The sequence below is a fragment of the Patella vulgata genome, chromosome 2 (genome assembly GCF_932274485.2).
Source record: "Patella vulgata chromosome 2, xgPatVulg1.2, whole genome shotgun sequence".
In the NCBI taxonomy this organism is placed as follows: Eukaryota; Metazoa; Mollusca; class Gastropoda; family Patellidae; genus Patella; species Patella vulgata.
Genome location: NC_065880.2, coordinates 16,431,184 through 16,575,362, shown reverse-complemented (window position 1 = coordinate 16,575,362; position 144,179 = coordinate 16,431,184). Strand labels below are relative to the sequence as shown.

At 34.7% G+C, this 144,179-nt stretch overlaps 3 protein-coding genes and 1 long non-coding RNA gene across 6 annotated transcripts; 1 reads left to right on the top strand and 3 right to left on the bottom strand.

The window, feature by feature from the left end:
* Positions 1-24,281: 24,281 nt before the first annotated feature.
* Positions 24,282-36,804, bottom strand: LOC130010711 (serine/threonine-protein kinase BRSK2-like). The gene is made up of 5 exons (XM_056098663.1): positions 33,032-36,804; positions 31,447-31,539; positions 28,847-29,124; positions 26,724-26,937; positions 24,282-25,985 (listed from the first exon to the last, which is right to left on the bottom strand). Exons 1-5 carry the CDS (start codon positions 33,147-33,149, stop codon positions 25,270-25,272), a joined length of 1,419 nt encoding a protein of 472 aa, XP_055954638.1. The 5' UTR covers positions 33,150-36,804; the 3' UTR covers positions 24,282-25,269.
* Positions 36,805-40,417: 3,613 nt separating this feature from the next.
* LOC126809690 (hormonally up-regulated neu tumor-associated kinase homolog) lies at positions 40,418-53,629 on the bottom strand. The gene is made up of 5 exons (XM_050534418.2): positions 53,003-53,629; positions 47,793-48,018; positions 43,957-44,249; positions 41,582-41,637; positions 40,418-40,578 (listed from the first exon to the last, which is right to left on the bottom strand). The coding sequence occupies exons 2-5, from the start codon at positions 47,988-47,990 to the stop codon at positions 40,418-40,420; spliced, it is 708 nt and encodes a 235-aa protein (XP_050390375.2). The 5' UTR covers positions 47,991-48,018; positions 53,003-53,629.
* A 15,438-nt stretch (positions 53,630-69,067) lies between these two features.
* LOC126810851 (uncharacterized) lies at positions 69,068-71,904 on the top strand. 2 transcript variants are annotated; one of them, XR_007675304.2, is made up of 2 exons: positions 69,068-69,146; positions 70,265-71,904. It is a non-coding gene; the product is annotated as an uncharacterized LOC126810851 (long non-coding RNA). The 2 variants fall into 2 exon arrangements; XR_008786027.1 differs by lacking the exon at positions 69,068-69,146 and adding an exon at positions 69,658-70,026.
* On the bottom strand, positions 71,845-140,576 carry LOC126810834 (protein kinase C-binding protein NELL1). Of its 2 annotated transcripts, XM_050536135.2 has the most exons (21): positions 140,178-140,576; positions 126,899-127,024; positions 117,068-117,218; positions 108,065-108,335; positions 100,683-100,755; positions 100,044-100,126; positions 99,511-99,642; positions 98,462-98,555; positions 98,246-98,325; positions 97,263-97,374; positions 96,512-96,631; positions 90,545-90,682; positions 82,953-82,985; positions 79,682-79,807; positions 78,844-78,939; positions 77,816-77,956; positions 77,499-77,615; positions 75,811-75,893; positions 74,835-75,005; positions 74,041-74,277; positions 71,845-73,751 (listed from the first exon to the last, which is right to left on the bottom strand). In XM_050536135.2, exons 1-21 carry the CDS (start codon positions 140,242-140,244, stop codon positions 73,686-73,688), a joined length of 2,517 nt encoding a protein of 838 aa, XP_050392092.1. In that variant the 5' UTR covers positions 140,245-140,576; the 3' UTR covers positions 71,845-73,685. The 2 variants fall into 2 exon arrangements, with proteins under 2 accessions (XP_050392092.1, XP_050392093.1); XM_050536136.2 differs by lacking the exon at positions 82,953-82,985.
* Between the last annotated feature and the right edge of the window lie 3,603 nt (positions 140,577-144,179).

The following is a 144,179-nucleotide window of genomic DNA, read 5'->3' as shown; positions in this document are numbered from 1 at the left end:
ATGATCGGGGAAAAACCGTGACCATTTCGGTGGTAGTAACCTAACACTTTTACGGCTCTACAAAATCAAAGCTGACAATGAAAAAAAAAAAAAAATTGATGCCAGCTATATGCTCAGCGACATTGTCTTTGTTTAAATCTCAATTCCCTAACTTTCAAAATGGCCATTACTGGCCTGCTACTACATTGTGTACTCCGGTTACAAGAAGTCATTATAATCTCACTTAACTTTAAGGTACCTCCCATAGGTCACTTAAGTTAAGAGGATTTTCCCCACTTAAACTGGCCTTTGAATACCACTAAAAGACCAAACATTTATAATTTAAGGCAGCTTAACTTTAAGGGAAAATTCGATACTTAACACTGTTTTTGAATACCAATTACCCTTAACTTACAGGAAGTTATGTATATTTGAGTGAAATCTATTAGTTAAGTGATTATCTTAGACTTAAGATATCCTTTGAATACGGATCCAGATCTCTACTAAAATGGCCGTAATATCGTAATATAAAGTATGACAAAGCCTGCGTGTGATCTAAGGAAGTGCCGAATTCTTTTACTGTTTAAATTTAATTATTTATTTCAATTTAGCAAATGGATTTATCATTATATTTGTGAATTTATTGGATTTTATATAACACCCAGAATATAAGTAATCCATCGATTACTTATAGAACTATGACACTACGAAGGTAACGAATTGGACAAATGTTCGTTTGCTGTTCATTAGACACGGTACTCAAAATTTAAAAAATATTACGCTGAATATAAAATATGTTCATGATATGTTTTGATAACTAAGTTGAAAAGTTCAGAAAGTTAGCGCGATCCTCGATCTCTATTAATTCATTCCAAATATAACCCAAAACGGTAACAAAAAGAATAGATTTTGATAATAAACCATTCATCTGTTTTTATACGCTTACGTATTATGTCGTTGCCCCTGTACGTTGGCCACTATTTTTAAAGGGACGGTCCCGATTTGAACAGAGTCTCAAAAATAAAAGTCCGAGTACGTATGAAATTTAGAGGAATGGTGTATTTATCTTGTCTCAAAAATTCAACTCAAAATATTGAGTCGTTTGGACGTGAACGTCAAAAATGATGCTTATCCGAAAACGTAACCCTTTTAACATTTCGGATCAATTTTTTGGGTTGGCTAATCGGATAATCGATTCCCGTTCCTTTAGAGGTCTATACTGTGAATGACCCCCGTGCTGTACTTGATAACGAAAGGTAAATTTCACCTACACATTATTTTTATAAAATAAATGTCTGGTTTTATCCAGACACGGCATAATACGGCTTTGAACACAGGCCTCCATTTCCAGTTGTTTGAGAACGTATCACAAATATTCAATTGGTTGCTGGGCCCTTAGGTAGAGGATTTTAAGGGATTTTAACACAAGATTAAGCAGTTTTATTCTCCAACATATTATCGGGATCGGCCCTTTAAAACTGAGCCTTTGTCAGCATGTGTATGACATACTTAATTATTTAACTATTTGTTTTCCATCATCTCTTGTAAAATGTCGACAACCGCTTGTTTTACATTTGTAAATAAATGCACACCATACATAATAATTGAACCATCACTTATTTCTAGTTTGAAAATTTAATAAATGAATCATTTTAAAGATATATGTCACTTGAAAGTCTTGATGGTTTTAATAATATATTTTATGCTAGTTCAATTGGAAACACCCACCATTCTGATGGTTTACCACCGACAATGGCAATGGCAACTGCTGTTTTCTTAGTTGCAGGCATCTTCAATAGAAGGATTGATCTCGCCTTAACTACGTACATCTTATCAAGCCCTTCACGGAATACCCCGCATATTTTAGCACTAATTTCGATTGGGTATACGCCCAGCTTGTGGTCCTATCAGATTCCTTCGTTAAAAATATGGTTACGATTATCAAGTCTCGCGCTTCTAGCTAAAATGTCTACATGTGACAATCGAGTTGCAAAGTTCAAGGTTCGATCAATGTCAAGGTTGCTGGAAATCATGGTTGAGCAACAAAGGCTGTAAACTTGTCTATTTCTTTTTCTATGGAGGCCGCCATATTTGTTTACAGTGTGTTATGTGCCACGACCTCTGATCGGACAATGCTAATTAGTCACGTGTAAACACAATGAGCGCAAAAATTCGGTAATTGTTGAGTATTGAAGCAACGACTAGATGTTGTAAAACTCGCGGTCGTTGCTTCAGGAACATAAGTTGCAGGTGAATGTATGAGTGGCAAATGGCCAAGAGGTTATCTAAGGTGGGGGTGGGGGTCGACATTAAGTTGCTCTCAATTAAGAAGACGTCTACGCCATCCACGAGACCATTGTCGACTACCCCTTTTTATCACCGAGAGCGTTGTGCACCGACCATGTCGACAAATATACAACAATGAAAAGTGGATGATTCTAAGCGTGGCCTCTGGTCCTGATCTTAGTGAAATCCTTATCCAAACTCTTAGTAGTGACGGATGGGGCACTGTTTCTACAAATATGTTTTTTTTTTGTTTATAAGAAATCGGGCTCGAAACCATTTATGTTCATAGAGAACAGGACGTCCTGTACTGATTTAAAAACAACATCAATAATTATGTACCAATGTTGAATTTTAATTTCGAATATTATGGAAATTTAAAAGGCAATCCATTTATGAACTTAGGAAATCAACATGACCAACTGAGATTTATTTCTGGCCAAACATCTATGGACTGTAAATATAAAAATAATTCAACGTATTATCAGTATAGTTCCCTTAATAACTATAATTAATAGAAATTGCTTCATAAAATTAAAACTGTGACTGAAATACTAAACTGTTACGCAAAACGCTATATTTAAAAATAAAGCTTATACCACTGGCTAATTTCTCTAAATTCAACAGTCCATCAACGGATGAACAGGTGATATTGAAAAGTCGAAGCCTACAAGCATGTCACATGTCAAGGATATTCGGTGTTCTGTCAGGGGATTATTCATTGATCATTTACAAATGACTAACAGCTGATGAGTGAAAACATGAACTGTATGATGCCACCTGGGATTCGTAGCGTTGAACATAGTTTATCCACTGTACCAGTTGACTCGCAAAAACCTGATACCGTTTAGCCATGTTACTCAAATGATATTTGTTTCATTAATTGGTAACATAATTTACGTCTAAATATGTCTGCGGTTTATTAGTGCCACATACTATACCATTAGAAATAATCACTTAACAATAAAGATTGATACCGGCTCTTTGACGTTTGCACTTGACCCGTGGTGAGTCAATAGGCTATAATCCCCATACATGACAGGATCTTAAGAAGATATATATGGTTTGATGAAATGGTCATAACTTAAAGCAACAGTGCGTAATTTGCAAATTTTAGAAAATGTCAAATTTCTCTGAGATTGATTATTTCAAAAAATCAACACAACAACGCTAGATAATATCCAGGCTTGAAATCTGTCGGATTAAAACAAGTCTATCAATAAGATTTCGCGAACACTATAAAATAGCGGAAGTTGTGTTATAATATCATGACGTCACCCGACAATAAACAGACTTGTAATTTGCTATCAGCCTACTGTAAAGTTCAAAAGATTCTGTCAAGACAAATAAGCGAGAAGACAGAATATAGAAAAAAAGTAAAATGTAACGGGAAGCATGGATCGATTGAATTTCGGTTCATTATATCTTAAATGAACGGGATTGAACCATTTTTGGACTGATATTCATATTAGAACTGGAACTTTTAAAATATAGTAGTTGGAAGGGATTGCTCCTACATCTCTCGAATCATACTCATGGACTTTAAATTTGGTGATAATGACAGAGAGATAGAAAGAAATGGGGTTTAACGTCCATTCGACACAAATTAGGTAATTTCGGGATTAACACATGGTTCAATTTTATTTCTATAATTCGCTTGCGCTTAGGGGTCTTTACTTTAGCAGTAGGGGGAAACCGGAGGACCCAAAAAAAACACGAGGTTGGACAGGCGACCCTACTCCTTGTCACTTACACCTGGGGAATCGAAACCACGTCAGCTGAATCAATGACAGACCTTATGATACAGCGCACACGTACTAACCATTCGGCCATCCACCCCCCCCCCCCCACCTGATATTGTCAGATATCACACTCGGCGTATAATACAATATGAGCAATGTCGTATTGTTAAAGTAATAGTGTCGATTTTACTAACTCTTCACTTTCATGTATATTTGGTTACTTTTGGTATTTCCTCCATTGTCGAGACACTGTATATCTCACATGCGCCCGATGCTGATAAATTACTGTCTGTCCCCCTGACCCCCCAACCCACACGTACCCCACCCATACCTAGTTCATTGACATTACGGGAGGCGAGGCTTTCGTTATTTTAAACGAAAGTAAAACACGTTTATCACTGTAATTTTGCAACATAGAAAAGAAAGAGATTAATATTCGGCCTTCGACATTTCCAAAACGAGACCCCCAAAACAAAGGAAGATTATTCTTGAGCCAAAATAAAAATCTTGTGAATTGGATCCCCTCCCTACACATATGTTAAAAAAACAGACTCTTCCATTATTACTGCCCTTTCTGTTTCTGTTGAAAATAGCGATGGTGTTTTCCCATATGTTCCTGGTGTATCCATTATACGCCCACTACATAAAAAACCTAACCTAGATGCCGATATCACGAAGAACTATAGACCCGTAAGCAACCTCATTTATGTATCTAAATTGAAAAAAACGTATGCCCACAACCAACTTGTCTCTTACATCAACCAAAACCATTTGGACAATATTATATACCAATCAGCTTATAAACAGTTCCACAGCACAGAAACAGCTTTACTTAAGATAACCAGGGATATATACAAGTCGATAGACAAACAGCACTGTATATTCCTGGCACTTCTTTACTTATCAGCCTCATTCGATACCTTGACTGTCGATGATCTTTTAACTGCCCGTGAGTCTGAAATTGGAATCTGCGATGTAGCCCCGAGTCAAACTGTCAACATCCATTGAACAAAATCCGCATCTTTAGCTATGTTATGTGGGGTACCACAAGGCTCTGTTCTGGGCCCTGTGCTCTTCATAATTTGTACTGCTCCATTGACAAGAACTGCCGCAAAATTTGGTCTCGAGATACGGTACATCTATATGCGGATGACACTCAGGCATATGTCGCCTTCTATGAAACATCTATCACTGAGGTTAGCACTCGCATCGAGGCGTGTTTAAATGAAATGCATCAGTGGATGACCATCAATTTTTTTAAAGCTGAACCCTGAAAAAGACAGAACTTCTACAACCAACAAATGTAGCTAAGAAGATCGGAACATACACTGACTCAGCTCTATCCTTCGGACCACATATGAAGTCAATAACTTCAGCTTCCTTTCATCAACTTCATAGACTAAGCCGAATCAAGAAATATCTCACCACAGAAACTATGGAACTTCTTATTCATTCGTTCATCACCAATAAAGTAGATCGTCACAATGTACTTCTATACAATATACCAGACTATCAAATCAATCAGATACAGAGAATCCTAAATTCCGCAGCACGATTTTCAACAGGCAGCAGAAAGTACCAACACATAACACCAATCTTGAAACAATTCCATTGGCTCCCCATTAAGCAGAGAATTGTGTTCAAAATACCCCTTCTTACTTTAAAAGCTCTCAGTGGTTCATGTAATACAGTATCATTTAGGATCTAAATTTCAATATTGTATTCTTAATTCATATTTTATTTGTAACTCAATTTTAGACATATATTAAGTGACAGGTTAATTGTAAGATTTAATCTATATATCAGGTGTAGGTTGTTGAAATAGTATTATGTAAGATTTAATGGATTGTACAAACATGTATACTCGGAGTGTCTATATGATATAAGATTCAGGCTTAACACGTATTGACACCTTTTGTCTTGAGGTAAGATGTGTGAATCTTAATAATTACTTTTCATTGTCCTGATTACTAATGGTATTAACTATGGCGTGCCTTAACCGATATAAAAAGCCTAGTTTACAAGCAGGCAGGGGGGAAGTACAAAGGAGGGACAAGAGAGACCCGTAGAGGCTGAGAGGTCTCCCGGACCTCGGGAGAGGGTCTGCCCTCGACACCGGGCAGAGGGTTCCTGTGAGGCCGAGGGGAAGCAGCTATAGCTAGACGTAACTTTACCCAACCAAATGATGTTGTTATGTACCTGTAAATATGTTATCCAGTATTAAAATATCTTTTAATAAATAAGAGTTATGTATTCTATCACATCCAGCACCAAAATATCTTATTGATATGTTGATACCATATGCATGTAACAGACCATTGAGGTCGTCAACAAAAAACTATTGACAATACCGCCGATACACCTGGAAACGATCATTTTGGTTTGCAGCACCCTACTCATGGAACTCCCTCCCCCACCATATTCAAATAATATCATCACTGCATGTGTTTAAACAACAGATGAAGACTGCTTTCCAAGACCACTATTGAACAATTTGCCTAGCGCAATAGAAACTGTATTGTTGCTCGAACATAAATTTAGATATATTATTATTATTAAAACCAAGAAAGACTACGGAAGTGAGAATATAATTAGACGAGTGGGTAGACTGTGTTGTCTGATTGTAAAATGTGAGCTTTAGCCATGTTAATCAAATGATATATTTGTTCATTAATTGGTAACATAATCTACGTCTCAATACATCTATAGTTTATTAGCGTTACATACGACGTTATCAGTGATGGAGAAACTTGACAATTTGCTGAGATCCCCACAGGTAAAACTTATTCCGAAAACAGATCGATTAGATAATTGGGTCACACAAACTGTGCTACAAAGACAAGCAAGGTGCTTATATTGTGTCAGATGTAATGTCAAAATGGATATTGAGAGAGAGAGAGAGAGAGTTGAACGTCCACTCGACACAAACTAGGTCATTTTGGGACCAATATATGGTTCAATTTTATTTCAATAATTAGATTGCGCGTAGGGGTTTTTAGCAGTGGGAGGAAACCGGAGGACCTGGAGAAAACTCACGAGGTTGGGCAGGCGACACTCCTTGTCACGTACAAGCGGGGCATCGAAACCACGGCAGTTGACTCAATGATAGACCTTTTATTCAACGCAAGTGCGTTAAACATTCGACCAAACAACCACCCAAAATATGGATATTGAGCTCAGGGTTCTAATCTTAATAATTCGACCTTGTTCAGTAATCTAAGGATTATGCGGATTCCTTTAAAAGGGAACATTATTGTATCGTTATAGCTGTAAAGATGCATAAACACTAAAATGTATTCCGAAAAAACATGATATTTTGAGTCTTAACGGAGCTATACATCCACCTCAATCATATGCATAATACTGGAAGTCAAATGCACGAAATAGTGTTCCATTTCAGTCAATACTGAGGCTGTTATCTTACCGTGAAAAAATGAGATCCTAATATCCAGTATTTAATTAGTATTATTATTACAGCATACTTATAGTCCGTCCTTTCATATCAACGAATTTCAAGTAACATAATAATAATACAATAATTGTTTTAACAATTGAGTATTAATCGCTTTATATATGCTTTTAGACGCATTTAAGGTTCCAAAAATAGAGCCATAATAAGATATGACAAGGCCATGGGTTTTTGGGGTTTTTTTTTGTATTTGCGAACTTCTATGCTCGATTTAACTGGTTTAGTTTTGTTAATCGACTACTGCTTGTTGGCGAATAACTTGTTTCTAGTCCAAACTATGCTTAATGTGCTCCCACAGAGCGCATGACTTCATGGCATTAAGAAATGCATTCTTCAAAATCAAGATTTATCTGACATATCAAACTAGTTACGACGTCATTGAAAGATTGTTTACTACTGGAATATTCGGCATGTCAATTATCATAGACAGTTCTATATCCGTGACATCCCAACTCACCGTGGCAGTATAACAGGGAAACATTTGATGTTCAGACTACTTAATTGTGTTGGACAACCAGGTATATAATTACACCAGACGTGGTCGATATATATGTAGTATTAAGCAATATAAAAACAAAATTCTGTTGTATAACTTATGATCGTGTTTAATATCACTGTGATGATCGGGTCCTTTTAGATATACCTCCCCCTCCCCGGCGCCACACACGGCCTTAGCGTGGAGATGCCGACATAAAATAAAATATCAATATTTTACAGCTTATTTTGACCTTACTGTTTGTCTTTCGCCATCTCCTTCGAAATATATTGTTCATCGTAGTAAAACAGGCATATTTTTGCACCCGGACGCATGTTCATTTATCACCAGCAAAATTCGACAAGCGGATGAGCGAGCCAAATTATTGTTGTGCCGTGATCGATTACACTTGACACATATTGGATATGGTATCCAGAAGAAATGACGTACTAGTGTTGTGCCACACTGATCCGCAGTGAATATTTGCTTGGCCGCGACAATCACTGATAAGGATGACATTGATGCGGCTTAATGAGCTAGAAATATTAACTTTTTTCCTGCGACAAATTAAATTCTAAAACATTTTTTGTATATATTGGAAAAATAAATAAAGGCGTTTGACGTATTTGTAGTTAAAAATTATTTCCGATTTAGTGTAAATGGGTATTAAAACGACTAAATGCAGCATTCTCTCCGAAGCAGTTATGTCTTACGTAAACAATGCACGCGCAATTCAGCCAATGATTCACACCGCGTGCTGTGACAGAGCGTGTTAAGGCAGTCATCTATGACAGAGATATTATACGAGACTCGTAATTCTCTGTGAAACAGATTATACGAGACTCGTAATTCTCTGTGAAACAGATTGGTGTTGTGCATTGTCAATATACTATAGTCTTAGTGAGGTGGCGAATTAAGCCATCGCCTGCTTGTTTCATGCCCACGCATGGACCAATAAGGCGATATCACAGTCAGGTTTTCCTAGTCAAAGGTGTTGTCATAGTTATATTCTCAGTGACGACATTTAGTGTAACTTTACCTTTACCACGTCCCAATGGAGATTGGCATGATGATTAGACCTTGAACCCGAGAAAATATTCAGAAAAAGCTGCCAGTTCGGACATTTTGATGGCGCATGAAGGACATTTTCCGAACGCAGTACAGTAATGTAAAAGATAATGAAGTACACAGGTTGCTTTCGACAAGAAAATCCAATGTTTTTGTTGATCAACCTCATTCCCAGACTTAACACTAGTGATGATATATACGTCTAGGAATCAGCGACAAGTGGTAAAAGATATTAAATCTAAGTTTATTTAAGAACTACAAAATTCATCCATATTCAAATAGAGTCAATAATAATTGAGGTAAAAACTGTATAAAGTTAAATAAAAGACCAAGAAACCCATTACCTTAAATCACGTTTCCTACGTCTGTCCAAATCCAAAAACGACAAGTGTTAAAATATATTAAATCCAAGTTTATTTAAAGCGGAAATAGCAAATTTTTAAGTTATATTTTTAAAATGTATTAAAATAAAGCCTGAAAATAGATGGTATCCATAAACAGTCCTACCTTGTTAAAGAATAATCCTATTAATCCTATAATTCACTATTGCCAGCTGAGAAATATTTTGAAGTAGCCGAACATCTAGGAGGTAAAATGACAATATTTTCTTCTTTTACTAAAGAAATTAATTGAGGAATAGCAGCGGATACTGGTTCTAAACAAATAACATCCATGTTAAATGGAGTAAAAACATACCAATTTCCCTTTGTTTAAAAACTTAGATATAGGAAATGGTGGTAACAACTTAATAGTAGTATGACATAATTTTACAATATTCTGAACATCTCTTAAAATTAAAGCAGACATACAAGATGGTGAAGAATTAGTTGACAATGCAGGTTTATGAAAAGTACAAAAATCATATTATTATTATGACATAAGTTAACCTTAATTTCAGATAAATGAATATAAGAGTTTCTATTTTGTGAAATAGCAAATTAAGATTGATCAAATTCATAATTAATACTTTTAGTACCATCAGAATTTAACATTGGTAAATGAACAAGTTTGTAACTGTCATATAAATTATCCTTTTAAATAAGTGAAATAGGAACAATTAAGTTAACTGAATTAACATCAGGAACTGACGTAGCTTGTAATATTTCATAATCAATGGCTATTTGAGACTTAATTTAATGTAAAGGATAAGGTAACTCAAGACCAGTCGGCAATTTAGCCTGTAAATCAAGTAATGTTTGATATAACATATCAACAAGAACAGGAAAAACAGATAATTTACCGTTCAAAGAATTCATAATCTGCGATAACTTATCTAATGCGAAGGAAAAAAACATCAAAAATGCCATTAAATAAATTCACTAGTTCAAAATAACCAATTTCAGGTTTTAATTCTTTATTAATATTAATCATGACATAAGATATTTTCAACCCTAAGGTTTCTGTAGAATTAATTAACCTATTTATGGCTCCGTGGTTTATCTGTACATTCCTATTCGTGGTATTTAGCAAGGATAAACCCTCTTGTAATACATGAATAATGCGTTTTTGAGAAGGTTGTAAAACTTTTGCCTGATACTTTACTTTATTTACCACTTCTGCATCTGCAGTACCAAAAGTGATGAAAGTATACCCTCAAAGGCAATAAACTGCGCTTGTTGCGATTATTCCTAGTATCAGTTGATACTAAACCTTTCAATTCCCCAAATGACTTATCCAAAGAGTCCAACTGACTTTCACATTGTGAAATCTGTTTATGAAACGAATTATATAAAGATTCATGAACTTTTCTTAATTGTTTCTGAAAAGATATTAAAGATAGAATATATTCCTTATTAAATAAATTCGATATCGTAGCCGGAATTCTATCTTTTGTAATATCTTTACTATAAAATAATTATGAGATATCCCCAGGATTTTCGTCAAACTCCATAGAAATATATCAAAATCGGGAATGAGGTTCGTCGTTTTGCTCACCGACAATCTTAGTTTTTCGGAGAGGTTGTTGACGAGAAGTTTGGTATTTTTCTTCATTTTGTTTAAGACAGACGTTGGATTCGTTTGTCCGACTTCCTACGAATCATCCGGATGAGCGATGAGCGGGTCGAAAATTAACACTATGTACCATTTTGGTCTTACCGGTTACCTGGTGTCTGAATGCGATAAAAGGGATGCCATTTTAAGTGAAGTTTAGACGAGGTTCTTTTCGACCGGGCAGGATTAAAGTAAAAAACTGGATCACCATTTTCAAAATTTCCTACCTTAGCTCGTATAAATATTTTGTTTTTCAAATGACTTTCTTACATGTTTGTTTTAACAGACTTAAAACACATATTAAAATGTTGAAACATAGTCGGAACATAATCATCACCCATATAACGGAATAGCGAAGTAGAGAATCCATTTTTAAAAGTGGTCATAGGCTTCTCTTTCGATGGTGGGCCATTTCCGTTGTCCTGTACCTAATTGATTAGAAATAAACTGAATAACATGCTCACCATCTTCAAATTCTTGTATTAGAATACCACCAACAGTATGATCAGAAGCATCAGTATATAATTTATAAAGCATTTTCAGCTTCTTTAGACCAAATAAACATAACATTTTTCCTAGTTAAAACTGTTAAAGGATAAGCAATGTCCGAAAAACGAAACATAACCATTAAAAGAACCTACCTCTTTAACAGTCGTTGGTGGAGACATATTACGGATTACTGGAATTTTATCTGGATCAGGACGAGTACCATTCTTGGAAATAATATGTCGCAAATATTTTAACTGGGGTTTTAAAAATTCACACTTAGAGGGTTTTAAACGAGTAAAAACTTCCTGAATATGAAGAAGATGTTCGTCAAAAGTTTATTATTAATAAAAACTTTCACATACTTACTTAACAATCCAGACACTGGGGGAGCTGTACTGCCCCCAATCGAGCTATAATCCCATAAAAGTAGTAACAGCTTTCTTTTTCGATGATTCTGCCATTTCAATCTGCCAAAATCCAGTTTTTAAATCTAAACAACTAAAATAGTTCGATCCAGAAAGAAAATCAATTAGATCGTCCATCTGGGGTAATGGGTAATTGTTTAAGTTATATTTATAGCACGGCTTCCATGAGTTAATAGGTTTAACCAGAGGCCGTAGGCCGAGGCGTTAAACCTGTTAACGAATGAAGCGTGCTATAAATGATTTGTAACATTGACACCTGCTTCACATGCCTGTTGTTATTGCACAAAAAACCCACCCCACTTATGATTTCTACTAAAACTAGTGTAAACCCGCAAAAGTGTGCAATAACATTGAACATGTCCAGTTATTGCACGGTTAAGCTCCACCAAATTACTAGAGGGAAAACAATCTGCTTATTCAACGAAAAGAACAAAGGAAGATTTCCCGTCCATGGTACAAGTCTAGTTCTTGCACGGTTAAGCGCCACCCAATCTACTAGAGGGAAATCAATCTGCTTATTCAACGAAAAGAACAAAGGACGATTTTCCGTCCATGTGACAATCGTAATTGTTGATTACGTTTTCTATAACCAACACCAAATCTATGAGTTCCATCCGGTTTTGGAAATTGGAAACGAATAATTCCCAGTACCAGGTCTAGTAATATCAGCATCTAACATTTTCTTAACTTCTTTTTCAATGATAAGTTTTCTACTAAGTGGTACACGATAAGGTTTTAATCTAAAGTCTCTCTAAAGTTCACCCTAAATGAATGTCATCCGTCACAAATAATGTATAATATTTGTTCAAGATGGATAAAAGCTTGGACAGTCTGATACTAGAAATATGTTGAAGATTTATCAATTTCGACAAAGGTTTCTTCTGTTCTGTTAAGAAAAACGTATTATTAGAATTTGAACTCTGATTGGAACTATCTATATTGTCAATAGTTAATCGATAACTTCAGCCACTGCTATTTGTTCGCCCTTATCTAGTTTGTAATTCATACCTGTTTCATTTGTTATCTCAGGAATTGGTGTGATTACACTAGTCATCATCAAACCAGGTTGATCGTCAAATATCCTAGCGTTATCTAATGGTGTTATTAATAAACATCCAGGTGTGACTAGATCTGGTACAATACATGAAAAGCGACTAGTATTTCTAGGTACAATATCTACTACATTCTTCACTATAACAAATTCAGTTTGCAAGACTTTATCCTTAGTATTTAATAATATCATTTCATTCCGTATCTTTAACGATTTATACTCTTCCAAAAAATAGGGCATATTGAAATGCAAATACCTATGCAGGTTGCGATATGATAAATAGTCATGGACATTTGACATGCTTTGAGAGTATGTTCACAGATGAAGAACTTATCGCCCCAACAGAACCACTGAGCTGCACATGCGACACGCAATATCGCCATACATGTGGGAGGGGTTCTCTGTCAAATTTGACACTTCAAGGAAGAGTTGATGAAAACTGCCGCATGCTGGTTTATCTATCCATGTTTGCTTTCCTGTCGGTTCTTGCATAAGATTTACTGTTTAGCGTATCTTTGCTTTAGTGTGTTACGTTTAATTTGATCGGGAGGCGTGTTCGTCGACGTTAACGTCAACCGACAACACTGCAAGAATTGGCCGTGACACTGCAAGAGGAGTGGGTCAGATTGCCCCAAATCGTGATTGGACGGTTGATTAGGAGCACGCCACGACGAATTGCTGAATGTCTGAGGATTGGTGGAGCAATTACCCATTATTAATACAAAAATCAAAAACGTACATTTTCACTTTTGACGGTGTATCTCTTTGCGAGTGAAATGGGGCCGTCAGATAAGCCGCCCATATGAACTGTTTATGTTCATGTGCAGACAATTGGCCTGTCAATAACATACACTGGTTACCTGTAATAAAAACAGCAGTGCATTTCCGCAGTTTTGTATTGTTTCTGAATATCCCCTACTTTTTTGAAGAGTATATTATAAAAATCAAGAACTATAGCATTGCATGTTAAAAAATCACTTGTTATTATCTAAATTATCTATAATAATAGAATTAAAGATACATTTAATACTTCCTAAAAATAATTCTAAAATTACTAATCCTTTCATGTTTAATTGTTTTCCAGAAACACTTTGTAATGGAGATATTTTAGAAATATTATCATCAAAAGACTTAATCAATTATTTATCCATACTTAGGAAAACATTATACTCGATAACACGTAAATCAACCCCTGAATCTAACAATGCATTAACAAAACCAAAATCATGAAAATTTACCTCACAATATAATGTATTAATAGTTGTATTACTAATCTTACATTGTGGGTGATTGAGAAAATTGTCATTATTGCCCGATTCACACCCAGTCAAATTAGGCACTTCTAGTTTCCCAAACGATTTCGTGACGAAAACCCAGATTGTGAATTCGAATATTGATTATGATTATTCCTTGGAAAATTTTGTTGTCTACCTGATGTATTTCTCCTTATATGTCCAGTCCTTGAGCAACGGAAGCAAGTAGGTTTCCCGTCCTCCGTCCATTTAAAATTTGATTGAGCTGGACTCGGCGATTTATTAAATTGTTTTCTTACCTGAGGTGAGGGTGTTTTCATCATCCTTTCGTTTAAAAGTAATAGTCGTTCAAAATTTTCAGACAATTTATCCGCTTTGCCTCTTAATTCCCTATAATTTGTTCTTTCTAAAGAAAGTAGTAGGGGTATCCCTAGTCAATATGTTCACAGTTCGATCCTCCCTTACACCGTCTATAAAAATGTCTACCAGCATAGACTGCACTATAGGATTATTCAGGTGCTCGTATGAATAAGCCTCCTCGCATAACCCTTGTCGGTTCACGTGGGGTCTCCGTGGACCCCATGCACATGTTTTATAGTGTTTTGTAACAACTACTGGGTACAGCTTTCTGAGACTTAGTGACTTTGTCTCCAATACATTTTTACACGTAGCAAAGAGATCGGTATTCATATGCTTCCCACATGCAGAGTTATGTCACATACAAATCAGGCCCAACGCTTGAAGGGAACAAGGGGTCCAACCCGACCCCTAACTTATAACTCACAGTAGTGATTTTGCTAATGTGTTTGCTGCCTGAAACCATATTGCGTATACCAGAGTATTCCCTCTTTTAGCATCTGCATGTTACAAATACCAAAAATTAAATGATGAATTCCAAATATTGAATGGTTTTTGTATCAAGCGTGAATTGCCATTTAACCTCTTTATCACATAGTACACAAAGTAGCAATTTGGTGAGAGTTATTAGATCTTTTCCATATGCCACTCAAATGTTTTTGGATAATAATTTAGTTGTTTTTCAGATGTCAAATATGAATGCAAATAAAAACCAAACCGCTGCCTTTTAATTCAAATATGTCTGTACGTAAAAACTTGAATTATAACTGGGGTCCATATGGACCCCATGATACCTGCTATGTGATTCTCACAACGTGAACCCACAAGGGTTAAAGATTTTATTCTATCCCAAAAACATTGCACCGTCTCCCCTTGACCTTGTTTGAGTTTCTTTAATTTTTGGAGTGCACACTGTGCATCGACGTAGTCTCCAAATCGATTTTTCAAAGATTCTTTCAATTGATCCCATGTGGAATCCGGGTGTTCTCTAACATATCTTGTTATAAATTCCCCTGCCATAGTTATGGATGTTTGCAAAGCTAGAGCGATCATGCGTCTATTATTGGCGGAAATCAGCATGCGAGCTTTTTCCAACTCCTTTAACCACTCTGAAAATCTTTTATATCCCTCGCCCGAAAAACTTTTGATTGGGCTTGCTATATTTTGAGCCCTTAACTCTAATAGTATGTCCTGGAAATTCTCAGACAATAGTTGACTAGGAATTTGAGCGTCCGTATTCAAATTTGTTAGTAATTGGTTTTGAAATTCCCAAAAGTTTTGGGTTTGTTGAGCTTGCAATTGCTCAGCCAATTCGGATACACGATTTTTAATTTCGTGTTCCATTTTGTTTGTTGTTTTTAAAAAAAAAAAAAAAGATATTGCTACTTTCTGACTTAAACGTAACAATCTTAAAATAATTACCCATAACTAAATGGATTTAAACAACAACAATAACAAATTTAAATATGATTAACCTTAATTTACAATATTCTTATTTCTCGTCTTCTTCTGTTCCGGTCCCTTGATTTCCTCCAAATTGGTTTTAATTAGTTGATCTAAAAGTTAAGTTGACAGCACCACGCGAATCACAAATTTTTCCGCACAGAATTAATGATAAATGTTAGTTCAGGGATATTTAGACAGAATACTAAATGAATTTATCTGGAACAATTTTGAACTGGAACAACTAAATACTGAATGTTTTATTTATGTTTGAACTGGAACTTAGTTACCTGGAACAATTTTGAACTGGAACAACTGAATACCGGAAATAATGTTTTAATTTAACTGGAACTTATTTATCTGGAAGAAGTTTTAACTGGAACAACTAAATACTGGAACTAATGTTTTATTGTTATTTTAACTGGACAGTAGAAACTCTTGAACGATTTTTACCGGAACAATTTTCTGAGAATGTTTTGGAAACCAGGGTCCTGTTTCACGAAATCTTAACTGAAGATAAAATCCAAATTTTAGTAGATACTTCAATTTTGATTGGCTAAGCACTAAAATCAATCTAATATTATCCAATCAAAATACTAAAATTTGGATTTTATCTTAGTTAAAAATTCTTGAAACAGGCCCCTGGATCTCAGGAAAATGATTTTAACTGGAATATTATTATTATTATACTTTGGTTTCCTTTTTTCAGATACCTGGGAACGTATATATATACATGTATATATATACTCAGGCGTTTCTTGGTCAATTTTTGAAAATTAAATGTAGTTCTATTCGAAAGAAAATCCTCGGCACAAGCCTCCGTAAATTGTTATGTAACACTAGTGATAATATATACGTCTAGGAATCAACGACAAGTGTTAAAAGATATTAAATCCAAGTTTATTTAAGAACTACAAAATTCATCCATATTCAAATAGAGTTAATAATAATTGAGGTAGAAACTGTCTATACCTATTGATCACAGATCAGTACTTAAGAATAAAGTTAAATAAAAGACCGAGAAATCCCTTACCTTAAATCACGTTTCCTACGTCTGTCCAAATCCGAACCTAAACTGATAGATTTCAGATCTGTATTTATAAGAATACTTATATCTAATCAAGACAAAGTCAAACTTCAACAATAACGTAGAATTGTAAATTTGTTATTGATATAATTTAATTACTTAAACTATCTTTGAATATAGTGTATCAATAGTTATACAATTTCTTCACCCAAAAAAAAAAAAAATTGAACAATGTTACATGGGGTCTTACAGAGATAATACGTAAATCATGTTTCCTTGTCATTGCATTTTATATGCAATCATATCTAGTACTTAAGTCTTAAAGTAGCTAAGTCTCTAACTCAACTCAATATCATCCAAATTTGAAAACACGAATTATTAATTGTCAATTCAAATCAACAGTGATGTTGGGATCTTACCGGGAAAAGGTAGGCTTCTGGTGTACGAGGCAAGTTTTTGGCAAATAATGCAAATGACTTGCAAAACATTTACTGTGCGTGAACGCTGATCTGAAATTGTAGCAGCTGCGTGGTGTGATGTGTAAGGCGCTTCTTGGGGGTTGGTGTAGCTTAATACTTCAAACTTTTTCAACTGTTCTGGATCAGGGGAGAGAGAGAGAGAGAGAGAGGGTGTGTTTAACGTTCACTTGGCACAACCAGGTCATTTCGCAGATATGAATTAGAGTAATCACATCACCCTGTTTAGTGCGCATAAATAAGTATGGACCGAAGGGCAGGGGCGACAACAATGTAATACGTGGGCATAAAAGTGACAACAAAAACATCATGAGATTAATCGCCTACTACTTTTGTGGGTGGGTAGGATATCAATAATAACTTCTCTGTTTATGGGAAATGTCTAAATTTGCTCTGTGTTCGTGCCAAACAAGTTATTTATCACATATTTCATTGGCCTATAAAGCCAACATTTCTAAAATGAAGTACTAAAAAGAAAATGTGTGCTTAATTTTCCTAATCTGTAATTTTTTCTAACAAACCGACCAGGGTATATCGGATGTAGATATTCGAAACCAAGGCTAAATTATGTACTATTTCCTAAATAATTAAAACGCTTTTTCGCCGTTGTTCATATATTGTCAGTTTTCGTCACCTATTAAGCCTAGCTTTAATTTGTGGCTACGGATACTATTTCCACATGTGTTGACTTACTTCTCAAAGCCAATACTGCAAGGAGTACCCAACAATGTGACCCAATCCCATAAACTTTTAAGATAACCAATTTTATTTTTATTAAAATCAATAGATACACACTCTTCCAACACCCCTCTCAAAATTACTAGCGCGTAATTCCTGGCAAATCAATTACCAATCTACGATAACGTTCTTTGTTTCCGTTAATACTTAATTTGATACAAAGTACCCAGTGGGCTGGAACAATAATTGATCCATCTATACTAATATTTGTGACTGTCGTTTGTCTGTCTGTCCGGGGTTGGCGGCTTCACTAGGTCTGCCCCGAGTCTGAAATTTGGGGTATAGGGGTAGCTCGGACCGGGGAGTAACATAGGCCAGGTGGCGTTAGTCTACCACTTCCGGTTTCGGGGTTATGACCCCCGAGCGAAGCCGGGCATTCTTTTAGTGTATGTATAATATTTAGATGTTGAAATGACGTTATGTAATGATTTTCGTCTTGAAAGCGAAGAGTGATAAGTACCAGTATAGATAACAATAATGCGCCCACATGCTTCCATTAGTGCTGAGAGTGTTCGTCGATCACTATAAATTCCCTGCTGGATTGCTTGCCGTTCGGCCTTACGCTGTACCAATTCTAACGCAACATCATCAAGATCTGCACACGGTTCAAAATATTAATACTCGAGAGCATACAGTACGTACATCCCTGGACTCATTGAAACAAAACAGACCGATCTTCTAATCTATCGCCAATCGAGCATCACTAAGTGACATTGTAAGGATAGTGGAGAAGGTCTCCAAGCAACCGTTACTGATAAACTAGTACTGTATCAATGTTAATCTAGTACTAGAATCAATGATAAATTAGTACCACTATTATATGTTGTAATAAACTAGTACCACTACTGCATGTTGTGTCAAACTAGTATCACTATTGTGTTTTGTATCAAACTAGTATCAATATTAAGTGGGATGTCAAATTAGTATCACTGTTGCGTGTTTTTGTTAAAAACTAGCATTACTATTACTTGTTGTGTTAAACTAGTATCAATGATAAAATAGTATCACTATTACGTGTCGTGTCAAACTAATATCACTATTACTTGTCGTGTCAAACTAGTGTCACTATTACGTGTCGTGTCAAACTAATATCATTATTACGTGTCGTGTCAAACTAATATCACTATTACGTGTCGTGTCAAACTAATATCACCTAATGAGTCTTGCGTTAAACAATTTTCGCTAGTGTGTGGTGTGTGAAACTAGTATCACTATTACGTGTTTATATCGCTACTGGACGTCAGTGAACATTTCCGGTTTAACGACAAAGTCAAAGCATCAACCATTCGGATAAAACTCTAAACAAGTCATCAAATAGTTGGCTTTTTGTAATATAATGCCCACCACTGATATCAGACAGGGGGTATATTAGAAATCAGGATAAGTCTGAAATCTCTCCACTATGTTCTATAATCTATTGTAGCGTGCCATTTGGCGGGCAAAGGTACGATTTATACCGCCATTAGAAGTAAAATATCACAGGCTAGCGATGACTTCGAGAGTTGATTATGGTCTAATTAATAATTTAGATAACATTTCAGGCCTAAAGAAAGACCTGCAATAGGCAGATTTAGCTCATGCATAATGTATGTTTAAATAGTGTATTATACAATAACAATGTCTAATTTTATTGTGCTATGCCCTGGAGGTAATTAATATGTTACGTTCATATTCAAGTATATGACCTAATTACATTCAAGTATATATTTCTAATATTTCAAATTTCAAACAGAGAGAGAGAGAGAGAGAGAGAGAGAGAGTAAACGTCCACTAACGCAATTGAAGATTTTTATTTCAATTTCAATTATTCATTTACGCGGAAAGGAGAGGGTGGGTGGTACTCTCGACTAAAACGTTTCCTGAAGAAAATTAAATATTCGGGTTAAAAGAAAGTCCATTCGTGTCCACATTGGCGTGTATGGAAGTAACTTTCTAATAACTAGTTTATTTCCTCCAGTATTGATTTCATATTTTTCAAGTCCAACTTTCACTGGCGCCTGCACGGAAATAACTTTATAACATCTAATGAATAATATTGCTATTTATTTGGTATTTTTTGATCCGGTATTTGTGGATTAATGACAGAGTTCCCGGTATGTCTAAGGGATAAAACTCTATTTTGCAATATTGGGTCGTGGAATTTATCCACCTTGCACAAGATGTTTGCGCCCTTGAGACAACAAAAAAAAGAGTTATTATTTAATGATGAAATTGACAATTCACGATTGTTGCGTTACGATGGATGTTGCAAGACTGGGGATAAACATAGTTAACATTTTTGGACTAGGAACTGGTTGCTAACCGCTACTCATCGTGTTTTTCTTCTCCTAGGTCTTCTTCTTGGGGTGACGCTCTTCGAAAAGCCTAAGGCCCTGCCTGCCAATTCAAGTCCGATCGCCATGAAAATTGACATGCTTGTTCTTTGCACAATTCTGTATCGTTTTGGTGAATTAGATGTTTGAATTTCATCCAACAACATGGTCAGTTCCTGGTTCATAGTACGTTCGTACTTGTTTTATAGAACAATGTCCTATTGCAAATATTCATGATTTACCAATGGCTTTAATTATTTCTGATGAAAAATCTCTAAATGGTGTTTGTGTGATTATTGAACCTTGTTGTACAGGATATGTAGGGCGCCAAATGAATGATGAAACATCAAAAAGACCTTCAGTCGATAAACCCGCCGATATATAGTTTTGATATAATTAAGTATTCCTCAATCAAGAAGCTAGACCTTTAACTCAAAATCGTCCATAATTTTCGACATTTAAAACATAAGCATTGATGAATTAGGTATTATCATTTGGACTTAACAGCCAAGTATAAACCTATCAATAGATTTATGCAGTAATATTATTTTCTTCGCAGGCCGATTATCAGAAGAGTATTCATTAGCTTTCAAAAATGGTCATGAAATGAAAGTCTTACCTTTCCTCTGCTATGAGGAAAATTTTGACGAGACAGTGGCCCTACTGTTTAATTCGAATTCCAACGGTCAAAAAATTCTTTTAGTCCACGCTGCCGAATCGATTTAAATATGAAAATTAACTTTCTTTTTACGGCTTTTTTTCTTTGTGCGTGTCGTTTGCTCTGTTTTGGATGTGTATAAATGTTAAAATAAGTCCCAAATATAGCTCGTTTATTGGATTTTTTTCTGTGCATGAATCAGTCTACCCATGAGTTTCGTCTCGGAAGTTGATGTAGTCTCTACATTCCAGGTCGCATTTGAATACGCGCACTGATAATTGAATTCATTGTAAAATATACAGGTTTTCACGATTGGATAGTATTGTTTCAAATTATATTGTCACCATAGGTAGAACACATAAGAACCATTCGAGCTAAAATGCTCCAAAGTGAACGACGAGTGTGATGTAAACATCTCTTACAAATGAAATGGAAATTTCTATCAGGATTCAGATTCTGGATCATTACGGTACCTGAAATTAAGAAACGGTCTATTGTACACGCAACACGTAAATTTAATGAAAACGGAGAAAATGGAAATCCTTGGATGAGATTGGCGTGTAAACGTCCACTCGACACAAACTGAATGTTTCCGTTGTATTTCAGTGTTTGGTCAATTTGATTGTTATAAGATACGCATTTCGCAAGAATTAAGAAAAGAACTTGAATTTTGACGGTATCTGGATAATTAGAACGGTTCTCATCCATGGAAGCCAGAATATCACTGTACTTTAAATAAATCTATCATCCGATTATGGATGGGGTGTTAAATTTACTTCAAAAGAAGGGTCAGTTTTCATCCATGATTTGTGGGACAAGCCTTTCTTAGATACCTGGGGGGGGGGGGGGGTTGGATGGCCGAATGGTTAGCACGTGCGCATTGTATCATAAGGTCTTTCATTGAGTCAACTAGCGTGGTTTCGATTCTCCGGTTGTACGTGACAAGGAGTAGGGTCGCCTGTTCAACCTCGTGGGTTTTCTTCGGGTCCTCCGGTTTTCTCCCATTGCTAAAGACCCCCACGCGCAAGCGAATTATTGAAAGAAAACTTAACCGTATGTTAGTCCTATTACTGTTAAGGAAACTAAGGCTTTGTATTTAGCTGTTGTATGTCTTAAAGATAAAGTAAAAAAATTGTAGACTCGATGCTTGTGTCGATAACAAAGTATTGATTTATTGCTGAAACAAGCAGATGATCAGTTCTCCTCTTCTAACTAGCGCCCTGAAGAACTTGTTATTTCTTATTTTGGAATACAATATTTTTATTAACTTGATTTATGTATTGCCGCTCTCTAATGAAGCCGATGCTCCTTCCAGAACCTTGACCAAGTCAGATGCTTGTATTTCTCATAGGACATTTAAAGGGGTAGAGCTGTTCTTTGGACCTCAAACTTTAGATCAAATGGCGTTTGATTCTAACTGTATCATTAGTTTGAATGACTCATCACACACTTTTGCAAACCCCTTTATTGGCTGGAATTAACATATTTCCCCATATCGTAACGGATAATGAATTGAAAACCCTTACGGTTTTAATATTATTCCATCCATCTTTGTTGGAAGAACAATCTATACGTTATACGGTTGTACCGTAGTGCCTGCATTAGCTCCCGTCCCTGCATGCTTTCCAAAGTTTGCACGATTCTCACATGAAGCTTATTTGTTGGCTTTTAAAGGACAAGTCGGCCTTGTTATATCCTTCTAAGTCAGGATTTAAGCCAGACAAATTAGGCATACCGTGGAATTTGTGGGTCGTTTGTTTCACACCCCAATGTAGCTAATTTAAAATTGTTTGTTTGTCCTCCACCAACTCATTTTCCGTTTATTATTGGCGATTCGATCGTGTCTAGTTTGAAACTATTTGTTACGGAAAGGAAGCTGTTTTTCGAGAATTTCAGTTATATAGCACATGTTGGTATAATAAAGATATTAATAACCCGTCGAAAGAATTCCATCAGCTAACTATTTGAAAGGAGAGCTTGAAAGACTTAATCTCTGTATTAATAAGCTATTTTAAGGAAATTACTTTCATTTTTTCTTATTGTATACGACAAAAACGACATTGGAGCTCGTTGGGAATTGGTAAATGAACATGTGTTAAGTTTGTCAGAAATGGAGTAATGATTTAATAGATGGCTTACATCTGATTTATCTCGGAGTTCGAAAATTTGTTGGAAATTTAGGTTTACACTCCTAAATACAACAATATTTTCTGCTGCAGGATGTTAATTTATGTTTTATGGCATCTTTACAATAAAATAAAATTTATATATATATTTTTTTATGACAATGCAGTTCCGTCGCAGTGAAAGACGGAAATATACTTTGATGCCCCACCCCTGTCCCCATCCTTTTGTAACTGAATGCATACTTTCAGATCATTTGAAAGTGGTCCTTGACTCTATATACCAATTGGTAGTACGTTACTGTTCGGGTCTTTGGACCCTGACCGGAAGATGGGAACACGTGATCTTTGAGTGGCGTCATTCATTAACAGCCGAAACGTGAAAGTAGAAAATAAATTAACTACTGCACAATTAGGTTTTAGCATTTGTTTTTCCAAATTAAATAAAATTTGATCCACCCAACCCATTGCCCTATTTTATATTTTTACTTTATTCCTACAGTCATTCCGACATATTTTTACTTCAGATCTCACATCTGTAGAAGTGAAACGGTGCGGCCATTATATTATGTATAGCACAATAGAGACTGGAAGTTGATTTTCAATTATTACGTATTGGAAATAACATAAATGCGGGATTGTCCCGTCTGTCCGGCTCGAAAGCGTTCGGTTTAAAACAACTTCCGTTAAATTGAAAACAGAAACGAATAGAATATTTTACTTTAACCATTACTTATTTTATTATTGAATCTAATGTTATACAAAAATGCAATTTCAAAAATATACAAAATGCCCATCTCAACATATCACAAAATAGCGTAACAAAGTAAGCATTAAGCTCAATAAAGAAAGTAAAAGTCGTGGTATTTGAAGATAAATACATCATCAGATGTCAGAAGATATTTATTGTGGGTTTTTGTAAAAAAAAAGTATTAAATTTCTTCCATTATACTATATATGTTCCATTTTACAGATCATCTTACTTCAGTAATCTGAAGACAATGTCGAAAGGTTTTTTTTATCATTATATAAAATTGCGAAAATGTCGAAATGAACAGAAGAAATTACTTTTCTCTGGGACTAATATGGATTGAGTAGTACTGTGTTGTAGCCCATATGCAGTACACATATAACATGACAGACAATAGTTGTTATAATATTACCCACCAGTGCAGAGATTATAAATAATCCTTTCATGCTAGAAAGTTGTTAATGGTGATTATTGTTCCGTATTTATCTTAACTACAGCTCTTACATCGTATGTCTTTAAATACCGTAACTGATGACAAGTTCCGTCGCTTTTTATGTACGGATTACGTATATAATGGATACATTTATTTGACTCTGTTGCTCTTAAAGGTGGATATCGTAAGAATTAGAGAAAGAGCTGCAACGTTTTTGCTATATTCGTTCAAAAACGTTACCTGACAATCTAGCCTAAGTCTCGATTATCTCTTTTATGGCTTAATTAACTCTTAAATTGCCTCGGTGTTCTAATCTACTTAAAATCAGGGAACAACGATGGCCAAGAGAGTTAATCATGGGCTTGTCATGTTAATAAATGTTCAATAATAATTTATATAACATTTGTTGAAGCCAAATATATATACCTACACTAGGCAGATTAAGCTCTTACTTAATAAGGCATCTTTAAGAATAAATAAAGTTGTTAATTGTTTAAAGTTTTGACCATACTATCATTGTAGCCACAAAAATAAAACAATTATGTATCCAATTGAATACATAAAATATCACACACTTCAATTTGCTTGACAAGTTTGGTCAACAGCAGAATAATATGGTAGTATGTAATTATCTGTGAGAGAAGATACACTTCCTTTGTAATCGGTAATGACTTGTGTTGGCGTGAGCACTACACGACTTCCTTGTAGACCGTTTTTTTAGTTTGTCAATGATTTCGCGAGAACACTGGCGATATGGCTGGTAGAACAACATCTGGATCGCCTTTAGGGTTTTGTAATATTGAGTCCCTAGAGTTTGAAATGTCTGACAACCGATCTGTAACCAAACATGTGTTGAGTTCGAGTCGCTCGTCCTTCACACTTTCAACAGTTCGTGATTTTTTTACGGCTTCATTTTTTGACGCCGATTTTTTAGCAATTGAAACCGGGCGCCTGAGATTATCTATTTTACTCTGACGACTATCCATCTTGTTGGCAGCTAAATAATTGATTTGCACTGGTCTTTTATTCATGGGTTTCAGATCTACACTTATATTATTAGAATTACTGCGATTCACTACAGTTGTGATGACCGGCGTCTCCGATGACGAGCCGGTTTTGTCCGTTCTGCTGTTTCGTGATTTTTGCGCTTGGCGAGTGGGATTCAAATGTTTTCCCAGACGAACATACACGCTACTCTTTCCGCTAACATTGGAGATGATTTCTGTTTCTGTTGTAGATTTTTGTGGTGAGAGTAGTTTATTGATGTTTGATAACTCATCACTCATTGTCTTTTTTTCCTTTTGACAGGTTTTTCTGAGCCAGGTTGGGTTGGCACATAGTACTCGTTGTATATTAGTAGTTTTAAAGACTGAGCGTCTCACTGGGGTATAATCTTCACTTGTATACACGGCAGTCGGTATTTGGATAGGTGTTTTCTTTCCTATAAAGTAAATGAAATGAATGAAAACACATTTATTAAGGTAAATATAAAGCTATCGCAAAAAAGTGATGTGGTTTAGCGTTGCTTGCAAGAACTACCATTTCATTTGGCGCAAGAAATGTGTGTGAAATAGCTTTATTTAACGTCCGCTTCCACCGAGGTGATATCGCAAACAAAGGCGCAAGAACTGTGGTATGGTTTCCTTTATACAAATATTTAGTAATACAGATATTCACACGAAAAAAATCACCATTCACCAACTGTGCTTATGAATACGGGCATACGCCTTGTAGTGTTCTATATAATATATATTATTATGAGGGTCATTTTGCCAGGACAGCGGCATTTGCGTTTGCTCTAAATCGAATTCCAACTGCCAAATGTTCCTTTACGTGCACGCCAAAGTGTACACAGGAACTCGGGTTTTCGTCCCATCCGAACGAATAGATGCTGTACCTTGCCAGACTCCCCTTCCTTCACCACTGGCTCGGAGAATCCACAGTGATTCTAAAGTTCTAAAATTCTGATTTTAAACAATGTATAAGATCTAACACATACATTATATGTGCCCGTCTTGATTAGCCCAGTTCGTAGCAGAACAGTAGGACGTTAAACCCCATTTCATTACATTATATGCGAAACCTTGACCTACATCGGACTTTAATTATATTAATTACGGAATAAAATACAGCAAATCAGCAGGAAAATGGGAATAATTAATGAAAACCGTCTGCCTACCTTCCAATGTCACTGATGTGTCTTGAGAATCATCCGAGGAATTTTTATCATTGTCTAGTTCCGTAACAGTAATATCTTTTTCTACTCTGGGCGATGTTATTTTGGGTGATCGCTGGCTATTTGCGATGATATCTGGAATATCATTGCCTGGTTCACGGCGTCGTAGAAGTTTCACCCCAGTTGGAACCATACCTGTTTTTCTGTGTGGTAAATCCTGTGAAAACAAGGTGCTAAATATTAACACAAGATCGTTGTGGCAAAAAAAAGATAAAGTATATTTTTCCATCTTAAGAATTTTTTTTAACTAATATTTCATTTAATTGTGTTAATATCCTACAGAGGCAATTAAAATAAACAAAAAATTTTAAAACAAGAGATTTTATAACCGTTATGCAACTGACTTTCTTTAGCTAACGAGTTTTAAGTTTAGAATCAAACTGAAAAGAAATACGTTTTAGATTTCTTATTGAATGTCATATAACGTCATAAACTGTCAACCAGGAATTGTGCTATTCTTTAAAGTACGATTTTAGCTGTTAAAATTGTTGCCAGGCAACGAGTATATTTCCACCCGCAGATTCTTGAAGACAGACAGCAAGAATGCTAAGGGTTTTTGCTTAGTCCAAGAAGCAGCAACACATCTAAAAAAATGTTCAGCAACTGAATGTCAACAAGGTTTTAATGACCGGAGAAAGTCAATTGAATGTCATATATAATAGGACCTGTGGAGTGACTACAAATTATCAGTGACATGGGCAATAACTCCAGCTAAAACTGATGCGCGACTGAGGCAATAAATGGATATGCAACTCTGAATTTCGATACGATAACTCCCTTTCGATAAGCCGAACAATCACAGCTATGTAATTAGAGTACGGATACGAAGGGATGTTTTCTATCGTGTTCACAAGCTCTTCTGGAAACGTAATACATCCATGTAACGGAAAGTCATAGAATGCTGAATACCCGTAACCTCTTTCGCGTTCACAATGTATTCGGTGGGGGGGGGGCTCCGAAACCGGTCATAGTCTTATCCATGACTACAATTCTTCACGATAAATGAAATTTGAAGAAGTCGCTGTCAACAACTATAACCCTTTATCGCATTCACAAGCTTTTCAGAAAAGGAGGGGTGAGGGTGTTCCGGTACAGATGACCGTTCGTTCTCTCGGTAATCCAATGTTTTGCACCAAATTTGAAAATAATCCAACAAATCCTGTTGACTCTATAGCGACCACAGGTTTTCGGAAGGGGTGGGGTTACTCCGGAACAAACAGTTGAATATCGATAGAGTTTGTTCTCTCCTGAAAACAATACTGCACCACAAGGTTTTTGGAAAAAGTAACTCCGGAGAGGACAGTCACGCAAAACGGATTTAACTAAGATAAACGTAGCTCCGATTAAATACAGTAATTCTTTATCCATAGAACTCCTGTGTTTATCTTACTGTGTTCAATTACTAAATGCTATTCAAACATTATAAAAGGTTCGTCCGCTGACGAACTCAAAGCTTCACCCCAAATTTGAAAAAAATCTTGAAATGAAATGAAATGAAATGAAATGGGGTTTAACGTCCTACTGTTTTGCTCCGAACTGGGCTAATGAAGACGGGCATACGCCATACAGTGTGCTATGAGGGAAATTTTGCCCGGACAGCGGCACTACGGCCTACTCTTATATCGAATTCCAACTGTCAAGGGATCTTTTACGTGCACGCCAATTTGTACACGGGACCTCGGTTTTTCGTCTCATCCGAATGACTAGACAGCTGTCCTTGTCAGGTCCTCCGTCCTGCATCACTGACAAGGGGAAACCACGTCGGAAAATCTGGATGAACTTTCTCGGCCAATGCAGGGATCGAACACCCGACCTCAAGAAAAAAATCTTGAAGCCTGCTCATTGATCCGACGGTTAATAGAACTGTAAACACAATATTATAGGAACGGTGTACGGACTGATAAAGGGGCATAAGACAGCGCATTCTGACGTAAAAGAAAACTCGAAATACTAGCGATTCTAACCAATAGTCAAGAATAATAGTAAATGAACTATCCAAATTCAACATAATACATTTTGGAAAGGAGTAAACAAAGATTCCAAGTTAAATATAAAACATGTCTTACATGGAAGACCAGGGATATTTTCGTTGGTTCCATTAAACGACTGTCCACTGCCGGGATTTTTCCCTTGACTCTTGCGTCGGCGTTGTAACGTCGTAATTTCTTCAAAAATAACTGGTATGTGGCGTTAGCTGCACTGGGAACATTTCCGGTACAAAAGCGAATGATTTCATTCATTCTGAAGCCAAGGTTGTGACACATATGTTTTAATAGATTGCTATCTAGTTCGTCTGTCCTCAGTTTATTTGGGCAAGGATGTCGTTCAAAGAACCCACTTTTACCTGCAATTAGAATTTGATATTCGTAAGTTATACATATTCCAGGGCGAGTAGAATATAACTATAAAATTACGGACACACACACTACTAACAGCGGGATCTAACCACGGACTTCCTGGGCCACCGACCGCAGGTCCATACGTACGCGCATAAAATTGTAAAATGTTGCTACACCCCTACTATAACGTCAAAACGGACGACATTTCTTCAATTTGAACCTCTATTTTCTACTTCCTTCTTTGAGGGAATATTGAATTTTAAAACAAAATTGATTCAGTCTCTTTGTCTATACCCAGTCTGTTCCAGTGTTCCTTTTATTGATGGCTATCCCAAATGAATGGCAAGTTGATGTATATATTATAATAATTGGTGATTAATTGACAACCAAACTGATGTAGATATTATAATAATTAGTTATTAATTTTGGTTTCATTAATACAATAATAATATAAAGATAGCGGACATTATGTTCATTTAACTATTGCTTGTATTACAGTTGTATGCAAATAGACCTTTCTGTGAAAGCGTGGATGCGCGATATAGAAAACACTCATCAAAGTAATTATCATAAAATGGATAAGAAATTAGATGAAAGAAATATAATACACTCAACTTAAAAACATGAACCAGGAAAACAGATAATAAACAAGTCGACAGTGAGGCTGACGCTCCGGGTCTTAAACCCAAAATAAATAGATAACAAATATTAATCAATTACACATTTATTTTTTTAAAAAGCAAATAGCAATAAATCTGCTTATTTAAGTAGAACATCCCCATCACTCTCCCTCAGTTAGAATGAAAGTTATTGTGTCAAAAAACATCGACCAATTAAATGGAAACTTTTAATCATCAGTCAAGTCATTCACTTAAAGAACGTTGTTTAAAGGAGCTAAATCGCTAACATTTGGGACCTAGAAATTGACAAAAGTGGGTCGCAACGCATATAATACTGCAGTATGAATGTATATAAACTGATTTACATTCAATGGTTTCAAATCAGTTATGTTCGGCGAAATAAGCCAGCAGTCTCAAGCGAGTGCAAATTTCTAGCGTCTGGTTATTCCAGTCTACATATGCCGTTTGATTTGGTGCAATGTGTCTAGCCTCGTCCCTCGAGTCTCTTTATACAACTGGGGCTGAAGCGCATTATGGTACACGATTCGTGTACCAATGGTAAAATGTTTATTTTGTCTTAAATATTGGATATCAAAAGCCCATCTTTTTCCGGTAAGATCACAACATGAATGTTGATTTAATTTGACAAATAAATCGTGTTTTCAATGTTGAAGATTTTGGATGATATTGAGTTAGAGACTTAGCTACTTTAAATATTATGTGAATGTTTTAAATGTGGTCTGAATCCAATAATAACGTCTGAGAGTTTTCTCTCTTTTATAGACTCTATCATCTAATGATGTTTTATGTAGTAAGAAAAACGGGAAGGTAGGAGCACGTTGTTTATGCGCGTCAATTAAAAGCAGAGTTTTTTTTTTTCAACGCCTTGACCAATCAAATCGCTTATTGTAGGTTAGGTTTAAGCATTGGGTCTAGGTCTAGGGTTAGTTGGGATTAGCTCTAGCCCTGTTTATATCTCGTGACCTATGACGAAAATTGAGCTGGCCTTATCATTTAGCACTAACCTCAACTAAGCTTCGTAATTCTCACTTACTTAGAATCAAAGTTATCGTGTCCCAAAGCACCGACAGCGACCTTGCTTATCTCTGCTTAGCCGAAGCAGAAAATGTACATTCGTCTAATAAACACCAAGTTTGAACATTGTAGCAAAATTAGAAGTAGAGTAATTATGTCCCAAAAAGTGTGACTGACAGACAGACAAGCGGACGTACAGACAGACAGACGGACGGACGCAGCCATTTGAATTGAAGATTCCCCTGCTTTCTTCGAAATAGAAAAGGAAAAACCCTGTAAAATATTTTGTTGATAAATGGACCGACTTATAATACTACAGCACATATCTATTTACAGAACATAAAAAGACTATATTGACGCCGAGGAAAAAAATATTTTTTTATATATATAAATCGTGTCGATAATCGCGCTTCTATAAGCATGCATTAAATACAGTATTTAAATTAAAGACCGGTGCCTAGAGTGTTTCCATATTAAATAATTTATTTAATGTTAGTTCAATACGGGCACTCCTGTGCCTGCTTGTAATCCCCTGCGATACTGATTTCAAATGTCTTACCATACTTTTAAGTACAACAATACCACGACGTAATGAATGGAACCATCATTAATTTTTGCCATCAGGGAAAAAAAATCGACACGACACATCCGACGTTATATCAGGTGTCTTACCTTCTGACAACCAGACGTGTTTCATTGCGTCTGTGATAGTTATTCTTTTGGCAGGATCCGGGGTTAACAACTTTCTCAACAAATCTCTACATTCTATACAAAAAAAATATATAAAAAATCACGATTATTATAAAGTCTTCCACAACCTCATATATGTGTCCTAATAAAAGTTGAACCTACTTGGCCATCTCGATCCCAGAGATAAATTTACCCTTTGTTTATCTCTGGGAAAACTCGCCGTCCATACGTCGGCCATTTTGAATGCCACGTGATATCCTTCTCCGTCGCTTCACAAAGATCCAAGATGGCGGCTCAAACTCGCGTTCTTCGGAAATCTTACGTATTTAGACCAATCACTCACATTGTGCGCTAACAATAGTTCCCGGTAAATCATCAAATCGGTTGTTTTCGAAAGAACTTACATTAATATGTAACTGATGCAACAAACCGATGCATAATCCAATTGGAAGCATTTCATTCTAACAAATCCTGTCAATCAGTAGGCACTAGGGCGGAGCTTAGGAACCGATTTCACGATGAATAATGACTGGCGAGTTTTACCATAGATAAAGGAAGGGTAAAGTTATCTCTTGAATCGAGATTGCCTACTTGGCTGAATGTTACATCTCTAATGACAAATTCCTTCAAAACACTTGATACTATTCATTGGCTTATTTATCGATGAAGGCCTTAAGAAATACCTTCTTTGGCGTGCGCGTAAAATAGCCCTTGACACCTGGAATTCGAAATTAAGTGTAGGTCGTAGTGCCGCTGTATGGGCAAAATTTTCACCATAGCACACTGCATGCACATATGGCGTGGATGTCCGTCTTCATTAATCCAGATAGCGCAGAAACGTAGCCCAGTAGGGCCCATTTCATACCATTTCTTTATGCGTCGGACTGTACAAATTTGAAAACTAACTGAGTAAATTATAGTCTTCGTTGTCTTGATGTTTGTATATTTTCTGGCCGTGAAGCGCCCCGATTATTAACGATACATTATTCAAGAGCTACACTTGCCTATTGCAAGGTTATTCTTTAGGCCTTAAATGTTATTTTATTTATTAATAAGACATTTATTAACATAAGACCATAATCAACTATCGATGCCATCGGATACTCGAGATTTTAACTTGATTTATTAGAACGGTTCGGCTAAGCCTCGAATATACAAGAACCGTGGTTACGATAATACACAATCAATTCACACATCTTGTCAAAACTAAAAAACAATAATAATTTGGTTCAAAATAAAGTAATTTGAATGAAATTTTCAATATATTCATTTTGAATTATCTATTTTTGATCTATTATAGCAAGAAGGGTTAGCTCTTTATCTAAATCTTACATAATAGAACCTTAACGATGTTAAGCAGACTTGTTTGTGCAATCAGTATACAGACTGAAAGGATTATTTTACATATTTTTAAATTTTAAGAATGTTTGCCTATAATATTTGCAAATATTAAATCTGCAAACTTCGTTACAATTTGGTTGTGCTATTGCCATTAAGCTAAAGAATTTATCGAGAAAGGAATATTTAGATTTTTTAAAATTTCAATATGAGTATAGTTTCAACTTACCGTGGGTAAGATTATCAGGTGTGGGATTTATCTGTCCTATAATCATCTTATTATGTAAAGCTTTTATATTAAACGGTTCAACCGTAAATGGTAAACTTCCAGTCAGCATGGCAAACATATTTACACCACTAGAAAATATCAACAAAAGACATTAATTATAAGCTAAACTTAATCTTAATAATTGACGTCTGAAAATAATTTTTTATATCAAAATTAAGTACAAAGAATATGAGACTAAAATGTGGAAAAAATTTTAATTACGATATCTGACTTAATTGTATTGCACCGAATTAATTACGTTCGTTACCCATGCATTCGTCTTATTCCTGTACAGTTTTAATATTGCTCAAGTTCCCTTGATTCTCAAAGTAAACCACACCTGGAGATCATATTTCGGTTGACAATTATTTATTAATACTCACGAACATAATTGCTTCAATTATTATATATTTTTGATGCGTTGTATAGTCTATGCTGGCTGGGCCATCCAAAGGTCATTGAGCATCAGACAATAAAATTAATTGAATAACAATACTCGTGCTCTTTTGAGCTTCAGGTTGAGCATTTATAATAATATAAGGGAGAGAGTGAGAGAAATGGGGTTTAACGTCCACTGAACACAAACTAGGTCATTCTGGGACTAACATAGTCTTTAGTAGTGGGAGGAAACCGGGGGACCCGGAGAAAACCCACGAGGTTGGACAGGCGACCCTACTCCTTGTCACGTACAACCGAGGAATCGAAACCACGCCAGTTGGCTCATGACAAACCTCATGATACAACGCCCGCGCTAACCATTCGGCCATCAAACCCCCCTATAATATTAGAGCAATGAATGAAAAATATGTACAACTTAAATACAAGAACCATTACTTACCACATAAAACAGATAATAAATACAAAATATATTTATAAATGACAGAAATAAATATAAAAATGAAAAGAAAAAGAATAACCCTGTAAAATACTTAGTTGATAAATGGACCGACTTATAATACTACAGCACATATTTACAGAATATAAAAAAGACTATACTAACGTTACCTTCAGGTGTGTATATTTAAAAACCCAACAATTTGAAAGATCTATAGCATAATAAAATAAATAACCAAAGTATGACACAATTCCAAAGGATGCAGTTTCAATCAGTTACAAACCATGCATAAAGCATTCTTAATCCATCCATTCGAGAAACAGACTGTTTATTTCAAGTAATTTGTGAGATGTAAGAAACATCTATGGTGACTATTATACAATTTCGCTTGTGGACAGTCTTTAACAAAATATAGCAAATGGTGCTTTTGCGTGTGGTAGCAAAAATGTGATGTTAGGTTCAAGCAAATCCTTGTTTTGCACAATATTTTAGTTAAAATTCCACCTATTTAAAAAAATCAACCATTGATTTTGTTTTCATTTTAAAAGAAAATGGAAATACCATAAGCTATTACGTCAAATATTTTCATAAAAAACGTGGTTTGGTTATACTCTTTCAGCTATGAACCAGCCACCTACCATGGCGTCATCTCCGCCAACTCGGATTTGTGAATATTGTCCCCCTCCCCTCCTCCCCCAACAAAAATCACTTCCTAGCGCCTCTCTAGTCAGTTACCAGAGGGTGTTAATCGACAGCTGTAGCATTAAATAATGTTTAAATAATGGATCTAATAAAGTTTGAAAGAAGGAAGTTATTCGAGATGGTATTAACCTATACAGTTGGTATTTAGATATTGAGCAATATCATCTGTTTGGTAAATGGGCCAATTATTACGGGGGGACATTTATTATCATCAACGTATTACCTGTAAAGAAATTTATTTCTTTCTTCCTTGTTGAATTTGCAAGATTTCGCAATTCATCTCTCAAAAGACTCTTGTATTTTTTTTTAGGGAAAATGAATTACATGTGTTTGTTGCATTCACACAAAAAGATGTCTTAGTTAATATTAACTAATATTCATTCTTTATATAATGACCACGTGTGCAACTGTATAATGTTCCTGTTGCTATGAAGGTAACTTTATCACACACCCCAGGAAATTATAGAGACAGGATTCAGTCGCACCGATACTCGATCAATCCCAAGAAAAAAACGTATGGTAGCTGTTTTATACGCTGACAACAGCAATATATTAACGACCTTCTACAACCATAGGGCTTCAGTCACCAACTTCTAATAAAATGAATTTGTCTTTTAATTTGCCAAGAAGTATATAAGAAAGATAATCTCTTGAACATGAATAAATAGATAGGTTTAGAGAGATTTCTTGCATGCCAAGGTCGTAGTTAAATCAAAGGCGTGATATGTAGATTATGTAAGTCATTCTAAAAAGGGAAACTAATCCGTTTGATCTTTCAATAACTTTGCTAATCAATTAAATACATCTTGTAAACTGTCCTCAAAATGCACGTTTAAGTTGGATTCTTCATTGTTAAGCAGATTAAGTAAAGTATCCAATGTACGACAAACGAAAGGATCACGGATGACGCAGATGAAGAACTTCAAAACATAGGCATTGAAAACATTAAAAAAAATCTAATCCACCATAGACACTAGGGGAATATTTGGCAAAAGAGCAACCACGAAATGCTCTTAAGAAAAGGCATGACACAGTTTGCACGATTCACAGCATCGTTTTCCTCCGATAGGAAACCTAATATACTTTAATGGGTATTATAGACAGGTGGGAGGCTGTAGATGTTTTAAACCTAAAGCTTAAACAGACATGGATTTGTCAATACACAGTTACACCATGCGATTGTAGCAAAAACCTGAGACAAGTGGTATTGGCTTGGTCAATGGGGAGATATGAAAGTTTTGATTGATATTTTTACTACGATTTTAGTGGATATTCACACAAAATCTCTGATTTTCGGTAATTGAGAATTTAAGCTTATATTTAATAAGATTTTTTTTTAAAGTAATTAACTTTATTAGTAACATATATATCACTAGTAGCGTAAAGGGCTGTGAAAATTGAAAATATTCGAGTAGCAGTTTGGCCACACGTCAACAGCATGTCAAATCGAAAAGTTGGTGAAAGGCCATTTCAAACACGATTAATAAATATATTTACAAGAGAAGGCCACTTTAAAACTGTGATCCGTATATGATGGATCTGCTTTAGTTAAAGGGACGTTAGGTAAGATTAGATTGCTATAATAATTAAAGCATAGATAATGAAAACAGAATAATATGCTGAAAATTTCAGTCAAGTTGCTTCACTCTGAACTGAGATATTAACGATTCAATTTTTGGTTGGCCTCGAACGGCATTACTATCTTTGATTAGTATTTCTTTCTTCCTTGTTGAATTTGCAAGATTTCGCAATTCATCTCTCAAAAGACCCTTGTATTTTTTAGGGAAAATGAATTACATGTGTTTGTTGCATTCACAAAAAAATGTCTTGGTTAATATTAACTAATATTCATTCTTTATATAATGACCACGTGTGCATATCTCGATTATCCTTTTTTACGTTAAATTATCCATCACAAAATGCATTCAAATCCACTAAATATTGCCGGCTAACGATGGCATCGAAAGTTTATTATGGTCTGGATAAGTTATAATGTCTAATTAATAATTTAAAGAAATACCTGTAATAGGAGGGCAGATTTAGCTCTTGCATAATGTATGTTTAATGACGTACTAAAATCAAGTTTGAAGTAGACTGAAGACATAATCTTATAAGTAATTGCTGCATGCGAAATACTTGAATTCGAAAATAGTAATTTTTGCAATCAATCATGAAACGCTTATATTTAAAAAAAAATAAATGGCTAAAATATAACATAAAAAATTCGATTTAGCATGAATTGCGTTTAAAGGGATGTCTTATAGTTTAAATAAATTAGAATTGAAATGTTAAAAAATGTTGTTAATCTGTCAAAGTTTTACTTCCGAACGCTGATGAAAAACAGATATTACCTCAATATAGAGGACGCGAAGTCTTAAATCAAAATGATTAAACATGTAAAAAGAAATTGATAAATACTCGTATACTGCTAATTCGATTCATTACCACTGTAAGGATGGTGACAATGATAAAGCACTCTTCTTAATGGCGACAAAGATAAAACATTAAGGGTATAAAATACTGTTATTTGTTTGTTTTATGTATTCCTTTTTGTTGTGTTCTGTTCACAGCTGATTGAAACAACCAGAAGGCTGTGTCCTTAAAGGGAACTCTTGTTTGTTTCATTGGCATGTAGGAGCTAGGGCAATTTATCATGAATGTTCCGATTTGACGCATGGTGGGTGTATATAAAACGACAAATCAGGAAGTTCTAATGGTAACGAAATAGACCCAAAGAAAATGAAATAGTCACGAGAAAGGACTGTATATAAAATCAATTCATGGGAAACAACTCTAAATCGTATGCAGACTAATAAAGAAAGAAAACTGCGGGGTCGCATTTGAGAGAGAGAGAGAGAGAGAGATGGGTTTAACGTCCACTCAACACAAACTAGGTCATTTCGGTAACACATGTTTCAATTTTATTTCAATAATTCGCTTGCGCGCAGGGGTCTTTTAGCTGTGGGAGGCAACCGAAGTACCCGGAGAAAACCCACGTGGTTGGATAGGCGACCCTATACCGGGGATTTGAAACCACGTCAGTTGACTCAATGGCAGACCTTATGATACAGCGCGCACATGCTAACCATTCGGCCATCCAACCCCCGGGTCGTATTTAATGTTGAGTCAAAAAATTGTAAGTCATGTCGAGACTGACAAAAGTGATATATTTTTACTTCATTAAATGCCTTGTGCGCAGAGGTCTTGGCAGTGGACATGGGTCTTATCAGTGCCTCAGTGGACAAGAATTACCTCTACTCTGTACAACTTACAGTGTTGGATCAAAACCCTGTCCCACCATCTCCCAGTCAGTACGTGTATGTATTTCTATCACTATTACTCTACGTTATCAATAAGAAAGGATAATATCTGAAAACCATAAATAATAGTCTAGCGTGTCTGTAAAACATTTGCTATACATGCCTAGACTTGGCAGTATAAATTAATTCACTGTCTAATGAATCACTGAAAATAAATGGCCTGTATAATTTATATTTTATTCCGGGATACAAGACATCACTTATAAGACATTTTCTTATGAATTAATTAGTATTTATTTTAAATGTGGGCTAATTAATTTAAGACCCCCCAATCCCTTCATTTAAGAAATTTATGGAGGATTTCGTACCCCCCCCCCACCCCTCAATTGACAATACTAAATGTCGGTAAAATTAAATTAAAGATCATTATTGACATTTTTGTGAAAGTAAAACTGTCCCTTTAAAATATTAAATTACGCCGAATAAAATTGATCTCGGGAAGTATTAATTTTATCTTCAAATCTCTACTGTTGTAGTTTCCAAATGAGGATATTGTCGGAAAGTACGAACATTGGTTATCGACTGTACTATCAATTGTTGTAAAGTTTGGATTGCTGTGGAACAAGTTATGTGGTGTGTTTGTAAAGGGGGAACAAATATCCATGATGAAGAGAATACTATGTGATGAATGACGATCAAAGCTGTATTGTCCGAGAATGCGAATAACATGGCTCTCTTCTTTTTAAACAAAGATTAACAGAGACAAATTTTGTTTCCAATTTAGAACTAAGGACACGATCAAATGTATTGTAAATAATGTAAAGAGATTTATTTTTAAAAAAATAACACCAGAGAACAAATTTTGAAAACGATTAACAGGGGTTAAAAATATGCTCTATCCTTCAGTTTTGTGATGAGTAATCAAATAACAGGCTTTGGAACACACTAAAGCAAGAGATAAGTACACGCAATTATTGAACGCTACGAGTCAATACAATTCAGCGAAAAAATACGCTTTTCAAAAAAAAAAAAAAAAAAAAAAAAATCCAGAACGTCAAAAATGTCACCCCGGCATGTAATAATTTGTAAATATATAATTGCAGTCTCACCACGTGACTTGCTTTCGCCTCTTTTTTTCTCGAGAGAAAATAACTACAAATATATTTTCGGTACAAAAATGGCAGTGAGCCAACGAATAAATATTAAAAGCTCGCAAATTAAACATTAAAAAACAAAACTATACCACTGAGTGAACATTTCGGAAAGGCAAATTTGATGTGCTCCCCTTGTTGAAAAAAAGATCAATTCTATGGAAAGCTAAAGAAGCCATATTTATAGATACAGATTTGTTTTGTTTTTTTGTCCATAATTCAAAATTAACCCCTCGAGACTCATACCCTGTAAAATCATAAATATGTGGCATAAAAAATTACTTTTGGCTGATACATGTTATGATTTTACTGGACATGGGCGCATTTTTACATGAATTTATTTGCAACAGCTTATTGATATAACACATACATGTGACTTATACATAGCGACATAACACACCATGCTAAACTGTGGTTGTATGATTCCTTACTACAAATAGACGTTTCAAGTAATCTCCGTGAATAATATAATATAAGCTTCCATCAGTTCATCTTGGCTATCAGAAATATTGATTTCTAAGAAGAAAGTGCGAATAATGTAGGGACATTTTTAAATCAATGCAATAGATAACGTTTATGTAGTGCAATATTACTCTATAACGGTAAATCACGTGCGTATTACATGTATAGGACGATCGATCCTCATCTTTATATCAACCAATGAAGGTGTGAAGCAATATATTTCCATTTGTTTTAATAGAATTGGTTTAAGATTGCTTATAGAATTTTACTAAACAGTCTCACCATGCAATCTCTGTCTTTAAAAAGATTTAGGTTAAAGATCAGCAGTCTACCGTTACGTCTATTTTAATACATCGTATCCAGAAACGGCCTTGAGCATTATTCCGTTGATAATCAAAATGGATTACAGTTTGTGCTGAAGTACATGTAGAGTAAATGCACACAATAATTTTTCATAATTTCCAATAGCGCCCCGAGACATTAGTCGAACTTCTTCTATACATGGTTGTTTGTGTACCTACTGATTAATCATAATCTTGTCGATATCATATAACTAAAAAATATTCATTTGTCCTCCAGAAACAGGAAAAAAAAAGAAAACATACCAGCTCAACTCAAGGTGTTTAAACATCCTATGACTTAAAATACCTTAAAATCTCGAGCTACAACAACTTGACCAAAACCCACATGGAAGAAGAGAATCAAATAAAGTTAGTTAAATGATAAAACAACATTAATATCTGAAGAATATTCATTACATCCGTTATTTTGTGAAAATAATGTGCACAAAATATAAACACATATTGGACAACTTTCTAACTGTATTGGTGAATTTGATGATGGAGAAATAACATGTCCAAAGTGATGGAAACAATGATTACACAAAGAAGTGATGGAAATAGGAAAGATCAAAAGGTCGCAGAAAATAGGAAATAACTTACATGCTCCAAACGTCAACTTGGGGCCCATACTTTTGATGACTTAATAACTCTGGTGCTGCATATGCTGGACTTCCACATTGGGTAACGCAAAATTCTTGAGGATGAATTGTTCCGTCTGTGCCCATTGAAACTTTGATAGAATTGCTCAATCCAAAATCTAAAATTAAGTAATTTTATTTTACCACATTTATATATTTTATGATTTCTCGCTGTCCAGGTAAAATTTCCCTCATAGCACACTGCATAGCGTATGCCTGCCTTCATTAGAATCGGTGCAGAAAAGTAAAGTTCGACACACAACCCCATAACATTGCATTGATGATTTCTGAAAGATGATGGTCATTATGACTAAAATCTTTTTGTTAATTATAGGTCATAAAGCTGATTAATTTGTTTCTCTGGCCAAAAACATTAATTACTAGCGGATGACCCAGCGATGCACGAGTTGTGGTGGGTTGAGCCCGTAGCTCCGAAACCGGAAGCGGTAGGCCAACGCCACCTAGCCGATGTTACTCCCTGGTCCGAGCTACTATACACCAAGCCCTATTGTAGCCGCTAAACCTGAACAGACAGCCAAACAGACAGTCAAACGACAGTCACAAATATTAGTATAGATTTAGGTTTACGAACGCCTCATAAACCTATTTGATCATAAGTAATTTGGTCATAAATTTATCAGTTTTGATAGACCAATTACATGGCGGATATCACACAGTTATTTATGCAGACGATGAAACTTTTGTTTTGTCTAGTTGGTCAATTATGTTTTCTATGTTGGAAGATGCCAAACAGCCTGTGGACATCTTATTGTGAAAATACAATGATTTGTCATATGGTAATGGACTTGGTTGTAAAGATAAAAGTCATTGAAGCATGATCAATCTAGATAATCGATTCTAGCACACACGAATCGATTACTGTTAGAATCATAGTACGGTATTTTGTGCACCGATGTCTCCAATAGACGTGATCTCCTCTGTTTTTAGTAACATCGAAATGTTATTATCGGCAATAGTATGATAAGTTGTTAGATATTGGATCGGGTATAACTTGAAACATACTTCCGGTGGTCAAATCGAACATTAATATCTTAAAGTGAAATGGAACCGTAAATGTATAAAATAATTATAATTCCCAGTTATAAATAAATGTATACATACCGATAATCTTAATATCTTTATTGGAATCTAACAAAAGATTTTCTATCTTCAAATCTCTGAAAAAACAGATTGTTTAATTCTTATTAATGGCCCTTGTTTCAATCATTGTTTATCTTAGTACAGAATGGTTGATGTAAAAAATAGCAAAACATTACCGATGTGAGACAAAATTAAAGGGAGCAATTCCCCAAATACACCCTGGCTCATATACGAGCAATCGCCAAAAATGTTTTCAAAGTTGAACATGAGAAAGTTGAAATTTCAGAGAAAATGTGCGATGATATGTAAGCTTCTCATCACAACTAATCTCTATTGTGCTCCGATATCTATATAGACTTAACGACCATTGAAATTATTATTATTATTACATATTTCTATAGCGCACAACTGCCACATAAAGAGATGGTATGAGGGAAATTTTTCCAGTGGCGCTAAGCCCTACTCTTATTTCAAATTCCAATTGTCAAGCGTTCTTTTACGTGCAAGCCAATGTGTACACGGGACCTTCGGTTTTTCGTCTCATCCGAACGACTACACATTGTCCCTTGCCAGGCCCTCCATCCTACATCACTGACAAGGGGAAACCACGATGGAAAATCCCGATGAACTTTCTCGACCAACGCAGGGATCGAACACGGAACCTCCAGGGTAGCGAGCCATCGTGGTCCCCCAAAAAGAGGTAATAAAGATCATACTTGATAATTATATAAAGAAAAAATATTAATCAGATAAAATTACATTTGATTAAAAACTAGAACTCTGAAAGAGTACTGGCGTGTTTCGGTACATCAGGTCACGTCAGGTCATGCCTTGCCAGGTCAGCAAGCAAGTTACACCATGAACTATTGCGTATAGTGACATCCAATACCTATGGTTATTGTTGTCCTATCCGTAAAACTATTCCGGTTTGTCAAAATTGATCCAATTTATATTTTATAAATAGTTCCACGGAGGTCAACAATATCTACTTTGACAGAATGTTTGCACCATATACAGTTGTGGCTGCAAACTGACTAAATTAATCCGTTTCGACCGAACGTCCGAAACACGTAATTACAGAAACAATACGTGTTTCGACCGTAATTAAAATAGCTCTGTATAATCTACCTATAAAGGATCATTGGGTCCAGTTTATTGACAGCTACAGTAGATATTTCGATACAGATCAGACGGCATCACTATTTAGCAGTTGTTTGTTTTCTTAATTTTACCAAGATAATTCAATTCAAAGTAATCAAAGCGGAGTTATTTTTTAAAACAACTTTGGTACTTTTATAAATAATTAATGGTCTATTTCAGAGTGTACTGGGTTGCTGCTATGCACCGTTCACGGAAAGATAATGTTTACGTCAACATGCTATTCCGGCCTCTGAGGTAGTATAAGTAATTTATAAGTTAATCGTCGACTTTTATCAATAATTGCTGCACGTGTATATAAATAATAAATATAGATCAGACGTATATATCACGAATCTTACACTAGGCTATGTCAACTGTTCGTGTTTATAACCATGTTTGGCTTTAATTGCCGCCATCATTAAATATACAAATAATTAGTACAGCAGTCTATGCGATCTGCAAATAAAAGTGTAGCAGTTAGTGCCAGTTAACAGATGGGAAAACTGTCAAAACTGTACACATTAAATCCCTGCATACTTGATGTTTCGTTGCAATTAGAGTCATCGGGATACTTGCATACAATGTGTACATGAGATTTGTGGAGATGTTTTTTGTTTTGTTTTATATTTTTTTCGTTATATAAGAATGACTACACACAGCCAACTTGGCTACAGACAGATGTTAACACTGACAAGTGGGAACCGGGCATGTAAACCCCCAGAAGAGTATCTTGGACTACAAAGTTCAGTGGGGATGAGCCTTTTTTTATCCACAAGTGTTAAAATAAAAGTAACTTCATGAGACTGCAAGATTTCAACTTTTCGCTAAAATATCAAATTTCCCACGGCTTAATTCAGGCTAATATGTACTCAGATTGATTACTCTACATTTAATTAAGAAAACAATGTGAAAATATCAATAGTAGATAATCTCCCAGCTTTGATTCACTGGGATTAAAACAGGTCTATTAATTAGATTTGGCAAAACATAAAGGTGGCGGTGTGTTTGTTTTACATAGGGGGCAGCAATGAGAAAATTAATGCGAGTTGCCAGCGAGATTAATAAGATTAATTAGTCTTTGCAACTGCCTGTGTTCCAGGTCCCGTATATACCTTTGCATATATACATTGCTGTCCGATCAAAATTTCCCTCGTGGCACACTGCCCGTCTCCATTAACCCGGTTGATGCAGAAAACTAGGACGTTAACCCCCATTTCGTGCATTCATTATACTAGAGGGGTGTCTTCAATGCTTACCTGTGTAAAATGCCTAATCTGTGTAAATAATCTACAGCCGAAACAATTTGGCGAACGTATTTTTTGCCCTCTTTCTCGTCTAGTTTCTTTTTCTTACAAATATAATCCATGAAGTCGCCACCCTGACATAATTCAGTCACCAAATAATAACTGTTCTCTGTTTCCATGATTTCCAACAATTTCACGACATTAGGGTGACGAACCATTTGAAGTAGCTTTCCTTCTCGTCTTAAATTTTTTCTCACGTACGAGTCGGCTTTAGCTCGCTTCTTGTCAATAACTTTGATGGCAACCTGTAAAATATATAAGATTTAAACTTAAATGAGAAAGGAGCTAGAAAAGATAGATAGAACAACTGGATAAACAAAACATTTAAAACGTGCCCAGAACATAAATTCACTAACCGTGTAATGTTTTGTTAACCATATTTCCCTTTTATTCTTTATTGCATCCGTAGTCGCAAGTATTTGGTTGGTATCTCATCTGGAATGATGTCTACCACAACAGCGACATAAAGATTTACAGACAAAACCATGTTGTTTTAAATATTTCATTCTCGTGTTTGTTTTTAAGACAGCTAATCCCCAGCTTTTATGTAGAAATGCTTTTGGTTAGTATTGTTCTATATTTTTTATTTTGGAAAACCACAGCCTCTCTCTCTCTCTCTCTCTCTCTCTCCAACTCTGACTATGCTGATAGTTAGGGTATTTCTGATCTCGGCTAGTTGGTCAGTTATAAACAACATGCATAAACTACATGTATATAATCTGCAATACACGCTCACATTTGCCAAGGATAGTCTGCGATGCTGATTGGGAAATTGTGTAGATAGTACCAAAAGACAAGATTCATACGTGAAATGTACAAATTGGCATGCAATTAAAAGACCATGCGACAGTTGGAGCTCGAAGATGAGTAAAAGGCGGCAATATCACTGTGTGGGTAAAATTCCCCGATTTGCATAACCATAGAAATGACCAAACAACCGAGTTTTTAGAGATTTTAAACCACTTCCCATTCCGCTAGTTTATAAGAGTACTATTATTATACAGAATTAGCTGTTTATTCCTGTATGATATTGGCTACAGTACTACTGGTTGCAATTTTGTGTAATTACAAACGATTTGCGGCATATTTTAGCAAACAGTGAACCTATAAAAACTGGTAGATACTATGGATTACTGATAAGATTTTGATTAAGTGAATAATAATCTCGACCATGATTTGTTATTATCAACACATTATCATCATAATATAGTTTGTGTATGGTGGCCATCGAATATAAAAAAAAAACGAAACGAAACACAGATTGGAATGTGGAGGCCACCGAAAGTAAATAAAAAGAAACGAAATATAGATTTGTATTTAATCAGATTGGTGTCAAAACAGCAATACACCATGGGTTTTCTCAACATTGCCTTTGTATATGGACTTTGTATTTGGAAAGAAGACAAATTATCATCTCATAAATACACCATGGGTTTTCTCAACATTGCCTTTGTATATGGACTTAAAATTTGGAAAGAAGACAAATTATCATCTCATAAAACAAATCTAGTGAAACATCCAATTTCATATTTGACCTAGACGAAAGAGATAATGTCATTTTTAAGACCGATGTAAAAGTACAACGAATATTTATTAGTGAAGTTATATACACACATTACTTAAATTATATATTTAAAAATCGAAGAGAAAAAAACCCCAAACATAATAAGAAATGAAACAAATGGTAGACAATGAACAATTTTAATACGAAAGTTATACAATAAAACCTATCCGAGCTTCCCAATTTTGAATTCAACTTGATGGGTGCGGCATCGAATTTTTTTTCTGTGGTCAATATGCTGCAACTGTTAAATAAATGGCTGATTTGAATGAGTGTGTTCTGTTGTCCAGGGAGACGAAATCATGAAAGAAATCAGTTTGATAACTTATCAATTGCATCCTTTCCTGTCTTTAAATATTTTTCAAGGTGTCTTTTATCTGTAACAGTTTACCAACTCGCTTTTCAATTACCTTTCACAGTCTTCCCACGACAGAGCTCAACTAAAAGCCGATATGTAGGCCGTATCTTCTTACAAAAAAAACAGCAGATGACATTGCATTTGACATGAACTTTTGTGAAACTAATGTCAGTCGCATCAACGTGTTTTCAACTCAAATTCGATGTTAAAGCAACGAATCTGTCACGTTCCTTGCAAATGTCAATACTGTAATAAAGTTCACAGTGGCTACACCTGCATTTAGTATGGTACGTGGTTAATTTATCTCACCACACCTAGAAAGGATGTTTAGACTGTGTTTGATGTTGGTGTTGCATCATGAGACGACCCTAACTCTTCCGTTAAAACAATCGCCAATCTAACCAACCGTCTTCTTAATTTACGTATTCTATTATTAGAGTCAAGACAGTAGCGCAGTCTAGTACGAAGATATCTTACAGTAAACTGTTAAATCTGAAATACGGCGGATTTCGTTTAGCAGTACATTTAAAACGTGGCTTATCAAGACGTAAAGATTTAAAAGAAGTTGGCAATCTTCCTTTCAGCTTTTTAAAATACTTATATGACCTCCAGAAAGGGAAGTGCTGTAAAGCCTATTTGCTTGTTTACAGCCACTCCGGTGGTTCATAACAACATATATGGTAATATTCGGAATGTTTCCAAAACCATTCCAATAAAAAGATTTTAGGATAATTAGAGCCATCAATTGTAAAGATGAAGAATCACTCTCATCAAGAAAATAAATGTAATTAATTTTTAATAACATCACAATAAAAACAAAAACAAAAAAATGGGCTGTGCTAATTACCAAAATTTCGAGTAAACACTTTGCATGAATCGAAAATTGACCATTTTAACCATTAATATCTCAGCCATGGCTTGACTGTTTTGTCTCAAATTTAGAAAATACAATTTAATTTGAACCCCACCCCACCAATGTGTTTAATTAAATCACATCGAATCAAGACCCATACCGAGCTAAATTCACACCCATTCCAATAAAAAGATTTTAAGATAATTAGAGCCATCAATTGTAAAGATGAAGAATCACTCTCATCAAGAAAATAAATGTAATTAATTTTTAATAACATCACAATAAAAACAAAAACAAAAAAATGGGCTGTGCTAATTACCAAAATTTCGAGTAAACACTTTGCATGACTCGAAAATTGACCATTTTAACCATTAATATCTCAGCCATGGCTTGAATGTTTTGTCTCAAATTTAGAAAATACAATTTAATTTGAACCCCACCCCACCAATGTGTTTAATTAAATCACATCGAATCAAGACCCATACCGAGCTAAATTCACACCCAAAAGTTCTGAAAATACTGATGATTTTATACTGGAATGCAAGAGTATTAGATTTTCTTGGCAGTGTAAGCATAATTTACCTCGTATACGACACCCGCGACTTTCGTGAGATATTCGAGGCAGTACACACATACCTTGCCCATTACAAGTTATTGGCAAATAGCTTCGTTTCGGATATTATGGCGGTATAAATTGTACATGAGTGACCTAATAAATTATACAAAATGGTGTTTGTGTACAGAAATTGATAGACCGCAATAAAAAAATTAAAATCATTTCAATATAATGTCAAACATAAATGTTTTTGTTTTGGAGAAGTAAGTATATCATCGATCTATTAGTTTAAGTTACATACTGTTGTGTGTTTTTATTCAAACATTCAGCATTTTTAAAAACAAAAACTTAAGCAACTTCATAATCATCATAAAGTCTCGATATCATACTTAAGCAAAAAATTAGAAACTAGAAAAATAAATTCTTTGTTTGGTCGAAGAAGAAATGTGAAATATTTTACCTTTTCTCCTGTAGGTACGTGTAGAGCTTCTTTAACTTTAGCAAATGATCCTTCTCCAAGAGTTTTACCCAGAAGATAATTTCCAACTCGTTTTGTATGTGAAAATGTTTTGATGGCATCTTTGGGTGGCTGGGCTACTTTAGCTGGTAGAAACTGTGTAGTAGGTGGTAACACCTCGGTATATCCAAGCTCCTTCATAATCTTAAAGGATTCAGGAAATTAGATCCTGAAATTAACAAGAATAAATGGATGAATGGGTGATGATTTCAAATGAATTTCCAGTATACGTCTTGGTGTCCACAATATCCGTTATAATGTGATCGAACGTCATGGTGCGGAGTTATACTGGCCATAAAGTAATTAATCGAGAAGAAACATATTTTAGTTCTAATTACGGTAATTTTGATCGACAGCCCCAACAACAACCTCCTAACATTCAAATTTGACAATAATAGCACTGAAAACCTATCTTACCAGTCGTGACAGACGTACATTGAGCTACAAGATACGGCGTTCCAGATGATCCAGATGCCCTGCTCTATTCAGATTAAAGACAACCAGCCGTGACAGATATAGACTGTCAATATAAAGGACGATAGTCACGTATGTATGTATGATGATCTAAACTAAGCTAGTTACTGAAACTATTAGCGCTCTGTTATTATTGTAGCAAATTAATAGGAACATGCCGGATACTGTTAATAATTAAACACACCACCTATAAATCATATCAATTATTGATCATAATGAAGAAATCAATTATATTAAGCTGTCATAAGGGTCTATTGTTTGACACATGTTCTTTTGAACATATCCAATGCATTAAGATAACTCTTTTATATTCTCAGCAAAAATGGACAGATGTTGGATTTAATGTCCAGTAACTACTAACGTAATGATATATTTTCTTTCATTTTAGGAATCTATTCGACTCCCAATTCCATGGTCAAAGAATCTTATATATACGGCGCCAATTAGTAAACGGATTTTGTATATACAGCCCAAACGACGAGACAACTTTACTGTGTGACAAATGTAAGCCTGGCTTAAATGATTAAAATAATATAATACTAAACTGTACTACAAGTGCTCTTAAATTGGTCGATATTACATTTAAATTTAATAATACATTCTAAAAAGATTAATTATACCTGTTCAGTCGATGTTGTAGAGTAGAGTAAAATAAAATTGGAAGGGAGGAGTGAAGAGGACGTAATGAAAGGAACAGTGTTTGTAGTTTTGTCAGTCTCCATATGTTGTACAAATAAATACACATTTCTTATGGACGTTCAAATGTTTATCAACCTTATATTTATTTGTTTATAAAAACGCTTGTGACGAAATTGTATTGAGTCTTTGGCATGCGTCCATTAACTGTGTTTAAACTGTACAAACATACAAGATGGAAAATGTCGAAAAATGTGAACCGACATTGAATCGTGCATATCCCCTTTAAAAAAAATTTAGTACAAAAATTACAACAAAAACGATTATACACAGGACGCTGTGAATACCATTATTGTTTTAGTATTGTATTCTAGAATTGTGTTCTGTGTATTTCTAATTCAAGTTCTAAATGTCATTGAAACCATTTAAAAATTGATTTGATTTGTTCAACTCAAATGGTATCATAAAGTTAAATCCAATACTTCGGTCATTTTGAGAATAACATATACGGTTAATTATATTTAAGGCTACTATGTGTGAAATATAACAGAATATAATTTAGCCTGAACAGCGACGTTCCAGCCTATTGATTTTTAAATTCAGTTTTCAAGCGTCCTTTTAAATGTAAGCCATGCAGCCATTGCGTATATAGAGGGGGAACTTTGTCTGCGATATCATCCAAGGTAGAAGCGTTCCTTAAGCCCTAATCAAGTCAAGTACTGTTCTACTAGTTCCTCTCGGACCATTCACGTTCCTAACGGCTTGACTACCGCGACACAGGTCACTCTAGTAATCAATATTATCTGTCTTTATACATGTATTACAGAGGTGATATATTGAGAAAAAACAACAATGAATACATTTTTTCTTGTCCCGGAAGCACTATTTCCGTTTCCTTCCTGGTTAACACCCCACTTCTACATCTACAAATGTCCAGAATTCAACTTACCAAATAATCAAATGTTACCAAACAAATAATAAAATAAGGAAATATACCCAATGAAAATAACAAAAAGAAAAATGGGCATATTTATTTAGCCTTTATTTGCCAGCTTAAAGACTCAAACTAAATAACCAATGGGTCCTGATATTGTATCTCTAACACATTCTGTCACGTTCATTACATAAAAGCCAATGTTAGTCATAGATAGTAGTTTGCACCAATTGAGCCGTTGGTATATGACACTATACGATTGAAGTAAACTTTAGATAATAGTCAAATAGCGTTTACATAAATTGTATGGGCAATTAACGCTTTGCATCAATTATTTTACAAAAGTATTTTCTCCTTGTAAATGTTATATATAGTGATATAATTATTGTATACTAATAAACGTGTCTTCTAACTAGATCGAAGGAACTTAGAAAGGACTTTTATAATAAACATACCGAATACTAAACTCTCTTGACATGTTATTATGGAGGGTAAGAACTTCATCCTCAACGTTTTTACATTATAATAAGTTTATCAAGTCATCTAACAAAAAGTAATCCTGTAGTTTGTTCACAAGGAATTGTATACGGACAACTGGTCGGCGGACAGACAACGAATGATGGCGAGCCCGGAAAGGTGTCAACGTCTCAATACAATTTGGGTATTTTCACACCAACTTATGGCTAATTTTCCTAAGGAATGAGAAAATTTAGTCCGTTCAGCGGTGCTTACGCCTTCATCGAAATTCAATGTCCATGCATTCCAATGTATACACGGGTGTACCTAGGTTTTCCGTTGCATCCCAGACACTGAGCAACACTTCACTGTCCCTTAGGAACACATCGAGTTTCGTACCCAGGACACTCAAGTCCAGTCGACTAACGCGGCAACCACGATGTAGGCCTGATTAAGATTATTCAGAGGACGAATGTTTCTAGAGTTTTAAAACGTTGCGTGTTGAAAACACGGGGTCCATTCTATACATTCGCTTTAATAACGTTCTATATTATCTAGATAACAATAACCCAAATGAAGCGTTTCACTTTTAAAGATTCATGCCGATAGTGTAGGAGTTCATAATTATTGATATTTATAGAGAGCAAACATTATAAACATAACAAAGATGGATAAATTTTGATAGGTATAAGCGAGATTCACAAACAGTTCGTAGGCGTCTTGTATCCAAGAGACAAATGCATATTTCCATATGCGCTGTGATAATATTCATCTAGAACAATACCTTTTATTAAAAGTTATAATATGATATGATATATACTGCGATTCCCATTCAAGTGCTTTTGAAACTATATTTTATGCAAACTATTTTAGATATTTTCGAGATAAGTTTAGCATAGGAAAATATAATATAAAGTGTTTCTATAAAAATGGCTTTAAAAATATAATAATGTGCGATGTTTTCGGGAAATTTTAACAAATAGTATTATATTTTTCAAAAGTTTGTCGACAACATTGCGATCAGAAAGAACAGAAACTGGCAACAGAGTCCAATTTCAAATAATCTCTCTGACTTGACACAAACATGGTTTTGTTATCTAAAAGCCGTAGATTGGCAAATAGATTTAGTCATTTGGAAGGTATAAAAATTACTACAAAACAAAACTCGAAGTCATTATGAATAATTGATAGCGTCTTATTACTCCTTTAAACTGCAGTTTTAATGCAAAGTCTTCTGATATTTTATGGTGTTATATTTGTAATCCAGTAAATAGTTTATATCTCTAATTTGTTTATGTCAGTACCCGAAGTTATTCGCAACCTTATTTGTAGTGTCTAAAGACAATGCTTTATCATCTTTTGTTTTATCTATCATGTGACATATACGTTTCAAGAACTTTATCGAATGTCAATTGTTAAGGAAATATTTTCATAATTGTGTGATTTATTTATGTCTATAGGATAATCAATACACTTTTGATCAATAAGTTCCTTTTAATTGTCAAAGTAAAATATGTTTTATGTCACCCATGTAGCTCTTTAAAGGACAACAAGCCATGGTCTACAATTAAAGGGAGACCTTGTAATTAGGACGGTTCTGTGCGTTTGGGGAGAGCGGAAAGTCCAACAAATCAAGTTAGACACCGCAAGGGTTAGGGATAGTTCCCGATAGATAAGTTTTTTTGTATGTAAAACCAACATTACTCCACCATAACTAAAAACACCATAACTCTTCTAATCGTAGTATGCCAATTGAAAATAGATAAAATTATGAACGTCTTTACATCACAACAAGCCATGGTCTATAATTTAAGGGGGGCCCCGTAATTAGGCCGGTTCTGTGAGTTTTTGGGGAGAAGGGAAAGTCCCACAAACCGAGTTAGACATCGCAAGGGTTAGGGTTAGGTAAAGTTCCCGACAGATGAACCTTTTTGTATGTACGTTAGACGATACCAACATTACACCACTATAACAGAAAAACACCATTACTCTTCTAATCGTTCTATCCTAATTGAAAAAAGATCAAATTATGAACGTCCTGTCAAAAATATTCTCTTACATTTGACCGACATGGAGCTATGCCATTTTTGAAATCCCAGGGTAGACATGATATCAAAAACAACCCGTAGCTTTATTTGGGGTTAATTAACCGCCATAGATATCTTTTGCAATGAAATTCAACTGATTCATGTTAGCCAACGGACATCTATTTTTAAACAGAAATAAACCTTTCTGCAAGCTCAGTTCGTAGCTATTTTGGGCTGATATTGTGGATACACATTCTAATTTCCCTATTCATTGTAGTGTTCCACTGTTTAAATGGAAGAACAGTGTCATTTCACAGTAATTTTGCCATTTGTCGAGTCTCTATATGTGCCCCTCTTTCACGCAACAAATTCGAAAGTTCAAATGTGAATTTGATCTAAAACATAGCGAATTTTAGAAGAAAAGACGAAAGCGTGAGACAATATTATCAACATACATGTCCTCAAAGACTTACCAGTTCGCTGAGCAAGTCCTTTCTCAAACTGTTTACGATATCATGTTTTATAAATCCAATAATACCTGTCTATAATAACTACCGGTCTTCTCGGTCTTCTATACAGATCTATAGGACGACAGTAATTAAATTACATCAATAGCTCATCATTACCTTTATGTAGTCCAGAAGATGATATAACCTTTACTTGGTGTTCTCTATACTAATCCCAACTCTTTGATAACACAGGTTTGTCCATTCATACATACATTGATGAGTTAGGTCTAAACACTTCAAGTCCCTCGTAACACTGGGAGTGACTAAACAATACAACCTTCTTTTCTTCAACTGATAATAATTTTTTCGAGACTAAAATTCTCCTCCTCTTATAATCTTCATTGTTTAAAATCTAATCGAACTCCTTACTGATGTGGTGTTGGTGATCTTGACGTCCGATTCCGGTTTAATGATATGACTGACATGAGCGACTGTCTCTATCCAACGGGCTATAAACCCCAAGCTGTGAACACACATTGAGCAAACACTACGCGACAACCGTTCAAATATTTAGATGACGTTACATACACTCGACAGTCTTTCCTTAATTCTGACGTACAAATCAACACGACTTCATTGTGCTGTTTATTTTTCTCATTCCCGCATTTACTTTACATTGTTGACTGTATATTTCCTCTATTCAGTTGTTGCTCAAACAACCTGCAGTTCTTTCATCTGGTAAAAAGGCTTGTAGAGAAATCCCCATTCCTAGCACTAGCAGTATCATTAGAATTTACAAACCTTAACTTGTTTGCTCAGCTATAACTGTGGATGACGGCCAAAACATACGGAAACACCCATATGCCAAAAACAAAACAGAAAAAAAAAGAATCTGACCGCGTGGGACTTTAGTTTCCACAAAACAATCCTAATTGACTTCGTCTGTAAAGTTTAATTAGAATGCATATTCCTTCATTAATTGGGGTTTGCACCCACAAGACACAAAAATAATTTATAAGTCAATCGTGTTCCCTTGACGCATTTTTAAAAGGCGTGATTGGATGCCTTCTGAATAGAAATGGCAAAATGCTTTCTTGCATATATTTTTTTAACTGCAGTCGAGCTAACGCCTGCAAAGCGTAAACAAATTAAAAGTAACGAATTGGATGCGTCATCAAGGTAATTCAATGCTGGTTCAAAATTATACATCTCAGCTAAGCTAAATCTAATCCTTGAAAAGTTATGTCATTTGCGAAAGTAAGGTTATACAGTAAATATCTAGCCTATCTTTCTTCGAAAGGCGAAGGGCAAATAAAACCGTTAGTTACTTTATATGGCTAATTCTGATATTTTGAGAGCCACCACAAACATGATAGTTCATAATATATGTGATCTAATGACATATATGTAACTATATTATTTTTGCACCACATAAATGACAATATATGATCCGATTACTCTATATTCATTTCCCATCCGACATTATATACTTTTTTCACCAAGACTTAGATTTCAGAAGCTACTGCACATCCATAGCATTCTATACTTTTTTTTTAAATACAACACCCACTAATAGGAGACCCCTTTATAAAATGAGTTAAAATTGTGCACGTTATTTGCCAGAATTTTTATAGCTTGAGAATATTACTGAGCACAATATTATTGCAATTAGTAGGACTTCACATTATAATATGCCGCTTCAATGGACTGTTTATACGGGTTATAGCATTCATGACAGCCCCAAATTCATCAAATAACTCCGAATTACTGAACGAGTATTAGGCCTAAACACTTCTTCTGTCCGGTCCTGATCGTTTGCCAGTATTCATACACGGTTTGCACGAACATGTGGTCTGTTAAATGCGTGCAAAACAGAGTTGAGCCAATAAAGATGGTCATTGCCTATTCTATAAAATATTTAAAATTCGACCACAACATTGACCCTAAATCTAAGAATATTATGGCGTCAGATATAGACATGATTGGCCACCATTAACTGGTCCGTACTCGACAACGAGAAATGATATATTATAAGATGATAGAAGTTGTGCAAGTCCGATAACGGTGTTTCGTGATCAGTTTCTATACGTTCGGAGATCCCGTTATATACTTTGGCATGCACGTAAACGATCTCTTGGCAAAACTTCTCCTACTGTACACTGTATGACCCAGTCGGAGCAGAATAGTAGGATGTTAAAACCCATTTTATTTCATTTCTTAAACTATTCATAACGGAAATACCAAAGTAACACTTGTAATAAAACACATCCCTGCGTCACCCCAAGATCATAGTATTGTTAATTTAGAATACTAAATATCATTGTTGATATATGGACTCTTTACATATCTCTACAAACAGATTTAAACGCAGAAAACGGCCCTTCATTATCTTTAAGTGTATAGTAAAATAATACGCCAGTACTAAAAAATAACAACTAACAAATCCAGCAGCAACTTATGTAAGAAAACATAATAATAATAATAATAATAATCGTTTTCTATAGCGCTGAACATTCAGTCAGTTCGATTTTATTAGATGGAATTCAAAGATTTGTTGTGTTAAAAGCGCGTGAACTTATTTAATTTGATTTGTGTAATTTGGTCAATTCAAAAAATGACAAACATCGTCATCGATCGGATTTTTTTTTTTTCAATTCAGGTTTGAATGGCCAATGAATGTACAAAAATATTGGGAAATTGATTTCAAAAGGTGGTAGTTAAATGTGTCCAACCACTTCCGTTATTTTGCCAATCAATTCAAGACCATTAAAAAGGTTTACTCTTAAAGCTTAAACATTCTTTTATTTTTTATATTGTATTGTGCATATTTTAAACCACAAAAATGCTGTAGATACAACTCTAGTCCATGAAATACCCTATAAGATCTTTTTTTAATGCCATAGTTTACAGTTCCTTCTTCTCTCAAGGTTATTGATAAAAGACCCCTACCCCCATTCTAGACCAAGAGACGATCAATGGTATTTTTAAGATGATGACGCCAGTCTGGAAGACGCAGTGGGGATTTACTTTTTGACAACTGCCTTCTAATTGTTATTTCTGCGGCGTGGCCAGCCAAACTGATGTTTGAGAGAGAGGTGGTCTATATTTAATTTACAAATTAAGAGTGTTACAGTGGATTTCGAAATTCAATATGACGACACGCCAATAATATATTTTTTTGAATTATGTTCTGCGTTTTTGTTCAAAGATAAATGCGTTTATTATTAAATATACACATATCGAAACAAGGCATTTGTAAGGGTTTTTTTTTTTTTTTTGTATTGAAGTCTATTCCTTTGCAATGTCCTGGGCATATTATATGCGACTGTTTATTCAAACTAAATACGTTACTAACTCTTTCGCGTTTTAAAAAGTACATTTGGCTGTAGGAAGCGGAGAAATTTAGCTTATATCAGCCAGGCAATATGACTTTTTGAATACAAACTCGCCACAGTCATATTAATTCTCTCGGAAATAATTTCTAAAGAGGTGATATTTAAAAAACAATTTACAAGCAAGTTAATGACAAATATCTATTACTGTTATTTCACGGTACTGTAGAGTCTGAAATTGACAGTAAAATATTCCATATTCATCTCAGATTATTATTACTGTTATTTCACGGTACTGTAGAGTTTGAAATCAATATTAAAATATTCTATATAAGTATCAAATTCGGCAAAGTCCTTTTTAAAAAAAAACAAAAACAGACAAATATGAAAGTAACAAAGAATGATGATAAAAATTCAATTTTTCGACTTCAAATAAATTTTCATTCGACTTTTAATATGCGCCTCGAAGAAAAAGACGATATCTATATGCTAGCGGGTGGTTATAAAACTTCGTGACATGCACATAACATGATATAATAATGTATATAAACCTATATATTTATTTTACAAATTCTAATGTTTCAGAAGATTCCAAAATTCAATATTTGGCGTTTACGCTCATTTTACATTATTATCCTTTAGGGTTAAATTGGTACATCTCCATCAGTCACCAAACTTCACCGCTTTTATATTGGGATTTAAATTCCTAATCAATTGCACAGTCTATATCTTCTATTTGATTAGAGAGATAAATCCGGTTCGTTTCAATCATTAGATATTATTCAAATATGTATTTTATAACCTGGAATTGAGATAAAACACGTTTTGGGATATTTTCTTTGGAAACAGGATTGATCACATGAAATGCAAATGAGATTTAACTTCCCACTTTCTGCACCAACCGGACTAATAAAGACGGGCATACGTCATATAGGGGGGGGGGGGGTGGCGAATGGTTAGCACGTGTGCGCTGTATCAGTTTTACGTTCCTGTAGTTTCCGTGGCAAGACCTATTTACTGCGATTAATCAAGGAATACTGTCTTACAGTGATTGAAAAGTAAAGTTAACAGATATTTTATTTTAATATATGACCGACGACCGTCGTGGCGACTATATACCTATTTTTGTTTATATAAATGAAATTCATATATTCATTATTTTTCATCGGGATTGGAAATATTGTAATAACAAAGTTGCCCTGACATAAAACAAATGTTTTTGTTGAACCTGCCTGTTTGCTACACCTGTTGGAGGTCAACAAATACGCCAAATATCTAAGACCTCTGTTTGTTTCAATTGTGTTTAGTCCCCTTGGCTTGTTTTCACTCGGTCAACATTCCAATGGCACATTTTTCCTACGTTTGAGTTGTGCTGTTCATGTTTAGTAATTACAAAGCAACATTTACAAGAGAGTGGAAAAAGTTCAAAATCTACATGTTTTCAAGTTTAAAAAATAGTTTCTATATAAGTCTTGAATTTTAAACAAAAACGTATAGAGACTGGTAGTATGAGATTCTTCTAGAAAAATGTTTGGTATTTTGGATATATTTGTCCTTCACACCTCATTGAAACATGTTATTCAACTATTTTATTTATATTTAAATTTGAAATACTTTAACTGTGAATCTTGATGTGTCCACTTTTTTTACATTTCAATTTCTTTGAATGTGAACGTTACAGTCTTGAATCAGATGAACGCTTTGTTGTTATTGGATGAAAGGACGAGCCGAATCCTGGAATCTGAAACACGTTGTCGTGGCTTGGCTCGGTTTCTTGTGTACAGGACTCTAGTCAAAAATACCAGCTATGTATCTATTTGGTGCAATAATTTCATATGTAACTTCTTTTATAACAGCGGGTATTTAATTTACTTTTGTTTTCTTTTCGCTGTTTTTATGTAACACGTTGACATGCATACTCCTTGCAGTGGTTCGTTTGATTATACCTAATCCCACTTAACACTGATGTAAAGAAAGCAAATTTCTGTTCTAAATTATGACTGGTCAATATTCCGATAAACAACCAATAGCTAACTGCGTATTACTATGTCACCGTTTTAATACCTTAAATCACTGTCCAAAGTTTTTGGGAAGACCCCAGATTAAACGAAGGGCTGTCATGTTGCTCTACTTGGGATAGATTTGATTGAACGGGAAGAATAGACACATTCCCTTAAAAGCTCAAGTATCAGACGCCAATCCAGCAATTGCCACAGAGGGATTTCTCGGCCCATTGCTTCAGTAATATGGTTGTTAGGGAGCTTTCCGACAACAGGATTGTTCATTATTAGTGTTGTAAATCATTTAGATATAACATTATTTATTATCATTAGCTATACTTAGGTATCGTATTGTATATTATACTTTTATTCAGTGAGTAAGGTTCTGGCTCGTTAATCAGGAAGTCTTGGGTTCGCTCCCGGTGTTGGCCGAGAAAAATCCTCGATATTTTCCGGCGTGGTGTCTACGTGTCAGTGGTGCAGAATGGATGGCTTGGTAAGGAACTGTGTCTAATCGTTCGGATGAGACGGAATACCCAGGTCCCTTGTACATTCATTGGCATGGGCGTAAATGAACCCTTGACAGGGGGAATTCGAAATTCGAGTTGGTTGTAGTGCCGCGGACAAAATTTCTCTTATAGCAACACTGTATGGCGTATGCCCGTCTCCATTATACCTCGATTGGTGCAGATACAAAGGACGTTAAACGCCACGGCATTTTTATTTTCTTCACCATGTCGGAATTAAAACATCCACGTACAAATCTTTTGAATAAAATTGACACCAATATAAATCATAAGTCATTACTTTATACATATTTCCACGACTTCTATTAGCATTCATAATCTAATTTACTTAATTTGAACTATCTGCCTATTTCGTTTCACAGATTGCGAAAACATATTAAATCAGTTCGTCAATTACGCGAACATTAACGTAATGTTGATCACGGCTTCCATAATCATTGATTTTTAGCCATAATAAACATTACACAGATGAAACCAGAACGTTTATATTAACGACAGTTGGTCATGGGTCACAGTTAATTATTATGACCTTTTTATACTCAATATACCACTTTATCTCTTTAACCGTTATTAAAAAAAGAAATACCTACATAACATCGACTACCGCAATATTTTGATCTATGAGAAACATCAGTCACATCGGTTTACAAAAATAAACGTTTTGTTTAGATATTTCTACAACTTGGATCGATGGTGTCCTACAATCCGTTTATGTAGACTGTGTCATTCTTGATAAACAGATTTGTTAATATTTGCTATCGTTCTAAAATCAAGAAAAAACCCATAGATGGCTCTCTGTGTTTAACAGCTGATATGACCTGTTGTTGTCATAAAGCACCATTAACAATATAATAAACATAAAATTACGCCTCATTTCATCGTGGTATTAATAATTTGCCAGTCACTTAAATTTTAAGCACCATTCAAATTATTGTATCTTATCGCCTACTATAAAACTTGTAAATGATTCGAGTTTCCGTGGTAAGTAGAGGTATACATTGCTATAAAATATCTGACCTAAATGGCAATACTAAAATCATGGCCACAGAAAACGTTTGTGTTAAACTCACCTTTTATCAGCTGTTATAAATCAAATTGACGACCACATTTACGACTATCCTCTAACCATTCACATCAAAACACGAAAACATAGATCAGGTTATTTGAAAAAATTACCGAGCTACAGAGTGAATTAATGCATGACGGCTACTTCTATAACTGTTATATCGTGATTGTCATAGATTCTGGGAGTAATTAGTTTCTATCGGTTAATTAATATTTCATTCTCTACATTCAGTGATGGGGTCTTTGTTTATGGGTAACCAATGGATGCAGTGACAGCTATCGGGCTATGTAAACATGGGCACATCCTTTCAAACCAATACGACATTATGATAACCACATTATGATGTATCGTGTTGTAATAACCTAAATAGGATTGATAAACGTCAAGTGATTGGTCAAGTATGCTTGGGTGGCATAAAATATTCAAACATCATTTGAAGTCTTTTAAACACAGTTAGATCTTATAAATTATCTGACGATTAACATTGCCATGTGGAATATTATTTGAACGATTGGCGTCTGTTGTTTTAGCAGACTGTGATCGATAATGTGCTTGTCTCTGGTCCTGTTAAATTATTTGTAATTGTGGTGATATAATAGCAAATCTATGAATGCAAAACCGTATTACGTGTGTAATCGTTCACAACAGACTATTGATTTATTACATATATACCTAACCATCAAAACATAGTACACCAATTTGTATTAGGACACAATGAATGAAAGGAAAGATGCGCGTTTTCCCGTATGCTCCAAAGCGTACGATTTAGCAACCAACCTAATCCGGTGCCCAAAAATACGTCATTTTAATCGAGATTGAAGGCTTCGTTAACAATCTGAAATGTACGTCCTGATTTACTGGAACGAAAAAGTATCCGATTAACGTCAAACTCGATAGGGATCCTACAAAGTAAAATTGAAAAGAATCCACGAATAAATGTAGCCAGTAGAGTGGGTGCGAGTCGAAAATCTCGCTACTTTGGGTGGAGTAACTCGCTAAAAAATTTCCGATCGACATCAAAATCGATAGAGATCCTCTGTGTATTGGTTTTGACCTACAAAAATACAATTAAAAAGAAACCATGAATACTGGGTGCAAAACCGTAGCCTGCTGATTGATGACGAGCAAATGTCGCGACATTCAATGTCGTTTCTTGGTGAAAAACTATATGATCTTCACCAAAATCGATAGGGGCCCTCATTGCATTTACTATGGACCCATATAATAGATTTAAGATATGGGGTTGGGGTTTAACGTCCTACCTACTGTTCTGCTCCTATACTGGACTAAAGAACACGGGCATGCGCAATACCGTGTGCTATAAGGGAAATTTTGCCCGGGCAGCGGCACTATGGTTTACTCTTATATCGAATTCCAACTGCCAAGGAATCATTTACGTGCACGCCAATGTAAACACGGGACCTCGTTTTTTCGTCCCATCCGAATGACTAGACAGCTGTCCTTGTCACTCCTCCGTCTTGCACCACTGGCAAGGGGAAACCACGTCGGCCAATACAGGGATCGAACACGCGACCTCCAGGCTAGCGAGCCAGCGTCTTACCCACTTAGCCACCGTGGCTCCGGTTGTCATGCAAGACACGCCCACATTTTGCAAGAGATAGACAGAGAACAAGCTAAAAACGTGATTTCTTGTACAATCAGGGGATATACTCCAGAAAGTTACGGTCTGATAAGCGCCAATTTAGACAGGAACCAAATTATTCGGGTTATAAACATACAGTTTCAGTTTCATCGATTTTGGATACAAATTGTGACATCTAAAGACTGCAAAAGATAAAGACACGATGTTTTTGTACATCAGGGGCCATAGACCATGACGTTACGGTCTGATACATGCCAATATCGAAAGGAACGAATATCTTTGGGATATAAACTTATATTTCAAGTTTCGTCAAAATGGAATGAAAAGTTTTCACCTCTAGAGGGTTCACAGCCTTGGTATTACATGCTTTTACTCTATTTGCGTAAGGGGAGCGGCCATTTTGTCGGATAGTTTCGATCCGATATATTTAAACGGTTTTTAAACTCGATAAAGACACGATGTTTTTGTACATCAGGGGCCATAGACCATGACGTTACGGTCTGATACATGCCAATATCGAAAGGAACGAATATCTTTGGGATATAAACTTATATTTCAAGTTTCGTCAAAATGGAATGAAAATTTTTCACCTCTAGAGGGTTCACAGCCTTGGTATTACATGCTTTTACTCTATTTACGTAAGGGGAGCGGCCATTTTTTGTCGGATAGTTTCGATCCGATATATTTAAACGGTTTTTAAACTCGGATAAAAAAAAATGTGGCATCTAGAGTCTCTACAAGCTAATAACGCGATTCTTCGTACAACCAAGGCCATAACCCAAAGTTACGGTCCGATATGCGCGAGATCTTTGGGATATAAACACATGTTTTAAGTTTCAGCAAAATTGGAGAGAAATTGTGGCCTCTAGAGTGTCCACATCCGTGGAGAGCATGGGGCATGGCAAGGGACAACGTATAGTAGTTCGATGGGACGAAAGACCGAGGTCCCGTGTACACATTGGCGCGCACGTAAAAGAACCTTTGGAAGTTGGAATTCGAAATAGCGTATGTCCGTCTCCATTAGTCCAGTCGGAGCCGAACAGTAGAACGTTAAACCCCATGTTCACTTCATTTGCCTCCAATCTCGATTGAAAATACGCATATTTGGAATTTTAACGTTTTCGCAAAACGAACCCACCGAACCTAATCTGTTCAATCAACACCACATCCCCGAGACACTCAAGGCTAATGATTATTTGGAATAGAGATATACCTTATGTTAGTCCCGATGATCTAGTTTATGTTGAGCGGACGTTAAACCCCACGATTTTCTTTCTGCATTCCAAGGCGCCAGACGACTGAATATAGTTAAATATACAGAAAATTGTATCTATATTTTCCCATTCTCTCATCAGCACCATTCCCCGGGGTGTTGCTAAAACGCGGAACGGAATACTGAACGGAATGCGGAACGGAACCATTGAGATAAAGTCTCGCTTATATACAATGTTTCTATATTCGCCATCGTAAGCAGATAATATTGTGTGTCGTGTTTCATAGACCTCAATGTCATTCAAATTACAGCGCGACGACATTATTTAGTCTGTCAGTCACTATATAGATTTACTGTAGACTTTATGTTTAAACACACAGTATAAGATTTTAGAATATTAAACGTAATGAAACATTTTAAAGGTACTGGCCTATGAAACGGTTTCTTGTTTAATCTTTTTCTAGTTCACAGGGAATGAATGTTCAATGGGTTTAAGGAAATCAGACATGGGGTTAAGGCCCCAATAGATATTCCGAATTATTCGATTGTAAATCGCTGAGTTAGCATTCCCAGCCACTCATTTACGCCAAGTCGTCCGATGTTGTTTACTGTCCTTATTATTTCCGGAGAGAGAGAGAGATTGGGGAGGGGGTAATCGAAGCATTCCCACCCATTCATTTACGCCCATATTTGCTGAAAAAAACGACACATGCCCCGAGTCCGCGAGAGATGTTGACTACTGTCTTTAGTATTTCCGGAGAGAGAGAGAGAGAGAGAGAGAGAGAGAGAGATTGGAGAGGGATAACGTCCATTCAACAACACACTATCCCATTTCGGGACTAATATATGGTTCAATTTTATTCCATATTTCGTTTGAGTGTCGAAGTCTTTAGCTGTGGGAGGAAACCGGAGATGCCCGAGAAAATCCACAAGGTTTGACAGGAGACCTGCTCTTTGTTACCAGGAGACCATGCTCTTTGCTCTTTGTTACCAGGAGACCATGCTCTTTGTTACCCACAGATTAAATAACGCAGCTCTTAGTGACAGTCTTCGTAGACCATTGTTTATTAATTTTATCAGGGCTAACGTGTATTGTGTGTTCACTTAACTTATTTGAAATTTGAATAAACAAATCTTTCTTCTTTAACTTTCCAGAATCAACTAAATTCTTTCTCCTCGAAAACTCATCTTGTGAACTTTCAACTAGAATAAAGGAATAAAAAAGTAATTATGACCTCTTTAAGTCGAAATGAATAGAAGCGCTGATCCTATGGCCACCATAAATTGGTTCTTGATTCATTAGATAATTTGGAGAAAATCGAAATTATATTTTCTGAAATGGCATGTCTATGTAACACACGGATCTTGATACGCGTGTCTTTCAAAACTAATTTGCAAAGAAAAACACATCAACTACCATCGAAAAGTGGATTTTGATCTTGAGCATCCAGAATAGAAGACAACTCCCAAATAAGCAATAAGCAATGTAAACCTGGCAATCCATTGTTTTCCCGTATATTTCAAGCAATAAACAAGCATGGAGTACACAGTGAACATTTAGATAGGATAAAATGTACAAGCTTAGTCTAAATACCATACCTCCCATATCAGCAAAATACAATTAACATTCTGAGCATTCAAACGTCGCGGTTCTGACAACTGCGTCCGACGCCGTCTTGAAAACACGTTTTGCTCCTCTGCACCACCTCGTTATATGATGTAAGCGGGACTGTGTTCGGAACAATACTCTAGACAATCTGTTTTGTCATCTGGGGTTCCCCAAAGTTCTGTTCTTGGCCCGATTTTATTTACCCTCTATACGTCACCATTAGGTGATATTGTCAGAAAATCTGGTCCCAGCTTTCCTTTGTATGCCTATTATATTTTTCATTTACACCTAATTGTTCATCTTCTTTCAATTTATCAAAATTGCAACTTTAGAACTGTATATTAGTGAAATTAGAAAATGGATGTCAAAGAACTTTCTAAAATTGAATGATGATAAAACCGAATATTTGTTATTAGGCTCAAGGCATCAGTTAAGGCATCAATTGGTAATTGTGATATATTTTCATCTTATTCTGCTCGTAATATTGGCGTAATCTTTGATAGTTTGATGCTTATGGGAGCTCAAGTAAATAATATTTGTAAATTGTGCTATTTTAATATCAGAAATATAGGCTTCATGTATGTGCACACCAACGTGTACACAGGTCCTCGATTTTCCATCCAATCCGAACGAATAGACGCTGTCCTTGCCAGACTTTCCACCCTGCACCACTAACAAGAAAACTCTCAAAATGGAGAAAATCGAATGCATAGTCGTGATTAAGTATCTTCATTTGAACAAGTTAACGTCAAACAAATTCATGATGACATGACACATACATTAGGTTACGATGCTCCTTCTTATAGAACAAACAGTGGTGTGCTGAACTTACAAGCGGTGTGATCAGCAGTAGAGACGCAGCACGGTCTGATCTCCCTTGTGGAGTGACCGTCCAAGATAAAGTTGATGCTGTTCTCGACATAATAATGCAGGGTAGACGAGTAACTGTTAACCATGTAACTACTGCACATGCCATTATCATAACATAAGTGGAACATTTTCATATGAACAAGATTTGAGACTGTGGAGGAGTTTTTAGGGTTACATGACAGCCAGCGGTTTTTCGATGGGTTAAATATGCTGGAGAAACGGTGAAACACGGGCATTGATGTCAAGGGGGGATGGGGGCCGGTATGTTGAAAATAACAGGGAAGCCGGAATCTTTTTGGACACCCCTCGTATATGCAGAACATGTAACAAGAACCTACGTTATCGGTATAACTATAATTACACTATATTTATCATTACAGTGAACATACTGTAATGATTAGCGAGATATAAATTCGCACATTGACCAAAATGAATAATAATTAAAATGACTACAAAGATGTGCTATGACACAAGGATAGAGCGTTTTATTCCATTGACGTAATACGTTTTTGACGCAATGCGTGATAAGATTGTAAATTGGAGAAACAAACACGAAGTTAATTAAGAAGTTCTGTCAACGTGTTTACAAAAGTTTTCAAGAACGAGCGTTTTGGACGTTGGAAGATCGGGAAACGCCAAATATCGATAGGGTTGGTCCTCTCATTATCCCATTGGTTCATGCCAAATTTGAAAAGAAAACATTAAAAACTGCAATCTCTATCACAAGGTTTTCGGCAACGGTGAGATAACTCAGGAACGGAAGGTCGCGGAACGCTGAATAGCTATAAGGTTCGTCGTTACATGACCCCGATGCTTCACACCAAATGTGAAAATAAACTGTTAAAAACTACAGCCCTATCGATATTCAGCATCCCGCGACCTTCCGTTCCAGAACATCGACTTCTTTTACAGTTCGCATACTATGGTAACGTTTTTGACAAGTCCATGATACTGTTTAGTCGTTCATGGGAATTGGTTAGAATCTTCGAGATCGTCCGGCAAGAACTGGTTCTGAAACCAGGTGTATGATATTTGAATACGGAACCAGAATTGCATCAAGTCTTTATATAGTTGTAGTCTGTCTTCTTCAATTTCTATGATATATTAACATATCAATCCCTGTTGCGATAAGCTGCAACAATTGAATCAAGGTCTCAGAATATTTTGAAAAATAACGCTGCTGGAAACACGTTTTTCGGCCACTCTGGTGTATTATATATATGGTCGATTTCCTTTCAGGGGCGGCAGATTTTTTAGGAGAGGCAGTTGCTCCTAGTGCCCCCGCGCCTGTGGTGGCGCCCCATAGCCTCCACATAGTGATATAAGAGTGTTTGGATCAGGTACCCATTGGCGACTTGGCGTGCGGGCGCCCTTAAAACCGACCGATTGATCAGTGCCTTAAGAGCATCACTGAGTGATCATAATCACGTGTATTATTTTATAATTGAAAGGTTGTCAAATTTTTTGAGGGGCGCCATTTCTCGGGGCGCCTTATTTTTCTGGGGGTGCAATGTACCCCCTGCACCCCCGCTAGATACGGCCCTGATTAAATAACAAATAGCTTTAATAAACTACAGTGTAGACAATTGTTAGACCTATATTTAAAGTTCGGCGGGTTTGAATCCTATGCAAACTACTATATTATGGAAGTCGAATCTCTGAAAGAAATATAAGTCTTAAAACGTTTGAATTCCGTTCAGTATTTACATGATGAATTAAACATTTAGCCCGACATCCTCTGTAGACGATATATAAAAAAAACTCTTTCTATAACTTTGTGTGGGGTAAAATCTTTGTATGGGTCCCTTTTAAATGAATTCAAACCCAGGAATTATCTACGATCGATATGTGTTTCTTCATGAAATATTAATAATCAAATTGAGAACATTTTATTGGGATTGGGTTCGGAAAGTTTGATATTTTCTTAATGACAGTCAGTGGATTTTAAAATGTAGGAGCTATATATGTTGACAAAGGTCAATATGTCATTATTCATCCAAAGAATAAAATAAACTACAAAATATTAAAATCAGTCACAGGGATTATCAGCCCTCATCCATAACCCACCAACGGTAACATGGTTCGTACTGGCTATACGGCGTGGTTTCAAGATAATTCCGTAGATAACACTGGCTCCTGTAACACGTTCGAAATTTGATACCCGACAAAATTCGAATCATGAGAATCTTCCCTGTGCCTCAATTAACAATGCAAACATGTTTTAAACAATCCCAAAGACAACTACCGCATCTACAAGGTATTTTAAAACATAAACGGGGAGATAACTCCATGGTTTGCAATCAGATTGACAGATTCATGAATAAACAATTTCTGTAAATTTGAGAAAAAATTTGTGGATGGACCGACCGAAGGAACGAAAAAGAGTTTAACGTCCTACTTTTCTGTACCAACCGGTATAATAGAGACAGCCATGCGCCATCCGAACACTCAATTAGAATCAAAGTAATCATATTCCATAAACTTATGCACGTAATTATGGAAGAACAACTACTGATTACAGATAGGTAATTGTTCTACCATAAGTATGTGTTATAGTGTATGCTCTATCCAGTTACTAAATGCCTCATCCTAATCGTATTCTGAAGTCGTAACGAATCAAATCAGAGACTTTGCTTAGCCTAAGCAGATTATGTTCATCATCGAACTTAGTCAAGGCATTCGACGCATGAAACCTGCATTCTACCTACGCTGGAAGTAAAATTATTGTTTGAAGGTTGGGTGACGCAGGAAAGTCGTCGAGATATTGTTGACAGACCGAACGATAGAAGTATTGAAATGGGATTTAATGTCCTGCTTTTCTGCACCAAACGGGTATACGCCATGGGGAGAATTCCAGCCATAGTTGCTTGGACTTGGTTTCATCCTTAATGACGACTTCGTGTATATTCTTAACATAATAGTTCAAAAATAGATAATGAAAAATGAATATATTGACTGTTTGAAGACGTAGCGTAGATAGTTCATTATCGTAAAAACAGTACTAAGCCTCGATTATCCATTTTTATCGAAATTTTTTGAAATCTTGCAGGTTAAGTCCAATTAAATCTCAGCCACCCGATGATCCTGAAATTTGAATTTAGGCTTGTTATGTGAATTAATGTCTAAACAATAATTTATATAACATTTGAAGCCAGAAAAACGACCTGCAATAGGCAGATTTGCCTCTTACATAATGCATCTTACACATTTCAAGGGGGCAATTTAAAAGGTATATATATAGTTCGTTGAGCAAAACATTCATAGCGAAATTATAGTTCACATGGAATCCCTGATATTCGCTGTAACATATATTATCTATGGAAGCCTATAACTACCATTCATAATTTCTACTTTTCCCTTTGAAAACACGAAAGTCGAAAAGCAGAAGTTACGACAAAATATGAGGGACAGCGCGCTGTACAAAAAATATGGACTCGAAAATAGGAAATTAAGAAATAATACACTGCGATAATAGCGCCACTCGTTTTTTCCTAATTTCTTATTATCGACTTGCGTTTTGGCTTGTGTACAATCTTCCCGACTTTCGACTTCGTCATATTTTTGTTTTTATTGATGTCGGTAAGAAGGCGACAACACGCATACCAAGCCATAATGCAACTCGAAAAGTAGAAATTAGGAAATAAACACAGCAAGCCAAAATGATAGGTCGCTAATAGCGCGTTGTGTTTGTTTCCTAATTTCTACTTTTGGAGTTGCATTATGGCTTGGTATGCGTGTTGTCGAAAGTCGACATGCAAGTCGAAAATAAGAAATTAGGAAAAAAACGAGGGGCGCTATTATCGCAGTGTATTATTTCTTAATTTCCTATTTTCGAGTTCATTTTGACTGTCGCCTCACATTTTGTCGTAACTTCTACTTTTCGACTTTCGAGTTTTGAAGACGCGAAAAGAAGAAAGCCCTGTCCGGAAAGGTGTTATCTGCCCGCGCCGCGATTACGTCCCTTTCATTGTTCGACATAATAATACTTCTTCCGGAGGGCATTTTCTCGAACGATAACAAAGCACAACAATGTCAACAATGATGACAAACAAAGAGAATGAGTCAGCAGTGCGGAAAGAGTTGGATTTTGAAAAGTTGAATGTTAGTGAGTTAAAATCATATCTTCGTGATCATGGACAGTATGTGTCAGGAGTTAAATCGGAGCTGATTAAACGCGCAAAAGGAACAAATATTCTTGGAAAACGGCCGTTTAGTGAATTGGATTTTATAGAAATGAAATGAAATGGGGTTTAACGTCCTACTGTTCTGCTCCTAACCTGGGCTAATGAAGACGGGCATACGCCATACAGTGTGCTATGAGGGAAATTTTGCCCGGGCAGCGGCACTATCGCCTACTCTTATATCGAATTCCAACTGCCAAGGGATCTTTTACGTGCATTCCAATGTATACACGGGACCTCGGTTTTTCGTCTCATCCGAAGGACTAGACAGCTGTCCTTGTCAGGCCCTCCGTCCTGCATCACTGACAAGGGGGAACCACACCGGAAAATCTGGATGAACTTTCTCGGCCAATGCAGGGATCGAACACCCGACCTCCAGGCTAGCGAGCCAGCGCCTTACCCACTTAGCCACGTGATCCCCCTGGATTTTATAGAGGATGAGAATTTAGAAAAACGAAGGAACCTAGAAAGATTAATTGTTTCGCCATTAGGAGAAATATTACCGCACCCGTCGTCCCTTAAACACGGTTGGAATGACGATTGTGAAAAAATACCGGATTTTTCAAACGCAGAACTTTACAATTATCTAGTGTTAAGTCAAGGTCAAATTGACAAAAAAGAGCAGAACAATGCCAAACGACAACTGAAAGCAAAGGTGTTCTATGAGGATAGACATGTACATTCAGTACAATATCATGAAATCGAGTCATCAATCACTCACTGTTTCATACGTACCAAAGTCATCCCATCCATGCCTACCCTTGATAAAAAGAAGAAGCCAGATTATGTAGTTTGGATTAGTATGTCTAAAATTACTGCAAAGTGAACTTGGGAGAAAAAGTGCACCCAGCTTTGGTTTGGCGCTCTACCAATTGAGTTAACCGGATGGCCTGGTCAATCACCACACTGGATCACTGTTCAAATTATTCAATAAATTTCACTATATCTTACATTTTATTGGAAATCTGCATGTGTGCTTGGAATATGATAAATAATGTGTGAGCATTAAACATTCTAAATTTGTTTCATCTTTTTCAGTGAAGTTGAATCCTGTAACCATAGCGGCAGTACTCCACGGGCTAATTGACATTACCGAAAAAAAAAGGTCTTCACGCGTCTACATCAAACAAGTGTAAATGGAATGAGCCTCGCAAACGGAAACTTAGCCCCAAAAAATCTCAGGACATAACATTTGAAAAGTGCAAATGGACTCCAGAGGTTCCAAATTCCAAAGGAGAAAAGACACCATTTAAAGAAGAAACTGTTTTAACTGTGACACCAGTGAATGTTAATAACTTTGCTAGGAAATTAAGGCAATGTGCACCACATGCTGCATGGTTATTAACAAGACCGGACACAGTTGTTATAAAAGATGCTAAACAGGTGTTGCCAGAAATACAGTGAATGTATCCAGGAACCAGTAGTAGCCGCCTACTGTGCTGTTATACAGTCCCTGGCCTAGCAATGCTAGTGTTGAACTTGCTATTAGCACTCCTCATTGATTTGTTCAAATCTAAACTTTGTAACATAAAATATATTTTTCATTCCGTTAACATGCCGTGGTATCAACAGCTTTAAGCTAAAATAAATCTTCAAAATCTAGGGGATCCGAGACTGCGTTTTACAATTTATGTTCCCGTCTTCATTGGCCCAGTCGGAGTAGAACAGTAGGACGTCAAACCCCATTTCATTTCACTAATTATGTTAAATAATAGGCATTAGTAAATTTTCTCATCAGGAATGGAAAAGATTAAAAACACTAATGCCATAGGCAGACCAAAATCTCATTCAATTTCCAGAATCATTTGTCATTCAAATCTCACAAATGAATTGGCCGACTGGTTGATACATCATTTGTTCAGAACACAAGAAAAGGCCATATCGTCATTTGCTAGATTCCGTGTGACGTCCATCTCTGTACAGATGACCATTTCTATAGCACATTACTTATCAATTACAGGCCTTTGTGCATAGAAGAGTTAGCTACATGTAATACATGTCTGGAATAGGTTTTGTTATTCAGGACATAAGTGTTCACAAAATGTTCTTTTTTGAATCGTGGATGCTATTCATTCATAATTTAGTAATTCTAAAATAACTTTCATCTGTAACTCTGTAATTTCCGGCATTGTGGCATCTCCTGTACGAGGAAAATGAGATTTGTAATTAGAAGCTTTAATACCTAACGCGTCCTGGGCTTTATTTAACTGATAAGAGTTATTGGCAGTTAGATAAGACACAAGATAAGCTTCTGAATAACTGCTTTTAGGATCTGTCTCCACTATCATTGCATGGGAGAGACGGCATCCAGTATTGTCCTACAGATGCGCAAACAGCGAGAGAGAAGGAGGAGACAACGTGGGCCATCGATGCAACGTTGGTTGGTTAATTCAAACGTCCGTGGAGACACCAGTTGTATGTGCGCGAGCATTTTCAGGCTGAAACGTGTGCAGATCTTGATGGCAATCGGTCCAACGTAAGGCGTAAGGTTGTTTTTCATATAGGAATCAACTGCCTGTCCAATTTCTAGTTGAAGATCAAAACGATTTCAATGTTTGCCCCGCTTTATGGAGAGTGTGCACAAAGGATATGTTGATATGGATATTAAAAAAACAATCTCTGCGTGTACAATTTTATTCAAAGCCTATCATGGACTAGAAGTAAAACTTTAAAACATAGATATTGAATTACTTTGTCATTTTCATTTCTACTTAAGAATTAATTGATATAATTTGGATTTTACACAAATTTATATTGGTTTTTTTCACAATTACATCACGATATAAGCATACAAGTTTTGATGATGGAAAGAGCCCATTAATAGCGCATATCGACTAATGTTTGCCGCAACAAATTGCCAAATATCAAACAGCCTAAAAGAGTGGATCAATCGCTGTGTGTGCGACAGAGTGCATTTGACCAATCAGCGCAAGCACCAAAATATATAGATATTTGGATAATTGAATACTTATATATAAAACAAGCACTCAATCTACTGTCCAGAAATAACAGGTTATTAATGTTTTCAGTTTTTGTAATAATCTGTGACAAAATATCGCATAAGAATACAATTTGTAATGAAAATGTACACTGTTTCACTATTTGGCACCCACCAAAAAAATTAAAAGAAAATTAAATCATTTAACATGGCACATTAAAATAAATTTAAAAATACTATTCTACTCTAATTTAACCAATTCGTCTATATATAGTATATTAACAAAACAACATTAATATTATAATAATTGCATATCAGTACAATAAACAATAAAAATATACAATAAACTTCAAAATAATATATGTGCACAAGTAATACATGTAATAATCTATATATAATACTGAAATCTGTGAAAAAGATTGTTTCATGAATTAAATACATATGACTAAAAAGCCTTGCACAAAATATCTAATTACTTCCGGAAACAATATCAAAAGACCTATAAAAATGGCCATTGTCTTGGTAAGAATGAGGCTATTGCAGTAGAAATATTTGGGCTATTTTGATTTTTGATATTTAAATACCCCATGAGTATTTAGAAAAATACAGGCAAAAGTTTTTTAGGGTTCGGTTCCCGCAAGCCTATCACGCATGATTAAAAAAACAAATAGGTATCATTGTTTGGAGAAATGTGCAATAGGTATCAAAGAGCGGCAGCCCCGAGGCTTCAATGACCCAAAAGTCTTTTAACAACCTCCTACCGCCACCCTGTCCGTAAAACGACAAGCGGTTTGTATCATATGCTTCATACGGTAACAAAAAAGTTTTAGATATCCGAAGGGAAGGTTCAGATAAAAAAAAAAGAAATCACTGGAAACTAGTGAGAAACACAATTCCCAATAATAATGGCGACTAGATCAATTTCATATTACATTAAAAATAATTCTACCTTATACGTTATCAAAAGCAAACTAATGATCCAGATACTTTAGTCAAAGACAAAGAGCAGTCGTATGACGAAGCCATTATAATTAGGTTAGAACGAATTTATGCAAAACACTTGTCTGTTTGACAATATATATAAAGAAGAAGAAAAACGTCTACCATATCAAATTTACATACATGGTATATAATTATACGAAAAATATAATAAATGCCACAATAAAATAATGCATTAAATCACAACCTCGAAGGGTAGAAATATTATCCCCTTAATATCAATGTGTACACGTTCTATATAATAATATTTATCAGATAAACAATACATAAATTACGTGCATATTATATCTTAGTACTATATTCATATTACAATTCAAATCTTCAAATTCACAACTCCCATATTTCAATTCAAATCTTCAAATTCACAACTCCACTATTGTCGTTTCACAGGAATAATAGCAAATGCCATTCTTTGTACTAGCCATTCCATCGTCCTTATGTACAAAATATAATATAGTAAATTTAGCTTACAAATTCTCACCAGAAACAGGGTTTGTCTCTTCTCTTGCCCTTGGTGGTGATTTATGGTTTCTGAAGTTGAACTCCCACTGAACATGTTTCGTTAAAAGAACAGCAAATGTGGCCAGCCTGTGTAAAAGAAAATAAAGGTCAGTGAGCAACAAGAAGACTGCGCCATCAACATACCGTGGCCTTGGATATGTTTTGGAAGGTACAGGGTTAGACAATCTCTGTATTATTGGCAATCAACAACCAAATACTGTTGTGTATTGTGTTACTTATCACCACCGTTTTCTTTAGATTACACCATCAAAGTACGAAATGCTCAGTTCCGGATGTACGGATGATAAAAAATTGCTATCTTAAAAGGTTTCTGACTTAGATCATATCTAAACTATATAATATGAGTAATACTTACAATACAATCACAGGTAGTACATGGATCACTATCTAATAGCCAACTATTACCATGTCTATACGTTCTACCTACATAGATACATGTATCGGACGAATGATCTAATCCACCAACATCTAGATTCAGATTGGTACATGGACTATCATCAATACATCTAGGACAACAATCACCTGGTTCTTGTATAATATTCTCACAAATTATATTAGGACATTCTAGCGGCCAACAGTCTACTTCACCATGCTGAAAGAATTTTGTTAAGTATGATAACGGCATAAAAGTACAACCCGTCCTCCCACCCGATTTATGTGAAATTACATTAACATTTGACAGATCAGTTAACTTTCTAATTAATCAGATTGTCTGGTTTGGTAAACGGGGCTGCCTATTATGGTCAGGTATGAAAAAGCGTTTAAGGGAGTGATTTCGGGTGGTTTAGGGGTTAAAAACATTTAGAATACAATTGTCTGATACGCATGTTACTCTTTATTGATCAAATACAGGCGTTGTCTGTTATCAGGCCATTGTTCACTTAATGAACCCCACACTTCCACCATAGATATCGTAGATTTCTGCACAGAAGTATTACTATGTTTTCCCTAGTATAAACACCAAACATTTGCCATTTTACCAGAAGACGACTGCCAAAATATTACCCCAAGAAAAGAAAACACAAAATGATTTACACTTCCCGTTTACATGTCTAAATTGAATCTATTAGTGTATTAAGGTGAGACAATCAGCAATAAGAATGTATAATATTGACATAATTACAATAATTTACAAGATACAGTACTCACTAAACATTCACATGTCTGACACTGAAAGGACCATTGTTCTCCATTCTGCATGTAAAGAGGATATTCTTGATGCGAACACTGCGCTGTTAGATCACAGTGAGGACAACAATCTAAATCAACATCTGGGTCCATACAATCACAGCTCCTCTTATGACATGTTGTAACACCAGACTATAATAAACAACGTTACAGAGGCTACATTCATTACCTCAATAACTTTAAATCTATGAGATTTGGTGGGGGGGGGGTCTAACTCTTGTGCTGTACGTCATAAGATTCGTAACATCAGACTACAATAACAACGTTGAAGAGGCTATATTCATTACTTTAATAACTTTAAATCTAGCTTGTTATTCATTTAAGTGACGTTGTTTTGATCCCACACTTGTACGTGACAAGGAGTAGGGTGGCTTGTCTAACCTCGTGTGTATTATCCGTATCCTCCGGTTTACCCCCACGGTTAAAGGCCCCTGCGCACAAGCGCATTACTGAAATAAAATTCACCATATGTTAGTCCCAAAATGACCTAGATTGTGTTGAGTGGACCATAAACGGTGTTTGTCGCTAATATAATAACGGCACATATCCAGATACGGTCGATTATCTGCCATGCTTGCAAGAGTTACTTCCCCTCAGTAAACGCACGCTCTTCTTTCTCGTCTTCAAAGTTTCAAAGATGCAAATTAAAACTAGTGTTGGCACGAATCCCAGGACCCCAGACATGGGACAGTCTGAACGTTGACATTTATTGTAGACAGTAAATGTATCTCTCGAATTCCAGAGAAAGGTTTAGATTTTAGTTGTGCCATGGTTGGGGTCCTGGAACGGTCTCTAAATATAAAAAAGACAAAAGTGGATCTGTTTCAAGTATAGTTTCTATTCATGATCCGTGTGTTAATAGTACACTGGAATTTAATGGGGACATATCATTCCTTTGATAAATTGTATATTTATTGCAATATATGAAGATATTTACCATACAAGAACACTGTAAACATTTGTCATTTGTAGAAAACCATTTCTCAGAATTCCCGTATTCCTTTTCTTCAAAGATACAATCTAATGAATAAATTTAAAAACAAATCAGATATTGACTTGAAGAAAAAACAAACACGCTGTTAAATTCATCTTTCTGTAAGTACAATCGCTGTTGTATAATCATGTGCGGCCTTGATGAACTACTCATATATATTTCCAGAATTGGCACGCGGTTGAGCCCCAGTTGGCACTTACGACGCAACACAACTAGTGGTAAAGCGTGGTTTTCAGCAACTATTGGCAACTAATGATAGTTTTTTTACCCGCATGAGGGAGGGAAAGTTTCGGGCTAGTTGGAGACACAAATTTGAGAGAAAATACGCAAATTAGCGACAATTTGCACTGAATTGGTACTTACGATATAAGTGTGTATGTTGCACGAATATTGCAAGAATGTCGCCCGTATTATCAACGAAATTCGGATCCACATTTACCTTAAATTCGTATACATGTCGCGCTAAACTTGAAAAACACTCGAGCGAAAAATAGCGAGTTTTTGGCACTTGTAACAGTCGCGTGACAGTTAAGTGGCAATTTATAGTCAAAAAGTGTCTTATTTATGTCGGAATTTATTCTCAATTCATTCGTAAATTTGTCACGCTTCCAGAGGACACAGGGCAGTTCGCGCAATTCACCCGTAACTATTTTGAGATAATTTGTCACGTTCAAAATTCCAGCGGCATGATAGCGGTTTCCTGCGTCCGAAGGGGCCCAGCGACCTTCAGGGTGCACTCTTCCAGAAAATTACATTATTGGCGGTTTAGAAATAAACTGAAACCGCTTAATTGGTCGCCGAAATCTGCCAAAAGTAAGGTCGACATCTTGCTTGCACTTAAAGCATCTGACATAGATATATCACGAGAAGGCTTTCCTGGACTCATCGCGGTTAGCAGGATACACTGGAGAATGCTGATACATGCATGCGCCCAGCACAGTAACCGCTAAGGACTAAAAGGCACCACATTCGGCGTGCTACACGGTCGGTTCAAAACAAGAGACCCACGCAACAATTGCCTGTAGTCATCACCAGATCATGGCCTTTGCGCTTATTTTTAACACGAGAGTTGTCTTTTTTGCCCGTTGTCACTAGTTGCGTCGCTTTATACACAGTCATGCTGTCTGAGGTCAGTGATGGCAAATTGAAATCTTTAATATTTTCATCACTGCATGGAATTTCGCTCCTGTAACATTGTCAGTGACAGAAATGAAATGAAATGGGGTTTAACGTCCTACTGTTCTGCTTCGACTGGGCTAATGAACACGAGCATACGTCACACAGTGTGCTATGGGAGGTTTTTGCCCGGGAAGCGGCACTATGGCCTACTCTTATATCGAATTCCAACTGCCAAGGGATCTTTTACATGCACGCCAATATATACACAGAACCTCGGTTTTTTGTCCCATCCGAATGACTAGACAGCTGTCCTTGTCAGGCTCTCCTCAAGGGGAAACCACGCCGGAAAATCAAGATGAACTTTCTCGGCCAGTGAAGGGATCGGTCACTGACAGAAATGAGAGAATGACAAATAAATAATGCTTGGTGCACTGATCTGCTAGCTTTCGTTGTTCAAATGTTTGCATTGTTATAATATACAAAGAATAACAATATAATGATAATAATCTTACGTGGTATACACGCTGTACCAGGTTTACAAGCACATTCATAACCTCCTTCCATATTTATACATTCCATACTAGTATGACATGTATGTCCAGATCCTTCACCTATACATTCATTGATATCTACAAATAATACCAATTATCAATCAATACAAAAATATGTATTATCTGTTTTGAAGACAAAGGCACGGATTAGTGGGACATAAGTTGTTCAGATTGCAATATATAAAACTTCCAAGCAAATTATTTTAGGGCGGTTTAATTTAGATTTAGTTTAATTCTAGTTCATAATATTACTACGTAGTACTAATACATGTAGGTACCAAGACAGAGACTACCATAATGGTTGTCAGGCCAATTACAATGATACCCTTCCAGACAATCACATCTATACCATCCTGGTATATTAACACAAACAGAATGGCCATGGCAAGCCGATATACCCAAACCACATTCATCGATATCTGAAAATAAACAATAACTTGTCATAAATCATGATTTATTTCAATAAGAGCTTTGCCGCTGCAGTAGCAAGTAATAATGTCAACCTTATTGGCATGCGCCCTATAATGGTACATGTGGTCTGTTTGCAATATTTGCAAGTCTTGTTAATTTCGACTGCGAAATGTTAGTAAAATCAGTAAACATTTGCCACTTGGGGTCATCAAAAATGGCGTTGAATGTTTTATTATTTTTTTTTAAATTTAATGTGAAGCATTTGGACTGTGACAGGGGTAACCCGGTTGATGTTTATATTTGGTGTGAAGCAGTGGGTTCGGAAAAAATGGAAAAGCTTGTGAACACGACATACGCTCGTACATCAGATTTCTTGAACTTTGAAGGCTTAACCGGTACTTAAAAATTAAGTGAGCATTCGAATTTTACGTTCGGATAAGCTGCTGTCTATGGTTATTTTTTTTGTAGAGTTGTGGCTGCTGTGTGGGCGTATTTCCACACTTTGAGAGGCTATTTTTTATTGGTATACCATTTCTTCTGGCAGATAAATTGCAAAAAGTTCAGAAAGTGGCAGCCATACTCGCTGCCGGAAGTAAATATAGAGATCACCACTGGTACCTATTGTTTTAGAATTCAATACCCGGTCGCTCTTTTCACGTGTAAATGACACGTATTTATCGTGTCATTTCGATATCTATATCAGAAGGACTAGTATGAATTTTTTGTAAGCCTAAAGCATGTGTCAGCCTCGAAAAGTAGAAACCAGTCACAGTTATGATATACAATAATACGGTCCCTTGTGTACTATATATGAGTATTGTATAATTATATAAAAACATAAAAACATTATCTCTGACATTTGTCTATAAATAATATCGCATTGCCGAACACTTACCCAGTTCACAGTTAGGGCCAATATAACCATGTCTACATTCACATACGTTTGGTGCCAAACATTTCCCGCCATTTAAACACTGACCATGGCAGGATGCTGAAAAGTACACAATAAATACAAATGAATGGAAATCATTTCAGTCAGTTAAAATTCAATGTATGGGGGTTATTTGTTTTCCTTTTTTTTTTGCTTTACTAACATTATGTTACAGCAATGACAATGTTGAAGTTCCTTTACGTTGTCAATGACAAGATCTGTGCCTTCTCTATTAGTTATTGGTATATCTCTACCACTTTCCCATTTTGCTTTATCCAAATCTGCCATAGTCAATTGGCAACTATTGTGTTCCGGTAGTCAAACTGAGAATTCATTGTCTGACTGTGTGAATGTGGTTTAACGTCTCGTCACCACAATCATTCGGTTATCCGGTTATGATGAGACTAACATAGTGGTGTCTTAATTAGATATTACCCCTTTTACAATGCGGGGGGATAACTTGCACAGACAAGGGTGTTTCCACCTATCTCATTCGAACATCTCGGCACACGCTTATTGTCAACCCAATATAGGCGTGCCCCTTACAAATGGTCTTGAAAATTCCGATGTCCAGAGAGGGATTCGAACCCGCAACATTCTAGTCGCGATATCAATTCCATAACTTCACGACTTTTGAGGACACGGCTCAGATGTGGGAATTGCATTTTAAAAAACCCGACGAGTGTTTTGTGTTAAAAGCCATACTACTTATAAAAACCCCTGACATTCACTTAAGATGAAATATAAATTTTATATAAATTGATAAACATGCTGCCCTTTAAAATCAAATTAATCTGATTACCTTCACATTTTGTTACACCGTCTCCTTGGTAACCCTTAGAACATTCGCATTTATAACTTCCTTTAATATTTATACAATCAGCATTAGCATGACAATGGTGGCTTCCTGATGCACACTCATCAATCTCTGTAATAGAAAAAAAGGCTTTCTTTTTCTTTTTTTAATAATAATTATCAAGAGATTTCGGTGGGACGTTATGTAGGCTATAAATTACATAAAACAAATTACACGTTAATATTCTGGAATGATTTTCGCAGCTTCTTCGTATGCGAGCTACAGGGCGCATGCAAAAATTTGCACCGGCAGCCTCGAAGGCCAGATTATTAAATCAAGATACAGGATTCACAGAACATTGGCATTTCTCAGACAGTTGGGATTGAAGAATCTGTATAATCTTCTTATAGTGACGACAAGTTTTAAATTAACAGAGAGACAGTCAGACGAACTTAATCATATATTCTTTCTTATTTTGCCACACTTATCTTTTTAACCACGCCAAACTATCACTCATTTTATATTTCACTAGACTACAAATTTTATTGTCGAAAAAAAAAGTAGGAGAAAAACACAAATATTTTATTGTTGTCGAATAAATTTATACCTTAATTATCAGTAGTAAATATAATTAGGAGAGTTTTTTTTCTTAAGTAAAAGAAATTTAAACCACATGTTGATAAAAAAAAACTGTGCACGGAATGAAAGTACATGTAATTAAATACATGTATATAACCGCCATGATAGACTGTACGTACTGATGTAGGTATTTTGTATAAGATATATAATAAGAGCACGAGTCTATCTTGTGAGATATGTTGAAAGATGTGTTACCCACCCAACGTTACCACCTGACTAAAATATCACATCTTAACCAACACTTTCTTGTTTTGTTTGTGATCAGTCTGGATAGAAAAAACTCAGATAAAAAAAATCTTCAATGTGTAAATGGTATCATTTACATAAGGGTAAATTTTTGGCAAGGGGGCAAGCATATTTAATCTCTCTGTCATCTTTTATGATAAATGGTTTTTCTACTTTAATTTTATTTTACAGCAGTTCTTTACCACTTCATAACCAGTTCTTTATTTAATTTCCAAGAATGCCATTATAGTTCTTTATTTTAATTGCTTATACCTTTATGACCTTTAAGAATGTACAATTACACGATAAGGTTATTATAATCCACAATGAAGAGTTAAAGTAGTATTCTTTTGATGAATTTCCTTTTTAACTGGTTGCCAATTATTCGTAAATTTTAGTAAAAACAGCGATGCCAAGCTATAATGATTAATAATATCTCCATACTTTTAAGAAGAAAAAATGTTTTAAACGCTAGCAATTCAACACACAAAGTTTAAATTAAATGTACTACTAATGCTTTAAATCAACAATGGCAGTTCTTTTTATGACTTTATTGGTTCATGTACCGTCTTCTACAATTTTGCTTTCAATTGTGCAGCTGTTAAAGGTACTCGTACTTTTTAATGAATTAGAGGTACCGTTTCCTCCTATTAATAAGGGTAATTTACAAAGTCAGCATAAAAACCAAGTTCCTATATATTGCATCTTTATATGGGACAAAGGTCAAAGATGCTAAACTTCAAATGATATCCCACCCTCATCGGGTTCTTCTTTCAAAACATAGACTATATTTAATCAACATTTAAGAAAATAAATATTGCTAGACCCCCTTTTTTAATAAGCTTACTAATTTCTGTGTTATTGCTATTTTTAGTCTACATTCGCCTTTGTAAAAGATTATGAAAGCCATGACGTCTAAACAGTTCTATATAAATTATTGTCTGTATAAACAATTTGCTTTAGTAAAAAGATTATAGATCTAATAACCTTCAATGTTTTTTCTATTGAGTAATAATAACGTCCTTTTTAACAAGATTGTACAAGGTAAGGAGAAGAGAATAAAAAGCCTTGGCAACGCTTCCAGACAGCTTGACCCGAGGAAAAAATTCTAACCTCTTGTGGAGATTGTTAACCTGTCTGGAGAGGCGATGAAGAGAATTATATTTACTATTCTTTCGCAGATAATTAGCTAATTTATCACCAGAAATTCCCAATCCCGTTAATACTTTCTTTGATGTCTAGGTATACATGTAGTAAGGTATGGCTGACAATCAAGTAGTTTAGGTGTGAACCATGTAAACACTTTAAAGCATTTCATCTACATTCTCTATGAATGTCTACTGTTCTAAAGTAAGAAATTGATGAGATAATTATAAGTGTTTGCATTGATAGGAAAAATATGCTTCTATTGCAGTCCAACACACAAGATGAAATGATAATGAGCCAATTATTGTAGATAACAGCCAAATTTGCGTCCATTTTTTTTAAAATCACATCTACCTCTGGCGTGTCCAAACCTACCGCAGAATTGAAGAAAACTCGAATATAATACGTACATATCCAACCATCTTTTAAAATCTGTCAAAGAGTTTGATGTGGGGGCATACATAAATTACCTTTCTGTTTGAATTTATTTATGCGCACGTAATATCTTCGTTCGTTCGTTCCTGGAGTTTTACGTCCACCTCCACCACGGGTGATATCGTAGACAAGTGTTTCCTAAGAAACTTACTAGAGGAAACCATAGGAAAAAGGCTTGATCCAGTTTGATTTGGGTAAGACACGGTGTCTTTGTAGGGAAATGAGAGAGTCCGGGGAATAGAAAAGGAAGAAAGGCGATAGTGCGCAGTCTGGCCCGCTTTGCCATAGATGCTACGACCGTAGTAGGTAGGTTTTAGTTTGACTGTCAGCCGCCTGTACGACCTTGAATAAAGGCAGAATGAAGATTAGCCCGGGGGGGGGGGGGGGCGGAGGGGTTCTTTATCCACCGAAAGCGTTACCCATATAGCTAGCAGAAAAGTTTTGAATATCATAACCCGCTGAACATTAGTGCTTAGTGTCAAGTGTTTGAATTCTTACTTGTCATTCAAATATATTATAGATTGAGATGAACATATTATATTATTAGTTAGGTAAATGTAAAGCGACAGTCTCCAGCTAGAAAGTGAACTGCTTAAAACTTTAGTTCCTATGTCGAATGAGATAATCAAGGTCTATACGGAATCATGATCCACAATGGCCATTTCTTAGAAAATGTGTCTTTAAATGTCTCTTTAAATTATCATTTATTACCCAGCTGGAACCGAACATGATTTAGAAAACTATTCCTGTTATTAGAAAATAATATATAGATGGAGAGTGATGTGATGTGAAGACAATGCCCGATAATTTTGTAAAATAAAGCTATACATACCAAGCGATGGCCCATCACCAAACATCAGTTCACCTATAGGTTGCATTAAAAATTCAAAAAGAAAACATGCTGTTAATCGTGTAAGAAGGATTGAAATAAAGCACTGAATTATTAAAGCTGCAACTTAAAAAAAAAACATGCTCCAAATAAGTACTAGAAGCGTCTACATGATCATATGCATAGCAACAAGACGTGGCCCTTCATTTCCCCGATTTGCTTCAAGTCATTCTTATTATTTTAAAGTTTATAGGTTAATCATGGTCATTTGTTTCATTTACACCTTCTTTAAAACATAATGTGAACATCTACAAATCCATATTTTACCACCTTTTTAAACATTTAAGGATGTTATTATAGTTCGTCGGTTTACGGTGACTACTTTCTGATTGGCACCACACATGATAGGTTAGGACTAAAAGCTAAGGCCCGTTGTAGATCACGAGATAGGGCTAGGGTTAGGGGTACCCGAACCCATAATGTCGTGAACAATCACGTATCCTAACCCTAACCGAACCCATAATGTCGTCAACAATCACGTACCCTAACCCTATTTACATCTCTTGACCTACGACGAGATCTGCAATGAGCCTTAGCTTTTAGCCTTTACCCACATGATAGCCAAACAATCCATTTTGATTTACGGTGAGGGTGGGTCGGTGGGGGGCTATATTCAATGCAATGATCATTTTACGGGATTGTGCTCATCTGTTACAAATTGAATACAACATGTGCTTTTGACTATTTTAACACACTGTAGCCAGAAGAGCTGTGCTGTAGATGTAACGTGTCTGTCTATATTTCCTTGCCTTTCTATATATTAACTTTAGCTATAGGCATTTTGACAACTTTTAGCGCCGGGTCCAGCGTTATGTCTCTGAAGAAAATGATGCAATTTCCCAACATGTTCTCATAATTTTGACAACCCACCAGCCTGCACCCACCACCCACCGGTTAGCTTTTCTTCACGCCCAATACCTATATGAGTGTGTAATAAAATAAGAAGACACAATTGTTTGTGAATCTAGACAATCTTAGTAGTCGATTAAAAAAAGAAGTCTTCAAGAATCTGGTTAACCATATAGTCATGTGTCATCGCATGTTTCTGTTTAACCGGTTTCCCAATATTGACCTGTCCACTCCAGTGGAGACATGGAATAGTCATGCCTTGTTTGATATTAATTTTTCTTGACCAATTGTTTCAATAATGATGACCGTTGATCTGCGTGCCTCATTTAATGATTTAGGATGTAAATTGATTGCCTCTATTGAAGCAGTAAACAAGACGTGATATTGTCTTTATAGTCGCCACGCAGTTGATAATCTGTAATCACGAGGACATGATTAGTCCATTTCAAGTGAATCTATTCCTTCACTCAATTACTATTTCCATCCAGAAAAGGTGATTTGTAGAATGAGCTTCTTTATTCGGCTAGTTTGTTTCTTTTGATGGGGGTTGTATTGATTGACAGATCATCATTCTTTAATAATCAACAATCGTCTAATAGTGCAGTTAACCATGATATATGTCAGTACTTGATGGCAATATTCACAATTACTTCCAACTTCAGTTTCCATGCTATTACTTCTCAGTATGCTTGCTGCAAATACGTTTTAGCTAAATGTATATTCTCCGATAGAAATGTGGACACGCTGACGTTATTTTAGGATGAAGAATTCATATGCCAAAACAAAAATGCATCGACGCCAGTTTATAACTATTTTTTTGTGGGAGAGAATTTTGAACTTTCGGCCATATTGTACGTCCATGTCATACATTTATTAATCAAGTAACTTTTCCATCTCTGAACATTGACTAAAGGTCAAAGATTCCAGAATAAACGGATAATATAAACACTTTAGGTCATACAGGATCATGTAATCTTGTTTGTCCAAAAATTAGTAAAGTTGATAAAAATCATAATGTAAGGAATATCCATCTACTAAACTTCATATTACTGTCTATGGATTTCATTATCCCATCTTTAATTCTATTATCCATGAACACTTCCCAGTTCCTATTTTTGTTAAATTAGGGTGGAGGGACTCTCGGTCGGTATAGAAAGTAGTATTATGTAAGAGAACATATTTCTTAATCCCAGACTGAAATTTTATGTTCATGATGGACTAGAAAGCTTATAGGTCTTTGCACTGATTACCAAATTCTCTATAATACAAGCTGTTCAACCATCCGACTGGAAAGGGGTTATCCTGAAAAGCGATGTCATCTGTATACGGTTAGTGCGGTTAGTGTAAATTCCTTTTTGCCCTCCAATCTGCCTTCCATGACATATATGGATTTGAATCCTAACACCAAACTTGACATTCCCGAGCAGGAGTAGCCTGCTGGGACGGTAGCAGCAATGGGGGTGGGGTGGGGGTTGTAACGGTGCAAAATTGTGGTTTAGTAGCTGCCGCAGGAAGATTGTGAGCAGGGGACCAGGAAGCGCTCTAATCTGTAACGTTTTGTCCCTACCTATCAGTAAAAACACCTTTTTGGGGTCTTGGGGATGAAATGAAAAGAAATGGGGTTTAACGTCCTACGTTTTTACACAGTCAGCCTATTAATCATCGAATTTCAACTTTCACGGTTTCTCTTACGCGTGGTGTATGTGTGTGTGGGGGGGGGGGGGGAGGATTCGAATGGTTAGCGTGTGCGCGTTGTATAAGGTCTGTCATTGAGTCAACTGGCGTGGTTTCGATTCCCCCGGTTGTACGTGACAAGACCCGTACGCGCAAGCGAATTATTGAAATAAAATTGAACAATGTGTGTGTCCCGAAATTACCTAGTTTGTGTCAAGTGGACGTTAAACCGCATTCTCTCTCTCTATTCTCTTATGCGATGACCAACGTATATCCGCGACCTCGGTTGTTCTTCCCATCTGAATAACTAGATGGTGTTCCTTACCACCCCACCCCCTCCGATCTGCACAAGGTCGGAAAATCCCAAGGAACTTTTGAACCCAAGCACTGTTAGTTAGTGAGCCAGTGCCTTATTCACTGAAACACCCTCGGTTCCCTTGCAAAGCTTTCTAAAGAACCAAATATTTACCAGTAAACCTCCGATATTTTCCGTCGATTAAGAACCCGTTTGCTGGTTAAAAGTGTGTACAATTCTATCACTAGCTCTTGTCTCCGATATCACGTAAGCAGTCTCTTCAACAGGGGCGCCGTAATTCTATTGGGTTTATTTATCAGCAGGGGCACCGAGGGTGTCTAAATTTGATTGACCACGAAGGCGTGAACTATTATTCTTCAATGGGCATTATTAAGCAATATTTTGATCAAAATGCGCTCTAAACTGCAAAAACATTTTCGGTCCCTCCTGGTAAATAAACCCAATATAATTTTTGCCCGCCCCAAAGGCTTCCACTCCAGTGGCGAACAAGGAGGCATTTTACAACTCCCGACATCGTTACATCTTATGTAACGTTTTCTGTAAGATGTCACGCCCGTGTGTGTTAATTAATTTTAAAGTAGATATAAATTTCCACCAGCAAACTCCATTCGGGACTAATCATAGATAATATAGGTTTTGTTTAGTGTGTTATTGCACGGACACCAAGCTTCAAAAGGGCTGTTAATATTACGAACATGTTCTTTCGTTCGTGACGCTTAACACCCGCTTCCTATGCACATGTAAGTGGTGTTTGGTTAAGTAGTAATCACACCCATTTAAAACGGGATTTGTGCATTGTCTAATCAACAGTTTGAATAGTTTTCCATTATGACTTTAAGAGTTTTAATAACTTGACGTAATTTATCGTCTGTCCACTGGTGAAGACATCTCCTATCTCTTAGCGTAGATTTTTCCAGCTTGTAAATCATATACCTTTTACCGTGAATATAATCAGACACTGACTTTCCTTGGGTATTCTAAGGGTGTGCACAAAGACAGGTATTCGGGACCAATAAATAGGATAGTTTGTCAGTGTGACTGTGCCTTATTAAAGGTACATTCCATTGAGAAAAAAAATCAAATGTCTCTCAAAAATGTGTAACTAAAAAAGAAGTAAGATATATTATTTCTTGCAATCATTTACCATCCTAATCTTATAAACTGACTTTTGCTTGGCCCAGTTCCCAATTCTCTGCTTGGGAAACGCCTTCTGCACTTGTAGCGATGAGCGTTAAATGTGGGCACATATTTTACATGGAATTGCATATAGTCCAAAAAGTGACATTAAATCCATTCTAATATATCATAATGATCAATAGGAGAAACTTCCATTTTTTTTCTCAACAGAATGTAACTTTAAGAAAATTAAAAACACCAGTGAATATTATGGAGAAGGGACATTTATTGTAAGCAGGTGTAATTTCTGTGGAAAAAGATTAAATTCTCTGATAAAATAAAGTATCTAGAAAACTAATTGTGATTTTCTGAGTAAAATCAATGTACAAGAAGAATAAATCACATTTCCGTAATGAAACTACGTTACATAACAAAAATAAATGTCTTTTCTCCATAAAATGATCATTTTGGTGTTTCTGAATGGTGGCTAATCATGGTCATAAAGAAGGCTTTTATCTCTAGCGGAAATAATTTGTATAGAAAGGATTGAAGATGAAATATCTGATGGGGAATACAAATACATCATGAAATGTTGCATGTCTTTCTTGTTCCATCTTGTAATATATTTTTATATAATAGAAACATTTTTATATACATGTATTTTATTGCAAAGCCTGTTTTCATGTTATGCATGAGCTCCCTAGAATTTCTATACATTTTTACTTCCACTATACTTGATTATCATGTCTGATTTTGGTAATTTTGACCTCATTATATTCCTGAGATAAACCCTTTATTTTTTTTTATTTACTTTTCAGGGTAAACTTGTTGATTTAAATTGAAATATGGATACCATCTTATAAAATCAGAATATACATTTTTTTCAAGACACTGGCATGCAGACTAGAGTTGATAGTGATCATGTCAAGGTATATTTTATTTTACATGTTTTCAAATGGCTATTGTCTAAGACACCGAGTTGCAAACAAGAGTTGATGATAATGAGGTTTTCATGTTAAGGTATATTCCATTTTATTTTGGGTAATTTATCTAAAGCATGTGTACCTATGAAATTAAACCCTTGAATGTTAAAGAAACATTCTGAAGTGACTGCTAAACTTAGAAACTATTGCTAAAACACTTCAATTCTAAAAAAAATGTATGTGTTTACCTTTCGGATGGGACTATTTTAAATCTAAATATTATCTCTTAAAAATATGTATTATATCAGAATTTTTAAAAAGTCTGTATTATGTTCTTTGATGTTTCCTTAATAATCTATTTTTGAGAACATTGGCTGTTTATTCTCTTAACAGTTTTATTTTTATTCTCCCATTAATGTGTCTAGAAAATACACCCAATTTATGTGCTTATCTTTCAATAGAACAATATTCACCCTACATATTATCTCCTCAAAATACATAATGTTATGGTTATTAGATTTATTTTTTGATGCTTAACAAAATGAATGCTTGTGAGAACATTAGCCATTTTTTAAAAAAGAAACTATTTCTAATTAATTCCTCTTCTATTGAAACATAAATCCCTTTTACTGCTTCTATTCATTCAATAGAAATACTAATAAATTTCTAAATTTTTTTTGTAATACAAATGGAGAACGGTAGAACGGCAACAGTCCTGCACATTTCAGCACAAATGACGTCATATGTGGATTGTGGGTTAGGGTAAGGGTTGGGACCTGCAGATTTCGACAAAGCCTCAAGATGTAAACAGGGCTAGCCCTAACCCTGGACCAAGCCTAACCCTTACCCTAACCCTAACGCACAATCCACACATGATGTCATAATGTGCTTATCATCTCTGATCTAGCGTTCTCCAATAATAGTGCATCTTTAGAATTATCATCTCCATAATACTTTGATTTGCATCAGGAAGTTGATGATTTTCTGGTACGTTTATTAGGTTTTTTTCTATACTATGGTTTATAGTAATCAAGAGATACAGTAATATAAAGTGAGAATCATGCTGTTTTATTAATCTATGTTTTATCTCAGTTTCCTCTCGTTACATTCATCTGATGAGTAAGATGGAAACTGTCCAAATTTATTTCAATCAATAGAATAAAGAATGGTGAAATACTTGTAGTGGTCTTTATTAGTTTACTTTATTGATGGTGTTAAACTTAGTCACCTAATCGATGAGAAGGTTAGTCTGACATCATACCATGTCTCTGAGCACGCACTCGTACAGAAACTGTAATTAATGTTCTATCTAACAGACATCTTGCTGCAAATATCTCTAAGCTTTTTTTTAAAACCAAAGAAAATCAGGAGCCCAAATTATAAGGAACATTTAGAAATTCAATTTTCTTAATATTTGACATTAATGACCCAATGCACAAGAGAAAATTGAAATTTATTTAAATAATTATGCCCTATTAGCTTATTTATACTATACATTTCTTCTGATAATGGAAAGTCAATCATTTGTATCATCTAAATTCATACTCGTCATTGTATAATGAGCAATGCATCGTAAATGACCTCAAACAATTTGAGAGATGTACATGTACTCTAAGCCACATAGGATGCAATTCTCTGGAACTGCAATTTTGTCGGAAAAGCGTGTATGTTTTGTCGAGCAAAAAATCTGAAGAGTCTGTACATGGACATTTAGAGTGTATTGATTAACTGCTATGGTTGAAATTAGAAACTTATTTATAGTATTAAGATTGGAGTCATGTGATATGTTGTCTCTCGTCTTAATTGACATGTCACCACTAGAGCTTGAGTTTAGAGATTTTACTAAACATGGTCCATGTAGCATTTAATCGTGTCTCTACTAAATCAATTATTGTACCTTTTACGTTAACAAATTGACATGGTGATATTGATATTTGTCCTCTTAACACTTCTACGGGCAATTAGAGAGCATGCCATCGAATGTTTAGATGAACTTTGAAGTGCAATGCACTGCTTTTATGCTAGTTCATGAATAAAAAAACTGGTTCATTCTGATCAATTATTGAAAATGTGGTTTCTGTCCAGGAGAGATGTTGGGAAGGTTGTGATAGTGATGTTGATTCAGTGTTCACGACACCTGCATGAAACATTGCAGCTTAGAATAAAATTCTGATCAAATATTATCCAAATTCATATGAAAAGTGCTCCCAATCATTTTGTATTTTTGTAACTCTTGAATGTTTGTATTGGATAAGTGAAATGTTTGGTTGATTTTGTTTCATCTTGTCAGAATACACCATTCCATGGTCTTCCCTTGAACTTTTGATGACAGATAAGGATGTTTTCTTTCTTTTTAGGAAATGGGATTTATTCTTTGCATTTTATCTACAGTTGTTTTGAGAGGTAGTAAAAAAGATATCATAACTTACCAATACAATGTAGCCATCAATAATAATTTATCTTTAAACAATTTCTTTCTAAAAATAGATGGATACATTCTTTTTCCAACAATATCTCTGGGTTTGTTTTGTTAAATAATATACACAGCCTTATTAGAATATATTACACCTGCTTACAAAGAGCTATTTACAAAATATGATACAAAATAAGGCACAGCCATAACGTGAAAAGTGTCTCCAGTGTATAAGTCTTGCTACCTTCACAACTATACGCGTCCAATCGGTTGTGACCATCTGAACACTGACAGGCGTAAGAACCAATCGTATTCACACATACTGTGTTGCTATGGCAATGATGTCCAGTCTTCCCACCTTCCGCTAAGCACTCATTAATATCTGAAACGATAAATAATTATGATATATCAAAAATCTAATATAGGCAGATAACAGTGAGAGCTCCCCAAACCAACCTTTAAAAATTTGTAAGGTGGCACCGTTCAAGCAATACTCTTAAATTACGAATGCATTAGTGCTGTCATAAAAGCCACTTTATATTGAATCTCTGAGCTGAATTGAGTGCACCAGTCAAATTCGTTTAATTTACCTCACAAATACATCCATTAATTAAAGCTGCCTATCATATACTATTCAAAAAAAGTAGGGGATATTTGATTTTGGGGGCATAATACTAAAATATGCAAATGACTACGAAAAAAGTCACTATAGAACCTAACAGAAGAAACATTTCCAGTTACATGTGACGCCCAAACGCACCAATAGCTACCGCATGGAATGCAGGTGATGCTTGGGATCATCATGGGGGTCCAACCCAAGATTTGCACGACTCTGACTTTGAATGTTACAGTCATTGTGGCATTGAATTCCAGGGTGGAAACATCAGTTTAATTGTTTTAGTGACCAGAAAACAAATTTTGATATGCGTCGGCTTACCCAAAATGAAAGGTTACGTGCCCTTGGCATGCTACAGATCGGCACAACACAGGCGGTTGTGGCGCGGACGATGAATGTTTCTCAGTCTGTCATAAGCAGGCTATGGTCCAGATACCGTGATACACAATCTGTACAGGACAGACCACGCTCAGGTCGACCAAGGGCGACAACTCAAGCCCAGGATCGATTTATCCGTACCTTGGCCTTGAGAAATCGTGTCATCACAGCAAATCAGATCAGCGCTCGTCTTCAAACAGACACTGGTGTGAGAGTGAGTGGCCAGACGATTCGGAATCGACTGCATAGGGGTCACCTTCGCGCCCGACGTCCTCGCGTGATCCCTTGTTTGAGAGATCATCACATTCAGGCAAGACGTCGTTGGTGTAGGGATCGTCAACACTGGGATAATCGACGCTGGAGCAATGTGATGTTTTCAGATGAGTCAAGGTTCACTGTTGATTTTTTGGACAGACGTAGGAGGGTGTGGCGTCGTCGAAACGAGCGCTTCCAAGACGTTAACGTCATCAGACATGATCGATTTGGGGGTGGTTCTGTTATGGTGTGGGGAGCCATCACTGTTGCTGGAAGAACGGCTTTACATGTTGTTGCAGGGCGTGTTACAGGTCAGTACTACCGGGACAACATCTTGGCAGTCCATGTTGTGCCGTTCGCACGACGTCATGGCCGCCGTTTCATATTCCAGGATGACAACGCAAGATGTCACAGGGCCAGGATCGTTACAGGTTACCTCCAACAACAGAACATCACCACATTACCTTGGCCAGCACTGAGTCCCGACCTCTCCCCCATCGAGCATGTCTGGGACATGCTTGGACAGAGGTTACGTCAACGTCAACAACGTCCTGCCAATGTCCAAGAACTTGCTGCTGCGATGCAACAGGAATGGGACAATCTGGACCAAAATGACCTTAGACGTCTCATTAGGAGTATGCCACGTCGGATCAATGCTTGTTTGGCAAACAGAGGAGGATTTACCCGTTACTGACTTGGTTGTGATGCTGTGGTAACTTTGCTGTTTGACCCCGGGTATCATTTTACCCTTATAATGGTCAGTCTGTGCCTTACTTAGTCTAACGATCATTTGGAATAAATCGATGAATGTGAACTTCATTTCATTTTGTCATTTGTTTCTTCGTCAGTTTCATTAGGTGACTTTAATAACACTTAAAAATCAAATATCCCCTACTTTTTTTGAATAGTATATTTAGAAACCTCTTATCATTGTCTATATATTATAAGAATATATAAATAAATGAATCATCTCCTTTAATAATTTTAAATGTCAAAGTACCACTACAACTGAGTAATGTATCTCTGGTGTGAAGTCTTACTGTCTTTACAGGTGGTGTCAAACTGTCAGCTTTAGAGTTCTATACTGACAATGAAAATGATCTTATTTAAGATATTTTGCTTTGGGAATTACATCCATTTCATATATGTATATGTCTACATGTATAAAAGCAAAAATAAATCATTGATTGGTAGTTTGGGATATTTTTGCATATAACTAATGTCGTTTTTTTTTTTTTTGCTTGCAAAGGTGTCATTCTTTAACCAACACTGTAAGTAAGGCATATGGCAATGGGGCCAACAGTAAGACTGATGCCGCTCACCTTAACCCAAAAATAATATCATTAATAAAACATTAATAAAGCATTGACTAATCATCATCCAACTCAGTAGAGACATTCATCACATGAACGTTTACACTTTACACCAAGTTGAACATTATACCGCAATTAGAAGCCAAGTTCTTGTGTTCCAACATTATCAAAGATTCTTTAGGCATACATGTACAGTACTGATATTGTATAGATATAATATGAAAAATTGTCTAATTTCAGCATGTGTGCCTAAATTTCACATTAGCCTACATACTGTCTTATACCAAAACTTAGTACAAATTGTGCAATACAAGTAGAAGTATTTCATTCTGATGTTAGTCGAGCCACACTGTAACTATTACTCAGACAGCAGATAACTGTTATAACATCATCAGAGGAAATTCTAACCTACAACACTGAATATGGTTTTGATAAAACTGGTACTAGTTCATACAGCAGTGATTCAATGTACACCCTCTCACTGGAACTTGAAGCCCTTTACCGCACACTAAGAAAACACCAGGTGTACTATTGTACGGTTAATAACACCAACAAACAAATCATCTTCTCATTCATGTAATTCTTGAAATATTCTTTACCTAGCTGAACACCTTGTTGTTTTTCATAAGATATCAGTTTAACAATTATTAGATGTATTATGCCCATATAATCTATGTGCTTTCTTTAGAAGTTCATATACTTTGCTATCTGTATACACTTGTGCTTTTATATATTCTACATTATATTGGGGGCATTGTTGCCAGTTTCGGCCTTATACCAAGAACTTGTTCTGGGGTATGAGGCTGGGTATATTGGTTCTTATTTAATACCACTTCGTCTCATCTATGAGAATGAAATTATTGTGTTGGTTGAATTGTCTAATATATATCACAGACATACCAATTAAAGATACATTATGTAAGACTTAGATAAAGAGCTAGCCGTTCTCACTATAACAGTTCAAAATAGATGATGAAAAATGGATTTATTGAATATTTCAGTCAAATTACTAGATTGTTTATTATCGCAGCTATTGTACTTGACAATTGAGACTGAGTCCTGATTATCTACTTTATCCATAACACTTCTGTTGTGTTCTATCTAATCTATTTAAAATCTGATGGTCTAGAGAGATGATTGTGGACTTGTCATGTTAATAAATGTTTGAATAATAATTTATATAACATTTAATGCATCTTTAAATCCTATTTTAAAGTAAAATAACAGAATGTTACTAAATAGTAGCATAATATTCAGGATTCATATGTAATAGTCTGTGAAAATCTTGATGTAAATCATATTCTGACACTCTTGGAAATAAATAACTAAGCTAAATGGAATGAATTAGCTACGAAACAAATTTTGGTGCCATATGTTGCTTTGGGGCAAGCTTTACAAAATTCATATTTCCTTACCAAACTTGATATGCTACCTGAGAATTTGTTAACCGAGGCTTAATCATACTTGAACCCAACTAACATTTCTTTTTTTAGTGAATACCCTAGTTTTCATGGACATAAACAATATTTTTACCTAAGTTGTTTGAAAATTTCTTAGCTGTTAAGAGTGAAATTTAAATTTTAAGACATTGTAAAGAAATCAATATTTGAGAGAATTTGATAGAACTTGTAAAGATGCTTTCAGTATAAAGAAAATAATCAATATTTTTTTGATCTCACTGTTAAGGTATATAACATCCTAAAGGCCACCCTAATCTCTGGCTTATAAAGAAACATAAATAACTATTTAAACGAACTAGTAACGGAAAAATTTTGCACATATTTTGATACTGAAATTTGTGATCACCTGTGTATGCAACACCGTTATAATTCTCATCTTTCCAGACTTGGATAAACCATGCCCAATAAAAATTAAGCAGTCCAGAATTAAGGTAGGAACTTACTCTTGGATCAAAGGATAAATATTTTCCAGTCTGACTACATTGCGCAATGGTGACACCAAAATCATGTTATGACGGGAGAATGAGATGTAAGGTTCTACCGTGCCAAAAAGCATGTTTGCGTTCTTTTTCTGTTAGTCATGGCATCCCAGTCTACATACTATGTAAGTCAATATTTGTTATATCTGCTTTTAGGTATGTGGAATCAGCAAGTTTACAATACAAATTAGAGAATCCCGAGCTTATTATGTTATATTCTTTGAAACTTTTATATAAAAAAATATTTCAAAACTAAAAAAAAATTATACATCAAATTATATCTGATCATGTACATTTTATTCCACATAGGAAAAGGAACATATTCCATAAACTATTTTGCTAAACTCCAAAGATGTTATTTTTTGTCATGAGAGAAGTGTTACCGTTAATTCAAAAAGTGTATAATTCCTCAGCAGAATTTGAAATGAAGTGTGACTCATGCACTGATATATTTGTATAGAAGTTGGGTATATACACAGGTATATATATATATATATATGTGTGTGTGTGTATTACCTACAGATATATAAATACAAGTATATATAGGTGTATGTATACAGTACGTGTAGACATAGCTATACATAGACTGGCTGAAACATTTCCGCTTATTACTTATCTCATGTCTTATTTCACTTATCTTCACATTAAAGTTCAAACCAACAGGTAGGTAGAAAAATATAAAGGATTGTATCAAATTAAAAACAAAAATAGCCATAATCTACATTTACCTATGTAATAAGTTTTTATTTATTTATTTAAAGCGGATGTACATTTCACATAACATGATAATTCATTGTTCATTGAATACATGTGGTAGAACTGTACCAAAGATAAGAAAGATCCAGTCTATTAGTCTACAAACTCTTTATGATCTTGTTTCCCCCTTGCAATGAGGCTGGACAGAGGGTTTGGGAAATAAAAATGCATAGGAAAGAAAAACTGAGGTCCCATGTATCTTTTGGTATGCAAGTAAAAAAAAAAACATGACAGTTTGAATTCAGAATAAGAGTAGACCATAGCACCGATGTCAAGGCAAGATTTCCCTCATAACGGCTGTATACCGTATGCCCATCTTTATTAGCATGGTTAGTGCAGCAAGGTAGCCTGTTAAACCCCATTTCATTTCTCTGTGATCTCTATATTTCACCTCAATCAAATTAATGGCATAAATAGGAATACTCTTTTGTTAACTTCTGGGTATTTATATATGGTTACAGTCTGACCATCTTTATATTAATATTAATGAGTAACCACAAAAATCAAATTATTTAGTGGCTTGAAATAACTATTCTATATCAGTTTTATCTCAAAATCTATACACATTTCCTAACTGTTGAAAATTGAAATTTATATGTTATCATGATCTAGAACTTCAGTTTACAGTTTGTATTCAATGTGTGCTGTATTATCAGAGAAAGTCTGTCTGACCTTTCTAGACTTATTAAAATTGTTATTATCTAAAATTGAAATCATGGATCTCTTTAATCTGTTGAATTATGAATTCAATGAAATGATGTCTACTGCTGATAAAGTGAGGGCTCTAGAGATCCACAACCAAATTCAGTCAGATTACTCTGACAAATTTCTTCAAGACAATAACTCAACATAACATTCAGAATTCATCAATAACCACCTGTCTGAAGTCATCCAATGTACAATAGAAAGAAAGGCAACTGTGATGGGGGATAAGATTTGTAAAAAATTGCTTACCTTCACAATGTATGCCATCTCCTTGAAATCCAAGTTGACACTGACATGCATAGCGTGTGGCAAGATTAACACAAGTTGCATTGATATGGCAGTTATGTCCAAGGCCACAAAAATTTGTGCCTGAAAAATATAATATATTCTATAAATTTACTGGAAAAAATAATTCAATATAATCATTATCCCAACCCAAGACATTTTACATTGAATAAGTGATATGATGACAAAGTCAAAACCATTATTAATTTGAAGAAATAACATTAAAAGGTAGTAAATAGTATAAGAGTCAATGACCCTTTGGCTTATTCAAGCAACTAGACCCCAGATTATATTGTCAGTAATAGTTATTCAGATACAATCACAGACAAGTATCATTGTCTTAAATCAAATAATCACCCAATCAAAATAATTTAATTTGTTTCCTTATCATTGACTGTCTCTTTAAATGAAGTAAATCAAGAAAACTTTCTTTAGATTAGCAAGGAAGTTTAGTAAGTAAATATTTTCATTACATAGGATATATTTATAGGTGTACATGTTTAAACTAGTGCTTCATGATGGTTAATTATATATACCTCCCATATTCTGTCTTATTAAATCAGTGATGGAGTACAAGACCTACATCAGGTTTTATTCTACGATAAGAATCCATGTTTTTGTTGTGTTTTTTTACAAATTCTGATAGGAATGGTCTTAAAATAATATCAAATGTTATTTATAAACCAGATTAATTACAGGCCCCATATTTTATTACCTTTACAGACAGGACAACATTCTCCCTGAATTTGTAATCTCTCACTTTCTGGACAATTTAATTTTGGACAGCTTTCTTCTGGATCTTGCTGTTCACAAATCATTTTTCCATTCTAAAATAAAGTAGTTTTCAGCAATAGTTATTATTGTGCTTGTAATGTAGAATGAATGTATAATGTGTACAATACAGAATTACCATACAATACATTTGTTTTATAAACAGTATTTTTATTCAGTAGATATCTGAATTTGGAACAGGCTATTCTTATGTGCAACATGTAAAATACACAGTAGCTAGAACATACATTTAGAATGGATAGCACCTAGAATATACAATTAGAATATACAGTAGCTAGAATATACAGTACAATTATTGGTATACATGTAGAATACACTGCACAAGTTTGAATATACATGTAGAATACATAGTAGCTAGAATATACATGTGGAATACAGGGCAGCTAGAAGAGACAGTAGATACATGGGCAATACATATATACATGTACCAGCTAGAATATACATATGCAATACACAGTAACTTGAATAGGCAGTAATACATATATACCAGCTAGAATATACATGTGGAATACACAGTACCTAGAATGTGCAGTACCGGTATTAGGATATATGTATAATATGCATACACTCCACTTGTATGTTCCAGCTAGTGTATGCGTGAAAAGGTTTTATTTAACATCCGGTGGAAGCTAAAACTATTTTATACGCTATTTCACGCATACACTAGTTAGAATATGCATGTGAAATAGTGTGTGAAATAGCTTTATTTAACATCCGGTGGAAACGGACGTTAAATAAAGGTAAAACTATTTCACACACTATTTCACACATGCACCAGCTAGAATACTATTTCACGCATACACCAGCTAGAATATACATGTAGAGTACAAAATATCTGTAATGGTAGCTAGATTCCATGCTCTAACTTCAATAAAACATGCAAATTAAAATGAAAATCCTACTTACATCACAGGTACAATTAACACAAACACGAGGTTTAAAATCCTGACCATGGTCAAAATATTGCCCACTATAATAACAATTTGCTGGAAAAAAAACAACAGTATTTTATTTATAAATAAACGAATAAATTTTAAAAAATTTGTAAAGATTATAATGTTTGAAATGTACACTTTTAGTGTGTTTTTCTCTAGTTATAAGATTTGATATTTTTAAACTTACTTAAACAAAATGGACAACATGTACCATCTCTATAGACAGGTTTAGAACATTTTACTAACGGACAATCTACACTACCACAATGTATTGACCCATTCTGTAAATATACAAATTACAAAAAAAATTAAAACCATAAGAATTATGATAATATTACATTCATTCATTTACTGTCTAAGAATTGACTAGCAATATTTATTTCTTTCCTCAGTTTCAGATTTTCGATTTAGATTTATAAGACAAATTCTCAAATTGATAGTTTTAAATTATATTTACTTCTTATAATTTGAACTACTCAAATAAGAGAGGTTACCAGGCAATGAAAGGGCTATACTATATACTGGAAAACACCGAAAAACACCGGAAAACAACCGGAAAACTACCATAAAACTACCGGAAAACCACTTAATACCGGAAAACACACTAAATACCAGAAAACACTCTAAATAGGTAACTCGGAGCCTGGTCCTCTGGAAAACACCGGCAAAACCTAACCCTAACCCTAACCCACCGCTGGTCCTCTGGAAAACACCAGAAAAACCCAACCCTAACTCTCCGCAAACAGAGGACCAGGCTCTGGGTTACCTATTTAGGGTGTTTTTCGGTATTTAGTGTCTTTTCTGGTATTTAGTGTTTTTCCGGTATTCAGTATAACATGGTGTTTTCCGGTAGTTTTCCGGTATATAGTATTGCCACAATGAAACATATCAGCTAAGTCATACAAGCAGTCCACATAATAACTGTAGCCTTTTGATGGTCTTAACAATCAATACAATTCTTTGTTGCATAAATATTAACACTATACATAAATTCTAATATGGACTGGGGTAACAACAATATACAACCACATTAAAATGTGAGCATATACAAAATTGATGTGTTATGTAGCTTTCAATTCATTTTCTAGAGTCATTTTCAAATAGGATTTTAGAAAACCTATACCAAGAACAATAATCTTGTTGAGCGGTACTAAGCATTGTTTCCTATGTATCCACTTGTTGAATTTTCAACAGAGATAATAAAACATTAACTGAACAATGTTCTCTTTTACTTACCCGACAACTACACCTAGTGCATTTATCTTTTTCCCACATTTCCCCTTCTTTATGAATTGTTCCATTATCATAACAACTTTTTGAACATTCACACTGTTCTAAACCACTTATTCGTTCTTCAGCCTTTAAAAGCTGAAATAAAGTTAAATTGATTATTACTGAATTCAGCTTCGTTAATGATTTGAACGACTATCAATTTAAAATCCATATAGCAAAAGCTACTGGGACCTCAATTTCCTATTTTTTCACCAATCTGATGTAGGCCATCGAAGGTATAAAAATAACGAAACGAATTATAGATCTGTAGTTTATTTAATCGGATTGTTTTTTCACCTACATTTCTTCTTCTGTTAATGATTTCAAACTGAAAAAGTTTCAAGCATTGTAATTGGTCATTGCATGAGATGGATACTGCTAGTCCTTTGACTTTCTGTAAACTTGTATTACATATACTACCAGGTACATGTAGTTTGTCAAATTCTCATAACTTTCTACCTTGTTGTATTTTTGGTAACTACGTAAAAACAACTTACCTTATTAGACATATTTTTATATAAACTATACATTTCTTCTATTTTTTGTTCCATATCTTTATACTGAGCACAGGTGGGACAATCTGTAACAAATTGTACATATAAGAGTATGAAATATGAAATGAAATGAGGTTTAACACCCTACTTTTCTGTACCAGCTGATCTAACGAAGACAGGAGTGCACCAGGCGTGTACGTTACAATGTGCTACGAGGAAAATATTGCCTGGACAGCAGCTGTGAATTCCAACTGTCAAGAGTTCTTATCTTTCACATACTGCTCTCTGATACACATATTTTTAATTTATAAAATTCTGTTAACTTTTGCCATCTGATGAAAACACACGTCCTATTTCATTTTGTTCTTTTGTAGCTGAAATTTCGCTTTATTAGTCTTTATGAAGGTAGGATCTGGAATGATTTTTGAATAAATCACATTCTCTCAGATCAGTCAATGAAATTGTCATTTTAGACGAGCTTAATGGGAGAATGCAATTATGAATTTATGAGAACAAAACAAATACTGGTAGATAACATCATTCAATCAAAGTTCACCGAAGTAACCCCTGATGTGACTTTACTTGCAAACCAGTATGATGTATTTTGAAAAATGAGGTACAATTTTAAAGTTGATTATTTACCTGTATTTTGATTAGGACATTGTAGTAAATAACCATGGGCTTGGGTAACAATTTTTACATCATATAAAGATCCCTATAATAGAAGAAATATAGATTAACCTTTAATAAGAATATGAGAAGAAATGAAGGATAGGAGAAATCATTATATATAGACCCTTTCATATACCCACCATCAGTAAAATCTAAAATCATTTTGAACAAAACCAACAGAGCAACTATTGTAAAATTCTTTAATGTCAATGGAAAAACACATTCAAAATCTATAGTCTTAAAATATTGAAATTCAATAGGGTCCTTCCTTCCAGAAGAACCATCTCAGAAAGCTTAAAAAATATTCTAGTGATAACATTTCATGAATTTGACAATAAATAGAGAAACAGCTCTGAAATAGATGATCAAATTATTCTGAATTTAGGTTTTACTAACAACCAACAAGAACATTTTTTTGGTCCTGATTTGTATATTTCTAAATTTTTATATAGTAGAACTGAATTTTTGATATGGAGTTACACACATTTATTTTTGTGTGTAGATTCCATCAATAGTTTATCCAGAGTAAATTACAGTTCCTCTTTGTCACTTTGTCTTTCAATTAGCCATAATTTTGTCAAATATTTATGAAATCATTTAAATTATTGGATATAGTGTATACAATATGCATATCTACAGAAAATCTATAACACATCTTTCCTTCTTAAGTGTCACTTTATGCATTAAAGTACTTGGGGCACTACTGACGAGGGCCCTTATTCACGAAAACTTAAACTAAGATACAATCGAAATTTTAAGAAATACTGCAATACGATTGACTGAACAACATGCAAATTGGATATATGCAAATTGATTTTACTGGTCAGCCAATCGAATTGCAGTATTTCTTAAAATTTCGATTGTATCTTAGTTTAAGTTTTCGTGAATAAGGGCCCAGAAAGGCTCTTGTCTGTTTCAGTTATAGATTAGAAAAGACCACTGAATCACAATATGGTTCCTCCTTGCCCCAATTAACAGTAGCATCAAGTTTTTAAGAAATCTATTTTTAATACTTTTCTGTACAATTTCAAAAGCTTTATCTTAACCATAAAAAGACAAATATTCAAATTTTACAATAAAAAAAAACTTTTGAAATTCAGTAGTATTTTTTCACATACCAGATTGAGCAACCTCCTGAATTTCATAAATTTGAATGTAAACCGACCCTAGATCTCAGTCTCACCAGAATAACTAAATGAACAATATAAAAAGAAGAAAAAAAAAATCCTGTTAAATGAATAATACCGCTGTGTTTTAAAAAATTCCATCCTAACCTTGTGCTGTATCTGATTCACAAACTTTTAAACAGGAAATATAATTCAGTAAAATGCGTCTACTATTATTAATTTTGATATTCAATAGGCTTTATCCACACACTCGATTAAACAATCCCACCAAGTTGTGTAAAAAAAAAATTAATTAAAGAACTTTCTTCTGTATTGAATTGTCAATGTTTTCATAAGTCTGAATGTAATTGGGGAGATAACTCTGAAATTTGGTTTTGAAAATGCAAATCAATGCTAAATCGAGTGTTCACAAATAATTATGGAAAGACAGTGGACAAAAGTGACAACAATAAGCATACACATTAAATGTGGACCATAAAACCAAATTTAAACATACGGGTGTCAGAGGATAGAGGAAATTTACCAACAATTGACCATATGATTCAATTTTTTGTCAGAAATCCAAGTACACTGCAACATGATTCACTAAATTACATCAGTGTTCTATTTAGTACTCAAGGTAGAGTGTATCCTAGGTCTCCCCCCACCCCCGCTCGCCCCCTCTATAAAATTCAAGCGCTCAGTAATACATGTGTCCAGCCCTGTTAAAAATAAAGGCATCTACATGTAGGCATACATATAAACAAAAACAATAGCAAAATATTTACCAAAACCCTTTTCAAAACCAATTCATGAATTATCGCACAGTATTTCAGACTGCATTTATGCACGAACAAAGGTAATAAAAAAATAATTTAAAAAATCCAAAGAATGATTGGACACTGATGATAAAATAATATTCACATCATATACATGTACACTGACTGTTTGTAAGTAGTTCTAGAAATTATTCAAATGAAATTTACAAAATGCATAAAGAAAAAACTGTCTTTCAAAGATAATTCAATATAGATAGACCTACAGCCTTATGTTTGCAACAAATGGAGAACAAGTCAAAACAAATTCAGAAACAAGGATTGGGTCTAGTGGACCTCTCTACCAATAAATCATGAATTTAAATAAATCTAAACATTTTCAAGAAAAGTTTTTTAAATTCCTTCCTAGAAATTCTGGAAAACCAAGAAAAAATATGAAACTAATAGATTTACCCCCCTTTAAGAACTATAATTGAGTCTGCCTAGCTTGCATGCCCATAAAAGGAAAGGTGTTTTGTCTGTCCAGATGTGTCAGGGTGACTGCTATTTATTAAACATGACAAGAAAACAAAGACAAAGACAAAACTGAATGATGATAGAAAGTGATGAACTGATAGCTACTGAGGTGAGCTACTTTTCTTTAATGAACTAAATTTACAGTGTCAGAGTGGTTCATGTTTTTATACCATTAAAAAGTGTCTGACAGTTGGTTGCCTAAAAGCTCACCTTAAAAAAAAAACCCAGTGTAATTTGCCACAATGTTTGTAACAGAAGAACATTAAAACATACCAACAGAACAATAACTCTTATGAATGTTAGATTTCTAATTTTTAAAGGGAATATACTAGTCTAAATGGTATATCACAAAGATATAATGAATTTCAAATTTGTCAACATTTGGCATGGATGATATAACCAAGTAATGGTCAGACCAAGAGCAGTAACTGTGCCATAGCACAAACCCAGAATTTGTGAGAGAACAAGATTATTATAGATTAAATGTAGGCATATATTTATTTCAATATTACCTAGACTCCCCATATTTTTGAAAATTCAAGCACCGACCTTCTTGGAGCCCAACATTTTGAAAAGTGTTTGCTGAAATCCTTAAAAACCACTATTGTTTTAATTTATACCACTGGTGTGGTAATGAATTTCTTAATGTCTTTTTAATCAGAATGAATTGGCACATCTTCCTCAAATTTAGTCATGTACAAGTCTGTTCAAAGGTTGGTGACAAGGACAATAATTCCTGCATTAATCATAAAATGACACCTTATTTTGAAAGGCTACTTTCTTAGAGGAGCTGAAACACTTTGATGTAAGTCAAAATAAAGTACGGTATTCAGTTGGTTTTAATAAGATCGGACAAACTTTATACAATTAAAATTTGTTTTGCTAAGTTAAGCCGAGGCCGAACAGCTTATTAATTATAGTTTCATATTTAGCTTACTTTGTCCACACTGGAACACAAACCTGTTTATATCTCAACACTGATTTTATCTATAGACTCTGAAGGCAGATTGTCATCGCACAATACAAATCAACATAATCAACAATTTTTGGCAGGACCTGAATCAAAGTTGTTTAACCATTTTGATGCTTGTCAGGAGGAAGAAAACCCTGAATTGGCACAAGGTTTCAATTGAAAGAGTAGGCTAATTACTTTGTAATAAATTGTCACCCCATGACCTGAATTTCAAAAGGAATTGTTCTCACAACTAACAACAGATTTGTTCTTAAGGAAAGGTAAAATTGAGACTTTTTAAATAAACAGAATGCAGAGTTATCACCCTTGTCACCACAACTTCGTAAATGTTCTACATGCCCTCCCAATAGAAACTGCTGGTGGGCGTATATTTGTTGCCAGACTTTAATATGTTAGCATGTGAGATCGAATATCAGTAAAATTGATACAGAAAACTTCCAGCTTATATTACATTTATCAATTTCTATGGTCAAATAATATCTCAGAAATTTTATCTTCAAATCAGATGTGCATGTTCACATTCATTTAGAATAATTAACCCATGAAATATCAGGTGGTGTGTAGGCTGTAGAAAAGATAAACTACATGTATGTCTGTAAGTAGAATCCCAGCATGTTTTAAATTTGATTTAAGATTGAATATTGAGTAAGCTCAACACTCAATCTATGAAAAATTCTCAAGACATGCTCACTGTCTTTACTGTCTGCACTGATAAAACAGGGTTGGATCTCGATATTGAAGTAAATGAAATGAAATGAAATAGGGTTTAACATCCTACTGTTCGGTCCGTATTGAAATGTTGTAGTTGTTATTCACGAGCGCAAAATACCCACAACAATGAGGGTCTTGGTGGCCTTCCCTAGAGAATTTGGGAAAATGGAAAGCTGTAGATGCCATTTTTGACAATTTTGGGCCCTGAACTCCCTAAATTGAGCCTGACCGGTGGGTTGGTGGGTCCCCCCCCACCCCTACCTGGATCTGCTCCTTTATATGTAGAAAATAAATAATGTGAACATAGAGTGTAAAAATTAGATTGAGGTGTAAGTGTTCAGAGGTAAACTCTTGTAATGTTTATGTACAATTTGAAGGGATGGGTACAGTCAGTTATAGTCACTGTTTACGCTAGTCATCAGCTGCGTGTACATACGTTCATTTTCTTGCAAGAAAAAAACCCAGGTGTATAATAATAGACAAAATGTTTCTTTGTACAGGAACTTTAACTTCTTATTGTGTATGTATACAACCACATGTTATGAACTGGATACTTTCGTCAAAAAAGTGGCTTCACTGTGACCTTGGCTACTTTCAGTGATTTTCCTTTCCTGATACCTCCAGCACTTCCATACTCACACATAACAGCTCTCTTCACCATAACATTACACATGCACACATTCGTTCTAATTAATAGAAAATCTATATGGTGTTCAGTCACATGACACGACCCTGGTCTATGCACAACATAATTATTTCTACTCCTTGTGACTAAAATATATATCGAACCTATGAATATTACAAGTCGTTAAATCCACTTACAGATAAGCTTTACATTATATACAATAATATAAAATCCATTTCAGTGGATAATGACAGAGGAATAGCAAGTTGAGTTTTCAAGGTGGCACAAATTTTGATACATACCGAGTCAGGTCCCCTGAACATGCGTCCTGTGTGGACATTTCATTGAAAATTCCTAGGAAGTATATTATTATTGTGCTTAACACATGCTATTATCAGAGCTGACTTCAGATGATAATTAGGCTACTCATATCTCTATTTTTATTAAGAATATAATTACATTTTCTGAAGGGAACAGTCAAATACTCTTAATTTTAGGAAAGCATGATTCCAAGAATAACATTCACCAAGATTAATCTACCCTAATCGGATAAAAATTAAGCATTAACATAGTAAGTTTATGATTTGGAGTTTCAAATGGAATATTTAACTTTGCAACTAAAATATATAGATTTATTAAAGCACTCGATACTGAACACACAATCTTCCAGCTGTATTCAACATACACACACCAGCACCTTTGTGAAAAGAGACACCTCAGAGGGCAAATATAGTATATACATTTTCTGCCAAACCACTTGATTGATTTCAACAATATTGGGTTAGTGTGTTAATTTGATGATGATATATTCATTTATTGGCCAGGTGGAGTGGCTCAGAAGAGCTGAAAGGGTTTGCATTTTTTATGACTGGCAGTCAATTCATCAGCAATGACAAACAAAATCAATGTCAAAATTTGTTCCAACCACATTTTCATACACAAGTGGTCTTTGCTTGGGATTTCAGTATGTGTATACAAAAAGAGACATCTACATCCTATTTTTCTGATTAAATACTGAACATGGCAACAATAGTACAAATGATCACCATGGCATGGGCACTAACTCTTATCAGAGAGAGAAATGGGGTTAAACGACCACTCGACACAAACTAGGTCATTTTGGGACTAACACATGGTTCAATTTTATTTCAATAATTCGCTTGCGTGTAGGGATCTTTAGCAATGGGAGGAAACCCTACTCCTTGTCACGTACAACCGGGGGATCAAAACCATGCCAGTTGACTCAATGACAGACCTTATGATACAGCGCGCACATGCTAACCATTCTGCCATCCAAGCCCCAAATTCTTATCATTCAATCATTACTGAAAATCACAATATGGCAACACAGCTTTGATATAATTCAGTAACTAATTCTCCTGAATATTTCTCTCAAATGCAACTCAATCCCACTTAATTTAAACTATGTATATATATCAATATATATCAGCAGAATAATTTAGCGCAATAATTACATGTACATGTATGTATGTATGTTACTATCAAAAATGTTTGAAATTTAGTAGGTGTCTTTCATTTCACTGATATTAAAATAATGCACATTATAATATACACTTTTAAAAGAAAATTATAATGGTTATTTTAATAATTACATGTACAAGTAGAGTGTCCACAATGTTCTACAAAGCTCAACCATATACAGAATTGGACAAAATAAAAAAAGGCATGTTGCTTAGGTGGTGGCTGTGATAAAGCTTCTATATCTTATAAAAGGTTCCCTTTTTCATATTTAGTAGATTTCAACAAAAAATGGTGAATCTGTATCATACTGAAATGCATGGCATACTTGTTGGGCAGCTTTCTATCATATTTCACAATGTCCTTTCAGCGAACTGCAAGTTTGTCAAGGTGAACTAAATGTATTTGGCAGAGACCACATCCGAAAGGAAAAGCATGAATAACATGTGGAGATATAAACTACATTAGCGCTATTCAGAGTCTAGGGTTATACTGAATTTGATATTTTATAATGTTTAAAATGATGTCTCATTTGTGGTTTAAGTCCCCAAGTTACTAAGTCTAGCTAATACTCTAAAGGCAATTCTAACTTCAATTGTTGAAGGTCAGCAGTAGCAAAGCGAAGTGTCTTATTGATATATGTTTTGAAACCATATTTTACATGACATTTTTCTTGGGGATAATGGTTCAGAATACTTTTATATACGATATTACAATATAGATATTGTCCTATACTTACAAATTATCAAATACCCTCTACTAGTGACTTTTAAAAATCAAGAAATGTACTCTTGAAAATAGATTATTGGATTTTAGTCAGAAGTGCTGAATTGGCACCAAGATCCAAAGGTGCACATAATTTACAATGACATTAACATACCTGTATTGTTCCATCATTTAACTAGTGTATAAAAATACTCACATATATCCATTAGAATGATCACAGAAGAGATAATCCGAATAGGCTTACACAATACTCAAAATTATGCAATTTACACAACTCACTAGAACCTTTGACACATACTCTTAATCCCAATACACTAATAAGATGTGAGAGGCTGTGTAATAATCCAACACCCACTATAAGAACACTGATTGATAATGGTATCCATGTATAAATCACATTAAAACACACTTATATACATGTATATCATTATGTTACTCACCCTAAAAAGTGCATGTTGACTGTTTCTTTGACCTAAAAAAAGTGATAATTTCCCTGATGTGAACGTTCTATCTATAGTTTTTATCACACGTTCATATATTTTACTACAATCCACTAATAAAACAAGATGATTTGCACTGAGAGATATAGCAAGTTTATGCCACTGATTGTCAGCTAGTCTGTATGGGAATGTTTCCACTTGGATTTGTTGGTCATGTGTATAATGAAATCGAATTTCATCTTTTCTACCACTACTTTCAATTTCTAGAAATCTGAAAAGAAAAAAAAAAGGAAAAATTAAATTTAAGCATACCGTTCGTAAAGCAAGAAAATCAGAAATTGGTTTGTTTAATTGATGTCACTGCTGTTAATAAAACCCCCAGGACGCCATTTTTGCTTCTTTTCGACATGAGTAGATGTTCAATCTAATTTTCAGAGTTTTCCTGTCAATCATACATATTTCCATCTAAAATGTTACCTAGTATGACAGAATATACATACCATTATGGCATGGATGCATTTAATTTTATGTCAGTGGTATATTTTTGGGCATATATGCACTTGGATCAGACTATTTTACTCATTACCATGACACTTCTTTATAGCATGAAAGTGCTTATTTGTTATTAGATGTGAGGTCCTCTAAAATCTAAATGAGCAACCATAATTCCATTTAAATGTTTGAATGGAATTATTATTAATTAAACTGGAACTACACAGGACACAATTCTATGGTAGACAATTACTGTAGTACTGAGCAATGTTTGCAATAAGCCCTAGTCTTTATGAAAATAACAGTATAGACAGACAGGAGTGGTGACATTATACTCTCACATAAAATCTGGCTGTATAAAAATTTATTTTAGAAACTGTTATTAAAGATTGTAATGTAGTGAAAATGGACACTCTTACTGAATACTAAATGATCTTGGCTTTTATCACCTCTTCAGAGCAATTTGATTTACAACAAAATCAATGAATTATCTCAAACAACTTTCGATTTGGTGATAATAAAACCCATCCTAAAAAAGGGGTAGTATGTTCAAATATGAAGTCCAGGAAATTGCTCGTCTAATAAAGTAGTCTGTTATAAATTTTGACCTGACCTGCCTAGGATAAAATAGTAAGTAAACTGCATTTAATTTCAGAAATGTTAAATACTGTCATCACATATCAACAAGTGCACACTAAGTCTGTAGCAGTCATTATAGCATACTGAATGGGTTTGATCAAATTATCTAACAAATCTTGAATTGTCTACAAGAGAAATTAGTGTTTGCTATCATGTGTAAGACCAAAGTAGATAGTAAGATTGTACCAGACAAGCTACCATCCGATAAAGTTTCTATAAATCAATTATTCAATTAGCCCATGTCTCCTAGTAAAACATTCAATTAGCTTGAAGCAAGGCTAGTTTTACTTGGTCTAGCCTTGATGCCGAACACTCTAATATTCATGTAATCATAACCTCTTGGCAGTGTTAGGAGCCAATGAGAAAATAATCTTGATAGACGATAGATGGTACCTTGTAAAGTACTTATATTGGACTGATTTATTGAGTATGTTTTTACGAACTCCTTGTCAAACAAGATTTCAGTCAAGTAAATGGATAACCATTGATCCAATCAGTTCTTGGTAACTTAAACGTTGGCATATAATTTCTTCTTAGGAAAGGATGGCCACAAACGTATCCAGATCAACAAGCAGCTTCAATACAGATAGAACCATAATTTGTAGATCGTGACTGAACATTGTCAAAATGAACATTTTATGTCCAAATGATTGTTTCACTTTACTGGGTTTACACAATCCGCGATCAGACATCAGATCAACCCAAATGAACCTTTTATTTTGATCTAAAAAAAGGTGGTCCTGCTCCTTTAAATGCTTCTGTGATATGTGTAATAATTTCCATCCTACACTTAATAGACATTTTCAAACTGGTTGGAAAAGGCTTATTATTAAATAAAATACTGGAATGACATTTCTCTTTATTGCGAGCAACATAAATAAATGATGATGTAACATCAATTTATGGGTGCCGTAGAGCTGTCTATAATCTATCATGCTATTGATTAACATTTTAAATAATAATCACGAATCAGTCTGATTTGTCTTTCGTACCACCTGCATCTTCATGAAAGCAGATGCAATCAATATCTCAAAAGCATAATATGAAAAATACAGAAGCATTGGTTTCAGTTAATTCATGAAGCAGGAAATCAAATAATTGTTGCTACCCTTATAGCATTTTAATGAAATGAGTTTTGATTTGACCCTGTACTCTTGACCTTCATTATAACATGTATGAATTTCTGTTTGAAGAGTTAGAAATCAAATAAACTGTTTGGGGTTAATGTAACGTGAATGTGTATTCAAAATACAAATATATAATCAAGTCTGATTCCATTTTCCCTCTTCAGGATCTTGGTTCTACTATAATTCATACTAAATCTTTGTCATCTACTGTTATTGATGTGTAGACATAACCCAAATACTAAATTAAATAAAATTTAAAATGTTCAGTATAGAAACCTAAGTTACCAGACAATACAACCAAGCTGTATACAATAATCGTTCTGCAGCACAACTCAGAAACCTATTAAATTTTGTTTCAAACTTGCATCATTCATACATCTAGAACTGTTTTCGGTCTTTTGATACGGTATGATTCTAAAAAGGCTGTAGTGGTAGTTTGTAATGGTATTTGAATTCAGTTATGTCCACTAGCCAGGTAATACAATTGATGCCTAATACTATTTGCTATACCAATAGTGCAGAGATTGTCTATCCCTGTGCCTTTCAAAACATGGCCAAGGGCGCAGGATGTTGATGATTTTCTTCTTGTCTTCCATCTGTGCTTCATGGGATTTTTTCATCTGCTGATGTTGACTTGCCATTTTGCTTGGAACAATTGGATATGATTAACAAATGCCATGTCCACTGGAAATAGCAAATGTCCCATTAAATATTTTTCTCCTTCCTTCTTAGCAGTTATGGGAAGGATTTCACATTCAGCTGACATTCACAAGGCATTAAAATCTGTTTACAATTGGAGGAATTCATCCAGAGGATTGTTGGATCAACCTTTAATCAATCCTTATGTATTTACAGATTCCTATTGTCACCTTGGCCAGCTTTTAACCCATAACAAACTTTATACCTTGTTCAAAATATGACCTCCAATAACCAACTGCAGTCAGTAGTGGCCAATTTTTACAATTGTATCCTATTTCTCATTTTAAATGGTATGATCTCCGATTGATGATTTTATCCAACAACTATTGCAGACTGACTGATAAACCATTTTCCAGCACACGTTCTTGTGGGTATGGATATCAGACAATGTGCTTAGACTATCTTCTCATTTCTGAAGGTTCATACTTTGGCAGCTCTCAGTATTGTCCCTATCTTGACTGGAGTGCAAAGATTCATTAACTTTTGGCTTCAGGTTTCATTTTAATCATTGACTTTTCTATTGGACCCCATAGTCCATATCAACCATGTCACACAGAACAGAAACTATTTCAATAAACATTTGTGACATATTTTTGTATTTTCCATTTATTAAAGATACATTAGTTAAGAGTTATATCAAGAGTTGGCCATTCTTGCTATAATAATTCAAAAATAGATGATAAAAAAAGAAAATGTTGAAAATTTCAGTCAAATTATTACTTTGTTCTGAACGGAATTGTCACTGTTGGAAATTTGGACTAGAAACAGGCATCAATTGTGTCTGCACCGTCTATGAGAATTGGCGATCGTTTGATTGACAGACGATAACTCCACCCACATATTCTCAATTATCAAGTAACATGCTCAATGGCTATGGTAGCCTCACTTGGCAGGCCTTTCATCACCAGTTTCCGGTAATGACCTCAGCGACTAATGGTAAACGTTAGCTTGGTCCGCCATTTATTGATTTAATTTTTAATGGACGGATGTTTAAATCCAAACTGTATCCAAGCCATCCGTGGGTCTACAGAGTTGATTTTGAGTTTGTTGGTAAAGAAAGTTTTAATTAATAATTTCTATAACATCTGAAGCCTAAAGAAAGACTTGCAAGAGGCAGATTTAGCTCTTGCAGAATGTATGTTTAACTATTTTATTTGCATCACCATATGTTCTTCTCAAAATATTGGGAGAGAATGTGGTGGAAACCACCTAACATTAAGCTCTGGTTGGTTATTTAATACCACTTTGTTAAGATCTTAAACTAGAAGTACTAATTGTTGATTATATGCACTCAATTCACTACATTAGTTTCACAGAAAACAAATGAGCATTTCATTAAAACTCAAGATTAAAATATGATTCTACTGTTTTAAATTTTGCAGTTTGATAATTGTTGTAAATTGTTCAAGTCGAAAGTACAACTTTTACTGTACACCTGATTTTATTGGCAATTAAAAGCGTCTAGCTTTTTTATTTGAACAGAAAAGTAGTGCTGTGCCCTAATCTTATAAAAGATCAACAGGCTCTTTAAAATTAGTTGCCGCATTGTTAAAATTGCACATTTAATAAGAACTGACAGATGATCAATACACTATGCAGTATGTATGAGATACAAGCAGATTGTGGTCTGTAAGGTACCACGAATAGGGTGGCTATATATATATATTATTGTATTTTCATTCTGTAATTTCACCTGTTTTGTTTAGTCTAAAAGAAATATCTATAGAATTGGTAGAGGGTCTTGGCTGTGGTTAAATACAATTTATAAGTTAATACCACGAGCAGTGATGTAAGCTTTATCCCTATAAATATTTAGTCTATTGTAGCAGAAGGGTAGCACACTTTGTGGACTTATTTCTTCAGCTTTCCTTCATCAGTCAAAATAGATTTGGGTGGTTTTCTTTTAAGTTTAAATTGGTAACACCCTGCATGACATTTTATTAACAGGTGTACTGTATAGTTAAATATAACACATCAAAAGTTATGAAATCTTTAAGATAACATATATGTTAGAATGGTAAATCACGTAAAAGACTTTTTGATCCTTTATAAAATATTAACTGTTTCAATATCTGTTCAATCAAAACAATGCTCTGAATAACTTAAAATATGAATATAATACATTAGGGTTAAAAGTAATAAAAATGGCTATTTCAGAAAATCAAAGGATATTTATTTTTGCACTTCTACTACTTGCCTGGGTCAGTTTGTTCCAGACATGATAATTCATATATTCAAGGTATGTAATGTAGTGCAAAAAAGACAAGTCATAAGTAAAGCTGTTATCAAGAAAAAAGTGCTTGAAATGAGTTACAACAGTTCTGCATATTTTATGCAGTCAGTTAATTTTGATTGCAACAAGAGAATAGTGTTCCAATCACACAGAATGATTAATGTAATTTCAAAATCTTTATTTTTGTATAATCTTAAATTATTCCTATTTGTGTAATACTATTAAAAGATTGGTAAGTTTTTAACCCTTAAAATACTACTGCTTTTACTCTTATGTACGAAAATTATCCATATGAACTAATCTAAATCCCCCACACCTACATACCACCTGAATATGATTTTTGGTTGTAATCAGATCTTGTAAGCATGATGCCTTAAACAGATGTTATGATGCAAGTAAAAAAAAGGTTTTAAGTTTCAGTAGAGTGTAAGAAACTTTCAAATTGTTTAATTATTAGAGAGCTGCTGACAGACAGGATGACCAGTGTTTTAACAGTATAAAACATGTATCATACAAACCCAAGAATTCAAGGTCAGATCATGAGATATAAAAATATCAAATTTATTTCATAAAATTTTATTACCGGTACATGGAAGCCTCGATTTCTTATTATTGCTCTGTGTAAATGATAAGGGTGTGCTATCCAAGATGTACAATAGGACAGAATTTTACAGACTGAGTTAGCAAGTTTTTATTCTACTTTCTAGACACAATCAATAATACTATGGTACTAGTATACATTATACATTCATTGTAAACGCAATAACTGGCACCTACCCAAAACTAATTACACTTATGAACTTGTATCTATTGGGAGGGCTACATGACGCATATCATCAACACATACAATATTTTCTTACTAATATTAGTGAACTAATGAGGCATTAAATTAAATTTGATTGAGTTATTACCTTAAGGTACTTGTACCACTACATGTATATATCATTAAATCAGAAGAAAACAGGAATATTTTATTAATACATATTCTAATACTTCAATGGTATTAATGTAATGTATTTCATGTAAATATTTAACATATAATCATTTACTTCATTTAAGTGAATAGTTTCCAAATATTGATATTAATTATCTACTAATGGACTTCATATATTTGCTCTATCCACAAAATAGGCTTCAAGCATCATTTAGACAAAGATATCAAAACAACTATCTGATAGTAAAACAAGCATTCTGTGTATTACAAGTTGTATAATTCATGCATCTATAAGTTAAGAGGCTGATACTGGAAATATATTTCTGTGCATATATACTATTCAAAAAAAGTAGGGGATATTTGATTTTGGGGGCATAATACTAAAATATGCAAATGACTTCGAAAAAAGTCACTATAGAACCTAACAGAAGAAACATTTCCAGTTACATGTGACGCCCAAACGCACCAATAGCTACCGCATGGAATGCAGGTGATGCTTGGAATCATCATGGGGGTCCAACCCAAGATTTGCACGACTCTGACTTTGAATGTTACAGTCATTGTGGCATTGAATTCCAGGGTGGAAACATCAGTTTAATTGTTTTAGTGACCAGAAAACAAATTTTGATATGCGTCGGCTTTCCCAAAATGAAAGGTTACGTGCCCTTGGCATGCTACAGATCGGCACAACACAGGCAGTTGTGGCGCGGACGATGAATGTTTCTCAGTCTGTCATAAGCAGGCTATGGTCCAGATACCGTGATACACAATCTGTACAGGACAGACCACGCTCAGGTCGACCAAGGGCGACAACTCAAGCCCAGGATCGATTTATCCGTACCTTGGCCTTGAGAAATCGTGTCATCACAGCAAATCAGATCAGCGCTCGTCTTCAAACAGACACTGGTGTGAGAGTGAGTGGCCAGACGATTCGGAATCGACTGCATAGGGGTCACCTTCGCGCCCGACGTCCTCGCGTGATCCCTTGTTTGAGAGATCATCACATTCAGGCAAGACGTCGTTGGTGTAGGGATCGTCAACACTGGGATAATCGAGTCAAGGTTCACTGTTGATTTTTTGGACAGACGTAGGAGGGTGTGGCGTCATCGAAACGAGCGCTTCCAAGACGTTAACGTCATCAGACATGATCGATTTGGGGGTGGTTCTGTTATGGTGTGGGGAGGCATCACTGTTGCTGGAAGAACGGCTTTACATGTTGTTGCAGGGCGTGTTACAGGCCAGTACTACCGGGACAACATCTTGGCAGTCCATGTTGTGCCGTTCGCACGACGTCATGGCCGCCGTTTCATCTTCCAGGATGACAACGCAAGATGTCACAGGGCCAGGATCGTTACAGGTTACCTCCAACAACAGAACATCACCACATTACCTTGGCCAGCACTGAGTCCGGACCTCTCCCCCATCGGGCATGTCTGGGACATGCTTGGACAGAGGTTACGTCAATGTCAACAACGTCCTGCCAATGTCCAAGAACTTGCTGCTGCGTTGCAACAGGAATGGGACAATCTGGACCAAAATGACCTTAGACGTCTCATTAGGAGTATGCCACGTCGGATCAATGCTTGTTTGGCAAACAGAGGAGGATTTACCCGTTACTGACTTGGTTGTGATGCTGTGGTAACTTTGCTGTTTGACCCCGGCTATCATTTTACCCTTATAATGGTCAGTCTGTGCCTTACTTAGTCTAACGATCATTTGGAATAAATCGATGAATGTGAACTTCATTTCATTTTGTCATTTGTTTCTTCATCAGTTTCATTAGGTGACTTTAATAACACTTAAAAATCAAATATCCCCTACTTTATTTGAATAGTATATAATCCCATAGATGGAATTGGTCTGTAACTCCACTATCTAAAACAGTGTACTGAATTGCAACCAAATACCCAAGTTTAACCTAAAACAATGCTGAAAAGCATAATTTTCAGGACCATAATTCAGTAAAAGTATTATCAGAATCCCACGAAATGCAAACTTGATCTGTCAATCTGCTTTATACAGCAGTGTGTCAACCTTCCATCAAATATCTCAAAGTTACCTAATAAATCCGAAAAAGAGGGAAAACAGATTTTATTCCAGTTTGTGAACACGACAGAGATCCGATTACATGAAGGCATAAAGGATTCTTTTCAAATTTGGTCCAATTTTTCCTTTCATATAAATCATTGTACCTTAATTACTGACATTATGATCTTTGGTTTTGTAAATTTAAACATGCTAAAGATAGCTTTAGTTAAACATATGTTATTGACAAACATCAAAAGGATAAGGATAAGTTTTAAAAACTTAAAGTAGCCCTCTCCATACGTATTGTTATAATCATTACAATTTAAGCAAGATAGCATATCAATATATAATTTAAATAGGTTTCTTTTGTAGGTAACAGGAGCCTTAAAAGAGACTTTAAACTGGGAACAATCCACAAAGTTATTATCAAAATCAAATTTTGTTTTAAAAAATCATGTACATCTAATCCTATGATAACTTAACCTGTTCAAGTTATTGGAAATCATTGAAAATCGATAGGGTGGAATAAGAAATAAAGTATATCTTTACTTTGCTTGTGTGCAGGGGTAATGAACAGTGGGAGGAAACCAGACACATAAATGGATAGACTTTTTAATCTCATAAACAAAAAAACTCTATAAACATTTAATATCAATCAGATGAGATAACCTTAGTCTGAATAGGGTCCAACTGATTTTTTTAAAATGATCAAGAACAAGAACCTCAAAAGTAAATACCAGCAATTGTTGAAAACAAATTGGTTTCTTAGTCTCATAAGCATAAATAGTGTGTGTAAATTTCAAATCAATCGTTGAATAGAGGGCACAGTTTAATGTAACCGTAAAACATACCTGATAATGTTTGATGAAAATGCTATTATGCTTCCAGAATCGCCTATTTCTTGACGAACTGTTGCTAAAAATGTGATATCTGTATGTTGTGATAAAAAGGTTAAAGCTTGATCAACAATTCGTTCTGGCAGTGCTACGTGTCGAACGGTTTCTGAAAAAAAAAAAAAAAAAAAATATTATTAAAACAGAATAGTCCTAAGCAGATTCAAAAAGTAAGTCAATTAGGTATCCACTCACATTTAGCATCTCCTCAATAATTGTCAGTGCTCAATACACTAGCAACTTCTTTATAAGGTAATTCTGAAGTAGGACCAATAGCATGTAGCCTACCTCTATATATTTTTGGACATGCAGGCTGAATATACCTTGCGGCCACACAATAGTATGGATTGCAATCATTTTTCAGAGACTGTAACTAAGATCTATTGTTATATAATGTTGCTTTTTATTTGCATTGCCTTATCTCCATATATCATATACCTCCCTCTTGATAACATTTTACAGTTTCGTTAACCCTAATTTCAAAGACACAGGACATACCTATCCTAGAGTCACTTCTTGTCAAGTTTATTAGAGGGTAGTCTTTCAAATGCAGTTTTTGGCAGTGACTCAACTTTTATTATTTTATTGCCATTTATACTTATTTTAACTTCCAATCATACTTCAAACCTATTTATTGATAAGTCAAAGCCCCGCTGAAAATTCAGCTTGCCAATATTCTTTTTTTTTTTGTTGTTCTAACAAAGATGTAGAATTTATTGTTTTAGCTGAATTATTTGTTGATAAATTTGCCTTTTAGTTTAAAACAACAAGATCCTTCAGATACTTCCAGATGTTTGACATATTCTTGGTCTAAAAATAGCATCAATACCTGAAAGCATGCATGCATATTCAAATAGATGGAATAAACTCTTGACACCTTTATGCAATAAATTGTATTATGTCTAGACTTTTGTACTACCAGGTATCTTATCAGCAAAAGCATGTAAAAAATGGAGTATACATGAAATCATAGCCATTTGTTCACATACATGTAAACTCCTACATGTTTAGAAAGAACAATTTTTCCAGCAAATGTTTCTTATGCCATATCATGATTACTTGTAGGTGGCATACAGATTCCTTTTACATCTATAAATAGACTGTATGTCATTGATAAGACATGTGAGGAATTCCATTCATAAACAGTACTACCTTAAATAGAAGATAGTTGACACACTGAAAGTGTTTCTTTCTAATCTGACCCTGCTTATAATCTTGTACAGCATATTTTCATTTTTGGCCATTTAGCTTACATTATTATTAGGTGTGGCCATATATTTCCAAGTAGAGAAGTTATGTGAGGAGGGGAAGGGGTTATTTGAAAATCTGGGTCAGACTTTGTTAAATGTTTGTCATTCTGGTCAAGAATCAAAAGAAAGCGTTTATCATTCTATGACTTATTCTGGGATTGGGGATGACATCCCTCAACTATTTCAAGTAAATCCAAACTAACAATTATGTAATGTAGTGAAATACATAAAATAAATATAAGAAAGCTTTATTAACTGGTTCCTAATTTCCATTCTTTTTTCTTTAATTGAGGTAAGTCTAGCCTATAAACTTTGAGGTAAAGTGATTTTGCCACATAGTGGCATTAATTATATCCCAAAAAAATGTCACAATAATAACTGCCCATTTCCATTTTCCTCTCACCACTGTATAGCACTAATATTAATTGTACACTCACTTGTTCTTTTAGCACTAACAAAACTGTGTTTCACTAATATTAACTTTTCTCTCAATTCTTTTTTTAGCACTACACCGCTGTTTATTACTATTATCAGTTACAGAAATAACTGTTTATTAATATTTGAAATGATAAAAAGAAACTATTGATCAATAATTTCAATGTATATTGAGTCCTAAAATAGATGCTACAATATTTAACTCTTATAACTATCATTTGTTCGAATACAATGCTTTATAAAGTATCAAATCATGCTAATAAACCTTGTTTCATATAATAATTGAAAGATAAAACTATGATATATACCAGAGAGAGAGAAATGGGGTTTAAGTCCACTCGACACAAACTAGGTCATTTCGGGACTAACATATGGTTTCATTTTATTTCAATAATTCGCTTGCACGTAGGGGTCTTTAGCAGTGGGAGGAAACCGGAGGACCCGGAGAAAACCCACGTGGTTGGACAAACGACCCTACTCCTTGTCACGTACAACCGGGGTTTCGAAACCACACCAGTCGACTCAATGACAGACTTTATGATACAGCGCGCGCACGCTAACCATTCAGCCATCCAACCCCCCATGATATATACCAAGACACAATGAAAATGCAACAAGTGCAAATGGGACATGATGCTGTTGACATGTTACTTTTGGCATGATAGTAAGTTGGACATTTAGCCGCACAAGAAAAGCAACAAGGCCGCAACAACTTTAAAGTTAAATGTAGACCAATGGGTAAACCTCAAGTCATCAGTAACATGTGGCCAGTGAAGGAGATAAGCCTCAGAATGTCTGAATGGCTGCTTGTGAGAACCTTTTCCACTCTTGTTGCAGTGCTGCAGCCCGATTTAATTAAAGAAGTGGCCCTTTCTCAAGTGTTCAGGTATCCACCTTGGCATGTTGTTGAATCTTTCACAGAACTGTCGAATTCAAATTTGTTATGTTTGATTGAGAGAAATGATCTGTGGTGCAGTTACGTGGCTAGATCTGATGTTGTTTCATCAGAATTGTAAGATCTACCATTATCCATTAATAAAAGATGTGCATTTCCATTGCTTTCCTGTATATTAGTATGTATAAAAGTAATGTTATCACTTGTATTTAGACAAGAAAAACAACCTGTTTATCTAATGTTAACACATAACAGACACAAATTCAACCTTTTTCTTGTACTATCAGTGGACTAGTAATGTAGAAATGCTATCTGGGTATATAACCTGGCTGCAACCTTAGAACTGTCAAAACCCAATATGCTGTTAAGACATAATACTAATGTGTCTGTCTGCTGCATCACTAATCAAGACAACAATCTGGTCCTACCAATCACCTGTCAATATTGCAATACTTTGTGGGCTATTGACAAAAAATCGCTCTCGTTGGTGATAAGTTAAAGTAGGACCGTTTTTGTCAAAATGTCAATTATCCATAATATTGTCAATTTCTTTGTTAATTCATTTAAATTTTGGGGATCACGGTGGCTAAGTGGGTAAGACGCTGACTCGGTAGCCTGGAGGTCGGGTGTTCGATCCCTGCATTGGCCGAGAAAGTTCATCCAGATTTTCCGGCGTGACGGAGGGCCTGACAAGGACAGCTGTCTAGTCATTTGGATGAGATAAAAAAAACGAGGTCCTGTGTACACATTGGCGTGCACGTAAAAGATCCCTTGACAGTTGGAATTCGATATAAGAGTAGACCGTAGTGCTGCTGTCCGGGCAAAATTTCCCTCATAGCACACTGTATGGCTTATGCCCGTCTTCATTAGCCCAGTTCGGAGCAAAACAGTAGGACGTTAAACCTCATTTCATTTTCATTTAAATTTTGAATAGATAAGATTTTATTGTATCACTGCATCCACGAAGGACAGCATACAAGATTTACAATTTAAACAAAAGTTGATTATACAATTAATTATAAGATAAAATCTGGGGTGATCATTTATGGCTGTACAATGTTATATAATATGATTTGTAGAATATGTATATCTATAATATATCTTCCCTTGTAAGCCACTTTGCAATACTTTGGGAGCTATTGACAGTTTGTCAGTGATTACCGGTAGGCCGCAACAAATTCATGAGAGAAAGCTGGGATGGCTATTCACCACTCATAGATTTCCAATTTTATCCTTTAACCATGTTGAACCAAACCAAAATCTTAACTTTAATCTGCCTACCACCAAGCAGTAATATTTAAATGAAATAAGAAAATAAGTTATCATTTACTGGTAAGTCAACTGTAATAACACATCCAGTAAATGTAAATATAATTTGTGCTCCGAAGACTACTGTAAATAGAGGCATCATCTAGAGTGCAAAATCATTTAAAAGAGGTTATGTAATCAGATCGGACTTTGTTAAAATGAACAATAATGTACTTAATAACGGAAACAACTTTCATCAAATCACATGCAATTGATATACTTGTTGGTGTATACAACAGGTGATAATTGATGTGACGAAAATAAAAACATTCTGTGTATTGAAAATAAGTTTAAACTTTATTCAAGCTACAATTGTCAATTAACGGAATTTAAATGATAACAATGAAATGTAAAATAAACTTCCTTCAACTGGATAAAGGTCTGCTTTCTATTCTATTTACCTTTTTTTTTAAAATAGTGCACATATTGGTTCTTCAATGTCACAGAGCATTTGGGGATAACCGATTTTGAAACAAGCTCACAAATTTATCTCAGCGGTAGTTAAATTCTGTTAATATAACAAAGTGGTTGAGGAGAAGAAGCTGAAAATGCTATAAACTCTTTTTGGTTGATCAACTGACATTCAGGTCCACATTTTCTTAGTTCATATTAACATATACCTAATTACATGTACCATAATAAAATCATGTAATCAATTACTGTAATTGGTATAAATACAATTAATATTGGTTAATGAAATTAGCACAACAGTTAAATATTTGGCATCAGATTGATCCGAACATAAATGTTACACCATGGGTCAAAAGGCGAAAATTTTGGAGAAAACGGATAAAGCAATTACTGGCATATGCCACATCTCAGACTAGTATAATCTAAACCCTGGTAATAATTTAGAAACGTACAAATTTATAACCACATTGTATTTTGAAATATATATACAAGTGAATTACATTAAGAACCATTCTAATGCCAAGCAAATATACCTTAAGTATATGATGTCATAAATAAATTAGTAGTCCTTACTTCTTTTCCAGTAGGTCATTAGAATATCACATGGAAAAGAAGGGTTCAAGTTTCTTTTCTAATTTGATTTTATATTCTTAGGATTATAAAATATTCCATTCATATGCATAAACATACAGCAATCACCAGCTTATGAAGTGAATGTTCCTCAACTTATTCGCTTTGAAAGAGTGTGCTCATTTTAGTGTGATTTCAAAGCTCTTGGAAAACTATTAACATTGACATTGATGATACAACTTGACTGGTTTAAAATCTAACTGAATTCAGGGCAAATTTCACTTCACATTAAGTACTAATATTAATTTTCAAAAAGATTATTCACAATCCACAGCTGTTTTATGTTTTATTTTATTGTACCTTAGGTAATCTAATCAAAAGTTAAGATATCCCATCCATCTGGTAGCTTTAAGTGTTTCTGGTAACCATAACAGCAATTACGAAAAGACTTAAATAAATTGTTAAGATTCTAACTAAATAAATGGATTTGTTATAAAATAACTATGGTATTTCAATTTAGTCAATTCATAACATAGTTTATTAAAGGTCCATTTCTAGTTTAATTTCTTACTAACAAAAAATCACCAAACCCATATGATCTGATTAATAGACTAATATTAACAGCTCTCTTACTTTATCATTTCAGTTTTTACCAACATAAAAAACTAAGAATCTATTCTATATCATATTGCAGTCGGAGCAGAACAGTAGGACGTTAAATTTCATTTCATTTCATTTCTATCATATTGCACTTATCATATTCCAGGTATCAAAATATATCATAAATTGGTTTTTCTATTGACAACATTTGGGAACATTTGGACTTTTCATGCAATCAAATAAGTAAGCACTAAGAATGCATTCTATATCATATTGCACTTACCATATTCCAGGTATTAAAAAAAATCATAAATTGTTTGGGGTTTTTTGACAACATTTGGACTTTTCATGCAGTCAAATAAGTAAGCAGCTAATTAATTAACTCTTGAACTGCATATCAATGTGAACATTTATTCACAAAATTCACAGACTGTTTGTTGATACAAGTGAAATTACTGTATGCAAATGAAACTCCTAAATGACATATATAGCTATGCACTGTGTCTGTCAGTTTCAGTTCATACCTGATTAGAAATAGCTGCTAAAATTGCTTATCAAGCCGAAAAGAGAGGTCCTGTATAGAAATGGTTATAAGTACATGTAGTCATGTAATTAAAATGTTTGTCCTTTAGTTACCGCTTTATTTTAATAAATAGTTTTTCGCATGCCCTGTAAATTATGCTTTTACAAAAAAAATAGCTTACTTTGAAGTAATCAAATTTAGGAACGCTGGGTAATTTTAGACGAATGAGATTGTGCCAATCATTTCTTTTTTATCCATAAAATCTAAGTGATCTATATTTGTATTGCATTAGTCTGTGTCTGGATCTCCTACCCTTTACAGACAATCATAATAACAATTCTAACAGACCTGGCAACCAGTCTGCTGAATCTCCGCCAAATCGAAAAGTACAAGACCACCATCACATAACCCATGGGTACCACAGATGAAACAATGAAGATATTTAAATTTTGTGAAACATTGAATTTTTCATTTCAGACTTAATAGTCTTGAGAAAACCCCAAAAGATAACCCATTGGTTATCAAAATGTGTTACACTGCCTTGCACACAAAGCTTGTTAGATAATTAGTTTGTGATAAGGTAGACCCAAACTATGCTTAATTTTTCATAAATCAACTAGTGACCTAAATATTTGTCTGTCTAGGAATGGAAGGGATGCATCTACAAACATATCCTATTGTTTCTGGCCTTTAATGTGCTGTTTTCTTATACATACCATTCGACGGTAAATCTTACATCAAATAACAGGTTACTGCAATCTCATATGGTAAAACCACGGTTTATATAGCCTGTCATTCAGTCTTAGTCTGACTTTATTTTAAATGGATCTACCATGTAATCAGTTTTGTTTGAAATTTCCTTATTTTTTGCTTTTGTTTCATACTCAAATTCAGTGAAATTATATTAGACTATAAAGTAAATGATTTGAGATAGCTCATATTTTATCTCATTTGGCATTTACAAGTACTTCTTTCTAGGCGTATTCACCTTTATTAAATATTCTCGAAATAATACAAATGTTTTAGAAATCTGATATCAGGATGATACCACAAGGCATTTACATTTCTGTATGTGAACATAATTCCAAAATAAATCATTTTCATTGAACAGTTATGTTGAAAATACAACTTTTTATTACAGTGAGTGGATATTTAAGCACTTGTAAAATACACCTATATCTTATTCGTTTAATACATGACTCTTACACATTTTAATGTAAAACAAGGAATTCCAAATGAAACAGTTAAAAAGTTAAATGCACAACCCCAGACAAACTCAGTTGGCTTCTTGACTTGTTTTTTTATAATAAGAAATGTAAGGTAAAAGATAAAATTGTGTTACATACCCAAGTGGGGTGGGATGTGTTGATTTTGGATATGAATCAAAGTTTGAAAGTTTATTGTAAGGATCAGCTGCTTGCAATAAATCATGTTTTAAACATTAGATTAACATGTGTCACTTTAAACAGTCTTAATCTGTAACACTCTCATCACCATCAATACTTAACATCTCATTATCACATTTTACTTTAATCACCTTAAGGTGGGATATACTTCATTCCCTCTATTTTTTGGTCGCACAGGTGCTTTTTGTACAATCGATGCAATCTCCTAGGCTTATTATTTGCTTGAATATTCCTCTGAACCCATCTTAGTAATGTTTTATTTAAATAACGACATGTCAAATCATTTTAATCCATTCTCCCATTTTTATTTAACATTTAATGGATTATGGCAAGACTTATTCAGTGGTTCCGAACATTGCACCAGAAGCCCTGTAATAACAACCTTCAAGCAATGGCTTCATTTAAATATTGTCAATTCACCACATTTACCAATACCTTACCATCAACAAGCAATCATCATATCATGTCTAACTGATGACTGTTGGTTGAGTTATGCAAGGTGGTTGGTATTTTGTATACATATAGTACTACTCAACAAGTCAAATAAGAGAAATGTGAAAACCAGAATTCTGGATATTTTGGGGTAATACTAACAACAGTTGATCAGTATATTAACTAGGTATTATTTTTTCACAACAATTTTACAATACATAACAAAGACGTTAGTTGTTATTAATAGTAGCATGATTTAAGAAAAGTGTGTAACATATCTCATTCTAAGACCAATATTACCCATTTAAAGCCGTTGATTTATATTTTTCAGACAGTATTTAATTTTTCACTGCTAAAACTTACTCTAATTGATTATTTAACTTTTAATCAAATAAACAAAATCAAAATATCAAAATAATCTCCCGCCATGGATTCAGTCAGATTAAAAAGAGGGCCATTAAAGTATTTTAGCAAAAAGGAGTCAGGTGACAAGGACTTGTTTGTATCATCTGCAGATGATAACAAATGTTTAACCATTTTAAATCATATCTTTGAAAATATTGAAATAATTGGTCCATTTCTGGACAGATACTATTTTAGTGATTAAACTTTCACATTATTTTAATTAGCAAGAGATTAAAAATCCTTCAAAAGACGAACAGAGACTTTAATTTTATGTTTTATATTTATGGTATGCATGAATAGGAAACGTAACAGCTATAACACCTCCATGGCAATGATTTTATTGCATGACAGAGATCTGAACAAGACTTTTTCCCTTACAACCATATTTTGATTTAAGGGAGAGTCATTTTCTTAGCACCAGAGCCTTTTTGCCATGTGGCATATTAGCCATAATGTTTGTCATCCTGCAGCTGGCCGATATGGTTGGTCTGTGGAGTAAATTTGCATGTTAGGATCATTTTTTGATGTTCCATGCTTCAAACAGTCGCATAGGAAAAAAAACATTTTGAAGCCTATAACTGGTGCACTTCTAACACAAGTCACAAATTTGATTTGACAGGTCTATTCTTAATCGGCTGTTTTTTTTGTCGGATTTAGCCGATTGATGTTTAATCCAGCCGATTGGTAAAACAATGACCAGCTACTATGGTATCATAAATCCTTCTACTTTCGACTAAATTACAACAGGTTAATTATTACTTGTTAATTAAAAAGTCAATCAACTTACTGTCCGCTACAACAACAGTAATACCTTAGTGAGAGAGAGAGAGAAATGGGGTTCAACGTCCACTCGACACAAACTAGGTCATTTCGGGACTAGCACATGGATTAATTTTTTTCAATAATTCGCTTGCGCGTAGGGGTCTTTAGCAGTGGGAGGGAACCGGAGGACCCGGAGAAAACCCACGAGGCTGGATAATACCTTAGTGAGAATCGGCCATGTGGTTCATAATCCGAGTAATTAGCACATGTAACGATAATTTTGAAAATCCGGTAAAAAAGCAAAACTAGCTTGCTGATTATTCATAATAGGTCCAGTAAGCTGTTATTGTGATATGCCACGTGGCAATTTGACAGGCATGAAATTTCAGCTTTTGAAAAACTAATGGAGATATCTGAACGAATTATTGAAAATTTCAGTCATTAATTTTCGGAAATGAAACTCTATTGTACTTTCAAACTGACATAATAAATCCAACAAGCCAAAATCTTGACCAATGCAAATGCTAATCTCTGCTTAACCTAAGCAAATATGCTCATCAAGGCTTTCCCCAATGAACAATTAAACCAAGTTTAGGCATTTTAGCTCAATTAGAAGCAGAGTTATTGTGTCTCAAAAAGTGTTATGGAAAGACAGATCTACACCATTTCAATGTGTTAGACAGAAGTTAAAGAGCAAAATCAGGTAAATTCTGAGTCAAGTTGGATTATGTTTTATGAACCCAGGTCCTGATTTAATTTATATAATGCGTAGTAATATATTCTAATACTTACCATCCAATTCAATAGCCAGTGTATTGTTATTAGGTCCTGAGGTAAATTTATATGTACTCCCATCTGATGTATTGAGAGTCTCGATGAGGTTAATAACATCACGTGGCTCCACGTTTAAGCTAAACCCTGAAAATAAATACAAAAGTTATATTTTAATTACAGACATGGACTCAATGAAAAACTCACTAGGAACATAAGGAGTAATGCCATTAACATAAGTGCTAATATAATAAGCATTTTCATTAACAATCCTGAGAAAGATTCGCCAGAGCGTCTTCTCACCAAACAAAAACTCCAGAATATTTTATTTTGTAATCACAACTTCATTTATGTAACCATATCCTTTTGCACATTCTTCTTAGTGCAGATACTGTTATTTCCCCTATAAACTTCTTTTGTTGAAATATCTCTAAATGCCAAAGTTAGTAGCTAGCATTACATTGTAGGAATTCCTTTGTTTTGGGTTGTTTTTTTGTTTTTTTTTCAAAAAATAATCAATTAACAAAATGAACATTCTTCAATTTTTGTTTTTAATTAATATTGTATAGATCTGAATCTGAAGTCTCGAGACACCTTTAAATAAATATACACTGGTTGATAAAATACACATATTTCTTTGTTTAAGCTATATATATATCCCTTCTACAATTAGATAACCCTGTCATTCCACAAAAGATATGACACACAAAGAGTATCTTGAATGTTAACTCAATTAAACAATACAAAAGAGGTTTATTTATAGGGAGCGAATTTGAAAACAAAAGGAACTATATTATTTCAAAATGAATAAGAAACACTCATTAATTATTTTTTCAGGTTATATTTATGACACCAAATATCTATTCTGTCTGGCTAGTTAGTACATGTATTTGAGTTAGCACCATCTGTTGAACTTGTTTGTACCATTGTCCATCTCGATTTTCACAGAAAAAAATAAATATGTTTGCTTTACTTATGAACCGAAGAGAGTCGCCAGATGTTGAGCACAATATCATCACCATTATCTTATGTTTTACATTCTTTTACATACATCCATACATAAACTTACAGTTTTGTCCCCAGCTAAAAATATACCTTATGAAATGTGAACAGGAAACTACTTGTGTCAGCCATTAACTTTTATTACCCTACACACATGTATTCTATTACATTATTAGAAAATCATCATATTTTACTGTAGTATTACGCTCATGTCTGAAATAACAGTGCTATCTTACATTTTGAAGCATAACTTGCGGTCATTCACCTAAATAATAATAATCATCAGATAGCATGAATAAAAGAAAATGTTATGGTCTGATATGTGCCAAAACGAAACCCTTGGGATATAAACATATATTGTAAGTTTTATGGACAGGGGAGAGGGCATAATACATCCACATTAAAATGTGGGAGTATAATAAAGTAAGCACACAAGGTATGAAATGAACAGAATGAAAATGCCCTGAAGAGCAACTTATTTAGGCTACCATTGAGGGCAAAGAGTTGGTTGATCATAATTAAAAATGTCAAAATAAAACCCAAATGTCAAGATAAATGCAAAGTTGTAAGCAATGGAACTTTGACTATCTTATTACACGACCAATAAAATATACCTTGATTGGAACAGAAGGACCCATCATGTCACTTAATATGCCATAAAATCTCATTCATATCGCTTTATTTCTAATCCTTTTACACATCTCAGTTGTTTCTTATTTTATTTTTGTGAATGGTTTATATATCAGACTGTATAATCACATAGATCTACTTCCTGTTAATAGGATAGTCGACATTTATTGCACCCATTTGAGTAGAACTAACAAGAAAACCAGTAAATGGTATAGTCACTGAATATATCTATCAGAACCAAAAGCATTTACCATTCCTTTATGTACTACTGGTAGTTAGATTTTGATTAGGGCATAAAATTATAAATCTGTAACCTTTGCTGGGTTCACCTGGGGTCTTATAAATGACATTAATCTTTTTGTAAAGCATTCAGCAATCAAACTTCACCAGAAAATGCTCTTGATCCATCCGAGTCATGGTACTGATGTAAAAAAACTAGACTCAAGAGTTTCATCACTCTCACCCAATTAGAATTGAAGTTTGAGCATTCTACCCCAATTCAAAAGATGTTTATTGTGTACCAAAGTCTCAACCAATTAAATTGAAGTCTCTACCGTGTACTTTACAAGAAAATACTCTGGGTATTGATGTAATGAAACTATACAGCAAGTTTCACTACTCTCAATTAGAATAAAGGTTATCGTGTCCTAAGTCTTGACCAATCAAACTGCTTAACCTGAACAGAAAGTGCTTATTATTGAACTTAGTAAAGGTTTTGATATAATGAAACTATATACAAGTCTCACTTAGACCATACATTTACCTTATTTTCTTAATATAAGTATCAAATGGTATGGATAGTAGTAGTGGAGAGGGCATTGTTAAGCCATGGTAACTTTTGTCCCAATCATTTTTGTACTGGCTGTAATCTCTGTATTGGTCTAATAAAATATGTTTAAATCAATAGGGATAGATCATTAAAATACAAAATCATATCCTAATATGCCTATTAATGCAGAATATTTACTGTAATCTAACAAAAAAAACATAAGAAAAATGGCAAAGTGTGAGAAATTTTCTTTCAACTGTAGAAAAGAAAAAAAAAGATCTAATATTATCACAAGTTTATCTGTTTAATGTCAAATTATTTCATAAATAAAACGGTTTTTAGATATGTTATTATTAACTATTTACTCTATAACGTTGAATTTGATAGCAAAAAAGTAAGATGCAATGAAAATTTTCTAACATGTTGCCTATGAGGTGTTGAAATATCCAGCTAAAAACATTTCTAAGGCGGTGAAAATATATATGCTGGTTTATCAATATGTGGGTTCATCTATATGTTGGCTATCTTTTGTTTGAATCATAATAAATTATAAACTATGGCAAGTAAAAATCTTTTCGGATGACTCTATGTATACTTGATCAACATTTCTAATGTACTTCACATATCTTACTTAACCTAAGTGCTTGAGAAGAGCATATAAAATATATTGGTTAGATAACTCTTTTAATAAAAGCATTAAATACATTAGTTTGCACTACTTTTACCCCACAAATGCATTTTCAAATGTATTTTTTTGTAACATAATGCATTGATTTACATTCCAGCACTTGGGTCTTGCGAGATATGATGTCATTGACATAAGCATGGTAAACATATTTTACATTTATCAATTTTTGATTACAAATGTGATGTATTTCAAATTTAGGGGTATTCTGATCTCATCTTGATAGGCCTACTTAAAAATTTATCTAAACTTCTACATATACGATACTTGGTCCTAATTTTTTGTTTCCGGTCATATAAACACGTCTGGCCACTTACTAGAACTGGATTGTGGGGGGGAGGGGGGGGGCTCGCCTAAATCAAAAATCCCACCATTTATTTAAAATTTCCATAAAAGTAAAACTGTAAATAGGAAAATAGTCTAATTTAAAAAATAGGTACATAAGAAAATTTCATATATGATATGTTATTTTTTAAGGGTTTACAAGAAAAGTTGTAAATGTGGGTGTATATAAACAGGTTTTTGTAAGTATTGTAGGTTTTAATTAGTATGAACTGTCGGTGTCAAAGACATTCATCTTTTACTTTTAACCAAAGAGACTATAAATGTTGTTTATGGGTGAAGTACCTGGTACTACACAGTTGATAAAACAATGATATCCATCAAAACATGTTATAGACTAACTGATCTCATTTGTCCTGTCATTGTCAATCAAATAATAAAACAACAAATCACAGTACTCAACAAGATACCCTGTCACTTGTTAAATTCAATGTTGTAATGTAAGACAAACTGTAATGATTGTGGTGCTTTCTATATCATGGTACTTTGTACATAACAAAACCACTAATCATGATCAGGGCATTTTCATGAAGTACTGGTTACTTGCATTATCAGCTCGTTAACGATAGCTATACATGTACATACTATTTGTAGTAAGGTGTTGTTTCTGATTATTAATCTTCCACTGTTTACCCACCCCTTAAACTACATTTGAACAGATCTGAATAAGCACCACCCAAACAACACACCTGTTGTATTTGGTTTAAGCCCCATCAGGCAGTTTAGGGGAAGAAGGTGAAAATATAAAAGGTTAACAGACAACACATGACAGACAGCTTCTTGTGTCTAAGGACCTCCCAAAACGGGGGAGCTGAGAGTTAGACACAAATATTTTTTAAAGTACTATGATTTGCACCTTTGATGTTGCTGCTATGAATTATGCTGGTTATGGAGTCTCCTTCCATGAAGCGCATTAAATTTGTTTTGGTTTATTATGTTCCTATTGCTTAATCATAATTCACAATCACACCAGTATTGAGATCATCTCAGATTAATGCAAACATTGCAAAGAGAGGCAAAAATTTAATATGAACAATTTTCAGCACAGTTTGATGACACAGTGCTGATTGAGTCAAGGTATATTTTTGAGGGAGCCACCGCGGCACAGTGAGTAAGGTGCCGGGTGACTAACCAGGCGTTTTAATGGTGCAGGACGGAGGTCCCGTGTATACTTGGAAATTGATGAAGAGTAGGCAGAAATGGTGCTGTCCATTCAAAATTTAATGTCCTCCTTTTCTGCTCTAATGAAGACGGGCATACAGTGTGCTATGAGGGAAATTTTGCCCGGACAGCAGCACTGACCTACTCTTATATCGAATTCCAACTTCAAGGGATCTTTTACGTGCACACCAATGTGTACAGGGGATCTCGTTTTTTCATCCCATCCAAATGACTATACATTATCTCTTGCCAGACCTTCTGTCTTGCATGACTGACAAGGTGGAACCACACCAGAAAATCTTGATGAACTTTCTCGGCCAACGCAGGGATCGAACACAGGACCTCCAGGTTAGCGAGCCAACGTCTTGCTCCCTGAGCCATGGTGTATAGCCTTTTGATAATACTGATTATGATGTATCACTGTATGATGACTTGCCAACTTAATTTCAACAATCTCATTTGTGAGAAAATTCTGTTGATCAGAATAAAATAGGAATGCACCACTCACAATTCAAATGCATTTATGAAAAGTTGATCATTCTTATGGTGTCATGCTGTGAATCAATTCTCTAGGAGAAATAGTCATTTCTGGTTTCTTTTAAATAATAGGGGTTGCAATTACAGCGTTACGTGAGGCAGTTTTACAATTATCCTGGCAATGATAGAGTTTGATAACTAGATTTATTATTCATGCAATGCATTAAACGAGGGAATACCTGATTAGAAGAAGGAACAAACTCTACATATATCTTTCATCTTTACTAACAAAAAAATACCATGTACAAAAAAAACCAAATCAATCGACAAAAATAAATGTAGGGTATTTGTAATAAAACACAACACAAGGTACATGTATATAGGTATATCTATTTCTCCGTTAATTAATATCGATGTTTCATAACACATCCTGGTTAAGTTTTCATTAACTTGAAAACGTGACCTGCATGTGCTACAAAACCTTGTTATTAAATAACAGAGAAGTAGTTATATCCATATATACATGTACCTTGTGTTCTGTTATGAATAGTTAACCATACTTCTAGATGTCATTTAAAGAACTGAAATGTAGGCTGTTCAATGCCCCTCATAGCTCCTATGACCCTGAACCACAAAACAAGTGAAAACCATGATACATCTTTTGATTATTTTTTGGTATGGTCTTGTATATAAAAATAGTAAATTGACCATTATCTGTAGTTTATATTAAAAAAAATTAGAGTGGGTGTAAGTGAAATAATGATTTATATACCAAGTAAATCAACACAGATGTAGTTCCTACATGTTTAATGTAGACAGATAAGGTACAGAAATAATAAAGAGAAAACAAAAAAACCCTAAATATCATTGGAGTAGGTCTAAAAACTTTATCTGACCGATAAGGTGATGTTACCACTAAAGTTTGATAGTCTGATAGGGAAAAAAAACCAAGGTGATAAGGAAGCATGGAAGGCAATTTAACAAGATTTCTATGTACCCTCTATATACTTAACTTGGTGAACCTAGAAGGTGTAGGTCTTGTCTACAGAACAGTATGTCTAGATGATAAGCATACTGATTACTGGGATTAGTTTTTGTATCTCTTCTTTTGAAGTGAGGGGTGTTTGTCGTCACCTTAATCTTTTTTCATCATATATCATTTCCGATTGCTACTGTTTTCTGGTGCTACCTAAACTCTATAGAACTTTTTGGAATGAAAATCAAAAATAATAAGGAAAGCAATTGGATTCACTTATCTGGCAAGTAAAGGTGTTTTTAATTCTACTTAACCCTTTCATAATATCCCCAACCTTACTTGAGACTATTAACATGTCTGTGGCATCAGCATTGCCAGTCTGACGAAAAAATGAATAAAGGGAAGTGTGGCTCATGATTACTAAAGTATTGGAGAAAAACATATTTCTTAATACATGTACATGACTATCATTTTGGTCATGATGTACTGTAAATGAAGTTGATGGGAGCATAAAGGATCCCTAAATAACAGCTACTCCAATACCTGTCTGACCCCAAAGCAGGTTATCCAGAAAAATGACATACTTTATGTAATTTTTCTGTAAGGTGCTATATTTAATTGTGTTATACTAGGAATGGTTTCTTACTTCAGTTATCAAAAGAAAAGGAAAGGGTTTTTCCTATGGGTTTCAAAATAAAATTTTTGTAAAATGTTACCTCATTTTTGTGTTATATATGGAATGACTCAAGTGTCAACGACTTCAGTTTTTAGAAGAAAAGGGTCGAAAACAGAATCTCCATTCAGACATACAGATGGGTGAGGTAGATATACAGTAGATACACCAATACAAGCTGGAGACATCATGTATGCACTTTGATTTGATGTAGATCTACATATGACTAAACCATAATTTAAACTATTACTTTGACATTTATTAACAAAACAAGACCATAATCAACTTTCGATGGCATCGGATACTGGAGATTTTAACTAGATTAGAACGGTTCACCATTTAAAAATTTAATTTAAAAATGGGAAAGCGAGGCTAAGTCTCGAATATACCAGTACCCTGGTTACCACTATGCAAACATCTTGTCAAAACTACAAACAATGATAATTTAACTAAGAATGAAATAATTTGAATGAAATTTTCAACATTTTCATTTTACATTATCTATTTTTGAGCTATTATAACAAGAATGTTGAGTTCTTTATCTAAATCTTACATAATGTATCTTTAAACTACACACTATTTAATTCAGTTTGACATACATTTTTGTAGGAAAACTCTAATATTATAATAATGATCGTATTCTGTTTATGTAATACATATTACATAATAAATGTTGTAAATAATTCATTCAGCACAGGGTTAATTGATACCATTTTATTTGTTAATAAGCATTTATATATTTCACCACAATATAATATGTAGATTATGAATGAGTAATACTATTTCCCAACTGAATGACAAAAAATATGTGTACAAAGAATGTCATCTATTGGTGTGCCCCATTCATGAAAATAAATGATCTATTTTTCAAATGGACTTTTGCACTCTCAGTATTAATGTAAGTCTTTGATATAGCAGGTTATGAGCTTTTACACATTATATTAAGATCATGTAAGTAGCCCAGGGAGTGAATTACTTGGATGGAATTACTATTTTCAAATCACTGTTTTCTACTAGCATTGGTCATTTCTTTCGATCTTTCCTCCCTTCTGCATAGAATAAAATATGTTTGTTTGTATTAATTAAACAAAGTCTGTCAGCAGGGTTGTTTTGTGCAAAGTATTTCATCCTGTTTGTTTGGAAAGAACTTAAATCTGGTTTATTTGGAGGAAATCTGGTTTATTTGGAGGAAATCTGGTCATATTAAAGGTAAAAAAATAAAGTATGGTAGTTTTATAGGATGGTAGTTTATTTGTAGTTTGTCTGGTTGATTTGCACAGTAATGTCTTCATCATGTGTTTTGAGCAGGGGAAATACACTTCAACTAAAGAAAAGTGTGGTTTATTTACTGCAAAGTTGTTTGTTCATAGTAAAATGAACACTAATAACAAGATATGATGTTCGATTCAGAAAAACATTTAGCACATACAAGTAGAAGTCAAAGTTGTGCCATTGCACCGTTTGTGTTGTTTTCACTAACTTACCATCACTACTGGTACATGTATAACATCAAACTTACATAGTATAAGGTGAACTTATAGAATGCAAGATATATTTTAGGGTTTCGTGAGCACTTTCTACCAGTGCATGGAAATGTCACCCCCCCCCCCCCATCCCAAAGGAAAAGTTCTCTCTAATTATTGTTACGTCTGATCAACTCCCCCACCCCTAGGAATTATAGATACATGGTTAAACCTATCATGATACTAGTTTGTAATGGAAAAAGAAACCCACAATCTTAAAACGCTTTAAAGTGAGAATTTACACCTAAATCTGTCCACAAATTCCCAGGTAATATTAGCTGATTGTGTAAGCTTTCAGTAGGTGAAGACAGTTACACACATTCTGTTAACACCTCTTTAATATAATAAATAGTTTTACTAGAATGTTAGGTAGATAAAATATTTCTACCCCTGTTTTAGATTAAGACTATCTACATTAGAATTTCATCACTTTTACTGAAATGGTAGAAAGACATACCACTGTTGTGTTTCTAATACTATACATGTATTTAACGATGCATTATTCAAGGGCTAAATTTGCCTATTGCAGGTCTTTCTTTAGGCCTTAAATGTTATGTAAATTATTATTGAGACATGTATTAACATGACAAGACCATAATCAACTCTCTATGGCATCGGATGGCTTCGATTTTAAGTAGATCAGAATAGTTCAGCTGTTTAATGATTTAATTTAAAAATGGAGAAGCAAGGCTAAGTCTCGAATAACCAGAACCGTGATCACAATAATAAACAATCAATGCACACATCTTGTCAAAACTACAAACAGTGATAACTTTGCTCAGAATAAAGTAATTTGAATGAAATTTTTCGTAAAAAAGTAGTCTTGATTATCCCGACCTGTCAATCAGACATAGAATGGTCGATAGACTGGTTAAGCGAGACTAATTTTAAAACAAGGGCACGTAACCTATCTTTTACTCAAAAGTGTCTGGATGTTATGGACGACACTTGGAACCAGTTTTCAGTCTATTATTTATAGATGATTTATGGACATGGTCATAGCTTATTAAGTACAACATGATCGTTTATTTAGTGACTATGATTGTGTGAAACTGATTTGAGGCTTGGTATATATATAAATATTGTGGCGTAATTGTCGAGATATTTGGAGATATTTATTTATGGTGGGTCACCCTACTTGATAGCTAATATTATCGAAGAAGCTTCTTTGTTTCATTACTTTAAATAATGCATACAAATCTCAGGGCACTCACAAGATTCTACCATGTGAAACAAGGGAGGTAACTCATGAAATAATTAACAGAAATTGATTAAAATAAAATGGCGTCTTCGTCTCACTTTTATAAACAAAACATGTCAATTTTTTAGAAGATCAGATGATAAATGTAGAGTGTTCATAAGAAATAGTGGACGAAGGATGGACGTGTATTACATTTTCATGTGGGCATATAAAAAGTACATTATTCCTCAAATCGACCCTAAAACTTAATTTATATTATTCTCACACAAACTATATTTTAATTTTATTTGTCAGAATGTTTATGCTTAAAATGAATTGTTATGGACTCGAGAACTTTTGCCTGTACACACGCAAAATAAGAAATTAAGTTCAGAATAATGTTGAAAGAATAGAAATTTTATTGATCATGTCCAAGATAAAACACTATGAGTGGTTATTACAGGTAGGCTGGAAGCTGAGAGAATAATCTACTATTAACGGGCAGTCATTTAAAAGTAAAATCATTAGGAGTAGACGTTGATATATATGTTGTAAACTTGGATCCAACACAGTAGACCAGACATATAGATTTAAACTCAATCAATATCAGACTACTTATAAGACAGAGCTACAGTATCTATAAACGATTAATTAGTTAGAATCTTTGTAAAACTCTCCAGACACCCCAAAATAAGAAAAATATTATCTCGAAGATAATATAATATCTGAAAGATGAAGAAAAATAAGTGACAATAGCCTTTCTAAACTGATGGCCTGTAGATGGAAAATTTTTGTCCCTATCATTATTATAAACTGGCAGAAAATCCAATAAGAAAACCTTTGTAATCTAGTTACAATAATAAGTACCATTAGTCTGGCAAATAGCGATATAATATTCTCAATGAAGAGCCTCACAAATACTAACAAGAAGCACACTACTGATGTTATATATACCCATAATATCAATCCAGCAAATGCATTAAATTAGGAGGGAGGGTTGTAAAAGACAGGGGTCACAAATAAAGTGAGGATGAAAGCGTTGCTAGGGCGGGTTTCCCTTGTAAGAAAGATTGCTTGTGGGGGGGGGGGGGGAGGGGGGGCGTGTAACCACTTATGCCAGAGTCTGTATGTTAATAGGGTTAGGTTTGAAAATAAAGTGAGGACATTTAAACAAGCATAACACATGTAATATGAAAGTGCTGGGGCAAACTCCCCTAGCTCTATACAAAAGATTGGAAGATCAGAGGAGCAGCCACTAGGGTCCCCGTTTGCATATGTTACTAGGATTGGATTTACACTTAAGGCAAATTGGAATACTGGCCACTTGCTTTACCTGTACTTTTAACTTTCAATTTCAAAACAATTTCCAATTAAATTGACCTCAATATAATTCAAGACTAAATTTATTTTTCAGCATAAAGAAATCTAGATCAAGGTTTTTCTTTATGATTATCCTTGGGATTAATTTTATATCCCCTGCATCTCCTGTCTGTATCTATTGTATAGAGTAATTCAATCCTCCCTAATCTCTTAGACAATACACACTGATTACCTACAGTACAATATAATATATTGTAGTGTAGATAATCAGTGTGTATTGTGTAAGAGATTAAAGAAACAAAACAAGTGATTTTTATATGTATAAACATAAAACCAGGAACAAATAGCATTAACGTGAAAACCTAGATTTGTGTTTAGTCTCACTGTCACTACCAATCTAATCCTACATCAATTTATCTTTATTTATCACTCCACACAATATCACAGATAAACCATTCACATCTACAGATTGCCAACACCAGCCTAGTTTTCTTCAGATCTACAGTCTCTCTCATTTTTACAGCATGTAATAAATCTTGTATGATTATATTAATCTTACTGTACAATTGATTATACAACTCTTCCTACTGCTGAGAATCTTTCTCAACAGATTCCAAAATAAAAATTTATAAATAATTTTTTTGATTATACAACTCTTACTGCTGCTGAGATGATGTCCTTTAACCAATCTTTCTCAACAGATTCCAAAATAAAAATTTATAATTTTTTTTTAGCCGACTGATCTATGGATGCATTTCTACCTATCAGTCATTGAGTTTCAACCTAAAGAATTCTTTGACTTGCATAGCAATGTGTACATGGTTGGGTGGATTTCAGTTTTCATGCCATAGACAAACAGATAGATCCACTATCACATCGATTATGCTTGAAAAATCTACGTTTTGTTCCTCTATCCACTGGAGATATTCAGGAAAGAAAACCATGGAACCTTCAATGTCTTTATGACCCAGACTGACCGATCAGTCATCGGGTCATCTCCATCAATGTCAATGAAACATTAGATACTGACAAAATTATAATATATGACTTTCACAGAGATTCTTCAAAACTAGTTTAAATGATATTATCTTTTAATCATAAAGTAAAATGTCACTTTTTGGTGTTTTTCATTTTCAATTATAACTTGCTTTAAACATTCTAATGAAAAACTTTCTTGGCAATGATTGGTACTAAATACAGAATAATCTACTCTTACTGTTCTTTTAGGACACAGAGCCCAAGCCCTTTACTTTAATAACTCTCAGTCAATAAATGCATCTACTTATACTTAAACCATCCAGTTTGACTGTAGATGATGAAACTACAATGATTTCACTGCAAAGCACATATACATGTAGGCCTACACCCTCTAATTTATTCATTATATTCTTTACAAATGAAAATCAATTGTAAGCTGTAATTTAATCAGCAATATAGGAATTGTGCAACTGCATTCAGGTAGAACAAATGTTATCGATTCTGTTGTATTAGAATTATTTGTCCTACATAATGAGTCCTTATCGACCAACAAGACTACCAAGTGAATAGGAAATATTTCAAATAAGGCATCTTGATCTATGCATTATAGTAAAAGTAAATTTAAATTGTGTATAAATGCACGTGTGCATTCTGTGCTAGCACTGAATCTGTAACGGTAACGTGATGTACTACAAATCTATTTTATTCATTTGAAGTAAATAAGACTAATGGTGCACCAATAATGCCAATATAGAAAAAGGATCAGTTAAATGCAAAACTATGAGCTTGCCTTTTTGTGGGGAAAAGATTGTGCTCCAAAATTGGACAATTATTGCTGACTTACATCTAAAACCCCATACCTAACCCTAACCGCAAATAAAAGGGAGTCACGTCAACCGAATAAGTACATTACTACATTCAGAATACGGAAACACCACGTGCTCGTATTTTCTGTGCGAATATATTAGTAATTTATTTAATTGCGTTGCCTCTAGCTCTTAGCACTGTATATTGACAAACCCTTCCTGGCTATAAATGGTTTAAAATTTTAAAGCATTGTTCTTTTCAAGCATGGGAATGCCGCGAATGCGCCGTAATTCGACAGGATAACGGTGTCTGTTAGATTACGTCAGTGCCAAATATATAACTGAATCATTCCAACATAGCAGACCCCATTCCGTCGCCAGCTTACAGTATTGTATTAATATTGTATTAGCAAAATAAATTGGAAATATAAAAAAATCAACAGCGTGTTATCAATAAAACAGTGAACAGTGCCAATTTTGCATATACATGTAATTGTGTAAGCAATATTACTGTGTCAAAAAAATGAATCCTGAAAATTCCCGAAAAATCGTAATTCTTTTCAAGGTTGTTATTTGCAGATTTTGCGAGTGTAAAATAAAAAGATCAATACAATAAAATAAAAACGAAGTGTCAAGTATAAAAACAATAATATGTAAATAAACATAAAATTAGGTCGACTGTAAATCGATTGTCGCCGGAATCTTTGAACAAGTGTCTCTCAGGTAATGTTTAAAATGCTACCTGTGTAAGCTATTGATATAAATTATTTTTACTTACCCTGTAAGAAACATCCAATAAGAAAGATTACACTATAAACAATGAAGCCGTATCTAGCTGGTCCCATTCCCGTTTAAACTGCGAAAACTGGAGTCTTTTCCTTGCATAAAACATTCTTCCATAGGCATTAATCCTTGTTTAACACCCTCCAACACATTACTCAACAGACGATGAATATCTGACTAGTCTGCTTAATCCTTCTGAACTGAAACAGGTGAGATCTCAACTGTAGGGGAGTCAGCAGGTTCGAGCTGGCCAACCAAAAGGAAACCAGACATTGAAACCCGGTGTGTCTGTAACAGATATAAAATAGTATTAGTAGTAACAGTTACCATTTGTAGAAAATCGATACATTGCACCGGAATGCTCAGAACTTAGGCGAGCGTCTGAGATATCCACAACCTTACCGCCCCTATTACACGAAATGACGTTGTCTAAAAATCACGTAAGCGATCGCGACTAAGCTTATACTATAGAAAAGAGCAGACGATGTTAGTTGAATTGCGTGGGATGTTTTAGCTATCATCGTAACATCCAGACCTTTTTCTGTTAGTACGTTTCATCAGTTTCGCTAGGTGGTTCCTTTCATAAGTAATATTTTTTCAAGACAAATGACATAATAATGTACCTATATGTGTTATACATTGTCAATGGTGGCAGTATAGTACACAGTAGATGACATAGAACATGATTAATTATGATGATAAGTCAATGTAAATCTATTTTGGTTTCTCAGATAGATTACTTATGTGTACCTACATAGAAAACAAAATTTATTTATTAGTATCACACAATTGTGAACCAGTTATTAGTAAACATTTATTTCCCACAAAAATTTGAAATAAAAGAATTTGTTTATTACTTTCACTAAGCTGATATTTTCAGACTGATATCTGTGACAAAAATAAAAGTGTGGTTTATAAAACCTTAAGATACTTCGTGTCTTTGAAAATGTCAAAAAGTTAAATTATCTGTGGGGCGGAATGTTTAAGAAAACAATTTTTAAAATTCAAAACAATTACGATACATGTACTTAAAGATACATAATGGGAGATTCGATAACGAGTTGGCAGTTCTCACTATAATAATTAAAAACTAGATAACGTAAAGTCAATTTGCTGAAAATTTCATTCAAATTAATTCACTATGAACCGAGAACTAAGCGAATGAAATTTCTGCCTAGCCTCGGTCATCATTACAAAAATCAGTACGATAAACAGCATAGTCTCGATTATCCACTTAATCGTTTAATCGAGAAGGAAAGTTATGCAGTAAATCGGCTCACAATCCACTTAAGATCGCAGGCTAGCGATGCCATCTAGAGTTGATTATGGTCTGGATAGGTTAATTAATGTCTAATTAATAATTTAGATAACATTTCAGGCCTATAGAAAGACCTGCAATAAGCAGATTTAGCCCTTGCATAATGTATGTTTAAGGTACATGAAAACACTTTATCTTTTTCTAAAAGAAATATATATTGAACTGTTTTCTGAAAGAAACTTTGTAATGTGTGTGGCCAATAACTGTGTTGAGTAAGCTGTATATATATATATATTTATATATGGAAGTGGATATGGACGTTTCCGAAGTTCTGAATATTTCGCAACAGTAAATTATGTTATGGGAATCCCAAATAAAGCCACTTGCAATAATGGTCACGAGAACAACAAGTTTCAACATGTTGATAAAATCAGGAATTCCTAGAACTCTGCTACTAAATTTGAAGGTCTAAAAATACCGAAGACGCAATCGAATACGGTTGAAGTTAAAACCAAATACACCCCTTCACTTCGGAGTGGGTTTTTTCTGTTCTTTTGTTTGTTTAAAGTATGTGATAATTAAAATTCTCAATTTACCAAGGCCGCCTCCTGATGAGAAACCTGGGGGTTACCCAATGCTCCGCCTTGTATAATAATAAGTGATTTACATTATTTGAAGTTGTTTTTTCTTCTTCATATTTTGACACTACAATTCTTTTAATTACGTATGGGACTATAAGGCTGTGGATCATAGCACTTTTAGTCGGTCGATGCCAAGAATTTTCGGGAGAGTAATATTTTTTCCTGGAAAGTCAAACGGCGCTTCTCTGCATTGCCTATAAGACATGCGTTAATAGCTTACGTCAAAATGATTGGATCGAAAGTAATCAGGGTCTAGTAAGAGTTAGATGTGTACTTCGTCCCGAAATGTAAATATTATTCTTTAAACGTGGTTCTTGTGTCGCCACGAATGAAAACATTTTCTTCCACAAATCAACGTTTGTGAGGGGAAAAAAAAGAAAAGTTTATAGGGAATTTATCTATATTTTGGAACTTTTATAGTTTTGTCCCCCGACTTTTCCCTGATTACTTTCTGGGCTTGTCCAGTCATAATTACTTGTTAACGCTTGTTTTAAAAAGGTACATATCTATAGTCTCAGTAATGATCACCGCCTCCGGTCTTAAACCGATTGACTTTCACAGAAAAAAAGATGGATATGTTAAATCACTTTTAGACGTTTACTTTTCCGCGTTTAATTTGTGGTTCGCCAATCGTCTCCCCCTTGTTCATGTTCTCAAATGACGACAATAGCATTATATTCTGATTGATTTATGTTTCATTGATCTCATTGACATACTAAAAGACATATACATTTATGTGTGACTTCTATTTAAATTGTGTTGGTGGCTTAAGAAGGACACGTGTTTATTACTTCTCCCTGTTTGATAGATGAAGATTGATGGCATTTGATTGACCTCGGCGACCTTTTGGTTTTTGATATACCGATTCCCCTGTTCTCGTCAAGTTAGTGAGGTGTGGGGGCAGACACGCTTCATTGATACAAAACCATAGTGACGCTGTTAATACGTGGCGATAAGAGCTTTACTTTACCACTGACTGTTTCTACAACCTGTAGTTTAGATACCAATGGTTTTCTAATCTGAGGTCAAGCATTAACTCAAACGAGGCAGCGTTTGTTCTTTTAAAAAAAGAGAATTGGTCGAGAAAGGCATAGTGTGTCTTAACAACAATAATATCGAAAAGATAGACGATACAAGTACGATACTTATGATCAATGGTTAAACCGTTTATTCATGTGAACAGATGTACATGTATCTGATAATTTTAGTATGTTAAATATTAACAGCTGCAACCGCCTACAATGTTCCAGAATATATTCGTTATAAAATTAGTAGACACCGTGTGAAATCAAGCGAGGTTATTCTGGGCCTTTGGGCACATTTAGCCAATTCGCACTGATAAAAAATTACATACGTGTTGTCAACTCGGAAATAAGGTGTGTGTGTGTGTGTGTTTAGAATGAAACACTGTAATACCGAGGATTGTAAATTTCTGGTAACTTCACGGTAGCTTATGTCAGATGTATAGTTACGTCTGTTAGTAATGACATGTTATATCACGACTTGGTGTCAAGACTGTCGGCAATATAATATACTCTATGGTACCATAAAACCCGATAGAATCAAACTGGTGTAGTATTGTTGAATGGGCAACATGTCTCCATTCATTAAACAGTTGCCTGTCGTGAGATTCTGAGATCATGGTGAGGTGTTGATATAATTAAGATATAATACATATCAACGCTTGTTTCATAGACTAATGAAATCTATGTTCAGACACTTGAATATTTTTGCAGCGCTTTTTTACGGTGTCGTGCTATCAGGGAAAGGGGAATATGAGAGCGGGGGTAAAACGGCACCGCGTTTTTTTTGTTTTTTTTTTTAAAAAAAAAACACATGACGCCATTTTTTAAAAAGCGATTTACTTCATGGGGTGTGTCGCCTTTTTCGTTGCACGTCGTTGTATCCATGGATGGTTTTCGCATATAAAGTCGGCTCTTTATGCACGGTATTCGGACCAGTAAACCTTAATGAAGTGGGCAGGTGTTGTTGCCATCTGTGAAGTACCTTAGCAATTTATGTTCCGATAACTAGAAGGGTTTATTGTACATTAAAATTTACAACATTTAATATGAAATATGATTATCACAGAAACATA

Excerpts from the sequence above, each read along its gene's own strand:
- LOC130010711 (XM_056098663.1), bottom strand. The coding sequence starts at position 33,149 with ATGTTTGCCATGCTGACTGGAAGTTTACCATTTACGGTTGAACCGTTT. Across the intron at positions 31,540-33,031 it reads ACCTGATAATCTTACCCACG|AATGTAGAGATTTGTTGAGA; the intron begins GTAAGTTGAAAC and ends TTTTTTGTATAG. Across the intron at positions 26,938-28,846 it reads AAATATCCCTGGTCTTCCAT|GATTTACCACACAGAAAAAC; the intron begins GTAAGACATGTT and ends TTGTTTTCACAG.
- LOC126809690 (XM_050534418.2), bottom strand. The coding sequence starts at position 47,990 with ATGAAGGAGCTTGGATATACCGAGGTGTTACCACCTACTACACAGTTT. Across the intron at positions 41,638-43,956 it reads AGATTAGGCATTTTACACAG|AGATTTGAAGATAGAAAATC; the intron begins GTAAGCATTGAA and ends CTGTTTTTTCAG. Across the intron at positions 40,579-41,581 it reads TAAAGATATTAAGATTATCG|ATTTTGGATTGAGCAATTCT; the intron begins GTATGTATACAT and ends ACTTAATTTTAG.
- LOC126810834 (XM_050536135.2), bottom strand. The coding sequence starts at position 140,244 with ATGGGACCAGCTAGATACGGCTTCATTGTTTATAGTGTAATCTTTCTT. Across the intron at positions 97,375-98,245 it reads GTGTTAATTGTACCTGTGAT|AATGGAAAAATGATTTGTGA; the intron begins GTAAGTAGGATT and ends ACTTTATTTTAG. Across the intron at positions 78,940-79,681 it reads CGGTGTAACAAAATGTGAAG|CATCCTGCCATGGTCAGTGT; the intron begins GTAATCAGATTA and ends TGTACTTTTCAG.